Source organism: Phaseolus vulgaris, chromosome 2 (assembly GCF_051622355.1).
Source record: "Phaseolus vulgaris cultivar YP4 chromosome 2, ASM5162235v1, whole genome shotgun sequence".
Taxonomy (NCBI): Eukaryota; Viridiplantae; Streptophyta; class Magnoliopsida; order Fabales; family Fabaceae; genus Phaseolus; species Phaseolus vulgaris.
This window is the reverse complement of record NC_143499.1, coordinates 634,913-757,910: the sequence shown is the minus strand read 5'-3', so window position 1 is coordinate 757,910 and position 122,998 is coordinate 634,913. Positions and strand designations below refer to the sequence as shown.

Sequence of the window (122,998 nt, the reverse complement as noted above, 5' to 3'; positions counted from 1 at the left end):
TAATCATTTTTAGAAGACTATTAATTCACGTGCACTTAAATCGTTCATTGTTACTAAATAATATTTCTACTATTTCAATTAATAGTAATTTAGTGAGTTGTTATGAATCTCAGAACATAGAAGATCAACTCCTAAACCTAAAAGCTATTCATCATTTGAATAAACTATGTATGGTTGTTGATTATTAGGGTTCAAGTTGAGGTTTTGAATGGTAGTTTCAACCTAACTTTTTGCATTATTGATGGTATTGAACCACCTCCTTCTTCTGTTTTGTGAATTATTTTCTCTGAATTCAATCTTTTGAAAGTGGGGGATAGTGATGAAAACCCTTTAAAACACGTGTAAGAGACATAATACATTAACAATGTGATATTTTTGTGTATTCTTACAACTTTCTTTTGGTTTTAGGAAATCAAACCTTATTCCATTATGACCTAACTAAAATTATGTGCCTTTTTAGCCTCTACGATGAACTAAAAGCTTGGTATTTTTATCAAATGAATTGATTAAAAAAACTAAAGAATATATATATAAACTTACATTTCATATATGTAATTATTTTAATTAATATTTTGACTACTCCATTCTCAAATGTCACCCATTAATTATCTTAAATATTTGGAAAAAAAAATATTTCATATTTATTAGAATTATATTTTATTTGAACAAGATTATTATTTTATAATTGATATCTAGACTTTAAAACATATTCGTGAAGATTAAATTTTAGATATGATTAAAAATAGTGAATAATACTTGCCCAATAAGAGTTACTTTGGATGATTTGTGAACTTACACAATAATTTTCTATGAGACTTACAGATGAACCTATTTGGGGGTGGAGGCTGGAGTGTGTGAAGGATGAAGAAATGTATGAAAAGTTTGGAGTAAATAGACCAATTACAAATTTGATCTTGAAATTTTATATGCATTGGAATAGTCAATCAATTGATCATAGTGCATGTTTCTTCCGTAACCGATTATGGATTCCTTCATAACCGATTATGGATTCCTTCATAATCGATTATGGATTCCTTCATAATCGATTATGGATTCCTTCATAATCGATTAGGATGATTTCGATAATCAATTATGATTTTCAAGAATATAAAAAAGGATCATTCGATTATTAGTTTATTGTTGATTAAACGTTTAATATTATTGGATTTGAAAGGTGGTAGGTTACCCAATATACATGATATAAGAAATGAATTTCAAATTATACAATCTAAAATAGAAAAACATGGATGTAAAAAAACCCTATATCAAATGCAATATTGATAAAAATGGACACAGCTTAAGAGACCCCTATGACAAATTCTATACATATGTGTTTGAGAACTAATTGTTTTTGGAAAACGTATAGGTTTCTCCACTAATAAGACTAGCCACAATTCTATACCATCAATTTTTGGCTATATAATCAACCACCATTAACAATATTAAACTTGGCTCATCCTCAGATCTTAGTTCTTTATTTTATTTTTCTTTTAAAAATGTTGTCTTCCACTTTACGTTTTGAATGCTAGCTAGCAACCTACGGATAAGAATATTGGATTAAGTTTCAAATAATAAAAACCTCCTCTATAATAAATTTTCAAATATTTTAAAAAAAATATTAGTAAACGAAAATAAAAGTGTTATTCAGCCAACTCGCCACTACTAGCCAAAATCACAGTGGATTCAGCATGAATATTGTGCATTTTTCTACTACTACGAAGCATCCTCTCTAACATGTGATTAGTAGCTTGAGTTACATGAGTTTTATCTCAATGAACATGGTTTTACTAATGTTTTAAAATTTCATGGGAGACTAATCTAACTCTAAAAATAAGTTTAAATTTAGTAAGGTTTTGTTTTCTGTGTAAAATAATTAGTGTTTTATGCATGTTTCGTACAATAATTAATTATAAAGGGGATGACATCAACATTAAGCATAATTGATGGTATCTATGTGTAGAGCAATTGTCTGTTATGTGGATAAAATTCTTCTAGAAAAACTCGTATTATAGAGCCTTCTTCACAAATAGTTAATTAATTCATAATCAAAAGACGAATTTAACGGCAGAACTTATAAACTCAAACAATTTTGGTTCTCCTTTCGGACACTCATTTTCGACCCTGTATCATTTTCTTTTGGTACACCTTCTGCATTTTTATTTTTCTGTGTCTCTGCTTAATCAAAGAGAAGTGCGAAGTGTTCCCACTAATTTTTTTCCCACAATCACAATTCACACCTTGAAGAAAGAAGGGAGAATATTTTGGTGAGACAACACAGCCCCCTAATCTGTGAACACAAGTAACACCACTGTAAATTTTGATGTCTCAGCACAATATTCCACACTAACATGAAGGCTATGTATAAAAAAACATGAATATATGATGTTGGTCATGTCATGGTGTGATCCAGCACAGCACGAGTCGTGAACATAAACTCAAAAGAGATCACATTATGGTGCAGCGGCTCTTTTCTTCAGTTGGCTGTGAGTTTACTTGCTGGAACCTGCTCGACTCAGATGGGTTGTACGTAAATTCCGAAGTATCGAGTCCATACTGAATAACAGCAGTGACAGTGTTAAGTTAAGACAGTAAAACCACACACAACACCTAATCACCTAAGAAAGCTAACAAGAGAGTTAAGAACGGAAAGACTAATTGAATAATCAAATCTAAAAACACTGATTGCTAACAGACAGTTTATTGAATTAGGCCCAATGCAAAAAATTATCCTGTCCTGTTTTGTGCGACAACAGAAAAATTATTAGATGTAATTCAGGTTTAGCCAATCCTTCGAGACATGAATTCAATAGCAAAGCCACTAAACTCGTTAAACTTTAGACTGAAAATGTAATAATAATCAGTAAACTCATTAAATTTAAAATGATCAACAAATACTTAGACTAGGACAAAAATAAAAGTTAGTTCATGATCACGTGACCACTTAAGAAAATTATATACATTTTTATCTTTTAATCTTGATAATTCAAATCAGATCTAATGGTTAATAATCACGCATTGTTTTCATCTATCATAAAAAAACTGTCAAGTCACGTGTCGGTTAGTCAGTGCCACAAGGCTCACTTTATGTGTCCGGAATGCTTTCTAATTTCTTATAATACTCAATTATTCTCACCTAAATAACTCCTTTATGCGTGTTTGCCTATACGTATAAATAAACATTCTTTGTAAAGATCCTATCTATTGGCTAGTTTAGACCTCAACAAAGGAAGCCATAAGTCAAAGCCAAATATCTGTGTATGGGAAAACATTAATAAACACAAGGCTAAACAGCTGCATAGCACCAGACACACACACAAACAAGTATGGTACTATGCACCACAATCCAGGAGCACTCAAGTGTGTAAACACATAACTGTCAAGACAAAAGAAATCAAAAACTGCTTAAGAGTATTAGATAAAGTCAATTTAGGAGAAAAAGATTGCACCTTCTCCCTCATCCGTGCACTCCATGCATCACTTCTGCTTGGGCGCTGGTCAATAGTCCCACTAACTGGTAAACCTGTTGTTGTTGAGCCCGCTGCTGGTCTGTTGAGTAGTGGCTGCCGCACTTGCTGTCTTGGATTAATAAACTCCTCATCACTATCATAATCTGCTGGCCTATTTGCAGCCCTAACAATGAGGGCTAACAGGAAAAGAAGGGCCTGCAATGTCATACACATTTCTTAGATATATATGATGAATCCTACCCTATTTTTTATGTTCCACAATCTTAGAGATCCAAAAAGTAGAAGTATAAACCGGGAAAATGATAGAATATATATATATATATATATATATATATATATATTACTCCTCAAAATGAAATAGAAAATACAGTAGGATGAGGATTCCTAGTGCTGCAAAGCAAGCTCCTACCGAGAGGTTAACACCCCCTGGCCATAACAAAATTCCACAATATCTTCCCTGCTCCCCTTATATTTTCGCTACTTCTCTCACTCCTTAACTAATTTTGTTACACCTTTTGTCACCTCAGCATTTCTCTTAACACCCTTGTTTCTCCTCTCATACACTCCAAATCTCGGGCCTACTCTCAGAGTATACACCCAAATTCCCAGTCCTAACAATTCCTGCTTCTTCAATAGGAGCGAGCATCGTCCTCAATAATAGAAGCTGGAATTCCATGTAAACACGCCACTTCACAAGTAAAAATCTCATCCAATACATAAGCAAAGTAGGGAAGCTTTAAGGGAATAAAATGGCTAGGTCTGGTGAGCCTATCAACTACCACCAAAATAGTTGTGTAACCTTTGGATTTGGGGAGACCAATTATGAAATCCATAGAGATTTCTTCCTCTAAGAAAATAGATTTTAAACCTAACTCAACTAAACTATAATTTAACCATTTTCGTAATCGATATGGGATTTCCTACACACCTCTCCCGCTAAGGATTCAACATCTCAAGCATGAGACTTGATATTTGTGAGTAGTCTAATAGTACCTAATAGAGGATAGGCTCAATAAATCTTGCAAGGATAGGCCCTAACCTTCCCTCATAAAACAATATATATTTAAATCTTCGTTTGATATCCCTATTCTTTTTCAAATTTGATATGGACATAAACTTTTCATCTTTATGCACCTCTTCCACAATTGCTTGAACTCCATCCTAGTGAGGATAATGAACTACTTGTTACAATTCAACTTTACCATACCTACCGTGAAATTATTAACAGAATGGTGGTAATAATAAATTCATTTTCCTGTCTTCTAAGTATCTAGATGTTTATATCAATAAAAAACAATGTATTCTCCTTATCAAGAGTTCAAGCATTCTTGGTCTGTTATTGACTCAATCATACAATGGGTAGCTTGATTATAATCCTAGAGACTATTACATGTGGTCTACGAGGACAAGCACAAAGAAACAAGATGGAAAAACAATTGAGGAATGTCAATCATACAACTTCCTTACCTGAAAGATGCCAATTCCGAGGGCAACCCATCTCACAATATCCCAATTCTCACTCAGAAATCCATATATTGCATCAAAATCTCCTGTTTTATCTTTTGGAATTTCCTGAATGAAACATTTTATAAATGAGAAGTACATCTTTAATTTCATATTACAAATTACCAGACAATTTTACTTACTTCTTTCCAGTTTTTGTCAAAGAATATGAAGGCTGCACATCCCAACTCTATCAAGATCAATAATGCCACCAAAATTGAATACTTTGTTCACTTAAGGAAATTAATAATAAATTCGTTGATTAGTACAGATTAATGCATGTATATATGCATGCGCACACACACACACACAAACTAGGAGAGAAGATCAGAAGATTAAACTTGTGTTTTCTTTGTATATTAGTGGAAATTTATTATATCATGAAATATTTTTAATTGTAGCATAAGACATTCTAATAGGATACAAAGCTCAGGCAGCATCCATTCCTTGTTGCAGCTCCAATACAACCAAAACAAGAAATAAGAAAGAGAACTACTCCCACACCAATAAATAAGAAAATAAACCTGCCGAATATGAAATAAAGAATTAGAGTGAGATTGGTCTTTGTCAATTTCAAAAAAATTATATTTGTTGTGTGTGTACTAACTGTTCTACGAAACAAAAAATGGGGCAGTTTATGATATAAATAAATGTAAAATGTTAGTCATTACACAAGAATGAATAAAATAAGAGAACAAAAGGACAAAATACCTTTGGTATTTTATTGGTCATTTTCTTTTTTCTCACATAAATACATTGTTCGGTAAAAAACACTATACCAGAAAAAATAAAAGTTAATTCAAATTCACATTCTGTGCACCATTCTGGAAACTGCATAAAGTTGATTATAAGGTTTTTTTCTTAATCAATGGCAAGAATTATGGATTAATTACATCATTCGGTGAAGCTCCAACAATTTTTGAACCATGAGTCCAATATTTATCGACAAACCATTAAAGTTCACCTTGAAAATCAAACTAAACATACTCAAAATCAAACAAAATGATAGAGCAGTACACAACTAAAACTAGGGGCCCTGCACTGGAATCAAATTGAGAGGTTGGTTCCAACTCTGAAACCCTGTTATCTCTGGCGCAGTACTGAATGCATTTGACCCAAAGTTTTTCTATAGCAACTGTTTTTTTAACTCAACACTGCAATTCTTTCAATAATTATTATTACATGGTTACGGGTCATTAAATTAAATTTCCCCATACCCGGAAAAAAACGCCATAAATGTAATCTATGGCCTAACTACATAACAGATAGCAGATTGATGCAGCAAATTATAACCAAAGCAAAACCTTTAGAATGTCAAGAATAAACATAAGTCAATGTATATGCACCAAAAGTGGCAAGAAGAGAGTAGCACACACACCAAGCCCTGGGCAAGTTATCAAAAAAGCTGTCTGATAGAGACACAGCCATAAGCATGGGCCGGCCTAGTTGAATCAGAGCGTAATCATCACTGACAGGAGAAATATCCGGAGTGTCATCATCTGAAACTTTGGAGAATTCGACAAAAAGATAAATTCCATAGCCCACTATGGCCAGACCAGTGATGCTCAATATGAAGTTCAAAAGCTTCAAAAGGCACTCCCAGCACCCCCTGCATGCCATCCTTTACCTATAACGGTACTTTAGAGTCTGTGCCCTATATATATTTTCTGCAGAAACATACAGGCACTTCTCCATAGTATCAGATAAGAAATAATATCAAAACTACCACACCAACTATAACACCTGCAGTTCAATTAAAATTTTAAGAGCTAAACTTCAACTCATATTCACAACTTAATGCATGTTTGAATTTCAGTTAGGAGAGTCTAAAAGCACTTTTACTTCCGAAGGTATAATTTCTTCCTTCTTCGTTTTGAGTATTGAAATTCAGAAATATCCATTGAAATTTGCGAAAATATTTTTTCAATCTTCATCCAAAACACAGTCTTAATACTTTAATTTGCAAAAGACAGAAAAACATTTCCAAAACGAAAATAGGGAAGCGATATCCCGCAATTATATAAATAATAAACACAATTTTACATCCCTAATTCCTTTTGATAAAAAAAATGGTGATGTATTGCTTACCTTGCAATCAAACCCTATTCGCATCAAAGTAAAACTTGGAATATTAACAAGGAAGAACTTCTGCGATTCCTTAAACGAGAAATAAAGAACGAGAAAAAGATGAGAGGGTCTAAGCTGCGAGAACTTACAGAAGAAATAGACGATTTCGAATTGCAAATTCCAAATTCAAAATTAAGTTACTCACACGAAAGAGAAGAGAAGAGATGAGAAAAGAAGAAGGAAAAAAAAAAATCACAGAACACAAAATGCCACTCTGGCATTGGCTGGATCCTCTACAGCTTCCATAAAGTTGTACAAGATCTCTGCCTTTAATTCTACGTACCGAATAACTGAATTTCTGTGAAAATTAACCGTTGGATCGTTTGAACGGTAAGATTCGCTTCGCTATGGAGTTTGTTATCATACATTCAACACCCGAAATCGCGGTGTGATGAAAATCCATTTAAATGACATGTTTGCCCTCTCTTTGTCTTCCTATACTCTGGATCAGTATAAACAGTGTTTTAATTTATTTATAATATCATTTTAATAATTGCGTTTAAAAGAAAATTAATAATTATATATTTCTTATAATGCAAATATTTAAAATTATTTATCTATTATCTAATATATATTTAAAAAATCATACAAACAAAAAATTAAAAAATACAAATACAAAAATTATGTATATTCATATTTTTTAAATATATATTAGATAGTAAAAACATAATTTTATGATAAAAATAAAAAATATAAATTCATATAATAATAAAAATAAAAAATACGAATATATAAAAAATATTTAAAAATACAGATTTACGGAAAATTATTAAAAAAATACGAATACATAAGTTTATAATTAATTAAAATATTATAATAAATTTATAATTTATTTTAATAAATACAAATATATATATATATATATATATATATAAGAAGAAGAAGAAGAAAACAGATATAATGCTCTCGCGTTTCCGCTAATTTTAAGAATTGCGTTTAAAAGAAAATTAATAATTATATATTTCTTATGGAGAAAATAAATTACTTTTACCATTCATAACAATTTTATCCGATTTACAATATTATTTATGATAAAAAAAATGCACTGGATCTATTAAATAAAGTTATTTTAATTTGAACTACCACTCTTTTTTAAAATAACACGCGGTCTATTAAAATCATTATTTGCTTACTAATATAAAAGTTAGATAATTATTATTATTTTAATGCCGAAACGAGCACGTGCTCCACGGTTCCTTTTCAATAAAAGCAGCACAGTTTTTATCGTTATTCACATAAAATATTCACCTTTTTTTTCATCAAAATCCTCTATTTCAAGTCCAATTTAACTCAGTGAGACATTGGAAGTTATTATAGTTTTCAAGACCTCTAAAATTACTCAAAGAAAATAGCGGAAGTATATTTACAGTCTTATTTAAAATATTTTAAAGAAAGTAGGGATGACAAAGTGGGACGGACTATCTGAGCCGCAAGCGGGGTGGACTCACCTTTTCAACCCACTAATCCGCATTAACTTGTTTCACAGTTCGTGCGGACCAGCAGCGAGGCGAGGCGAGCTGGCCCGCAAACCAAAAAAAATAAAAAATTGACTTTGTCAACAGTGGAGTAAATGATGTTCTCTTTTTCTTTCTTTTTCATTTTGGGGTCGAAAATTACAAGGATCATTGGAGTTATAATTTTCTTGAAACTCCTTTTTGGTCTAGTTTTGGAGATGAAAATACAGGATGTTGGATATGATATTTTTCATGTAATTTGAAATAAATAATAATAGATATGTTAGGTATTGGGTAAGTCAAGAATATTGAAAAATTAATACTTGAATTATGTAACATTCAATTAATGTTTATTGTTGTATTAATCATAATGTCTTTGTTTTTTATGACAATTTTTCAAGAGAAAAAGTAAAAAAAAAAATCATTGAATTTAAAAAAAAAAAAAATTGAATGCGGGTCCACCCTTAGCGGAACGAAAAATCTAATCCGCACTCACTTTGCGGAGCGGGCCAACCCAACCCACATTTTACGGGCCTATTTGCCATCCCTAAAAGAAAGTGATGGTCTTAAACTCACTTTATGCCTTAATTTGGAAGTGTTTCCAAAAGGTTAAAATGATAAATTTAGTAAAAAAACAATGGCCCCAGCCAAAAGGGGTACAATACAAGAACAACTGAGCTGCACAAACTGAATTATGTGAACTAAATTGAAACAGCTGACTGAATAAATTGAATTGGGAAGGAAGAATTAGCATCCACCAAAGCCTGGACTCATCTTTATTCACAACATTATCCTCACTACCCTTTTCCATTATTATTATACACCTCAACTAGGCCCCATCTCAACAGCACCAAAGACCCCAAATCCTGTCATTCAATTTTACATGGACCCCAAAGTGGTCACTTACAACCCCCCAAATCATCAGCTACTATTTTGAGCCTCAACATTTTGTGCAAAGCTTCAACAAATGGAGCCATAAAACTGCTGAGTGCTGAATACCTTAACCTTTTTTTTAGTATTTTAGTTTTGTGTTTTGGCAAGTGGGATGAATAGGATCAATGCATTGTCCATTTGTGCTGCATCATGGTGTTGTATGACCGTACCTGATATCATGTCATACCATATCAACCATTAACAATGAGCAGCTTAAGAAGAGACAGCATGAGTGGTCGGTGTAGCAGTGGGGGCCATAAGGCAAAGTAAATGGTCCCAACTTCCAGCCATATCTACCACTGTGGTTGCAACCTGAGAGGGAATTTAGAGAAACAAAATAACTACAAGACTCAACAGGGAGTTGACATGTGAGTGGCTGGCCAGCCCCATCATCATCATCATCATCAAAGCCACTACTCTGTAGGAGCCGGTGGTGGGGTCATTGGTAGACTTCAGCAGGGTTTTGGAGCAGAAGAACCCTTGTTGCCAAGAGGGATGCTGGATATGCCTTGTTTGGAGAGCTCAGCCAACACACTATCCGTGCAAGGAGCTTTGAGTCCCAAGGGCAATGGCAGCCATGGCTTGTTAATTGCTTCTTTCACCACCTTGTCTACCACCTCCTCTGCCTGCATGCATGCATGCATGGAAGAACACACTGTATCAGGAACATCTCATTGTACGTTCAAAAGTCAAAACATTACGCAAGTCCATTAAGAAATGGCACATTGCCATACAAATTCAATTAGAACAAGTGAGTAAACATGTCATTGAGCACTTGAAGAACATCGCTTTGTACTTAGATAAATAGATTTGTGGTTATCTGAATGCACACTTGATACAAAAGATTTGATAGATTCACTCATCTGTATACCTTTCTCGGTATAGCAATTCTTATTATTTCTCAACTAGAGAAAAATTTCATGATGATTTTGTGGAAGGAAAGTACTGCATTACCGGATGATGCTCAAAGGAACTACGTGGCATGCCGAATCTATAATCCACTGCTTTAGGTGTGTGCAATCCAGGTATATTCTGCAGTTTCATGAGAATATCAGATTAACATCACTTTGACAAATAATTTAACTACTACAAGGGTAAATTACGCGCATGTGGGTATATTACATATACAAATAGCATTGAAACGGAGTCAAATTAAGTTGTTGAAAATTACTTGATTGTAGGGAAAACCAGGAGCTTGAGGAGGTGGGAACAATGGGCATCCCCAAGCATCCACGTGCATCTGAAACATCAAGTCACCACATATCAAACTGCATACATAATTTCTGCATAACATACCAAAAAAGCATATTTGATTTCATTCCAAATAAAAAGATTACCCCCGGATAAGGCTTCCAGTTCCAACTTTCTGTAGGATGCCACAAGGGGTATGCAGGAGAGCCCCACATCTGTACGCCAGCCATTTGACTTCCAGGTTGTCCCCACATAGGATATATAGGAGCTGGAGAAAGGGTTTGATTAGAATGATAGGAAGGGTAGGCCATGATTGGTCTCTGCAGATAAAAGCTCCTTTGCATTGCATCTCTTTGATTATGCCATTTTCTATCTTCTTCCCCAGGTGCACTTTGTCTCTTGTGTATTCTATATTTCTGTTCAACATAAAGTTGTTACTTTATCTTACCTATATGCTTTTTCTTTACTACCAGAAAGATTTTGAAAATAAAACAGTCATTTTATCTTGCAGCTTTGAGATCAAAACTATAGCCAGAAGTAAAATAAGGACCTGAAGATGGCTTGCCACATTGTGCCTTGTCAAACCTTCCACTTTCATTATCTCCAATATTCTAGAAGGAATGGCTTGATCAATACCTAGTTGTTCCACAGCCTTTACAAATTTTTTATGCAGCTCGGGTGTCCAGTCTACCTGAATCAAAAAACCATGTATAATAACTGTTTCCAGATAATTGTACAAGGAGATCATTTGCACAACCGTAAAAATGGTTATGTTGACAGCAGATCCAAGTGTTTCAGGTGAAATAACAGTGATCATGATAAGTTGCAGTTGAAACATTTAATAAGTTCGATAACTGCCATGTTCAAGTTCTATAATTATTATGGGTATGTAGATCATCAACTACAGATCCAAGCTCCATAATTTTGTCCTAAACAGGCAACACATTCTATTTAAAACAGCATACAGGGAATAGAGGTCATGATAAGAGCCATGCTATTCTATCAAGCTATTTCAGTAGGAAATCCCATTGGAAGTGTCCCTTCTCAGATTGACAAACATGGAGCACTTAATATTTCATAATGTCTGGTACAATGTTTTCTTCAATAATTCAAAGCATGCAGATACAACATGTTGGAAACATTGACAGGTTAAACAAAATTTTGAAATAATTCGTAGTTACATGTGCCAAACTATATGAGCATGTGTAAGAAAATGTTATAGGACAAGAATGAAAATGTGCATATGATAAAAATAACTAGTAGTTCTGATTCAGCTTACTTTCATCTTCTTCCTATTAGCTTTAATCTCACATGAATCATGAAGTACTCCGGTCTTTTTTGAAGATGTATGACCATCTGCATTGGTGAGAAACTTTTCATTGTGTAGATTCGGTGAAACAGCTCTCTCGCCCTTGGAACCATTGGCAAAATCCTCTTCCTCCTTAATCAGAGTCTCCTCAGGTTCAGTTGGTTGAGGAGAACTTTCAGCATTCAGATTCTCACATGAAGCTTCGACTGATTTGCACTCCCCATCATGTTCCCCACTTTCTTTTTCTGTTGAGAAATTAGTCTGCTCATGGCAATCTCCATCATCCAATAAACGTGTTCCATGTTTCAATTGTGGGGTTGAAGGAGCCGGATATTTATCACACACAGATTGCTCTTTGTCATCATCACCAAACTTGGACACATTCTCTAAATCAATTGACATCGTCCTTTTATGAGTTTTATCTTGTTCATTGCCTGTTTGGAGCTGCAGCACCGATTCTAAAGATTCTACAGATTCTTTGAGAGGTTTTAGTGATTCAGACAGACCATTTGCCCCAGCATTAAATGCCTGCATGAAATTTAACCACATTAAAAACTACTTTATTCATTGTATTCTAACAATAAATGTCATCATAATGTTGCCAATGCCGACAAACCTTGTGAACAACATGCTGCCAAATATTTTGGAGCTTGTCCTCAGATAGTGGTTTACTGAGGAACTCAACGGCACCAAGCTTAAAAAGAAGAAAATAGTCACAGATTAAAGTGGTATGCATCAACAACCATGAGTGTGTTATACAATTAAATATTAATCCACATATACTTTACTCAGGATAAATAAACCAAAATCTTACCGCAATGCACTTCATTGTGGTGTTCAGGCACTGGTTCTTTGAAGTCACTGCATGAAGAATTGTAAGTAATAAGTATCATTGGTTAGAAAATTTAAAGCAAGCACTAGACAGCCTTAAAGAAAACTTTTTTCTCATATTCCCATTGTCATGCTTCCTCGTAGATCATTCATCCATTTCAATTGTTTAAAGCTTAAAAGGAAGAAAAGAAGTTGTTATATCATACAAAACCAAAGCAAGCAACAATCACAACACAAGCAAAAGAGAAAATAGAGATTAAGTAAAAAGAATTGCTATTACTCTAATAAGTGACAATTAAAATTGGTTTTGCGAGAAACAATAATTTTCCTTCTTTTAGGAAATAAATTTGAGCTGACTTCAGATTAGACGGTTGACTGTAAACACCATAAAAATGGAATTGTTGATGATAAAAAATACAAGAGATTAACCAGCAGAGTCAGGCTTGTATTTGTGCTTACTAATGGTAGGCAAGTCCTTTGCATTCTCAAGAAATTTGAAACCTCCAAGGCTACTGCTTGTACTCACCTACAATTCAGATCAATGCCAGTGGTTACAGATCATCACATCATCAAAGGCCAAATTATTTTAACAATGTAAAAAGGATCAATTACAAGTTTAAGATATAGACATGGCCAAAGTGAGACAAACAGTGCCAAGATATTATTAGAGCAAAATGCACAAGGTGATAAATTATGTTTGGAATCACCTAACCATTATACAAGAGAACTACCAACTTTTCCATATTCACCTCATTCTAAACTAGCATACTAGACAACATCCTTTTTTTGTTTACTTTTTGTTCAAATTTTACAACTATAACATAATGATTCATCGTTTATACTGAAAATAAAAGTTCATTACCTCCACTATGGCAACATGGAAGCCTTCAGGACTACTCGATATTGCTGACAAAGCTTCATTCTCGTCATAGAAGATAGAAACTGTGCAGAAATTTTCAGGTTTGCTTAAGAAACTAAAGGAATAACAAGAATGTACAAGGAAGGGTGTGGATGAAAAGAATGCTTTGAATTTAATTATATGTCAGTCAAATTATAATTAGGTTGGTGTCAACCGATTCATATTCTCTTGGAAATTAGAAGTCCATCAAAATCCAAATGCACCACTAAAATTAGAATAGATTCATTCGTTGATAAAGTCAGACATAGCAGACCATTCTTTTATCCTCAATACCTTTAGAATTTGGACCACTTCCAGCCTTCAGAAACACTTGGGGGCATATAGTCTAAAGCGCAAATGAAAAGCTTTGAACCTTAATAAACCATCTAGAGAAATACCACATGTGCTAACATCAAGCATCAAGAAAGAAGGGCAAAATCTAGAAATATTTCAAACCTTCAATGAAATAAAATCTCATTCCACAATTTCCCAAAGAACCAAATAAGGGCTATCTAAAGCAGTGCCGCTTTACAAGATGCCATTCTACAAAATGGGGACCAACTTTACCCACTAATTAAGGAAAGTGAGATTAGCCATGCCAAAGTTTCAGGAAGATGAGGAAGTGAAACATACCAAAAATAAAATAAAGGGATCCAAAAAGTCTCACCATTATAGTCCATGGCCTGAAGCTGTTCTCCTATCTCAGCAGCAGAACTTCTATCTCCGTCAAGTACAAGAACCCTGAGTCCCTTTGGAAAATCTTTCCATCCTTGTAAATCATTGGCAGTGCAAACCATAGCTGGTTTGGCATCGTCACTCGGTTCCCTACTGATGTAACAGATCAATATTGACTATGAACATAGAATCCCTTCTGCAAGATCCATTAGATCACAAGCTTGAATTTGTTTCACGGGACACAGAAAAGCAACGGGAAAGAGAAGCAAAACTCCACAGAAAGAATTAGCTCACATGGTAAAAAACTTTAAAAAATGTGGAATGCTAACAAGACATAGTCAGAAGTTAAAACCATAGCAAAGTTCAGTTTGAGAATCACAAGCTCTGATCGCTCATAAAACAACTCTTAATTAGAAAAAAGAGAAGATTCCTTCTCAGTTTTCAGCACATTTCCTCCAAAAGAAAATAAAACCTTCACTTCATACCATAAAATGCAAAGATCTCATTTGCAAATGAAAGGAAACCGTCCCAGAACAGTAAACAGACAAAGACACCGGCAAGATCTCCAACTATCATAGCAAAACATGACAAGAAACCGGGTCAGACAGCAACACAAAACCGTGAACCAACCCAGAAAAGAAATAAACAAAACAACCCGAAGTGGCAAACATGTCATGCCATGCACATATTATAATCTAAAAAGGCAAAGAGAAAGCAAAACAAAACTAAACCAAACCAAAACAGTTGAATTCTCCAAAATGAACACATGAATCAATGAGGATCAACATGCACACGGAAAGTGGTTCTTTCCAAAGACTTTTCTTTTCCTACTACCTTGGCTGAAAGAAAAATGCCCCACTAACTCCTTCAACCAAAGTTGTGCTCTTTCTCCTACTATCTCATTGAAGACAAAGAAAGCAAACAGAGAGAGGACAAGTCAAGGAGAGGGTGAAGGAAAGTGATTAAGGAGGTTTAACTACGGTCGTTGAAGGGTGTCTGTGTGAAAACTGAACAGTTGCCATCGATCCTTAAGAACCACATAATACTGCAGAAAAGGAGTCAATCAGCTATTCTGCCACAACTTCAAGACTCATATTCCAAATCTACCCTCATTTTTTTACCACTTCCTCTGTCAAAATCTTACCTGCTATTTTCTGTAACTTGAATTGCAAATAAACACATTGTCTTCTACTGTATAAAATTTCATAATTTATTATTATTTGCTATGGATCTCAATATTTTATTTCTCTTGGACGTCCAAACACTTTGTTCCTGTACAATGAACTTTGTCTTTTTACTTCTTTCTGTCTTGAGTCATCATGACATAATCATACATTTTTTCATTGTCTTGTTTCAGCTATTGATGCTACAGATTTTACTGATAAAAGCAAATGTTGAAAAATCTAATTAAATTGAATTATATCGGCCTTTTTTCTTGTGGTTTTAGTACATATTTATATTAAAAACATAAATAAACAAAATACCAATGTATAATTTCATAATATAGCACTTCCAGAGTACACTGCAATTGGTAAGATGTAGTACAGTTTATCATTATAACGTGTACCAACAATTAGAAATTGCTGAAAAATATATGAAAAAATGCTTAAGCAAGGGTGGATAAGAATGTTAATTTTTTCTGTCCGAAAAAATAGCTTATAGTACCAAAATTATAAACAAATATGGGCAGTTGTTAGATGTAAAATTGTTCATTCACTTGTACAAACTGTAACACTCTTTTGGAAGTATGGTACAAATACACAAGTACTGGAGCATGTTGCAGTTACTGAAGCTATAATGCTAGGAGGATGTGGATGTAAACAAGAAGATGATACTTTCACATTATATTTTTTTATACTTCCATTTTTGACAACTAAAAATTTAATTATTTTATTTAAAAAATTGTTTATATTTATTTTTATTAGTTAAATATTGATGGAAAAAAACGTACGCGGAAACAACGCATATAATCACGAATTAACGGCAGAAAATAAACAACACATGATTTAACGTGATTCGGTCGTCAATCTGCAACCTACGTCTACGGACAACTAATTAGGTTTTCATTCTGTTTGTTACAATTTTATTACAAGCACATTCTTTTTGTTACAATTTTATTACAAACACAAAGATCTCTTAAATAGAGATTATAGAGAAAACACAATAATTAAGTTCATTCACTAAAACATGGTGTCTAGTCAGTTCACTCTAATTGATCATAGTTTCACACTCAACAAATATAATATTTTATTATTGAAAAGGTTAAAGTAAAAGAAAAATGTGAGTATTATATGATAATTTTTCATGTAAATATTGAACATATATTGTTTAATTTTTGTGTATGTAAACAAGTACTGGGTTTGATAGCTGAAAGTTAAAATCTTGGTAAATATTTTAACCAAATGACAATAGGGTAAAATGTCAATTTTCATAGCAAAAGAAGTACACAAAATGCAAAATGTATAAGTAAAGTTTAGTCCATAAAAATTAGGAGTGAATCTATGTTTTGTTGGTTTGTGAAACTTTAAAGTTAGGTTAATTTAGCATGCAAGTTTCTTATTTAGCTATTTGATTTGCATTAAAGATTCAAAGATGTGTGTTTTCATTTGTTTTTATTTGATCACTTTTTTCCAAATTTTGAATCAACACAAAGAAATAAAGTTTGAAATAAACAAAACATAGTATATATCTTAGTAATATGATTAGGTTGGAAGTAATATGAGTAATTTGTTGGTTAAAAACCTAAAAAGTTAGTATTAGTTATGAGGTTTCACAGCTTTTAGTTGCAGTCACATTGATCTAAAGTGTGTGTTGATTACCAACACTATAAAAAGGTGAAAAAAGAGAGAATAATTTTGCCTGGGCAAAGTGGTCTCTTCAAAAGACAATAATGGCTAATTACTTTTTACTAAATCAATGAAACAATAATTGCAAAAAGAGAATTGATATGACTTTTGACCCTCCTTAACAGTGTTTTGTTATCATATTTTGTCACATGTGATCCATAAGTAAAATTTCAGAGTGAGTTTCCTTTTCCCCCATAAAAATACCACCACACTTTTTTTTTCATCTCCAATAAAAACTAATCACTTATGGTGTAGTAAGAATATTAGTGTAAAAAAGTCTTCAGTCTCATGTGCACATGCAATCAATCTTGAAGTTGATAGCTTTTTTGTATTAATGATTTGTCCCATTGTTTTGATACTAACACTTCACATGATATTTTAAATAATACAATTTGTTCCATTATTTTTAGAGTATATTAGTTATTTATAAAAAAAAATTATTTGTGTCTTTTTCTTTAAAGAATATAGGAATTTAACTTATTCTATCTAATTAAGGTAAGAGAATTGAATGCTTTTTCTTCCATTTGACAAAAAAAATTAGATAAAATTGTCAGTATATATACAAGAGTAGGACACAATTAAAAACTTTTAAAATAATAAGAAAGTAAAATGAACTTACATTTAGGAGAACCAAATATGTTAATAAGCAATTCTATAGAATAATATACATGCATAATTAAAATTTGGTTGTTTGAACAATTTTGTAAATTCTTCAATTATGTTTAAAATAATGATTCATGGAAATCAATTATTTCTATGTGTATCATTTTTCTATATTTCTTTTCATATCATCATATCATAACATTGGTAAAATCTTTATTTAGATATGATAGTATTATTTTGTATTTTAGGTATCTATATATATCTTTTCATTAATTAAGAAGTGGGGTAAGGTATCTCTCTATGTTCTCATTAATTAAGAAGTGGGGTAAGTAAATATAAAAAAAAAAAACATGTTTTATGGAATATTTAATGTAAATTGAAGTGTTTACAATTTTGGTAATCATATTTTAGAAGAAGGGCATTTTAGTAATTGAACAATTGGTACTTGGTAAGTTGCTTAAACATGTGTATGAAGTTAGATTGTTAATTATAATGTAAGTTAGTTGTAGTAATCAAATGCACTAGATTCCACTCCACTTGTTATTATATCAACCACTCACAACAAGTTTGTAAGTAACTCATAAGTTGTAACAAGTAAGAAAAAATGGTAGCAACTTTAGTTTTACTATTTCAATATTCTTTGTTTAAAAACTCATTTGACAACATTTTTTTCATAACAAAGGCCCTCAAAATCAATGAGAATCCATTCAAAGATTGAAGAGTATTTCTTGTTTGAGAAAAGGTTCATGTCACATAGTCATATCACATGTACTTGTCATACAAAACCAAAAGAAAGAAATTCATAAATAGTGACCAACACATGATGTGCTTTACTTAGTGGTATTTCAAAACATGTCACTCTCTATTGTCTAGATATGTATTATTTTCAAAAACTCTAATAATACTTTTTTTTATACTATTTTTCAAACAGTTCTTATTCTTACAGACTCTTCAAAAATTAAGAGAGAAAAAACATTAAATAAATTTCACCCAAATTGATAAATTTTATCATCCAAATCCAATGGAAAATATTAAAACAATTTAATGATATCTTTCTATTATTTATAGGGTTAAATATATTTTTCGTTCCTTTATTATAACACACAAAATTAATACTCGAGACAAACATTAGATCATAAATCTTAAACCTTAAATTCTAAACCATAAAAGTGCTTGTAATATGCAAATGATTGAAATAGATCATTTTGTATATAAAATTAATTCAATTTGAGATTTTATTTCATCAACCCATTAAAAATAGTTACATTGGACAATAGTCTACAATCAATTAAAAAAAAAACTAATAATCATTTTACATACAAAATAACACATTCCAATCATATCATTTCCATACTAGAGATATATACATTGTCTAAAATTTGAATCATATATTAATTATTTTCAAATGCATTATATAAAGCTTGAACCATGAAAAAAATAATTTTACATTACATTATAAAAACGAAAAATATATATTTAACTCTTATTTTTATTGGTTAAATACTAATTTATTCCATCGACAATGAACCTTCTGTTATTTCATATAAAATTTGGATTATCATCTGTCGCAAAAAGAGACAGAAAATGCTGGGTTTTTTTACAAGTTGCGAAGAGATAAAAATCTGCAAACATTTATCTGAATTGTGAAAATGTATATATTTTTGAAGACAACACATGACAGCAAAAGACTGTGCTAGAAAAGTGTTCTACTGAGGAAACAAAACCATCGCCCACGGTTTGCAATGGTGCATGAAAACAAAGTGCTTGGCTTTGCTGTGTAGTCAATGGTTTTCTTTTTATCTTGTTGGTAGTGGAAGTCCTACAAACAAGATCATACCATAGATCTTTGTCTGCTCCTCACTCTCTTGTCATTGTTCAACATTGTCAATGCCTCAATCATTTTTACAAAAACACCCACAATTCAAAATGCTGCCTTATTAAGCAAGTCCTTTTCCTTCTTCATAATCCGGCTCATGAGGTCGAGACTACTAACACAAATAGTCACTAGGATAGGCTTGAAATGACTCTGATACCATGTTAAGAAGTGGACTTTAAGCCTAACTCAACCCCATAAAACCGACTCATGAGGTTGAGGGTTGTACCCACTTATATAGAATGAAAGGCTCTAATCTCTAGTCGATGTGGGATCACATGTTATGCTTAATCACATGTTCAATTATGAATTTAACAAAAGAACCTTGTTTGTTTGGTTGATTTATTGCCACATCTTTACCTTCTGCTTTTCATTGTGCTCATAATTTCAACTTCTTTTCTTTTGCCACTTTGCTTGAGAACCACATTTGTCATTTCCAACACAAGATATTTTTTTAGTCTTGTGTTTGGTTTCAGTTTTGTTTGGTTCGATTAGGAAATAATCCCACATATCAAACCTTTCATTATTTGCACAATACTCATCATGTCCATTATGTTGGGAATATAATATAAAATTAGTCTGGTTTTGGGTATAGAATTGATGAGTCATAACAGATATAATTAACATGTTTCTGTGATTGGAAGTGATACAAGTATAACACATATATAATATCCATGTGTGTGATTTTGAACCACTAAAGTTGATTCAATACCGTGGGAAAAAAAATAACACAAGATTATAATTTTAATATTTTCATGTGTTTTACGTCATAATTTAAAAGTTACAATCTATTAAATAATGTGTTCGTGTCGGACACACGTATCATACACCAAAACTTGAAAGACACTCATAGGACACGTATCGGATAAGTGTCCAATTTAAAAAGTATTTGTTTGATTTCTGACAATTCTAATACGATTCTAACACAATTTTAAAAATAAAAAACACATTAATTGTCTAAAAACTCAAATTTATTGTATAAATTTTTAGTATGATTATAAAAATAAGGAACAAATCCTTTTGAACTAGTCATGAAAAATATTTGTCTGCTAAAAAAAACTGAAACACATAAATATTTAAATATTTATTATGAATTTATATAATTTATAATTATATAATATATAGATTTGTGTCTCCGTATTCTATATTTTAAAAAATTATATGTATCTCCGTATCCGTGTCGTATTAGTATATGTGTCAATGTTTAAGCTATATAGGTTACATAGGTTACAATAGTTAGATCAAATTCTCTTTAATACATGGTTTAATTAAGAGAAAAAGAAGTACACAAATATATACATTTTTTAATATGTATATTTCCTGTAATTGGTAAAATTTAATGAAAATATTACGAGTAGGAAAGAAAGAGATGAGAGAAATTAATTTTCACTAATTATTTATTGTTAAAATAGAAGGGAAATGAAGATTTTTTTATAACATGAAAACTGGTTTCTTTCTTTTTTTTAACCCTGAAAATGGTTACGATATAAAATATTTTTATCGTTTTTAAAATATACAAAATTTTGAAAGAATAGTAAATCAATTTTTATCAAGAGAAAGAAATACCAAATAGAAAAATATTTTTTTTTATCAGTATAATAAAAAAACCATTTAATTAATTTATTTTCGTCCACCTTTTTTCCATTCGTGGAAATAATTTAAAATAATCTTTCACTGTTTTTCTTCTTCATTTTGTTCATTTAAACAAAAGTATTTTTATTGTTGTTCGTCTATTTGAGATTCGAAACAGGTAGTAATAAATTGAAACTGAGAACTATGTTCATTTCATTTGAGTGATAGTAATAAAGAGCTCAAAAAAAAAAATTAAAAGCTCATAGCTCCATGCATGTGTAATTAAAGTGAAACTGTGAAAAACCAAAAATAAAAAGAATACAAAACGCCCACCGTGGGGCTCGAACCCACGACCACAAGGTTAAGAGCCTTGCGCTCTACCAACTGAGCTAGACGGGCTTTTGTTTATATTATTTGTAGTTTCTTATTTAATGTTAGTTAGACATTCACTTCACAAATTAGTAACATTCGAATGAAATTTTATACTCAAAGTATAATGTTTGCTTAATACTTTACTTAACTTTTGCATTTGTCATTAGTCTTGCAAAGAAGCATACCAAGTCTTATGCTGAAAAAACAGGCTTGGCTTAAAAATAATTATATTTTATTTGCTTTAAAATACACGTTTCATTACATGAGTATATTTAATCCAGTACTTCTTTAATATTGCTGTAAAATATTTAAACAATATTAAACGAGAGAAAAGGCAAGGTGCTTAAAATCACAACTATGTTTTTTGTTGTTGTAGAATAAAAAACGTGTAGAAGAATAATGTAATTAATAGAAGATTGTTTTATTAATGATGTACAAATATGGTGTTATGCTTAATATTTTGTTTAGATATTGAACGGTGGCTAAAATTAAGAAAAGAAAACCTCTTGAATTATGAGCTGATTAAAGAGAAACAAATATACGAGTGAAAAGGAGAGTACAAATATAAATATAAGAAGGTTCCTCGTTTTTAACGAAAGAAGATTTAAAATTATTAAGAGTAGCTTGAGTGTAGATGTGTGAAAAGAATAATGACAAAACAAATTCTTAAACATTACGGGTTGTATAATAAGGTTCTTTCTGCCTCTGCATACCCTCCACCTACATCTCTATATATATTTTTTTTAATTTGAACAATACATTTCTAATTATTTCTAATTATAGTGAAAAATATAGTGTCTTCTTTTTCAAAATATCTAATAATATTAATAATGTTTCCCACTATAACTAACATGAATCATGACTTTAACATGTATTGAATTTTAACTTTTTGATAATGTAACAAATTTATTTTATCATTTGATAATGCAAATGATAAAATTGCTCTTTCAAATATTACGATTGGAGGGAAGGTGTGCAATTGAAAGAACGGTGTAAAGGTACACCTAAGATTATTTAAAAATGTAAAATTATGTTTTATTTATTTATGATTATTTAAAAGGTTAAAATCGACTTTTCACGATTGATATCAGGATGAGAGGAGGTATAGAGGTGGACGGGTTTATCTGAGATTAATGAGTTCCATAATAAAATATCAAGATCAGTGTATCTTGGGAGCAAACAGACAGAAAAACCAATAAAAAAGGCAAATTCAAAAATTAAGGAGCAGATGGTATAAGCAGTCTCCGGAAATATAAAGGACCAGGAGAATTCATATGTAGTGACATAGTAGCACATTCATATGCCTTAACTCTACAACAATATCATATGATTCCTTTATTTATATGCTTTAATATTTTGGATTGTCTTTCAAAAAAATGCATACTTAAATCTAGTTAGCATAATTACATTACTAGTTGGCTAGCGGTCAATTGGATAAAGGAGTTTCAAGGGCTATTTTCCTACCTAAGCTATAAGCACGTTTCATAATAAACATGCAGGTCTCATGAATCAATACTTGTTTTGGTAAAAAAATGCTTGATAAAAAATGCAGGTCAAACTGACAACCAATGCCGCATATATTGCCCTCTGCTGCTGTAAACATAGACAAGATAAGCTTTACCCAGCTTTCTTTGTACAAAGAAGGTATGACAGGACTTCAGGGAAAACTCTAGTTTTGGCCATCGTAATTTACAAGGGAAGTAGTACTAGTCACTCTTATGAGGTGTCTCCAAATCAAAAAAGTGGTTCCACAGGCTCTACAACAAATCAATTTTACTACATCAGGAAACAAGCATGATTTTAAAGCAGATATTAGTAAGACAATCACTGACCTGTTTTCACTTCAGGATGTTGTCGTTGATTCAGATCCATGCTTTCGTTGATCCTTGTTTTGCTTGCATCTCTTCTTTTCTTCATCTTTGAGACACTCAAAGAGCCTTCAACTGTAGAATATGAGGTCAACAAAAATATAAATCACTAGAAATAATTGATAGAAGTAATAAGAATATTAGCCGAAAAGACTGCCTCTCAGCAATTCATCAGAATTTTATCAGTATATTAAATTGCTCGCATTACTGGATGGAATAGATTTCATGATATTGCCAGCACACGCATGTACCTTGCCATTCCCATACCACTTTTGATTCACCCTTCACCAACTTTGGATAGCAATCTATTCGCGAATCTTCTTGAACCAATTCTTCTACCTGTGATCCCAACAAAGTTTTTATAAGATCAATCATTCGTTTAGTTAATTTAAAAACCCATTGACATTTAACTTTAATTACAGGAAAAAAGTGATTTCATCAACAGCACTCTAAAAGATAGTTGGGGTCAAAGATTCATCAATCAGTAAGTGGAATGAAAAAGAGAAAATAAACAATTTCGCTGATTTACAAGGATATGCCTTAAGTATGACTTTGTCCTTGCTGAAATCTTCAAGAATGGCATATACAAAGTCACTTAAAATTCATCTTATGATACAAATCAACAGGCATCCAAATTGTATCAAATCGTAAGATTTGAATTGGAAGTAATAAGATTCTAATAACTATGATGGTGTCAGCTAATCCAGACAAAATGAATTAGCTTGTTCTGCTTCCGTGATTGATTAATTATTATTACAATAAAACAGGGTAATCAAGTGGAATGGCTTTCAAAATAGCTCTGGAACTACCTTTCTCCATAATAAAGGGTTCTTCCGCTCTCTTGGCAAAAGCAGGTGATCACGTAACCTAGAAGCAACAAACCAGGGTTCACATTCACCATTTGCACTCTTTGATGTCAATGCATTATCTTCAAGTATTTCACAGACCTAAAACATCAGTAACAAAGAAATTTTGAACAGATATAAAATCAGAATAAAGATGCAATTAATCATTCAGTAAAAAAACCTGTGCACAACAGATATAAATGTAACTGTAGTTAAAGGGAGCCAAAAGTCAGATTTTTTATATATTTATTTGAAAAACACATTCAACTGATTTTACTGTCTGAGTAACGGTCTCTGCATTGATCAAAATCCTAGTTTATCCAAACTCTAATAACAAAAACTAGAGAGTATGATATTTCTTCACTCATCTAAAACTACAGAACTATAATATATCAAATTGGGGCATTTGAACCCTATGGTCACTTTACACAGAACGACCTTCTAAAATTATGTACTATTTTGTGAATTCAACTAACAAAAATACTCTATTGCTTGTGAGCTTATATATATATATATGTGTGTGTGTGTGTGTGTGTGTGTGTAGGCATGCATGTACACACATTATTAATCAAAGGCATTCCCATCACTACTTGAGATCACACTTGTTATTGGGTGAAATCATCAATGAAACATGTAATAATCCCTTGTGTCTATGCCTTTGTATGTGTCCCACTGTACCTTGTCGTAAAGTTCCTCAACTCTTCTTGACATGGACAGTTTCCGTTGAATACTCCAGAACAAAGTTGCGCATCCAACAAGCTGTTAAATCTCAACACAATCAACTTGTTTACTCATCCATGACAGAAATATATGCATTAAAGTATGTCTTTAAAAAACAGATACCATGGCACAAATGGGCAAAACAACTAGAATATGCTGGGAGACCCACTGACGAATACAGCAGGTATACGGCTTGTAATGCACTGCCAGTAGATCTGGACACTTAAACTCCTTCATCCTGTATGAGACATAACTCGAAAGTGACATAATAAGCAGAAGTTTAAGCCTCTAAGGAAACATGTAACTAACAGTCACTGTAGACTTGATTAAAACGGAATAGAGATGATATACCCATGAGAGTTGTTTAATCTCGTCTCCAATAATTTCCCCATTGTTTCAACTGCCCTTTGTTTTGTATAATTATGAAGAGCATTGTCCACTTTGACATTTTCCACCGGCTGAAAATGATTCCACAAAACATCCTCGGGGACCTGAGATTGAAATACAAAAGGAAGTTGAAATCAGCAGAACTAAGAACAACTCAAGCAGTAATGTATACAGCCAAACATAAATAAATACAAGTAAACTGCAAACTCCAAGGGTTAAACACGAGAAAACTAACCCACATTGGTCCGGTTCCACTGCACAAAAATTGAGCATATCCCTCACACAGGTGACGTTCCACTCTCTCCACCTGTGGTCAAAGTCAAAGGTCAATCAGAAAGATATAAAGAAAATGCAAAAGAACAAGGAAAAATAATAGACTGTATTTAGTTTCAAGAAATAGTAAGCCACTATTTAAATATAAAAAAATATAGACACATACAATCTTTCGAGCTGATTGACTAATATCTCCATCTTCTACACACAAATTCCCATGCCTTTGGTAACCCTGAAGGCATTCTAACTTTCCATCATTGCATTCTCCATTACTTGGACAAGGTTCACAAGCATCTGTAACAATTCCCAGTCAGTAGAAACCTCACAAGATGCATATAGTTTGCAAAGTTTAGACTACAAAATTTGATTGATAATACAAGGCCCCAACTTCCAAGAAAATTATTAGAGGTAATATGAAGCAGACAAACATTGAACGAGGCTTGCATTAGAAAGTAATCTGCGTCCTACCAAAACAAATAAAAGAACAAAACAATGTATAACAACAAAAATCAAAATTAAATAAGAAATGAACACCCATGCAAAAAGCCATGATATAATTCAAAAAAAAATAAAAAAATCAGATGAATTTGTTCATCATTGTTAGCAACAACTATCCACTGCTCTATCCTTAAAGTATTCAACCCTCAAAAAAGAAGGCTATCTTACTCTAATTTTCTTTTCAAGCGGCATCCATTCCCCCTCTAATATGCTTTCTTCTTTAATAGAGAAAAGAGCACAATTGAAATAAACAAAATGAAAAATAAAATCATCCAGAGAATACACAGAGACTAGGCATGTATGATTCATCGTTCAGTGGCACGGGAAATTTACTAAACCAGAGTTAAATTCAACAACCAAAACCCAGTGGCTTCTAGAGTTGCAAAGTTAGTTGGAAGAAGATGGTAAATCATAAGGTCGAACAATGAGAAAATTAACAAACAGAACAGAATCATATGAAAGGCATGAAAACAACAAAACAGAAGCAAACGAAATAGAGAGAGAGAGAGGGAGATACCAGGAAAGTAATCGGGGGAGTGGAAATTGGTGTCGCAAAAGGGTTTGGAAGGGGAACGAAGGAGAGAGGTAAAGAGGAAATTGCAGGTCCAAGCAACTAGCGATGCGAGTGCGAGCACGAGAACCAATCTCGGTAAGTCGTGTTTGGAGGGTAACAAATTCTGAGGGGGTTCTCTTCCCATCAACGATTTCGCACCAATGCCTGAACTATCTGGAATCGAATTAGACAAACACTCCCTTCGCCGATTCTGCTTCATGTTTCCAAACACACCATCGCTCCAAACACCAGCTTCTTCTACTTCTTCACTCTTTCTTTCAAAGAAAAAGAAAAAGAAAAAAACTTTTACAATATTGAGTGTTAAGCTTAAATACTGTATTAGTCTTAATCTTAAATTTAGCATAAACAAATGTTTTGGTTCTCACTTAGAAACAGATTATCAAATTTCAAAAACTTATTTATTATCATAAATTACAATAGTAGAAATAAAATAATTCGTGCAAACTATTTAAAAAGTAAATAAGATTTTATCTTAAAGAATAGAAAGTGACTAATTTTAACATTTTTTTTGTAAAGAATAAATTAATTAAATTAAAAATGGGACACGATTAGTTTGCTTCCACTCGTCCTTGGTACTTATATACCCTTGTGACATGAACTCGTGTTAAAGCAAAATCAAAACTATTGACAGTAATAACCTATACAATGAGATTAAATTCAAAACCATCAAAAACAAACAGATAATAATCAAACATAATTGCATTTGATGTTTTTATACCAAACAAATTATTTTGTCGTCGTGTTAATGCAATAAGAAGAGATAAAATCCAATCAGAGAAAAAGAACTTAACTTTCCTTACCTTGTGTTTTATCCATGTCCATGATTGGATTTGTATCATGGTAAGAATTTTCTCAGCATTAATCTTTGATTGATTAAAAATGACCATGTTTCTATGTTTCCAGATACACCATAACACTGAAACACATACACTTTTCCATAAACTATTACCTTTTTTATTAAAGCATATGCAGGAAAATTGCTTAAAATGATTAATTATCATTATGAAACACCAAGCTAATCCCAAGCCAACTATTGTACATATTTCAAACTGCAGAAGATACCTTACACAAAATTAGAATGTGTGATGTCGAGTCATCTTCCCTCCCACATAAGGTACATAACAAATAAATAAATAAATATATATACATATATATATATATATAATACAGAATTGTATTTTATTTTATTGTATTTGATGATCAAGTCAATTCCATGATTCTAAGTTCATTCTATACCGGAACCAACCGAAATGAGATTATATACATTCTCATTATGAGAAGAGATCATTCGAACATATCTAAAGAGATACCATGTTTACATATAGATATTTGCGCCTATTCTATAACTATTTAATATTTAAAAAATTAGATAAATGTTTTTAGCAATATTTTGTTCTCATAAAAAAATTAATAATACTTAGGAATTAGTAAGAAAAACATTTATAGTTAAATATTTTGATTTTTTAAATATCAATAACCATACCAAACACTCTATAAACTTATTATTAAACTTTTAACAAATTGATTTTGTTAATGATAAACATAATTTTGACAAAATATCAAACATTAACTAATTTAAATTTTAATATACATTTTTTTTTACTTTTACCTTCTAAAAAAATTAAAATTAAAACAAGTAACAAACAAACCCTTAAGATTAAAATTTGAAAGTATTATTGATGAAAGAAAGAAAAAGAAAAAAAGAGGAACCAGGATCTTTCTATTAGGATTGGACCGCTGATTCCTATATACCCGAGATGGTGTGGGTTTCTTGCAGTTTCAGAATTCAATTAACATTGAGGTTCAGCAACAGTGTTCAGGACACAAATCTAAATCACAGGTACCAATTTTCTTAGCAATTCTTGTTTCACACCCTACCTACCCACGCTCTTCGTTGCTTCAACCCATTTTTTCATCTCATCTCGTATATTATTATCAGGGAAATTGCTATTTCTTTAACTATTAATCTCTTGGATGAGCTTTTTCTTCTGGGTTTTTGTCCAATTAATTTCCTCGTTTGATTTAAATTTTCATTTATTTAGTTTTTAGTTGTTAGATGTCTGTGGTTTATTGGAGTATTTTATGAATGTATGGTAGATATATTTACTGCGCTATTTCATCCGATTAATCGAAATTGGGGATAGTGTTGTTTTGAATTGATTATGGACATGGTTATGTAAACACTACCATGATAGCAATTGGAAAACTGCAATATTCCGTACGCTTAGTTAGAGCCTTTTAGGTCAATTGATCATTCCATGTTAGGTCTCAATTTCTAAGATATGGTTAGGTTGTAAAAGTATGTTGAAAGATGTTAAACAGGGGATGATCTCTTGGGATATAGATTGTGGTAGAATAAATTCTGTTTCTTATGCAAATTGTGTGAATTTATTGTGATGCTGTAAAGTCAAACTTTTGAGTTTGATGAAAGTTTACAAATTGATTATGGTTACTAATTTATGTTTGAATGCTTTTATTCTATGAGCAAGCTAGTAATAAAACTCTGTCAACACAAGTTAGTAGTATTTCAATGGATTTTGAATGTTTGAAAGTGAATCCAGACATACACTGAATACATGTTGTTACTTTTGTTTAACTCCATCTCATTTATCACGTATTGATTGGAGTTGTTTATTTGTTAATTTTTGTTCTGATCAAATGCTCTTGTAGTCTGGTGCTGATGATTTTCTTGCTTCAGTTATTACTCCCTATGACATGAGGAGGTGACTTGGAGATGTCAGACTTACCAGGGTATATACGTACCTGTTTGAACACAGGGAAGCTTCTTTCATTGGCAATTTTGGTCTCTGGGGGAATCGTCTTGCAAGTTTTGGTTAGTATTACCTTCTTTTTTTATTTATACGTGCAGAAATAGATGGTAACTTATTAGTAAAAATGCCACTTTTTACTTACATCAGTCATCTGTGTTATGTCTCAGGCATGTGCCTTGTATAATAATTGGTGGCCGATGCTAAGTGGTGAGATAAAGCACCTTTGAAATTTGATTCCACTGTACTATATTTTCATTCTTTTGATTGATTGGGTTGTTATGTGACAAGAACATCATCCCCTTGGTTTTTTTTCTTGCAGTGTTGACATATGTGCTTCTTCCAATGCCTTTATTGTTCTTTGCGGGGTCTGATGACTCTATATTCTCTGAATCTGATAATAGGTGAACTCTTTTATAATCGTATAACTTCTATCATACAGCTTGTTCAATCAGTCTGATTCAAGTTAGATCAGAATTTTATCAGAAAAGAAAGTCAAGATGGTGGACTAATCTTCCAACTTTTTGTTTTGTGGTTTTGTGAATGATGAAGCAGCTGGGTGAATTTTACCAAGTTCTTGACCGGAGCCTCAACCGTGGGAGGCATTGCCATTCCAAGCATATTGAAGCATGCAGGGGTTATCGGTTGGGGAGCCTTTGCAATGGAACTTTCTTCCTACTTCGTGTTTGGATTGACAATAATATGTTACCTTTGGATGAGTGATGAAGATGAGTACAGTATCCTCTGAGACGAGATTTGCTTCATTGTAACAATGAATTTGTTCCTTTCGTGTGCTATTGCTTTTCTTGCATTTGTGACTTTCACTACAGCATATTTGTTTTTAACAATGATTTGTTGACTCACCCAATTGTAGAGTAGCTTCCAGTCAAATGTGTATTTATTGTCTGTAACTAAGACGGCTTTTGTTCGTGTTCTTATTGTGTTAACTAAGTGCAGTATTCGTTATATAAAAAAGGTTTTACTTCGTAAAAGTTATTTTCCTAAGATATCTCAAAATCATTTCTGAAAGCAAATAAGTTTTTATCTTTACGTTTTTTAGCCAATTCCATTAAAATATAAAGGAAACCAGATTGGCAGCGCTTACAATATCCAAAATTCAGCTTACAATAGCCAGATTTCAACGTATACCGAATTCTTCAATCCTCATAAAAAACCAAAAAAGCAAAACATCCACAATCGTGTTTGTGATTACAAATACAAACTTGATGACATTTGTATTAATGTTTGCTTATAACGTTATTGAAGTTTGTCAGTCTCCAGAAACAATTGATTAATGTAATAGTCATGGATAGCGTCAACGACTTGTTAGAGCATGAAATACAGAAGATTGAGTATCTTTAATCAAAGTTTAATAATCTTAGTAAAGAAAGATACAACTAATCACGGGCAAATGCTATGCTAATGCAACCAGCATGCCAAAAATTCAAGATCGCAAGAGGGTAGAATGCATATCTTTTCTTCCTTCTTTGCTTTTAGCCCAAAAGTTGTGTTCCAAACTTAACCATATGAGCTTAAAATAAGTACCATAGACTATTAAGGTTACGACGGACCTAAAATCTAAGGACGTTGTTGTTATTAATTTTATAGACAACGAATGTCTGATTTGAAGGAGTTGGAAGTAAAGACAGAATTGTTTTCTTACTGCAACTATGGCTTAAATCTAAACACCAATTATTGCACCAAATAAAGCGAAGAGCTTACTTTGCCACTGCAGTTTGGGTATATTCAACAACCACAGAAGCAGTACATCTAATATGCCCACAGCAGAAAATGAGTAAATTAAAATTCAGAGAATGAATCACTGCATACTAAGTTGAGGGCAATGGAGGAAACTGGTGTCTGTCTATGAACATGGTCACTGCAATATCCTCCCAAAAAAACAGGGGAACACTTTAGTTTTCAAATCCATTTAAAACCATAATTCCTTGTTTTCTACAAATCCAAATCATTACCAATATCATCGATCCTTATGCCAGATTACGCAGCCCTCACAGTAAACCAAGACACATATAGTAATTTGAACCAATGTCATATTTATGATGGAACCCTAATTGTGGGACTTTGATGCAAAAAAATTAACAGTGGCATTTCATGAACCTGAGAATATAACATGCATCCATCAATGTTAACGAAATTGGCAGGACCAAACGAAAAGAGAGATAGAAAAAAGTACGAGAGATTTCGTTTAAAGTAACTCGAAGGTGGTTTTATAGCAAAAAGTAGATAAAGTTGAATCCCATAAACATGAGTAGAAGAGAGAGTGATGAGATCAAAAAACTACGCGAAACTGAGGCGCGTTGGACTGAGTTGTGGGGAGGATCTCCCAGCGGCAGGGCTCGAGGTCTTCGGATACGGGGCAGTAGCCGGCGAGCGTGACCTTGTCGTTGGAGGCGGCGACGGAGCCGAACTCGAAAATGGAGACGGTGACGTTGGGTGGTCGGGGAACCTCGACGGCGCCGTTCATGCCTGGGGCCTCAGGGAGGGGTTTGGTTGCGTCTAGGGCTTTGGAATTGGGAATTGATGAGGATGGGTCTTTGGGTTTATTCTCCTTTCGCCACCACAGTAATCCCATGCTTTCTTTTTGGCTAAGGTTCTCTTTCTCCTCTTTTCCTCTGTTATCTTACGTTATGCCTCCTTCTTCTCTCTAGGGATTGCACCATTTCTTTTTACCTCATTCAAATTACTTCATTGTCCTTTCGTTAACCTTTTTTTCTTGATAGCTGCTTACGTAATCTTAAAAATATAATTTGATATTTTCATCCTAAAAAATTAGATATTTAACATTTAAACATGATTATGTTGAAACAAATTTTATAGCGGTTGATCAATTAGTGATAAGTTTTAAGCTCATGTGTTATTTTTATCTGATTCACTGAGCTTGTGGAGAGTTTTGAAGATCCTGGTTTGTTCTGTTATGTTGATTGGAAAAGAAAGAGATTTGTTTTGACAGAGTTGTGTATAAAAAGAAAGACCCAATGGTTTGTGGGTCATGCTGCGTCACCGTTCATCAATCTTGGTGCGGTTTTTGACACGTTCATTTCGCAGTGTGCGTCATGTCTATGGCGCCAATCATTCCCAATGCGAATGCGACGAGCCTCTGCTTCTTCACTACCTATCCAATGGCTGCCACCACCAAGCGCGAAACCTTCTTCAAAATTCCTCCGGAGGTGACCTTCATGCACGCGTGGTTCGCTGGACGTCGCTGCTCTCCAACTTCTCCCGCTACGGTTACGTCGAGGAAGCTCGCACACTGTTCGACATAATGCCTCACAGAAACCTCGTCACTTTTAATGCCATGTTGACAGCGTACCTCCGCTCCGGCATGCTCGACGAGGCTTCCCGGTTCTTCGAAACCATGCCGGAGAAGAACGTTGTTTCATGGACTGCCATGATTTGTGGGTTTTCGGACGCCGGGAGGATCGAAGATGCGAGGAAGGTGTTTGAGATAATGCCTGAGAGGAATGTTGTTTCGTGGAACGCGATGGTGGTGGCGTTGCTTAGGAGTGGGGATTTGGAGAATGCGAGGGTGGTTTTTGAGGAGATTCCTTGCAAGAATGTGGTTTCGTGGAATGCTATGATTGCGGGGTATGCTGAGAGTGGTAGAATGGGCGAGGCTAGAGAACTGTTTCAAAAGATGGAGTTTAGGAATGTGATTACTTGGACTAGCATGGTATCTGGCTATTGCCGTGAGGGGGATGTTGAAGGTGCTTGTTGTTTCTTTCAGGCTATGCCGGAGAAAAATATTGTTTCTTGGACTGCTATGATTGGTGGGTTTGCTTGGAATGGCTTGTATGAAAAGGCATTGCTACTTTTTATTGAGATGGTGAGAGTTTCCAATGCGGAACCCAACGGAGAGACCTTTGTTTCTCTTGTTTATGCTTGTGGTGGTTTGGGTTTTTGTTGCCTGGGCAAGCAGGTACATGCTCAGCTGATTGTTAACAGCTGGCGGATTGATGATTATGATGGTAGGTTGCATAGAGGTCTTGTTAGGATGTACGCTGGGTTTGGTATTATGGATTCCGCTCGCAATGTGTTTGAAGGTAATCTGAAAGACTGTGATGATCAGTGTTTCAATTCCATGATAAATGGTTATGTTCGGGCCGGTCAGTTGGCAAGAGCTCAAGAGTTGTTTGACATGGTACCCATTCGGAATAAGGTTGCATCAACTTGCATGATCGCTGGCTATCTTAGCGCTGGCCAAGTACTCGAGGCTTGGAAATTGTTTAATGACATGCCTGATCGGGATTCCATTGCGTGGACTGAGATGATTTATGGGTATGTGCAGAATGAGCTCATTGCTGAAGCCTTCTGCTTATTTTCCGAGATGATGGATCATGGTGTTTCTCCTACGAGTTCTACATATGCTGTTCTATTCGGAGCGATGGGTTCAGTTGCATATCTAGACCAGGGGCGGCAATTACATGGTATGCATTTCAAGACTGTGTCTGAAGATGATTTGATTCTTGAGAACTCTCTAATTTCAATGTATGCAAAATGTGGGGAGATAGATGATGCATATAGGGTATTCTCTAACATGACTTGCCGGGACAAAATATCTTGGAACTCCATGATTATGGGTCTTTCAGATCATGGGAGGGCCAGCGAAGCTTTAAAAGTGTACGAAGCTATGCTTGAATTTAGAATTTACCCAGATGACCTTACATTCCTGGGTGTCCTGACAGCATGTGCTCATGCGGGTCTTGTTGATAAAGGGTGGGAGTTTTTTATTACTATGGTTAATGCTTATGCTATTCAACCTAGCTTGGAGCATTGCATCAGTATTATCAATCTTCTGGGTCGAGCAGGAAAGGTGAAGGAAGCAGAGGAGTTTGTTTTGAAGCTTCCTGTCAAACCAAATCATGCCGTTTGGGGTGCTCTGATTGGAGTGTGTGGGTTGAGTAAAGGTGATACAGATGTTGCTACGCGTGCAGCCAAAAGACTGTTTGAATTGGATCCTTTAAACGCACCTGGTCACGTGGCACTTTGTAACATATATTCCGCAAATGATAGGCATATCGAGGAGATGAGATTAAGAGAAGAAATGAGGTTGAAGGGTGTGAAGAAGGCACCCGGATGTAGTTGGATATTGGTGAAGGGAACAGTTCATATTTTCTTCTCAGACGATAAATTGCATACGCGTCTTTAAGAGATTTTCATCTGTTATCTGGATAGTGCACATTCTTCCACTATCATAGAATTTGGAGAATGTAAAATATTTGTAGCTTTATCCTCGTTGAGGATAATAGGATTCTGCTATAGGATAGTTTGAAGTAAAAAGTCAGGCATTCAAGACTCTAACAAAAAGCATTTCTCTCTCAAACATACACCAACTCTCCTATAAACTGCCAGACATACTATCAATTAAATATACGCATGAATCGTGCACCATATTATTGTCAAACTGCTCTGTATGTGCTTTCATTGTGGAAGGAAACAACTGTTTAGTGTCACATACAAAACATAACCGTCCCGTACATAAATTGTAATGGCCTTTTATTTTTTCTGACATGAAGACTCATCAGAATTTGGCCAATCAAACTCCTATGCTAAATGTTTTTATCCAGAAATTCCAACTTATCGGCACCAGGCTTGTCAAGTTCTTCTAAAGCTGCCCACAATTTTGGATCCTCATAATCCTTAATCAGAAAGGCAGGCTTTGCTTTCATCAGTAAATCCTCTGGGTTTCGTGTAGCTATGCCAATAACCGGCATCTCAGCTGCCACTCCAGCTGTAATCCCTGAAAAAGAATCCTATTACAGAAAAATAGAAAGTATGTCAAAATCAGGTCTAGAACAAGTTCTTCTTCACTCAGACATCACAAAAATGCAGACCTCAAATACAAATGCATGATCCTTCGATGCCTTCAGAACTTCAAGAGCTTTCAAATAGGGGTCGGGATAAGGTTTACCACGTTCACATTCATCACCAATAATAAGAACATCAAAGAAGTCTGAGAGGCCAAGTTTTGAGATCATGAGTTCTGCATTTACTCTTGAGGAATTGGTAACTGCAGCTCTCTTCAGACCATGGTTTTCAACCCATGACGTCAATTTATCAAGGCCTTTCACAGGCTTCAGTTTCTCCTCCGCCAATCTGGATAGTCCATCACAGAATCATCTTCTGAAGCCTCAAATGAACCACATGGAGGAAGGGTAGATACATAGATAGATATATATAGAGAGAGAGAAGAGAGCAGGGTTTACCTCCGGAACGTGACTTCCTTATCTTCTAAAAGCTTCAAACCTTTTTCCAGATCACCAGGAAAGGCAACTAAGGCAGTATCAACGTTGTTCTTGCCAGAAAAATTTTCAATAAAAAATTCCTCCGTTATAGGAACACCTCCATTAAAACCAATCTGACAGCCACCAAGGTTCGTGTTAGTTTACTAATAGCTATTGATAATGTGCTTGGTGATGGTGATTTGCAAATACCACAAAAGGAATATTGCAACAAAATAACTAAACCATTTCTAAATGTTTTCCATCAAGACTTTTATACTAAGAAAAGAAACAGTACCTTTAGGAGCATTTCACGCAAAGCATCATAGTGGAGTGGATCAGAATCACAGAGTGTTCCATCTACATCAAAGAGCACAGCTTCAAGTGGAGCAAGTCCGGTGAGAGAACTCATGCTGCTGGCTCAACATGAAGGTAATGAGAGATAAGTTCAGCTAATGATCAGGAATTGGCTATATGCTAAATTTTCTTTTCTATCACAAAGCAAGCCACAAATTAACTATTCCAAAGCTTATATTGCTGCATACAGCCAGCTGAATGGTTTATATATTTGACATGGCCCCTCATGCTTGATCCCTTTTGACTTAAAACATAGACAATATATTGCAGACCCACCTTATTCTGAAACTTAGCTTAACAAGATCCAGCATTAAACCAAATGGTTATAATAGCTCCAATATTCAAAAGCTTAAACTAATGGGTGAAGCACATGATAGATTTATATCTTTTGTTGCAGAGCACATCTCACTACAAGTATGCTGGTCCCTCTGCAGAGCTGTCCAGTTAAACTAGAAGACAGCAATGTGAAAATGACGAGAAAGAATTTGACTTCATCTTCCCTTGTTCAACATGATTTTAATCTCAACCACAACATAAAATAAAATAAAAATTCACTATTTTGCTTGAAAACAAAACGGGTGAGGGTAGTGATGCATCCATACAATAAGAAAGGAGCATAAGCTACGGTGTTAGAAATTTTTTATACAAGAGCAATGTTCAACGAACAGCACACAAATAAGGTTTCTGAATAATGGGCAGTAGCAACATGCATTAAAACGTTCATACATGATATAATAGGATGAAGAAAACAGCAATGTCCTTGAAATTCGAAAAGGGATCCTAGCAGCTAGAACAACATCAACTACGTTGTAAGTGATGGAAGGAAGCACCTTGGGAGGCAATGCTCAGAAGAAGCCTTGGTGAATATTTGTTTGAGATATGTTTTAATGCAGAGAAGGTGAATTTTTGTAGATGGACAAAATTTTACCACAGGGGAAACGTGGTTAGGGAAGCAAGGGAATCTGAAGATGCTGATTCTCCCGTACCATATCAGATCTTCACTCAATATAATAACGTGAAAAACGTGAACCTTCCTTTTATCTTTTTTATTTAAAATTTTTACCTTTTCATTGTATTGGTACGTTAAATCACAAAGTTCCAATATATAAATTCAGAATTAATATGTCATTTTCAAATTTTAGTCTAAAAATTTAGCTACACAGTATAAATGATTTTCTGGATATCAAACATCCATAAACAAACGTAAATAAATTTTGAATCTCTATTATCAAGATATAAAATATCAAAAACTCATACCAAACTTAAATGATAAGAAAATCTTCTAAATTTTAAAATCGAGAATATATAAAAAAACTCTGGACTTGTGCAGAAAAATAAAATCAATGACAATGTTCACTCTGCAAAAGACTGTTAGGTAACAGTGTATTATAAAATCAATGACAATGTTGACTCTGCAAAAGACTGTCACAGGTAACAGTGTATTATGTTGTTTAACGTTTTCAAAAGGCAGATAGATCACTTAATTTATTTTGTCTTAAAAAATAATTCTTCAAACTGTGTCGGTGAAATTGTTATCTGAAGTCAAATAAATAACAATTTTTTTCTTGAGATTATTTATCATCAATAAAGTTTTAATCTTTCAAATAAGAATGAGCAATCAAATCCATTTCTAAAATAAAAAATATTCCTAAGATTATAAACTATCAATCAATTTAGTTATAAAATAATAGTAATATAACAAATTGATCTGTGCTTATAGATTTTTATTCTACTTTTTTTTATCTCTAAATGTATGTTTATATTTAGTTAGGGAACTAGAAAAAGGCTTACGTGTAATAACTTTTTTATAGTTGTCTATCAATTTGTTTATTATGATAATGTTAAAAACAAAATTGATTGATGATTATAATTTTAAGTAATATTTTACCATTTCATTTATTTTAAAGACTAATTTGGCTGTTAATTACAATTTCAAAGACTAAATTGGTTTATGACACACCATTTGATAGAAATTAAATTAAAAACATTCAAATTTATAAAGAATATCAAATTTAAATATGATAATTTTATTTTACACGTGAAGACGTAATTAATAATAATACGCAAAATAACATCTACCATCCGGTTAACAGCAAATTACACTACAAAAATCAATTAAAATATATTTTTAACAGGATAATTTTTTTTAATAAAAACTTGCTTAAATATACTCAGACTTAATAAGAGGCTTAAAAATTAAATATTTAGTCTTGTTACTTTATGTAAATTATGAATTATTGCGCACATTGCACTTTCCTTGGCTTGACCCACGAGTTCATAGCTAGCAATGAAATTATTACAAGAAAGATTTGTTGCTGCAAACACTAATAATGGACTTGCATTATAATGTGGCCACCTACAACAATATTATGCAGGCGAACCTATGAATTATGAATTTAATACCCCTACAGGTTCTTGTCAAGAAATTCTGCGAGTTGCACTAGTAATTCAAACTGAAAGAGTGCTACTAGCCTTGTCTAGTTCTTCCAAAGCAGCCCACAATTTTGCATCATCATAATCCTTAATCAGAAATGCAGGTTTTGCTTCCATCAATAGATTTTCTGGATTTCGAGTAGCCAAACCAATGACAGGCATCCCAGCTGCAACTCCAGCTTTGATCCCTGAAAAAGAATCCTACGACAAAAAATAAAATAAAATAATGTGTCAAGAGCATATCCAGAAAAATTGTTCCTCAATAAGGCATTACAAAAGTGCAGACCTCAAATACAAATGTGTGATCCTTTGATGCCTTCAGAGCTTCAAGACCTTTCAGGTAGGGGTCTGGATGAGGCTTGGCATGTTCACATTCACCACCAATAATGACAGCCTCAAAGAAATCTGAGAGGCCAAGTACGGAGATCATGAGCTCTGCATTTTCTCTTGGAGCATTGGTAACTGCAGCTCTCTTCAACCCACGATTTTCAATCCATTTCCTCACTTTATCAAGGCCATTCAAAGGCTTCAGTTGCTCTGCTGCCAATCTGTACAACTCATCAGAAAATTATGAATTATCTTCTAAAGCTTCAAATGGACCAAATGGGGAAGGGTGGAAGGAGGAAGGTAAAAGAAAGCAAGCATTTCTTACTTCCGGAACATGGCTTCCTTATCTTCCACAAACTTTAAACCTCGTGGCAGATCATCAGGAAAGAGAGCCAAGGCTATATCATCATTGTGTTTGCCAGCAACAGTTTCAATAAAGAATTCCTCGGTTATGGGAGCACCACCATTAAAACCAATCTGACAACCACAGAAGATTTTGTTAGTTTTTTAATAGCTATAGATCATGGGCTTAGTTATGCTGATTTGTAAAGACTGAAAGGAATATTGCAAACAAAAGAATATATTTTTTCAATATGTTGAACTTAAAAAACTTTTCTACTAAGAAAAGACACATGACCTCTAGAAGCATTTCACGGAAGGCATGGTAGTGGAGAGGATCAGAATCAGAGAGTGTTCCATCTATATCAAAGAGCACTGCTTCGAGAGGAGCAAGTCTGGTGAGAGAACTCTGGCTGCTGGCACAACAAGAAGGTAATAAGGAGTGATAAGTACAGCTAAGGATATACCCATATACTAAAATTTCTACCGTGAAGTATGACAAAAACCCAGTAACCAGCTACACCAAAAAGCATAAGCTATTCGGTATGGCGCATAACTGGCTTGTATATCTAACATGTTTCTCTGCAAGAGTCCTTTTGACTTAAAATATAGATAATACACAGATGTACATTCCATTCTCTAGAAACTTAACTTCTATTTAGAAGAATCAAGATAACAAAAATAGAGTTTCGGAACTAGGACAAAATTATAGAGGCTTTAATACCATGCTATTAACTTACTGTTTCAAAATCATAAACTGCTACACAAACCATATCTCATTTATAAACAAGAAAACAGTACTGTAATTACTAAGAAATCGACATATTATCCACGATGCATTCAGTGGTCTGGGCATTGAATGTTAATTCACAATAGCAGTAAAGGCATGATTGAAACCAATGCAATAGACAATCCAACAACTGATTATTGGATATTTCTTTAACAACAAAGCTTAAGATACAATAGGATATGCATGAAAAGTGACTACTGTTATTCTTCTGTCCAACCACTATGCTGTGTGGCTGGCTCAGACAAGATCACTTGGACTTTGTCAATGTAATAATCTGTGACCTTTTCACCTAAAATGGGTATCCAACATCCACACAGCCCCATGCTATGAATAACTAACAAGCCCGATTCAGCGCAGCACGTATACGATAAATCCAACATTCATTTTTTTACTAATGCTCAAAATTAACCGTCAAAATTGTTTTAACTTTCAAGTGGAGAAAGGTAAATCTAACAGGAAATCTAATATGGATGCAGAATTCAATCTCCTCCTCTCCCCTTCGTTCTCCACTGATCTTGATCTCAACCAGAAAAAAAAAAACCACAAATCCATCCATCCATCCATTCATAAAATATTTTTTATTTGTAAGAAACGATTAATCTATGTGAAACACCATTGAAGTTTGAATAATGATGAGTGATCCAAAAACCAAATACTAGGCTAGGTTTCTGAAACGTGCCATTGACATACAGAGACATAGAAAACAAAAAACTTTTATGAGTAATTGCAGATGCGTGTAATGAAAAGGCAGAACACAGTGTCCCTGAAAATTGAAATTGCTGAGTATTATAAAAAAAAAAAAAAAACCATGGATACCTACCTGGAGATGCAATCTGAAGAAGCAGTCATTGTAACTGAATGCAGAGAAAGAAGAGAAAGGTAGGTATGAAAGAGAGAAAGCAGAAAGAGTCACGTGCGCAATTTCAATAACAATAGCATGTTAATGGAATCGAATCGAATCTGCACAAAAGCATAACAAGAATAATAAATGGCGGATATGCCATATGCTATTTATCTATAACAGTCTTTATAAAAAATAGTTGATTATATTTAATCACTTTCCATATTTTTTATAGATTCACTTGCAAACATAAACTTATTTATTTTTACAATAATTATATTGAAAATTATATCAATAACAATTTTTAGACAATGTACTCGTAGGCTAAAACTGAGAGGTTAAGCCGAGAGCTAGACACAAGACATAACCAAAATGTTATGTATAAAAGAATAAAACAAAAATATAACTATTATTATTATAATAAGGCTTAATTAAATAAAAGTCTACGTTAGGGGGTGCGTAAATAATAAAACAGTGTAGAAAGGAAGTCCAAAGGTAAAGTGTAAGCCCATTAAGAAAATTGTATAAATAGGAGGTCAACACAAGAGGTAGAAAAGAGTAATTTCTGTCTGATGAACATAAAACCATTTCTGACTTTGGCATCGCCTTGCAGGTACACCCACCCATCTGAGTGGAGAAAAAGCCGAGAGCATCCAATCCGAGTTGAAGCCGAGAGCATCCAACCTTAGGAATAGATGAGAGAGCCCAGCCCAAGAAGAAACCAATAGTATCCGGCCCAAGGAGTTGCTGAGGGAGTCCAGCCCAATAAGATACCTAGAGAAGTCCAATATTGAAAGATCCGTGAAAGGAGTTTGTCTTGTCAACCTGTTTGAGTGTTCTTGGTCCTTGTTTGTAAGAACCGTCAACAATATAAAAAACTTTCACATAATTACCATTTTTTACCAAGTGATTTCTTACACAACAATGCCAAAAAAAAATAATTCCAAACTTCATTAATAAATAAATTAAATTATTTTTTTAACTATTGTTAAATATAAGTCAAATTTATAATATTTTTAAAAAAAATACAATTTCAAAATCATTCAATAAATCACTCATGAATTTTAATAAACTTTACATTTAACTCTCATTCTATTCACCTTAATACAAAGAACTTCACTTTCATCTAACTTTCATCTAACTTTTCTCGTAAGCAAATCATTTCAAATTCACTCCTAATCCAAACAAAACATTAATATCAATCAATTAAAAATTATAATAAATACATTTTAAAAATGACATTTTATACAAATTAATAGTTTATCATAGAGAATAATATAGTATGAAATCTTTTACTATTTAAATTATTATGATTTTTGTTCTGATTATAAAGAGCTTTTAAAAAAAATAAAATTGATGAAAGGTGACCCAATTTCTGGGGAAGTCAATAAAAAATTTGCTTCTTCTCCTTGAGTGGAAAGTGAATGGGTAGGTAAAGAACAAGTTTTATTTTTATCTGGTCAATGTGTCAATTTCATGCGTCACATGCCACTCTTTTGTTTTATATATATGATTCCAAACATACTTTTGTATTATTTAATTTAGAATTTTATTTTTATAAAAAATATTTTCAAATTGTATAGTTAAAAAATAGAATATATATCGTTTCAAAATTCTTAGGTTTTGTAAAAATGTTATTCTAAGTGTATTAAAAAATTCTAAATTATATATTTCAAAAATATTTTAATATGCACATATATTTTAGAATGTATAATCCATTGCTTCTTTTTATTATTTCAAATTGTACCTTCTAATAATATTATATAATCTAATAAATATTTTGTAATATTAATTTTGCATTGCATTATAATAGTATAAGGGGTAGAAAATAATTATGAAGTGTGAGAAGGAAAAAAATATCAACCTCCCATCATCAAGGCCCACATTGAATATTTATGTTGTGTTCGTTAAAGGGAGGCATGTTGGCAAATAATCTTATATGGGCTATTTTTTAATTTCTAATATTAAAATACGAACTATTTTAATTTATTAAAATAAAAGGGTATGATATAAAATGTCAATATATAAACACAGTAACTCCTGTATTAATGCTAATAATAAATATTTTTTCTATAAATATCTATAAAATACAAAACTTTTTATCTATTAACCAAAGTCAATTTATTTATCTTGAATTTTAGCGAACTTGTTTTAAATCGTATTATCCTCTCAATTCTTTTTCTTATAAATATTTGTCATATAATTCAATTAAAATGTATTTCTCTTTTAATATAATTTATTTCATATTTAAAATGGTATTATGAAGTTCAAATCATATACTACTAATTAAGATACATGTCTTAAGAAAAAACAATCTTAAATTACCAAGGAGGGTCAACAATATTCTTGTACTAATCTTTGTGTGCCCTCAATATTCAAATAATATTATTATATTTTACTTCACATTCTTCTCGTAATTTCCTCTGTTAAAATTTTGCTCCACCTCCATAATTTATTCTAACACTCCCATATTTTTTAAAAATATCAAAATTGTCTAATTAATTTTGGATTTCAAATTTTTAAAATACAAATTTTAATTTTGGATTGTTAAAATTAAAATACAAAATTGTTATTATGAATTACTCTATCCAAACTCCAAATTTGTATTTCGAATGGTAGAGTTCAAAAGATATTTACTAGATTCAAAAATATGTTTTAAACTCTACAATTCATAACACAAATTTCTATTCTTAATTGTAAAATTCGTAATGAAATTGGGGATTTTGATTATACTGAAACCTTTAGTCCATTAAGCCAACTACCATTCACATAAAAAAAAACTATATCCTCAAAATGGCCAACTCATCAAATCGATATAACAAAAATGTTTATTTGACACCTACATTCCACCTTACACTCCAATAAATATTAATATTTTAATTATTTATAAAAATTAATAATTTTTTTAATTTTGAAACATTTTGCATTTGACTTGTATTTTCATTAAAGAGGTGTTTTCTTCTTTTTTTTTTAAATTTTATTATTATAAATTTTAATATTTATTGTGGGTGTAAGGTGGAGCAAAGGGTATCAAAATATCATAACCCATCGATATAAATAACAAATTGTGTACCTGTAATAATCCCAAGTTTTATTTCTCACAATCCAAAACAAGTTTGCAGGCTTAAAAAAAAGCTATATATAACATCAAACAAGCTCCACCAACATGGTTTAAAAATCTTAGTCACACTTTCATCACTATGGAATTCAATCCAACCAAAAGTGATTCATCACTTTTCACTAAATTTGGTGAAATTTTTTCACTCTTCATTTTCATCTATGTAGACGATATCATAATCGTAGGTAGTTCTTCCAATGATATTTTATCTCTTATGTGCTTGCTTCGTAAATGTTTTTCATTAAAAGATCTAGATACTTTGCAATATTTTCTTGGCATCAATGTTTCTTGGAACAGAGATGACAGTCTCTACTTGTCTCAAAAGAAATATGTAAAAGAATTTCTACAAAAAGCAAATATGCTTGGCTCCAAGTCTCAACCAACTTCATGGTATCCTCTTTGCTCCTTACTCAGGTGGATCAACCGTTGTTCAAGACCCAACTCTTAACAGATCTATAGTTGACACATTACAATATTTAATAATCACTCAACCAAAACTAGCATATATCAAGCTCAAGAACATCATTGGAAGGCTATGAAGAGAATTATTTGATATGTCATAGGCAGCATGCATCACGGTCTTCTTCGCAGTTGCTCACATTGGCTTCAATGATGCGGATTGAGGGTCTGATCTTGACAATTTAAAGTCCACAAGTGACTATTGCATTTATATTGGTTCAAACATTGTTTCATGAGAGTCACATCACATCAACAAAAAGTGGTATCTTGTAATAGTACTGAAACTAAGTATAGGAGCATCACTGTCGTTCTTGCTGAAATCACTTAGATCACCTCTTTTCTCACTGAACTTCATCTCTATTATGATATGCCAAAAATATATTCTGACAATCTTGGTGTTATCCTTCTTACTGCAAATCCCATCATGTTTTAAACTTTACCTACATTTTGTTTGTGATCGTGTTAAAAAACTTGCACAATTAGTTCATCTTTCAGCACGTTTTCAAGTTGCAGATCTTCTGACAAGACCAGTTTCTAGTTCCTCGTTTCATGAGTTTCGAGATAAACTTACGGTGGTTACCAATCCCGTTTAAGAGGATGTTAAGTAATCACCTTTAGAGTTCTTGTTTAGGTTATTTTTTTGTTTTCCCTTTGCCTATACATAACAGGTATCCCTTATGTAATATTTCATTTTGCTTCTATGAATATATGCTTTATTCTCCAACCCCCTCTTTCACTCGTTTCCTTACATGGCCAACCCAAGTGAGAACACAAGAAGATGCCTACATGTAGGGTTATGTAGCAAAGTGCAGAAGAACCTAACTTTTTTCCTGTGTTACTACACATATCACATTCAGAACAATTGAGTCTTTGGTCAACTAGCTCTCACAGTCAAATGTCTCAACCTTCACAGTTTCTTAAAAGCATTTTCCTGCCAAATTTAAAAATAAGCCAACAGAAACAGCATCATTTGTTAGTGTCCATACCAGAATTTCACCTTAAGAAACCTTGAGCAAAGGCCATCTCTATTTGTCAACTAAAAATAAATAAACAGAAAGTAATGCAGTTTTGAAAGTTGACAAGGTGGTTTTTCAACATCATATACTCGAGTATGTATCTTGTAGTCTAATTAAGCGGGTAGCTGAGAAACAATTGCATTTCGCATTCTCAGAATGTGAATTTTTTTCTTTAGCATTCTGCATAGTCAAGTTCGTAAATTTTGACCAAATTCTCTATAAATAGTAGAGTTGTGGTTTGTTCCATGCATCACCTAAGTGTCCTTAATTAATCTCCATTTGTACACTTGTTTCTTCCCCTTCTGCGTATCATATGGCGCTTTATCTTTTCTATACTTTTCTTGTTACCACCTTGATTTTCATGCAAACTCTGGCTGATACTTCATGCACCGATTGTTTCATTCATTCTCGAGCAGCATATTATCCAAATTCTGAAGAACACGGAACAGATGGTATGTATGAAGTGAAACTGATGTGACAATATTGAAAAAGAAAACTAAAAGTGTTATATCATATGTTCTTGTTAAATTCATTGCAGTAGGTGCATGCGGGTTTGGTTCCTTTGGTGCTACGGTCAATGGCGGGGATGTATCAGCTGCATCTTCTCTTTACCGAAGTGGTGTTGGTTGTGGCGCCTGTTACCAGGTGACTTACCATTAAAAAATGTGTCTACTCAAGCCAGAAGTTACGATTTCTAGCCCTTAAACTTGTAAGCATGATAGTTTTCACAAGAGAAAAAAGCAGTGATTCAACCTCCCTAATCATGCTCCACATTGAATATTAAAAAGAATAATTCACTCTTTAAATATAATTCCTACAAATCTTCTCAAGGCTTAACCACTAAATGATGGTTCTGGCTCAGGAACTATATATTTATATGGTTGGTACAATAAGCCTGATAAATCTGACAAATTTTTTTGTCTCTGAAATTGTGTTGTTGCTATTTCTAGTTGATGTGAAATCTACACCAGATTACACATTTAAACATAATTATTTGGTAAGGCATGAAGAGTGAAACTGATATGTTGGTGAATAATGAACAGGTGAGGTGTACCAACAGCGTCTATTGCTCAAACAATGGTGTGACTGCAGTTATAACTGACCAAGGTTCAAGTGACAACACAGATTTCATTCTTAGCAAACATGCCTTTAGCCGGATGGCTCAAACCACTGATGCAGCTGCTTCTCTACTAGCCCTTGGCGTGGTTGATATTGAATATAGACGGTAACATCAGCACTACAACTCTCACCATACATAATCCATTGCTTCAATATTTTTCTACTTTAACTGGGTATTCTATATCTTTCTCTGTCTCTCCAGTGTTTCATGCAGCTACCCAGATAAAAATATAACAATCAAGATAGACGAGAGCAGCAACAACCCTTACTATTTGGCTTTTGTGATTTGGTATCAACAAGGTAGGAGAGACATAACTGCTGTGCAGCTCTGTGAGGTACTATCTATCTTCCAATGGACTCCTATTGTGAATTGTGATATGAATACTAGTTTTTCTTCAGACAATTTCCATTAGTAGGTAAAAAATGTGAATACTGAAGATAATTACTAATCAGTGAAGAGAAATTCATATTTTCTACTAAATCACAATCATACCTGGTGCAGACTCAAAACTTTGTGTGCAAGTTACTGGATCGGAGCCATGGAGCTGTGTGGACTGCTACCTCTCCACCAAGTGGACCTTTGTCTTTAAGAATGTTGTTTAGTGATGAAGAAGAGGAAGAAGAAACTTGGGTTGTTCCAGCAAATAACATACCTGGAGACTGGAAGGCTGGAGAAACATACGATTCAGGGGTACAAGTGAACCAATAGAGAATCTGACAAAACTAATTCATTATGTAATCAGAGAAATATCATATCATGTCCATTTGATTTATTATCCCCTCCCTTATGAGTTGTAATGTTGTTTTTCTCACAATAAGTTGTGATGGCATGGCTTGTGCATCATATACTATGCAAGTCACCCCATTTTCATTGAATTGAAATAGTTATTACACTTTTATATCTCTAATCTTACAAACTTAGTACTGTTAAAAACAACTCAGAAGGTAGATCAAAGGGAAATATTTATTTTCTAACCTGTGTTCATAGAAGTTAAAGAGAAAATTAACATATTTTCAGTCAATTTTAGCTAACACATAATTAAAGAATATTTTTGTTGGTTTGAACTAAACCTCTCTTTAACACATTGAGCATGAGTAAGAAAAGGTGTGTACATCAAATTCTAAATCCTGAATTCTAAAACTATGTTCTTTTTATGACATGTCCATCTGTGTCCCTGTCACCACAGTCAACAGACAGAAGAAAAAATAAAGGTTTTGTGAGGAAAAAGGTGGGTTTTTCCTTTAAATTTAAAAACAAAAACATGTAAGTTTAGTCTTTTCTTTAATATTATAGCAGTAAAAAATTGTTAATGATAAGTTTAAACATAAAAGATTAAATTCAATTATTTTATAAGTGAAAATCTGATTCATCGTATATTTGAAATTACAGAAATAAAAAAAAGACAAATTTTTCCTTAAATTTATTGTTGTGCGTTTGGGATATTGTAATTGCATAGGCATTATCTCTATATCCAAACGTGCTGTTGGTTGTGGTGAGTGTTACCATGCCAGTATCTTAACTTCTAATTAAGTTAGCTTTTCAATAAAATCATTAAATAAAAACCAATTTTTTAGACAAAAAGTAATTAATTGCTATAGTGATTAAATTAAAGATTAAATTAGTATCTAAATTGATATTTAATTAGTTATCAATATTTTAGATTCTAAATTTGGTAGAAAAACATTGATATCTAATTAGTTACTAATTTAGAAACCATTTAAAAATAACATATACTAATTTAGAAACCGAAAGTTTTTTTAATTTCTAAAATGGTTTTTAAAACTCTTTTTTTTTCTAAAATTAGTTTTTATTTTATTATTTTTTTTTGTAGTGGCTAGCTAAATAAGATAATTAATGCCATGAAATTTATGTTCCCAACAATGCATTTTTATTCTAGGCGCTAAACTTATGTTAGTTTTCAAAAGAAAAAAGAAAATATAAACCCCTCGATCATTAGTCCCACATCGAATGGTGATTTAAAGTTTTCTGACTTTATATACAATGCTTAACATGCATTGGCTGTGTTCGTTAAAAGGAGAGATGGTTGGCATCTCCCCTGACAGGGACGGGAACAGCCTTCGGGCTTTTCTCTATCACATCGGTTAAAGGCTACCCACCTCTCGGTGGATCTATAACCCAATTTTTTTTCCTACAGAAATCCATTCTCCCATTCGCACAAGTGTAGCAGTGAAAGATTTTATTTTTTTCACTTAACTGGGTGGGCCTCTGTCTCTCCTGTGTTGCATGCAGCTACCCAATACAATCAAAACAAATGAATACTAAATTTTTTAATCACACAATTTTAGTAAATGATGACAACTAAGTTGCAACGGTATCACCATTAGGTCTTCAAGTTTTTCATAAAGTGTTGTTAAAAAGTCTAAAACAAAAATAACCTTTACATATCTGAGAAACTTCCATTTCCAAACAAACTGGAGGAAGATAATGTTGAGATTCATGGCAACCATGTTTTCTTGTTCAGTGGAAGATAGTGCTTCTATTGTGTATTTTGCTTTTGTCCAAAATAAAGATGTTTTGAACTAAGAAGCCCAAAAAGAAAAAGGCAGACACGAAAATATGGTTAAATTGAAAATTATAGGATATGAGACATGGTTATATATAAATTAAAATGTATTAATATATTTTGTTATAAGAAAAAATAATACAATGTTTAACTTTTATTTAGGAGATTTTAATATTTTTTTGAGATTTTGTTCGAGATTTTATCAGATTTCGTAGGAGGGAAACGTGTTTCCTCCGGCTAAAATGGCCCAATAAAAAGCGTTTGACATCGCGTTGTGCTTGCTTCTGCTACTATCCGTGTCCACAGTGTATCGGAATGACGGAATGAAAAAAACATATATGGTAAAATCGTAACCATAGAATATGACCCTAATCGAAATGTATCTATTTGTCTCATACACTATGGGATGGTGACAAAAAATATATTTTACACCCGAGAGGACTATAATTGGAGATATCATTGTTTACATAAATTCCTATAAAAATGGGAAATGCCCTATTTTGGCCGTATCCGAACTTCATAAACCCATCAAGTTTTAGAGGCCTACAACTCTGATTAACCAATACAAGAATCTTTACAATCTTTTACATTTGAAGTAACAAAGACAAACAACATACAAAATGTTGCACAACATAGTAATTAGGTGCAGTGCAGCATTTGTCCTCAAATTTGTCATACATGAAACCAGTGAGGATGCTGGTTTTTGCCACATTGCAAGAGCTGACACCATTTCCACTGATTTCTTCCTTTAAAATTTCCTTTTCGTGTGTACATATTTAAAATACGAATAAGATTATTAAGTTCATATTCATCAATATAATAGTTGAATTCTTATTATAATTAAATATAAAAAAAAAACACACTCAATCAATTATCGAGTGCGCATAAATAATGAAAGTTGAACACTTAGCATTTTCTTTGCCATACAGATATTTCCTCATTACTTTTTTTTCACAAAACCTCTTCAATCTTCATGCTGTTCGTCCATCACATTTCTACAGCAAATCAATAAGGAAGAACAGTGAATAATGCTTTCCCTCTTGAGTACATAACAAAATAAAACCCCTCAAAGATTACTTCTATACACCATAGAGAAAATCAAGTTCCAACTAATATAGTTGCATATTAATTGGAGCAAATCAACTTTACATTGTCAAGGATTTCTTTGGTAGTTTAACCAAAGAGCTGGAATCCCTGTGACAACTCCGGTGGAGCCATTACCGGCCACCGGCACCCCAGTCACCGCCGCAAACGACATGGAACTGGAACTACAAGAAGAACGTTCCGGCACTTTCACCCTCACCGAAATATTTATAACCCCGTTTCTCCTAACGTTACCGTCCCACAACCTGTAGCTCAAGAAATGCAACTGGTTTTCCGGCACGTACCCTCCAATGAAATCAGAAACCGGTATTCGCGCCACGCCAACACTGTTAGACCCCGTCAACGACGACGACGACGACGTTTTGCACTTCACCTCAACGGATATGAACCTTGCATGCAACGGCACGTTCACCACAACCTTCTCGTTCCACGAAGGGTAACTTCCTCCCTCTGAGTCCACTTTCGTGACGGCACCTGCGTCAGTGCTGGCGTCGGAGTGAACCGTGACAAATGTGTTTCCTCTTGCGGGTTTTCTGTTCATTTGGAGATTCTCTGCGGATAAAACCGTGACTTCCACTGTTCTTGACATGGTGTTATTTATGATCCGTTGTTTAAACGATAAAAGAATGTAATTAGTAAAAGATTTGTGATGCGCTGAAATGTTGTGGTGAAGAGGAGAAAGAAGAGAGTTAAATATTATGAGGTTTGGGAAACGTGAGAGAAAGAAGAGAGAAAGAAGAGAGAAAGAAAGAGGTTGCTTCTTTTTAATGTTGAAGAACTTTCCTGTGCCTTTCAATATCAGCCGTTATTACAACATACGTGGTTTCGAAAGTTGACCGAGTAAGGAACGTGTTTACCACGAAGTTTCAGTCCAATTTTCAACCCTTCTATTATATTATTATTATATTACACCTTCAACAACATTAATACAACATTAAGAGTAAACAAAAAATTTATTAAATAAAATTTCTAACCACCAACACTTTATTCTAATTTGTTAATTCAGATTTTTAATTTAAACAACTGCGTCTCTGATTATGTAATTTCCGTGTTATGATTTTTATTAATTATATGGTACTCTCTAATAAAAGAAAGAAAGCATTTTTTTAACAGTATACACAATATTTTTAGGGTTAAACAAACTTTACATCATTCAGATATTTGTGATATTTGTATGATAAAAACTATTGGAATTATTATTTTATAGGTAAAATAATTATTAATTTTAAAAAAAATTGATAGTTTTTCTCAAAATTGATAGATTTTTCAAAATTCGATGTTATTTTGATTGGAGACGGTGTCCACTATAACTACTTCCAATAGTTTAATAAACTGAAATAAATTGGAATAATTTCACATAAAAAAATTCAGTTTAATCATTAATTCATACTACAAACATCTAAGTGGTATAAAGTTTGGACTAAAAATAAAAATAATTTTATAACATGTTATAGTATAAAGATAAATGTCCAGTTAGTATCCATTAGAGGGGTAATAGTTTTGGTTTTGTATACAGGTTGAGATATTCTTGAAGTATCCCTCTTAATTTTAATTTTATTTATTCATTACTGATAAAAAAAATAGAATAAAGATAAATAATATATTCAAGTCAAGGTGACTGCACTAATATTTTTGTTTTAGTGATATTTTTTTTAAGGGGGAATAGTTTTTAGGAAAAGTCGGAAACATAGTTGAGAACGAAATGTTTGATTTGGTTGTAGGGGGACTTGGTTTTAATTGGTCGTGTTCCAAAATCTGTGTCCATGCTGAGTAAATTCCAAAGGAGAAAGTTGGATGTGTTAATGGGGAATTTATGTGTTTAGTACTTAAGGGTTTTTGAAGACCAAGTCAACTACTGACTTTTTTAACAATGAATTGAGGAAGAAACAAGTAGAGAGACACCCGGAAGGTTACTAGTTTGGAATTTCTAGACTGCTACCTACCTCACGTGTTCTTCTTAAATTTATGGGAAAAAATTATGTTTTTTATTATTATCATACTTTCTTTTTCAAACTGTATTTTTGTTTTTTTATCTTTTCAAAACGGCTGAGTTGTTCTTTAAATTAAAAAAAAAGTAAAATTAGTCTTTTCTTTAAACATAAATAAGAAATGATAAGCTTAAATATAAAAAAAAAAATTAGATTCAATTATTTTAAAAATAAATTCCTTATTCATATATTTGAAATTACATAAATTAAAAACACATTTTTCCTTCCATCAGTGTTTTAGCTAGCTAGCTACCAATTACTGTGTTTTTTATAGGCATACTTGACATCTCAGTTAGGCATGATCACTATGCAACTTGACATCTTAGTTAAGCATAATCACTATGCAACTTGACATTTCAGTTAAGCTGACACCTCAAGTAACAACAATCTTTTAAATGATTCAGGATTAAATATATAATATACCATCTCAATTAAACTGACACCTCAAGTAACAACAATCTTTTAAATGATTCAGGATTAAATATATAATATGCCCTCTGTTAGAGGGTAGACGGCGCTTGTTTGCTAAAGTCTTAAGGCCCCAGAAAATGTAAACACACAGAAATGGACATAAATCAAATTGGGAACAAAAGTATTAGGGAGATAAAACTAAAAAGGATAAATGGTCCAATTGCTGGAACTGAGGTTCATCGCATCATGTATGAATCACATTTTCCATTTCATTTATATATTTCCTCGGGGTTTGGACTTCTTGACCTTTCTGATACAGGAGAAGTTCTTAATAACTATCTAAGCAAGCAAAATTTGATCTAGGCAAAGTTTATTCGACGTTTCAGCATTAACAAGCATTTTCAGGCCAGTTTTAAGATCAGCCACGCCTTCCCCCAAAACAGCACATACAGGAAAGATGGGAACACCTTGTACCCTTCTCTTTAACTCTTTATATACTTCATCTGCACCGTTCTCATCAATCTTATTTGCAACTATCAAGGATGGCCGATTGGACAAACCATCCTGATGGTACTCTAGCTCTAGAACTAAGTCTCTGAGCTGTTCCCATGGCGGAATTCCCTTCCTTCCATTTAAAGCAGCAGCCAAGTCTACCACATAAGCAAGAACCTTTGTGCGCTCTATGTGGCGCAGAAATGCATGCCCGAGTCCACGATTTTGGTGTGCACCTTTTATAAGCCCAGGAATATCAGCCACGGTTATTGAGAGATCATCATAGTGTAGATTCCCCAAATTTGGCCTAAGAGTAGTAAACGCATAGTCACCAACAGCAGGCTTAGCCCTTGATATAGCCCCAAGTAAAGTGCTTTTACCAGCATTAGGCATTCCCACAAAGCTTACATCAGCAATACTCTTGAGTTCTAATATAAGAACGGTCTCAAAACCAGGTGAACCTGCATGCAGAGAGGAGTGGATACCGTTAGGATCCTGAAGATTAGGTACATTTTTCATTGAATCTTTGGGACAATACGCATTGCCCAGACCACCCTCTCCTCCACGAGCAATGACAATTTGTTGACCTTCTTCTGTTAATTCAGCAACATTGTATATTATCTCTTGGTTCTCTTCTATATCCTCAGTACAAAATTCAGGAGCTCCATTAGTAGTGGAGAGTTGAGAGAATGCATCTGTTGATGTAACTTGTCTTGATTTTTCAGATTTCTCAGCATTTGTTTCTTCAGCTTGTGTTGAGGAGAAGCCAGTAGAATGTGTTGCGTTTACTTCCACTCTTGTAACACTGGAGGTAGAACCATAGCCAGGGTCATGAAGATCATCATCAACAAGTGCCCCTGGAATATCCCAAGGGTCTACATCAGTCGAGGATTGAGTTTTGACAACGGAAGGAATATCACCATTGACAAGATGAAGTACAGTGCCAATCGGTACACGGGCAACCTATTAAATAAAGCATACGATTTCGGAATGAACTTGCTGTTCTGTGTTGCGAACAAGGCTAAATAAGAGAAAAGAAAACTATGAATTGTTTAGAAAGCAGAAAGAACAGGTAAATCATCAATTACCTTATCAGCACCCCTGCTACCTATCAACTTTTTTGATGATCCATGTCCTCCTTTCTCGGCTATCTATGAGAAATAATTAGTGTCACCAATCTTTTAAGACATGAAAATTTTCATCATTTCAAAAAACATTTTGGCAGAAGATACAAACACATACCAGATGACGCTGCAAACCACTGAAGTCCCAAACTCTGGGAGAGCATTCCAGAATCACATCACCGCCTGTTCCCCCATTGCCACCTACATCAAACACAGACATCAAAGCAGCACTGTCATCAGCTCCATTGGACACCATCCACGTTTCTTAAATTGCGGTTTGCAACTACCATTACACCTACAATATCACAGTATTAATGAATTCTCTACTACCGAATTGCAACCACAATTGCAGTTACATTGGAACACAATTTCTGTAATCACAACGCAACTACATCTGCAATTCAAAACCTTGGCTATGCATCGTAATAAAGAGACATACACACCATCAGGTCTTCCCTTGCGCAAGCTGAAGCAACCATTACCTCCATCACCTGCTTTTGCAAATATCTTACACTGGTCTATCATTCGTCTCTCCTACAAAACCACCCATAACCGCAACGCAGAGGTAAAAAACTTAATATAAATGACAGCATGTCCTTTCATGTGCATTAAGCGGGGGAGGTACAAAAAAGAGTTGAGGATCAACCTGCAAAGGAGCAAGCTTAGACTTCTTCAGAGAAGTATCGGAGTAACGAGCATAAAGTGTAATTGACCATCTAGATATACACCTCTGAGTAAAATCTTCCATGTGTTTAATGCATTTTGCTTGAAAGTGTAACATCATTTTCACAAACTAGTAACTTGTAAGAGCGGAGACAGTGGTCCTCTATGTGTTGAAGCTTGAAGCTTGACAACTTCAAAAACTGTGCAAAGCAGATGAAAGATTAATATTAGACCGAGAAAGTGACCTTAGAAAGTTAGCTCAATTAATTAATTTTATGGGATTTCTGGTTGCGGAGTTTTCTCAAACAGTTTTCGCGCATGGCAAAGTGTTATACAATCTAGTGCAATTGCTAACAACATGTTGAGTTAATTTTAGAAATGTAAAATGTGAGAGTGAAAGGGATCACCTAACCTTGGTTAATTCATCACGATGAAGTGCGGAATCAGAACCTTAGATTTGAGCCTTTGCTCAAGTGATGTATATGTTGGCATGAAAAGAAGGGTAAATGAAATGAAATGTACATCTCCAGTCCCTTTCACCTCAGACTGACACGTGGATACCAAGAAATGAACGGCTTAAATTTAAATTGCAGTAAAGGCTTAACTGTTTTTTATAGTAGTCTATAAATGGGGCCCTTTAACCAAGGTAACATTCTTTAGTAGGCAAATTCTTCCTACACCCAATATTTTTAAAAGTGCACCCAACACAATTTTAAAATTCTGAAAATACCCTTTATTCCGGAAATGAAGATCAGGAAGTGAAAATAATACATAATGAAAAAATAGATTCAGAAGAGTTTTTTGGGTTTCGGAAACAAAAATCAAAAGTCCATTTGGATAAGAAAATCCATAATAAAAAAGTAATATATTAAGTGCATTTTCGTCTTTTCATTGGAATTGGTGCAGTTATATGATGTAATTTAGTTAAGTTTAAAGTTATATGGTATTAGAGTCATTTTATCATATCCTAATAAGTGTGGATACACTAACTTATATATAATGAAATGTCATCATCTCTAGTCGATGTGGGATCTCTAACAAATTATAATTCAATATAAATATTTAGTGTTGTAATCACTTCTAATTTACAAATTGATAATTTTTCAAAATATTTAATTAAATTTTATGACTTATAGAAGAGAAATAGAAGGTAGTTAAGAAAAATGATTGTCAAAATGGTTTGAGTCAACTAAGATTGATTTGAATGTACTTACATTTTATCTTTATTTTCAGATTTTTTATTTTATTTTTTCTCTACCCTCTATTCATTTTGTTTTAGTTAATCATACTACTTTCAAAACTAAGTTGAAATAAATAGCCTACACGAATAAATTAATAAACCAGTAGTTAAGTTAGTTAACCATACAGAAGCAACACATGTTTTGTTCTGTTATGTCACCCTTATATTGAAGTAATTATTTCATTTAATAGATTATTTAACTCAGCTGATTACAAATGCATGTATGGGGCATCTCTAGATCTGTTTAAGTAATCATAAAGAAGAAAGTGAATTTGTGAATGTTTATATTTCAGATTCCAAAAATGATAAAATGATAGTAAATAGCCAACAACTAAACAACCAACTTTAACAATATTAGTTGTTCAATCTGCCATATGTAGTTTCTGTTATAAAATGCTGTAGAAAGTCTAAAACACAAATGAACCTTTACATTTCAAAGCAAAAAGATACAGAACTTTCAAGATAAGGCACATTCAGCAAGCACATCCCCCTGAATCAGGTTGAGAGTCATGACCAGCAGAAGATCTCAGGTTCACGTCAACCATGTCTTCTTGTTTTGTGGAAGATAGTGTTTCCATTCCAGGCAATGCAGCAGCAATTTTTCGAAAGAGGGCCTAAATATAGGTTTCAGATGTCAATAAGTCAAAACCAGGAAATTGGCAGAAGCATGCAAGCAAATGAAGGTAATAATGTAACTCAAACAGTTAGCCTTTTGAAAGTCATCACTACTGCAACAAGCAAATCTCTGTTGGGATGAGCTCAGTTAAATCTACACACTTGACTCCACCCACAATGTGAAAATGTGGTTAGTTTCATCTTACAAGTGGTCAAAAGTATATGGAAGTGACTGTTGATAAAATATATATGTTTCTGTGTTTTTTTTAGTGTTTTCCTAGCTTTAACAGTATTGTTAAACCGTCTTATGGCACTGATAGACGATCATGTTAGACCGTATTATGGTGCTGATAGACCGTTTAGTGGTCCTAATAGACGGTCTAGTGGTCCTGATAGATGGTCTAGTTAAATTGTTTGATGGTCTTGCTGGATCGTATGATGGTCTTGATAGACGGTCCTATTAGACTATCTAACTTTGGGCTTTCTTTCCTTTGAGTTTATGTATTTGTTTTTGGCTCTCTTTTTCCTTTTTGATTTTTCTTTTATAGAGACAAGCCTTTTCTGTGTAAGTGTAATTTTCTATAATGAATATTCTTCTTCTCTCGAAAAATTTCTTTTGCTTTCTTTCTCTTTCTTTTTCTCAGCTTACTCAAAATCTTGGGGCACTTGTCTATGCAACATAGATTCTTGCCTTCTTTAAGTGTTGCAGTTTGCAGAGTGTTTCTGTTGGATCGTAGATAGCAGTTTCTGTATTAATTATATACAATTACCAATATGTGGTTAAAAGTATCAGGAGATATCGAAGTGCTTAATTGTGGTAAACTTTGTTACATGTGGTTAATAGAGTCAAAAGGGTTGTTGATCAACACATGTTCTAAATTATACGTGTAACTTGATGAATTAACATAGTGATTAACCATCTTGAACTTGTGAGGACAGTCCATATACGAGAACCATGTGTTAGATTTCCACAGTATGCCAAAATTCGTCAGATCATGAACGTAAATTAGTCTTAGAAAGCTTTGAGAAACCCATGATAAGACAAAAAAGATCATTAACTTTATCTCACATAATTGTGTATATTTCTCATTACAATTAAGAATAGTATCATGAAGTTATTGAAATATCCAACTATAAGTAATAGGGTTATGAAGTCACTGAAACATCTAATAATGTGCACTAAAAATGGTCAATAATTTAACATTAACCACATATCAGTAGTTACATAGAATCATGATCATTTACTCTTTATTAGAAAGAAAAATGTACACGTATTCAGGTTTCAATAGGTATTTAATTGCTCTTGTTATTACATGAGGACATTAAACAGGCAAATTATTACACAAATATAAAAAAGAAGAAGAGGCTTACCTTAATATTAAAGCCAGCTTTGGCACTAGCTTCAATAAACATGACGTTGAGTTCACGAGACTTGGCTTCCCCTTCCTCTGTAGAGACTTGCCTATCAGAAATGAACAAAAAAGTGAAAATTTTAAAACAACACTTTTACAAGACATCAAAACAACAACGTTAATCAAACCTGCAACATTTCAAGTGCCAAACAATTCAAGCAACCAAAGGCTAGGAGCAAATCCAGCTCTTTCCTTCAAGGACTCTGCTAATTTCTAAGACTTATATGATATAGTAAAAGTGATCCACTGACACTTAAAAATTTAAGCAACATTCTTAAAGCACTAGTTAGGACTTAGGAGAATGAAGCATTTTCCAAGTTCACCAAGTTAGGAAACAACATTTATTTTATAACTTGTGTTCTGCTAGAGTTAAGAACACATGTACACTCACATTTTAACAAATTTTCCAAGCAATTGAAGAAGGCATAGATTTTAACAAATGTGTTCATAATTTTTACAGACCCTCTTCCATATTCACCCAGCTCCATCTCTCTCATATGCATACTATAGAAAAGAAGATACCAAAATGGCCAAAAAGTAATGTACGAGGAGTTGATCAAACTCAAGGAGGTACTAATTAATAGAAAACAAAAGAAGCATGTCATGAAACAGGCCACAATAAACCATCTGATGAAAGCATTCTACCATTATTACCTCTTATCCACAAGATCAGTTTTGTTGCCAACAAGTACAATAATAACATCACTGCCTCTCTCACTGCGCACCTCTTCAATCCACTTTGATGTGTTTAGGAAAGTCTGACGGCCTATTTCATAAGAAAAATGAATAAGAATGCATCTGGTTTTTTGCTGCTCTTGGACACACATTCCCTTGAGGAACTCAAGTATTATTATTGTTAAGAAGCAGCAAAAAGAAAGGAATAGGAGAAGGGAAACACCCTAAATAGCATACTTGCAACATCATAAGCAATGACAGCAACCGATGAGTCCCTAATGTAGCTTGGAATAAGACTTCTAAATCTTTCCTGTCCAGCTGTATCCCTGTTGCCACACATCACAGGCATGAACAAAAAATAAATAAAGGCTTTGTGGAAACAAAATTAAAAACAGAATTTTTAATGAGGAATCCTTTAATGCTGATTTATGTAGCCCAAAAAATAGAAACCAAACACACCAAACTTCATGAACCTCACAGTGATTAACCAATAAGTAGCATTTTTGACACTTGAAGTGATGAAGCTAAACAAGATACAGATAGTAATATTAGAATTTAGAATTCTTTAGAATAAATTAACTGTCTGAGAATTCCTCTCAGCCCCTGAAAATTTATATAGAAATATGATTGCAAGTCTACCTATCTTTAGTCAGTGTCCAAAAAGTGGCTTCGAGATACTAAAGATCTAAGAACAAAAAAACTTCAAAACGAATTATGCTTTAAAGCCACTGCAAATGGACATTGTAAAGAGCTTAGAAGGTATTAGACAATGTCGAAGTATTTCAATACTAAATTGATAGAACTTTCAAAATATTGATACCACATTCTCAAAGGCACTCCCCTACAATGTCACATTCTGAGACAATGTTGGACTCTCACATTCTGAGACAATTGCTACATCCTTCGCATATTGCTAAAGCAGGAATAATGTTTTTTCTCCAAAAGCTTCCCTTCCCTTTACTTCTTCAATACAATATTTTCCTTTCCATTCCAAAATTAGATTTTTTAAACCTTTTTTCCCTTCCCACTACTTCCCTAATACCATTATTTTCCTTCCTGATACAATTTCCAACATGAAACATCTTACCACAGCTGTAGCCGAACAGTTCGATCTTCAAGATACATAGTTTTTGATAAAAAATCAATACCTATCGTGGCCTGCTTGAAAAAAAAAAACAATAATAAGTACAAGCAAAAGAAAATGACACAATATATGGTGCAAAATTTTCAATTATTGAGAAGACAAGTATATGCTTTCAAGATAACATAGTATAGAATGGGTCAGAAACTATAAAGAAAGACACATTAGAGACAGAAAACCAGCTATTCATTTCAGGTCTTCTACCTACACCAGGCTTTGTTCCTTGACAAAAAAAGGTCACCTTTTCCACCCACTTAGTTACCATAATTGAAATTAGTCTCTCCCTCAAAGTTTCAATCCCTTCACCACACAAACTTCCCTTGCATTGCCCTATAAATTAGCAGTTTTTATAGGTAACAGAATATCATCAACCATCACAAATTGAAACCCATGATCCCACAAAGGAAAACCGTGATCTATTAAACCTACATTTGAATACCAAAAAACACATATGATATACACAGATCAATCATCATAATGATGAACATGGTAATTGAAGGGGGCGTAATGCAGCATCTGTTGTCATTTTCCTTTCCCTGATGAAAGTAAAGACATCAAAAGTAAAAAAGTTGCTGAGAAAGTGGATCTAATGACCTGATAAGTGTTGTCAAATTTGTCATACATGAAACGTGTGATGATGCTGGTTTTTCCCACAGACTGATCACCCAAGAACACCAGTTTGTACTTTGCAAGAGCTGATACTGGCGCCATTTTCACTGCCCCTCACACAACACAACACACCTTAACAAAATGCCACTTCTCATTCAGATTTCCTCCTTTCTCTCTCAACCATGTTCAACACATTTGTGTTAGTGTAATTTAAACAGAAATCTAACGTTTTTGGTGCACTTCAAACATTCTTTTTTTTCTATGCCTGCATAATAATAATAATAATTTACATGCATTTTTCACTTAAATCATCCACAGATAAAAAATCATCTACACATTACTTTAAATAGTTTTTTTTAGAGAACTTTAAATAGTTAGTACTATAAAAGTTAACCAACTATATATATCGAATTTTGTTTGGATTAATGCTGTAAAAAATACACTATCATTAGTATACTATTTGTTACTAATGACAAGAGAAATTATATAGCATCTTGAAATTCTAAAACTTTTGATAATCCAGCTATTTTTTTATAGGATTTGTAAGTAGTATATATATATATATATATATATATATATATATATATATATATATATATATATATATAAGTTCATGTGTTCTAACTTCAGTGCATTTTTTGTAAAAAAAGTCCACCAAAAACATATTCATATTGAATTCAATTAAACTGAATTGTTACACTGTCTTTATATTCAATCTGGTCAAACTGTCTAATAATAACAACTAACTTTTGTTCATTGAAGAGAAAGTATTGTAATTGCATCAATGATTATTAAAAAAGAAAAGTTAACAAAAAATATTAGTTTTAAAAATAAAAATAAAAACGTTTAAATTGTTGAGATATAGTTTTTTTAAGTAAAAAACTTTCATGAAAACTTTATAAAATCTCATTACTTCAATGCTATTTTGCATTTGAATTGGTGATAGGATGTGGAGTGGAGAACAACGAAGCCAAAATACAAGTTATCCCATTATTCAATCTATAACGTTAACTGGAAATAAAATGGAAAAAAATATTATCCACAACTCATTCTATTTAATATGCGTTTTATAGAACAAATGTTCTATAGCATATAAAAATGGCTATTTTTTTATAATTATAAATTTTATCCTAAACTATACTTCTTTAAAGATAATAGATTACGAATAAAAATTATATAAAAGTAAAAAAATATAGATTTAATTCTCTTTAATCGTTTCTTCAAATTGTTCATTATATTTCCATCAATTCATCTCATTCTATTAATTTTACTTTATTTTTGTCACTAATTAAAACATAATACAAAAAACAAATAACTGTCTTGCGGGCATCTTTTCATTACTTTTAAATTATAATAATAATAATAATTTCAACAAACATTTAACCTTTTTAGTCAAAAAAATGTAATTTACTTTTCCAAAATAATTTAATGTGACAATGAATTAATTTTAAAAAACTTATATAAATATTTTTAGCACCATCAAACATAATTTAATTCTTAAGAATATATATGAATATGAAAAGTTTTTTTTCTAACGCAAAGTTTTAGCTTTTTAAAACCCGAGCTGAAGAACTGAAATTAAAAAAATAGCAACAACCATACAAAACATGTTAAAAACTTTTTTATTTTTTAAAAATTAAATTTTTTAATGATAAACATATTTTTGGCAAAGTACCAAACATTAAATAATTTATGTTTTAATGTACATTTTTTATTTTACCTTTTTCTAAATTATCAATAAAAAAAAAAGGTTAACAAATCCTTTAGTTGAAACTTCAAAGTATTGTTATCATATTAAAAAAAAGTAAAAACATAACCGAGAAAAAGAAAATAGGAGGAGCCAGGATTCTTGTACTAGTGGCATATCAGCTCAATGGTGTTTTGATGTATATGAATGTTTGAAATCAATGCATTGACGGTTAACAATCTCCCTTCTCTTTTATGGTAGATTTGAGAGCACATGTTGCTGAGTGTGATTCAACCTCAGATGTTGGTGGGGAGGAGCAAGGAACCAACATACCTTTGTGGAGATGTCGTGCCTTATATCATTGACATGGGTTATGTTGTTGTTTTATTTTTTGTATTGTTGTTTATGTACAAACTTTGGCTAAGAACTAGGCTTTTTGTACATGGGTTGGAATACCCCAAGTATTCCCATTTATATTATTCTTTATTGCTGACAAAAAAAAAAATTAAGATTGAATACACTTTGGTTTTTAGCCCTTTAGTTCAGTTCATCATTTCTAAATTTGAGATATGGCTGGGCTTGTAAGAATCTGTTGAAGGGAGGGGATGATCCTTTTGAGGCAAATGCTCCCTGCACCCAACACATTTTAACCTGCACCCAACACAATTTTGAAAATTCCAAAAATGCCCTTTATTCCGAAAATAAAAATCCAGAATTGAAAATAATATATTTCGAAAAAATATATCTGGAAGTGATTATTGAGTTTCGGAAATAAAAATCCAGAAACAAAATTTAAAATTCTATTCTGGACAAAAAAATCCAGAATTGATAAATAATACATTCTGGAAAAAAAAATCCGGAAAAGAGATTATTGTGTTTCGGAAGTAAAAATCCAGAAACAAAAATGAAAAACTCATTCTGGATAAAAAAATCCGTAATATAAAATTTCGTTCCGGAAAAAAAATCCAGAATATATATTTTGGAAATTTTTTTTAAGGATAGTTTCGTCTTTTCCACTGGAATCGGGTGCAGTGATATGGTGCAGGAAACAATTGCCTCCTTTTGATGGTGTTTGAGTGCTTCTTCTTGTTCTTCATTTTAAGTTGTGTATTATCAACATCTGAGTCCATTGTGATGCTATAAAGACAAACTTTTGAGTGTGTTTGATGAACCTTTACAAATTGATTAGGCTTAAAAATGCCATCTTATTATTACATACTTAATCTCTGTTCTCAAAAATTTGGAAGTAAGTATAAAACTATTTTCTTACTGCAACTATTGCCTGTGAAGATCTATTTTTGCCACCTCAAATTGGGTATATTCAACAAACACAGAAGCAGTGTATCTAACACAGCAGAAAATTAGTAAACTAAAATTTACTGCATAACTAAATTTTGAGGGCAACATAATAAGATGGAGGAAACTGGTATCTGTCTATGAACATGGTCACTGCAATATCCTCCCAAAAAAACAGGGGAAAACTTTAGTTTTCAAATCCATTTAAAACCATAATTCCTTGTTTTCTACAAATCCAAATCATTACCAATATCATCGATCCTTATGCCAGATTACGCAGCCCTCACAGTAAACCAAGACACATATAGTAATTTGAATGAACCAATGTCATATTTATGATGGAACCCTAATTGTGGGACTTTGATGCAAAAGAATTAACAGTGGTATTTCATGAACCTGAGAATATAACATGCATCCATATCAAGGTTAACAAATTGGCAAGACCAAAAGAAAAGAGAGATAAAAAAAAAAGTACGAGAGATTTCGTTTAAAGTAACTCGAAGGTGGTTTTATGGCAAAAAGTAGATAAAATTGAATCCCATAAACATAAGTAGAAGAGAGAGTGATGAGATCAAAAAACTACGCGAAACTGAGGCGCGTTGGACTGAGCTGCGGGGAGGATCTCCCAGCGGCAGGGCTCGAGGTCTTCGGATACGGGGCAGTAGCCGGCGAGCGTGACCTTGTCGTTGGAGGCGGCGACGGAGCCGAATTCGAAAATGGAGACGGTGACGTTGGGTGGTCGGGGAACCTCGACGGCGCCGTTCATGGCTGGGGACTCAGGGAGGGGTTTGGTTGCGTCTAGGGCTTTGGAATTGGGAATTGATGAGGATGGGTCTTTGGGTTTATTCTCCTTTCGCCACCACAGTAATCCCATGCTTTCTTTTTGGCTAAGGTTCTCTTCTCTCCGATTTTCCTCTTATGTTATGCCTCCTCTTATGTTAAAGTAGAAACACACGGGTAAGTGTGGGTAGAATGAATTCATCTGTATATTTTAAAAATATATAAATTTATTTATGTACCTACAATTTTTTTTTCAGTCTTATTTTTTAAAATTTTATAATCCAAAATATAAATTTGTATTTAAATTTTGTAATTTGGAATATTATATAATCTCAAACATAAATTTTAACTTCCTAATACTATAATCAATCTCTTAAGTTTCTCAAATCCACATCCTGAAATTAAAAAAAAAACTTTTAATAACAAAACTTAAAAGATAATTTCAGAATGGAAAAGACATGCATATATTTAGGAAGAAACTCTCCTCAACCCAAAACACGTATGACTTTCTAATATTTAGTAGTATTTTTTTTTTTTTGTCTTTCTAAAATTTTTCAATACTCATTTTATAGTAGTAAAACTTTAGTTTTTTTTATAATTAAATTTAAATATAATATAATATAATATTATTTTTTAAATTAGAATAATAATAATGTGTCTACATGTATTATATTAATAAAGTGTATATATTTAATGAAATATTTTATTAATATGATTAAAATTTAAATTTCATTGAAAACTAAAATATCATAATAATTTTGACCTATATTTTATTATGCATGTGTCGTGAGAATAATAATATGAGATCATTTATTTAATTCATCTAAATAAGAAAAATAATTAATTTAATAAACAAAAAATAAAATTATTTCAAATATATATTTGAATTTTTTTTATTCATTTAAAAAAATTATGTGACCACTCTTATGTGGGGCAGACCAATAAAATTAACTCACATTCTTCACGTAGAACGGGACAAATGCGGAACAAATCAATGTGGAGGGGGTCAATCCACATTGTCATCCCTACAATTCCTTTCTCCCCACTTAAGTTATGGATTTGGATTTGAGTTTCTTTTATCAAACTAGGATAATTTTATAGATTAATTATTAAATTAGATAAAATTTTAAAAAACTATTAAAATTGGTAAGTCTTCTAATTTTTTTATACAACTTCCTTTAGAAATCGTATCAACTTGACACGAAATCGTATCAACTTGACACGACTTATCCATTTTAATAACTTTTTTTAAAATTATCTATTTTATTAATTAATCTATGAAGTTATCCTATTTTAGTAAAAGAATAATGGATTCCACCATTTCATTCATTATGTACCACTAACATCTCCTTTTACATCTTCATCTTTAAATTTTGTTCAACAACTATATGTTATTATGTATATTATATTATTATTTTATTTTATTTTTTAAATGTGTTATTTAATAAGAGCTTCAAAATTATTTAACTTTAAATTTTTTTATTCAAATAAAACATTTTAATTATTACAAAATATAAAAAATACATTAATATTAAGTAATAGTTAATAATTTAAAAATATTAATCTCATCGTATTTTTCTATCCATGATATAAATATTTTTATGCAAGATTCAGATAAATATTTCTCTCAATTGTTTTCTATAAAGATTATTGTTTATTAATGTTGACTGTAAGTTTATATCAATCAAGAAGTTTTTTTTTTTAATTTCGTTAGTAAATGCTAATTTTTTTTTGTCTAACTTTTTAATTTAAAACAACTTTAATTAAGATGGTGAAACTAATAATGGTTGATTTTGGCTTAAAAAATAAGTTTTGATTATGCCAAAAATAAAATGATAAGTATAAGAATAGATATGAGAGGACATCTCCAAACCAACAAAACCATCTAAACAAGATAAAATTTTCTTTTTCCGTTGTTAAGATACACAATTCAACTATAAAAAAAGCAAAAAGTTTTATGAGTTTGGGGTTGTACTATCTGTATACATCAATGAGTACTTTCATGGATGGTCGAATCTTATACAACCGAGTATATATTGGAAAACTGAAAAGTACTCTCGAATAACATGTTTAACATAATCATTGTACGAAATATATGTTTGGTACTAAGATTAACTTGGTAAATTATACTCAATAGTAAAGGCCCATAAATATGTGTTCCAAGACAAGGCAAACATACGCATTCTAATAGCATTTATTATTCCAACCACCAATAACCGAGCACTAACTTGAGTGTCCAATACAGAATAAAGATGTAAAAAGACATGTTAGTGGTACAAAATGAAGTCTAAGTTTTTATTCTTTGGTCTCTTTTCCAGGTAGCCACGATACTCTGGAGAGACCGAAGACCAAAGATCGAGAGATGGAAGATATTGAAGACCGAGACTTGAGAAAGATCGAAGACCGAGAGTTGAGAGAAATCGAAGACTGAAGACCGAATTCATATATGAGATGCACATTAGAGAATATTCGCATTGCAACGATAAAACATTCTCAACCCATATAAGAACAATACACATTCTAATAGCATATAATACTCCAACCACCGATAACCAAACACTGACTTAAGTGTCAAAGTACCTTTTGCAACTGAGGCCGAAGATCAAGACTTGGGAGAGACCGAAGACCAAAACCTTAGAGAGATCAAAGACCAAAGACCAAAACCCGGGAGAGATCGAAGACTGAATTCATATAGGAGACATGCACAATGGAATCTATGCATTGCAATGACGAGACCTTCCCGACTCATACAAGAACCATACACATTCTAATAACATTTATTATTCCAACCATCAATAATCGAGCACTGACTTGAGCGTCGAATTACCTTTTATAAGTACCCACCCCACTCTAACCGAGGTCAAAGATTGAGACTTGTGAGAGACCGAAGACCAAGACCAAAGAGAGATCAAATACCGAATACTGAGATCTAGGAGAGATCGAGACCTAAAAGAGATCGAATATCGAGATATGAGAGACCGAAGACCGAATTCATATGAGAGACATGCAAAAGGGAATATTTTCACTGCATTAACGAGACATTCTCAACCCATACAAGAACAATTGGCGTCAATCGTAGGACTAAAAAATAAAGAAGTACTCTCAAATAGTATGCTTAACATAATCATTGTACGAAATACATGTATAATACTAAGATTAACTCGGTAAACCATATCCAATAATAAAGGCTCATGTTGACAGTCTAAATATATGTTTAAAGACAAGACAAATGTACACATTATAATATCATTTATAACTCCATCCACGAATAACTGAGCATTGACTTGAGCATTAGAGTACCTTTTGCAGGTACTACTCCCACTTTGATCAAAGCCAAAGATCGAAACTTAAGAGAGATAAAAAACCGATACATGAGAGAGACTGATGACCAATACTTGAAAAAAACTGAAAAATAAAGATCAAATTCATATAAAAGACATCAAATATCCACAAAACAACAACTTTGAGAAATTCCTAATTGACACAATAACCAAATTTAATTTTAACTAAGAAAAAAACTACAATAATATATATATGGAAAACAATAATGTTTTTACCGTATTGATAATGTCTAAATTGAGATTTATTTAATAATGTTTTGATGTTAGCCATACTAAATACAAAGAGAGAGAAAAAACATAAATATAAAACATACTTACTTAAATTTCTATAATTTTAAATTATGAGAATTTCAATTTCTCAAACGAGATCAAATTTTGTATAGAAAATTAAGAATTGAATCAAACCAAATCAAATTTATTTATTTATTTAAATATATTTTTATATGATTAAAAAGAATTAACAATTAATAAATACGAGTGTAGTTCGGAAGTTATTTCACTAATCGAACACATTGTACTTATAATTTAAATTTAAACCCTATACAAAATAAGTTTTGTATAAAATTATATAATTTATAAATGAATATAAAAAAAAAACCAAAATGAATATCACATAATCTTGACAATTTTTATGACTTTTTAATAAAGAAATGAAAACAGAATAAAAAGAAAAGTCGAAGTAGTGAAGACGAAGCCTTTCCGAGGATCTGAGGAGCAAAGCCATGAACGACGAACAACAATCTCTGCTTCTCAACGCTTCTTCTCGCTTCTCGCCTCCTCAAGGTTCGTTACTTCTATTTCTCTTCATAGCGACAGCACCATCGTTTTCTTTGACGTTGTTCTTTCCCTCCGTACGTTTGGTCGTGTCCAGGAATCAAGCTATCGTACGGCACCGCCGGCTTCAGGGCCGATGCGTCGCTTCTTCCATCGGCGGTCTACCGAGTGGGAATCCTCGCAGCCCTTAGATCGCTCAAGACCGGTTCCGTCATCGGTCTCATGATCACTGCTTCACACAACAAAGTTTCTGATAATGGAGTCAAAATCGCTGACCCTAACGGTGGCATGCTCTCCCAGCATTGGGAACCCTTCGCCGACGCCCTCGTCAATGCCCCTTCTCCCCAACACCTCCTCCTGGTTTGTTATGGCTCGAATTGTTTCTTCCCACATTACCCTTTTTTGTAAATCGTGTTTTGGCGAGTGTGGTTATGTATGTGTGTATGCATCACCGGCAGTTGATAAATGAATTCGTGGCGAAAGAGGGGATCTTGATGGATGGGGTCAGCCAGGCTGAAGTGCTTTTGGGGAGAGACACTAGGCCAAGTGGAGATGCTTTGGTTGAAGCAGCTAGACAGGTATGGACAAGGTTTTAAGTTGCAGTTTCACGGTATTCCTTGATTTTGTAGGGGACAAGTGTGGCCGATGCAGTTTCCATGGACATCCTAAAACCTTGATGATGTTGCTGAAAGCATAGTCATTGATTATTTTTTAAAAGCTTGGGAGTATAAGAGTCATCATGGTTTTAAGAAACAGTCTGCAACTGCGATTTCGGTCACAATGTCAAGGTTTTTGAAGTATCTGCAACTGCAATTGTGGCTGGATTTGTTTGCAATTTCCCACAATATCAATAACTAAGTTAGGGGTACATGAGTAACAAATGATGTGATATTCTACCGGATTTTATTTAAATTAGCTTATTTTAATTGTATATACTTGAATGAAAATGAAGGGGCTCACTTCAATTGTTGGAGCTGTTGCAACGGACATGGGGATCTTGACAACTCCACAATTGCACTGGATGGTTCGGGCTCGAAACAAGGGTATACAAGCTTCGGAGCAGGATTACTTTGAACAGCTTTCAAGCTCATTCAGGTTAGACCAATACAGCATTGCTCTGGTAGTAGATGAACATTGCTTCATGTTGTTCCGTTATTTTGTTGATGTTTAAGTCATCGCTGAACACATCCTTCTAGGGTTGTTGTGTGATTGAATCAGGTGCTTGGAGGATTTGACCCCAGCTGAAAAAAGTAAGTTTGGCGGGATGAATGATAAAGTGGTTGTGGATGGATCTAATGGAGTTGGTGGACTGAAACTTAAAGATTTAGGGGGATTGTTGAATTCTTTGGTAATTGAGGTTCGGAACAGCAGTGAAGATGGAGGTGTACTGAATGATGAAGTGGGTGCTGATTATGTGCAGAAAGAGAAGGTTGTTCCTCACTGCTTTGGTTCTAAAGATGCTGGGATAAGGTTAGTCTGCCATCTTGTCCTAGAAGTGAAGTTCATGCAAGCATACTGCTTGAAATTTCTAGTATGCGTCCGAGTAATTTTCCAATAGTTTGTGATTATCTTTTTAGCAAAACAATTGAAATGTTTAATCAGTGGGCATAGTTACTGCAAGTAATTCCAACCATAATAATAGAAATGGATGTTTTTGTCATCCATTGAAACTTACAAATTTGTGACCATGAATTGATAGTTGTTAACACAATCTTGAAATAATTTCACTTTTAAAAATAATGAACAAAAATCATTCTTAATAGTGGCCTGCGTGTCATCTTTCTTTCATGTAATTTGTAGTAGAGGGTGTTTGTGATGTGGATGTTTTAGGGAAAGTTGCAGAGTTCTTATTTGAAGCTGGATAACATAGATCTACCATTTGATTTAATAGATGCATTCTTTTGGTGCTGCTATGTTGGTGTAATTTATTATGGTCCTTACTAATGGAGCTAGTTCTAGTTTGTAGGTGCGCTAGTTTGGATGGAGATGCTGATCGGCTTGTTTATTTTATTGTACTACCTGAAAGCAATGGTAGGATTGATCTTGTTGATGGTGACAAGATACTATCCCTGTTTGCCTTATTTATTAGGGAGCAACTGAGCTTTCTTAATGAGAATGAAGGCGTAAAAGATTGCCACCAAGCTCGTCTTGGTGTTGTACAGACTGCCTATGCAAATGGGGCATCTACTAATTATCTTAGACAGTTGGGGCTTGAAGTTAATTTTACTCCAACTGGAGTCAAATACCTGCATGAAAAAGCTGCTGAATTTGATATTGGTATCTACTTTGAGGCAAATGGCCATGGAACTGTCTTATTTTCAGAATCTTTCATCGGGTGGTTGGAGGCCAGAACTAAGGAGATTTCTTCAGGATCCAAAGGTCTGTTCAGTGGTTTCTGATTATTCTCACTTGCAAGATTGAAGTGCTGAAAGATATAGAAATCTTTTGATTGTTTGTTTCAGTTTCAGAAGGGGAAAAAGCTGCTTTGAGGTTATTGGCAGTCAGTAAGTTGATCAACCAAGCTGTTGGAGATGCTTTGAGTGGATTGCTCTTGGTCGAAGTCATATTACAGCACATGGGATGGTCAATACACAGATGGAATGAACTTTATCACGATTTACCGAGCAGGCAGCTCAAGGTTAATCCTTATCATTTATCTTTTCCGTAACTAGAGTATTTTGCACTGCTATGAGAAGTTTAATATCTTTTTTAGAGTATCAGAAGTTTAATTTGGACCACACACACACACACATATGCTCCTGATATTTCCTATTTAAGATAATAATTTGTGCATAGTAAAGTTAATATAGTTGAAATGTTAATCATAATTTCAATTATGTTAATTTAAATAACTTAATTAGCTTGAAAGTCTTTGTTTTAACATGGATCAGGTTCAATTCATACTGTCTTATCATTTTTTTTTCTCAATTGCTTATATTTGCAATTCGGTGACTATGCTTTGAACCCAAAACTTCACATTTCACCTTGGTTATGAAGTTGCTTTTTAATTTAGGGTTTAATGTTATTATTCAATTTAAATACTTTAATCTTCCATCCCTTCTTAGCATGTACAAACTTTTGCTTTATATATGATTATCATTCTACTGTCACTTTATTCATTTATTTATCCACACAAGGTTCTTGGCAGTTCTGAAATGAATGTTTGCTTTGGGTTTTATCAACTGTCAGGTTAAAGTTGCCGACAGAAATGCTGTGCATACAGCAAATGCAGAAACTGTGGCTGTTAGCCCCCCTGGTTTACAAGAAGCCATCAATGCAGAAACTGGTATATCTTTTTTGCCTTTTTCTTTTCCTTTTCTATTTGTTGACATGTTTGTTTGAATTACCTATGTGTTTTACCAACTTTGACATTGATGTTAAAAAGTTGTTTAAGATTGATGAAAAGAAAGATGTAGAAATGTGTCATGACATATTTGGCAAGATTTGTTTGGGTCCTGTCATATTTTGCATTGCTACTCGAAGTCCTAGAGCATTACTTTTGATTTCATCGTTGGGTGCTTGCTCTTATTTGTGAAATCACCAACCAATTAGTTTTAAGGAGTCAAGGAGTCCTGAAAAATACAAAAGATGAATTTTACTGTAGATAATTCCTGAATAGTTGGTTGGTGTCTAGTTGTTTATGGCATTATGTTAATGATGTTCTGAAGTCCAAGTGGCATGGCAAAATTGCACGAGGGCGAGAATATTGGTCCTTATCATTCATTAGAGCCTTTCAGGGAGAAGATTAAAATGTAGATTTCACTATCCTAATATTACAGCTTGGTTCTTTTCTTATCTGGGTTTACAGGCAAGTACCAGCAAGGTCGATGCTTTGTGCGACCATCTGGTACTGAGGATGTTGTTCGTGTCTATGCTGAGGCATCCACGCAGGAAGCAGCTGATACACTAGCCAACTCTGTGGCTAAGCTTGTGGACCAATTCTTAGGGCTCAGCAGCTCCTGACACCACAGCAGCTCCTTTCCCTTTCGTGTCTTTTCCTTTCATATTACAACATAATGTACTCTTAGATTTTAAGGTTATCTAACCATGGATTTTTCTAAGAAATTTTTTCTTGCATTTTACTTTTAAGGGGGTGGTGTATTCTATTCCAGTTACTTCTCTAGATTAACGTCTTAATGGATGTAAGAGAAATTTTGTTACATCTTATATGGTGGTTTTGGTTTTCATCTTCTTCAACCTTGCAAAACTAATTAATAAAGTTACATATTATGTTGTGACTTTCTCAATTCTACTAGACTTGAGTTTTTTTAATAAAGTTTGTGCATAAAATTCCTTAGTAATGTAGAAGAATTTGTTAACAGGCACATTGTAAACCCTGTTTAGTTCTTAAACAACAACTACATCGTTTACTATCAAATCTCACATGTTTCACACGGTCGAACTCTTCAACAATATGAATCAAAGCAAGTTTAGATATGAAACCTAGTGATCTTTTTGTGACATTGAATGTGTGCCTTACCATATGTAGCCTATTTTTAAATGATGCCTTTATTTTATTATGTTGCAATATAATTACATTGTTTATATTATCCCAACATGTACACCTGTCTCTCAAACTAATTAGCAGAACTAAGAAAAAATGGATTAGTTTAGGGTGTTGAGAAATGTTAGAATCATGCATAAATGAGATAAATATGCCTATTTGAGGTTGTACTTTCAAATGCATCAAATTCATGCATTTACAAACTATTTACAATGTCCGGTCTAATAATCACTACTACAAAGGTCTAATAATCAGTACTACAAAGCCAAGTTCAAATGTCACTCTACCCAATCATTCAAGTAAGTTTTTGTAGTTCAAATGTCACTCTAAGTAACCATTCAAGTAAGTCTAAGTCTTTGTAGTTCAAATGTCACTCTACGTAACCATTCAAGATTCAAGTAAGTCATATCGACTAACAAAAACTTAAAAAAATGACAACATTAATAAATCACACCTCAAACTTATAACACAAATCAATTAAAATATATTTTACCTCATTTTTTGTAAAATGACTAACATAATATTCTGGAACCAATTTATCTTTACTAACTTCATAACTCATCCATATCAGAAATTTTATCTACTTAAGGTATATTAGTCTACATTTCAGATTCATTAGTCATTGAATAATCTCTGACTTATAAGATTAAAATTTATTAAAAAACAAACAATAAAAAATTAAGTTTTAATTATAATAATCAAAACAGAAACGTAACTAAAATTGTAATATGTATTTCTAATCCAAAAGTACCATCTAGATTGTAGAATCTGGAATGCATTAAATTTTAATTACATTCCGAATTCCATAATCCAAGATACATATTATAGAGAGAAAAAATGTCACAAAATGTACAATCTAGCATACACACAAAATGAAGAAAAAAGAGAATAGAAAACAAACGGTAAAAATACCATAAAACTTATCTAAACCACTAGCAACTACCAACTATCACAAGCAACCAACATCACTTAAAAATGAAGAAAAAATCATTACACTCTCCCACAAAAATAAAATTTTTAACATATACTCAGAAGGATAATATTGAAATTAAAAAATATGGAAGTGTAAGAAGGTATGGATGTGCATGAAAAATGGAGGTGCATGAAAAATATGTCGTAAAAAGAGAGTTCAAAGTTAAATACAAGTTAGGCAAACCAAATAAAAAAGGAAGATTGTGTTCAAGTTGGTCCAAAATTAAATACAAAGTTAAGGCAGGTTAAATTTTAAACTTATAACACCGTTTATAAAGTACAATGAACAAAATCCAATTTTGGGTTGGGGAGCTTAACTACTTTAATACATTATCCCAAACATAACCAATTAACAATAATAATTCTTTTGGACAGAACTTATATCCAACCCCTAACATTACAACTTATATATTCTTTCATCTATTTTCATATAATGCTGTAGAAACATATAGAAAAACCTTCTTAAAACAAAAAAGCACGACACAAAAAGCTGGACAGCACATGAATAATTAACATGCACATCCACTTGACTGAGGTTGAGACTGAGCGTTGCCCGTTGTAGACACTAAGTTTACATCAACCATGTCTTCTTGTTTTGCAGAGGATAGTGTTTCCATTCCAGGTAATGCTGCAGCAATTTTTCGAAATAGGGCCTGTAGATGTCCCACACCATAATACATGACAACTTAGAAAGGGAAAAACCACAATTTAAAACAAAATTTTCAAATGCAAGAAACCGAGAAGCAAATTATTAGAATTTAGAACCCACGATAATACGTAAAAGTTCTACCTAAAGAATATACCGTATATCTCTCTCCCTCTCTCACACACGTGTTCTAACACACATCTAGAGTCCAATCTTCACAGTATAGCATAAATCATTTCACTGTGACCAGAAACAAAGAATTCAATAAAAATGTATGGAAAGAAAAAAGATGGGTGTTAGACAGGTTACTTTTATATTAAATCCAGCCTTTGCGCTAGTTTCAATGAACATGACATTGAGCTCACGTGCTTTTGCTTCCCCTTCCTCTATAGAGACTTGTCTGCAGATTCGCACAGAGAAGATAATTGGTAAAGCAAAACAAAGTAAATTCCAGACAACTTACAATGCCCATGAAACATAAGGTCAACTTAACCCATGTCTGCTAAAGCCTGAAAAATTGAACTCTTCTGTTTGTCCAAAACTACCTAGACAAAGCTGATTACTAATGCCAAGAGTGACCTTCTATGGTAGGTTAACTTGCATACAGTACAGACTTTTAACTAATAAGCAACACCTTAATTCCTTGGTGTGCACTCTAATATAGGCCAACAACTGCCACAAGTGTTTAACCAAGATCAGAGCAAGACCCAAATGAATAGCATACCCAGCAAAAGATGGACTGTCTACAAACTAAGACATACATTGTAAGAATTCCAACAAACTTCTAGAGAATGCAAAAGAAATAATTGTAATCATTCCTACATTTAATTCCCACGCTATGTCATCTTACTGTTGCATTCCAATAATTTATTTATTTCCTACAACTTAATGTTTGTAGTGGTAAGCACTTACTCTGAATCATTTGGTAGAGAGACGACATTTTGGGTAAAAAGGGGATATGGAAACAGATGGGTAATAAGATATTATATTGGACGCACATGGAGGTTTAAAAGGAAAGATCCAATAAAAACTACACCACTGTAACCAGTTTGACAATATGCAGAGAGATTCTGATTACATAATTACAGTTGGTAAAAAGATTTTCAGTCTAAGAAAAGTTGGTAAATAAGTGGTTGGTTTATGTCAAACTATGTGATTTGTCAATAGTTCCTATCCGTATACTCGTTCCAACATTCTTCTCTTCAATACTCATTACCTTTTTTCAACAAGATCAGTTTTGTTCCCAACAAGAACAATAATGACATCACTGCCTCTCTCTGTTCGAACCTCTTCAATCCACTTGGCGGTATTTAGGAAAGTCTGCCTGCCTGTACAGCAAAAATATCAAATTTATTAGAAAGTGTTCCAGACAGAGCTCTTAACAGACATCTAAGTATAATCACTAATCTTTCTGCTACTTCCTTGGTCCCAACAAAAAAAAAGGCATGGCACCCTGCTATCAAACACACAGAGTATTTAAAATAATGTGAAGCTCGTAAATTTACACTCAAACTCAAAGTGTTTCAATATGTTAACAATAAAAAACAACTTCAATAAGACCAACTATTATTAAGAGGCAAAAGCAGCCTAAGATGACATAAAATAGTGGCCAAAAGTAACAGGTGAAAAGAAAGCAAATCCCAAATAACATACTTGCAACATCATATACAATGACAGCTACAGATGAGTCCCTAATGTAGCTTGGAATAAGACTTCTAAACCTTTCCTGGCCAGCTGTATCCCTGCCACAACACGTGAAAAGATGAACATTTGGAACACAGAAAAAAATATTTATTTCTGTGAATATAAGTAAAAGCTTAAAAACAATATGTTTAATAACAAAAAAAATGTAAAATGCAAAAGGATACACAGTAATCGAAAAAGCCCAAGTAAATCCTGCTGTACCATGGTCATATTAATCATTTATAAATTTCAGGGAAAGGAAGAAACTGAGGGCTGACAACTTAATCTCTCCCTATATACCCAAAAAATTGAAACATATCCTTGTTCTCCTATTTGGGATTGAACAAAAGTAAACTTAGTTCACGTAATTGAGACCTACTGGAGAGTGAACCCTCACATTCAGGCGAAATACAATTAAAATGTCATTATGTACTTTTTCTCATCCCATCATCGCCTGTATTCAGAATAAAATGGTAGGAAACTATCCCACCCATGCTTTCCAATCCTTTCCTAAACACGATTTCATTTCCTGACCATTTTATATTATGAGATACTGCCCAAATCTTACCACAACTGCAATCGAACAGTTCGATCTTCAAGATACATAGTTTTTGATAGAAAATCAATACCAATTGTAGCCTGCCGAGGGAAAAAATCAAAAATAAAATTCAACAAAAGCACGATAGTAAGATCAAGCTAAGAAAATGAAAACACACACAACGAATGAAGCTGCATGTCTATTATGCTCAGAAAGAAACTTCAGCCTGAAGTAAACAGATTATAACATATAAGCAGTCAAGCACATAGTTGAAACACAACTATGCAAACACGGTGTGAAGAAGAAAAATGCAATTCTCAAGATAAAAATGGGCACAACAAGTCCGTAATACAGTAATAATTATCAAATGAAGCAGTCAAATATATAACAGCAGCCATAGTTTGAATAATTTGACGGTTTGTTCAAGCTCGTATTTATCAAAAACGTAGTCTAAAATCTAAAAGGCAAAGGGGAACATACGAAAAGTCAAAGTGCATAAGCTGAATCAAAAGTAGGATTTATAATCAAATCCAGATCATTTAGTTGAGCTCTTCCTTGTTCTTTAAAATCAAATAAGAGTAATAATAATATAATAATCGCACAGCATAACAGTTTACTAGATAAATTAAACAGCAAGGAAAGCCAAATAAAATTCAAAAGCAGGAAAAAATCTGAATCGAACCAAGCTAGGAGCCTGGGATCAGTTTTACTAACATACATATAAAACAAGAAATCAAATGAAACAGCGAACACTGAAGGTTCAGAAGTGGTTTTAGGCTTGAGGAACTGAGTAAGGAGTTTTTTGTGCGGTTTTGAATTGGATCTGAGGGTTTAGGAACAAACCTGATAGGTGTTATCGAATTTGTCATACATGAAGCGAGTGATGATGCTGGTTTTGCCGACGGATTGGTCGCCCAAGAACACCAACTTGTACTTGGCTAAAGCTGAAACAGGCGCCATTGGAAAATCGATACGAAAGCAAAAGAGGAATCGGAAGAAGCCGAGAAAAACCCCGGAGGTTCGTCGGGGTTGATCTCGGATTCTGAGGGAAAAGAACAAACAATAAGACGCGGAGAGAGTTGGCTATTGCTGTGAAAACGTTATTTAATGGGATCGTAACGAGATCACTGGACGGAACCCCGAAAATTAAATAAAACAAAATTCAACCCCAGCTTCACAATTTTTTAAAAATTAAAAATTGCATCTACTTCTTTGTTTCGCCTTCTAGACTGAATAATATGTATGTATTTGTTTTGAAAATTCAAAGTTGGATGACAAATTATTATAATAGTTCTTTCTTATACTCAATTTTTTCATTTTATTTTTATTTAATATATCTCATTTTATTAATACAATAGAGTTATTTCATATGACTTACTTAAAATATAAAATTATTTTTTAATTTTTTAAATTAATATTAATGTATAGTTTTTATATAACTCTTTCACTCTTTCCTTAATTTATTATTCTAAGACACCACAGTAAGAAAGACATAGCATACTCTCACACATTTTCACACAAAATCTAATATATCAAATAAAATAATTTTCATTTTCAATCACTCTCTTTACTCCATTTTTGTTTTTCGATTTTGACTCATTCAAAATTATTTATATATGTATATTAAATTTCTATATCATTTTTCGATTTTGACTCATCCAAAATTATTTATATATGTATATTAAATTTCTACTATCATTGAAAGTTAAGTAAAAGAGGAAAATGTGAATACACAAACACGGTTTGCGCTTGTGTTTTCACTGGTTAGTGATAATGTGTCAACATTTCTTCTTATTAATTGAATTATATATAAACTAGAACCGTTAAGTGTTAAAAAAAATTATAAACCGATGTGTAATTAATTTTTATATGAATTAAAATTATATGTTTGGTAAACCAAAAGTAAATTTACGTCTTAACAAAAACAAAGTGAGAAGTTAAGTAAAACACATGGTAAAAGAGATGGTTCTGGTCTTTCAAATCTCTTTCTCACTTCCTCCTCATTGTATATATTTAGAAACAAACACAAGATTAGTGTTTGAATCATATGGAAAGGTGAGTAATATTTGTATTTGTTTTCGTTGATTGTTACTAATTCCTGAGTGTGGAATAGTAAGTTTTTTTTTTTTCATCTTTCAAAATTTTTTTAAGTAATGAAAATCAATTATCTAATACATTGATTATCCTTTTATTTTCACTTCAAAATTGACGTTAAATCGAAAAATATCATCCACGCTTTTTCAGTAAATTATAGTGTTGGGTATCCATAATCGATGTTGATTTTTCTTTTTCACTCACATAATCACTGTCAGGGTTGAAAGGAAGGTTTGTTTGTGTGTGTGAAACTGTTTGACTTTATTCCTAGGTGAATATTCATCCGTTTGACGTGAAATTTGTGGCGTTTTGTCCCAAATTCTGTCCAGATTCTTACGTGGAATTTCAGAAAAAATTATTCTGGGACAAATTTTGTGAAAAACCAAGGCTATCCTCTAGCAAAATTTGTGAAATTTCGTCCTACTTTCTGCAATTTTATTATGTGTTGAAAAATTGCGTTGAAAAATTCACACAAGTACTTTCATGTGCTGTTTGCACCCTGCGAAGGAGGCACGTCCATAAACAAATCACAAGAAGGACATGTAGGGAAGAAAATGCAGGACATTTTGTTTTCGGAAAATCGGTTTTGTTCGCTCTCGGTCTGGGTCTTACTACGCCCTATTCCTTGGGTCTTTTGGTCTGAAAATTTTACCAGACATTCGTCATTGTGTGCATTGAGTTTTGGGTGAGATTTGAGCCCCAAATCCATCCCACAAGATTTTCACAAATTTTTTATTCATCACTGCCAGGGTTGAAAGGAATATTCGTTTGTGTGTGAAACTGTTTGAATTTTTTCCTAGGTGAATACTCATCCGTTTGACATGAAATTTGTGGCGTTTTGTCCCAAATTCAGACCAGATTCTTACGTGGAATTTCAGGAAAAAATTATTCCGGGACAAATTTAGTGAAAAACCAAGGTTGTCCTCTAGCAAAATTTGTGAAATTTCGCCATATTTTCTGCAATTTTATTCTGTGTTGAAAAATTGCAGTGAAAAATTCATACAAGTACTTTCATGTGCTGTGTGCACCCTGCGAAGGAGGCACGTCCATAAACAAATCACAAAAATGTGATATAGGAAAGAAAAGCCAGGACATTTTGTTTTCGGAAAACCGGTTTTGTTCGCTCTCGGTCTGGGTCTTATTACGCCCTATTCCTTGGGTCTTTGTGTCTGAAAATTTTACCAGACATTCGTCATTGTGTGTATTGAGTTTTGGTTGAGATTTGAGCCCCAGATTCGTCCCACAATTTTCAACAAATTTTTTATTCATCACTGCCAGAGTTTAAAGGAAGGTTCGTTTGTGCGTGAAACTGTTTGACTTTTTTCCTAGGTGAATACTCATCCGTTTGACGTGAAATTTGTGGCGTTTTGCCCCAAATTTAGTCCAGATTCTCACGTGGAATATCAGGAAAAAAATTATTCCAAGACAAATTTTGTGAAAAACCAAGGCTATCCTCTAGCAAATTTTTTTAAATTTCGCCCTACTTTCAGCAATTTTATTCTGTGTTGAAAAATTGCGTTGAAAAATTCACACAATTAATTTCATGTGTTGTTTCACCTTGCGAAGGAGGGACGTCCATAAACAAATCACAAAAAGGAGATATAGGGAAGAAAAGCCAGTACATTTTGTTTTCGGAAAACCGGTTTTGTTCACTCTCGGTCTGGGTCTTCCTACGCCCTATTCCTTGGGTCTTTTGGTCTGAAAATTTTACCAGACATTTGTTATTGTGTGTATTGAGTTTTGGCTGATATTTGAGCCCCAAATTCGTCCCACAAGATTTTCAAAAAAAAATTTATTCATCACTGCCAGGGTTGAAAGGAAGGTTCGTTTGTGTGTGAAACTGTTTGAAATTTTTCCTAGGTGAATACTCATCCGTTTGACGTGAAATTTTTGGAGTTTTGTCCCAAATTCAGTCCAAATTCATACGTGGAATTTCAGGAAAAAATTATTTTGGGAAAAATTTTGTGAAAAACCAAGGCTATCCTCTAGCAAAATTTGTGAAATTTCGTCATACTTTCTGCAATGTTATTCTGTGTTGAAAAATTGCGTTGAAAAATTCACAAAAGTACTTTCATGTGCTGTTTGCACCCTGCGAAGGAGGCACGTCCATAAACAAATCACAAAAAGGAGATACCGGAAAGAAAAGCCAAGACATTTTGTTTTCGAAAAACCGGTTTTGTTCGCTCTCGGTCTGGGTCTTACTACGCCCTATTCCTTAGGTCTTTTGGCCTGAAAATTTTACCAGACATTCTTCATTGTGTGTATTGAGTTTTGGTTGAGATTGGAGCCCCAGATTCGTCCCACAATTTTCAACAAATTTTTTATTCATCACTGCCAGAGTTTAAAGGAAGGTTCGTTTGTGCGTGAAACTGTTTGACTTTTTTCCTAGGTGAATACTCATCCGTTTGACGTGAAATTTGTGGCATTTTGTCCCAAATTCAGTCCAGATTCTTACGTGGAATTTCAGGAAAAAGTTATTCCATGACAAATTTTGTGAAAAACCAAGGCTATCCTTTAGCAAAATTTGTAAAATTTCGCCCTACTTTCTGCAATTTTATTATGTGTTGAAAAATTGCGTTGAAAAATTCACACAAGTACTTTCATGTGCTCTTTGCACCCTGCAAAGGAGGCACGTCCATAAACAAATCACAAAAAGGAGATACAGGAAAGAAAAGCCAAGACATTTTGTTTTCGAAAAACCGGTTTTGTTCGCTCAAGGTCTGGGTCTTACTACACCCTATTCCTTGGGTCTTTTGGTCAGAAAATTTTACCAGACATTCGTCATTGTGTTTATTGAGTTTTGACTAAGATTTGAGCCCCAGATTCGTCCCACGAGATTTTCAACAAATATTTTATTCATCACTATCAGGGTTGAAAGGAAGGTTCGTTTGTGTGTGAAACTGTTTGACTTTTTTTCTAGGTGAATACTCATCCGTTTGACGTGAAAGTTGTGGCGTTTTGTCCCAAATTAAGTTCAGATTCTTACGTGGAATTTTAGGAAAAACTTATTCAGGGAAAATTTTGTGAAAAACCAAGGTTATCTTCTAGCAAAATTTGTGAAATTTCGCCTACTTTCTGCAATTTAATTTTGTGTTGAAAAATTGCGTTGAAAAATTCACACAAGTACTTTCATGTGCTGTTTGCACCTTCCGAAGCAGGCACGTCCATAAACAAATCACAAAAAGAAAATATAAGGAAGAAAAGCCAGGACATTTTGTTTTCGAAAAAACGGTTTTGTTCGCTCTCGGTCTGGGTCTTACTACACCCTATTCCTTGGGTCTTTTGGTTTGAAAATTTTACCAGACATTTGTCATTGTGTGTATTGAGTTTTGGCTGAGATTTGAGCCCCAGATTCGTCCCACAAGATTTTAATCAAAATTTTTATTCATCACTGCCAGGGTTGAAAGGAAGGTTCGTTTGTGTGTGAAATTGTTTGACTCTTTTCCTAGGTGAATACTCATTCGTTTGACGTGAAATTTCTGGCGTTTTGTCCCAAATTCAGTCCAGATTGTTACGTGGAATTTTAGGAAAAATTTATTCCGGGAAAAATTTTGTGAAAAACCAAGGCTATCCTCTAGCAAAATTTGTAAAATTTCACCCTATTTTCTACAATTTTATTCTATGTTGAAAAATTGCGTTGAAAAATTCACACAAGTACTTTCATCTGTTATTTGCACCCTGCGAAGGAGGCAAGTACATAAACAAATCACAAAAAGGAGATATAGGGAAGAAAAGACAGGACATTTTGTTTTCTGAAAACCGATTTTGTTCGCTCTTGGTCTGGGTCTTACTACGCCATATTCCTTGGGTTTTTGGTCTGAAAATTTTACTAGACATTCGTCATTGTGTGTATTGAGTTTTGAGTGAGATTTGAGCCCCAGATTCGTTCCACAAGATTTTCAACAAATTTTTTATTCATCACTGCCAGGGTTGAAAGGAAGGTTCGTTTGTGTGTGAAACTGTTTGACTTTTTTCCTAGGTGAATACTCATCCGTTTGACGTGAAATTTGTGGCGTTTTGTCCGAAATCCAGTCCAGATTCTTACGTGGAATTTCAAAAAAAAATATTTTGGGACAAATTTTGTGAAAAAACCAAGGCTATCTTTTAGCAAAATTAGTGAAATTTCGCCCTACTTTCTGCAATTTTATTCTGTGTTGAAAAATTCACACAAGTACTTTCATGGCTGTTTGCACCCTGCGAAGGAAGCACGTCCATAAACAAATCACAAAAAGGAGACATAGGGAAGAAAAGCCACGACATTTTGTTTTCGGAAAACCGGTTTTATTCGCTCTCGGTCTGGGTCTTACTACACCCTCTTCCTTGGGTCTTTTGATCTGAAAATTTTACCAGCTATTCGTCATTGTGTGTATTGAGTTTTGGATGAGATTTGAGCCCCAGATTCGTCCCAAAAGATTTTCAACAAAATTTTTATTCATCACTGCCAGGGTTGAAAGGAAGGTTCGTTTGTGTGTGAAACTTTTTGACTTTTTTCCTAGGTGAATACTCATCCGTTTGACGTGAAATTTATGGCGTTTTGTCCCAAATCCAATCCAGATTATAACGTGGAATTTTAGGAAAAAATTATTCCCGGACAAATTTTGTGAAAAACCAAGGTTATCCTCTAGCAAAATATGTGAAATTTCGCCCTACTTTATGCAATTTTATTTTGTGTTGAAAAATTCACACAAGTACTTTCATGTGCAGTTTGCACCCTGCGAAGGAGGCAAGTCCATAAACAAATCACAAAATGGACATATAGGGCAGAAAAGCCAAGACTTTTTCTTTTCGGAAAACCGGTTTTGTTTGCTCTCGATTTGGGTCTTACTACGCCCTATTCCTTGGGTCTTTTGGTCTGAAAATTTTACCAGAGATTCATCATTGTGTGTATTGAGTTTTGGCTGAGATTTGAGCCCCGGATTCGTACCACAAGATTTTCAACAAATTTTTTATTCATCACTATCAGGGTTGAAAGGAAGGTTCGTTTGTGTGTGCAACTATTTAACTTTTTTCCTAGGTGAATACTCATCCGTTTGACGTGAAATTTGTGGCCTTTTGTCTCAAATCAAGTCCAGATTCTTACGTGGAATTTCAGGAAAAAATTATTCCGGGAAAAATTTTGTGAAAAACCAAGGCTATCCTCTAGCAAAATTTGTAAAATTTCACCCTATTTTCTACAATTTTATTCTGTGTTGAAAAATTGCGTTGAAAAATTCACACAAGTATTTTCATCTGTTATTTGCACCCTGCGAAGGAGGCAAGTCCATAAACAAATCACAAAAAGGAGATATAGGGAAGAAAAGACAGGACATTTTGTTTTCTGAAAACCGATTTTGTTCGCTCTCGGTCTGGGTCTTACTACGCCATATTCCTTGGGTTTTTGGTCTGAAAATTTTACTAGACATTCGTCATTGTGTGTATTGAGTTTTGAGTGAGATTTGAGCCCCAGATTCGTTCCACAAGATTTTCAACAAATTTTTTATTCATCACTGCCAGGGTTGAAAGGAAGGTTCGTTTGTGTGTGAAACTGTTTGACTTTTTTCCTAGGTGAATACTCATCCGTTTGACGTGAAATTTGTGGCGTTTTGTCCGAAATCCAGTCCAGATTCTTACGTGGAATTTCAAAAAAAAAATATTTTGGGACAAATTTTGTGAAAAAACCAAGGCTATCTTTTAGCAAAATTAGTGAAATTTCGCCCTACTTTCTGCAATTTTATTCTGTGTTGAAAAATTCACACAAGTACTTTCATGGTTGTTTGCACCCTGCGAAGGAAGCACGTCCATAAACAAATCACAAAAAGGAGATATAGGGAAGAAAAGCCACGACATTTTGTTTTCGGAAAACCGGTTTTATTCGCTCTCGGTCTGGGTCTTACTACACCCTCTTCCTTGGGTCTTTTGATCTGAAAATTTTACCAGCTATTCGTCATTGTGTGTATTGAGTTTTGGCTGAGATTTGAGCCCCAGATTCGTCCCAAAAGATTTTCAACAAAATTTTTATTCATCACTGTCAGGGTTGAAAGGAAGGTTCGTTTGTGTGTGAAACTTTTTGACTTTTTTCCTAGGTGAATACTCATCCGTTTGACGTGAAATTTATGGCGTTTTTTCCCAAATCCAATCCAGATTATAACGTGGAATTTTAGGAAAAAATTATTCCCGGACAAATTTTGTGAAAAACCAAGGCTATCCTCTAGCAAAATATGTGAAATTTCGCCCTACTTTATGCAATTTTATTTTGTGTTGAAAAATTCACACAAGTACTTTCATGTGCAGTTTGCACCCTGCGAAGGAGGCAAGTCCATAAACAAATCACAAAATGGACATATAGGGCAGAAAAGCCAAGACTTTTTCTTTTCGGAAAACCGGTTTTGTTTGCTCTCGGTTTGGGTCTTACTACGCCCTATTCCTTGGGTCTTTTGGTCTGAAAATTTTACCAGAGATTCATCATTGTGTGTATTGAGTTTTGGCTGAGATTTGAGCCCCGGATTCGTACCACAAGATTTTCAACAAATTTTTTATTCATCACTGCCAGGGTTGAAAGGAAGGTTCGTTTGTGTGTGCAACTATTTAACTTTTTTCCTAGGTGAATACTCATCCGTTTGACGTGAAATTTGTGGCCTTTTGTCTCAAATCAAGTCCAGATTCTTACGTGGAATTTCAGGAAAAAATTATTCCGGGAAAAATTTTGTGAAAAACCAAGGCTATCCTCTAGCAAAATTTGTGAAATTTCGCCTTACTTTCTGCAATTTTATTCTTTGTTGAAAAATTGCGTTGAAAAATTCACACAAGTACTTTCATGTGCTGTTTGCACCCTGCGAAGGAAGCACGTCCATAAACAAATAATAAAAAGGAGGACATTTTGTTTTCGGAAAACTGGTTTTGTTTGCTCTCGGTCTACGTCTTACTACGCCCTATTTCTTGGGTTTTTTGGTCTGAAAATTTTACAAGACATTCGTCATTGTGTGTATTGAGTTTTGGCTGAGATTTGAGCCCCATATTCGTCCCACAAGATTTTCAAAAAAAAATTTATTCATCAATGCCAGGATTGAAAGGAAGGTTCGTTTATGTGTAAAACTGTTTGACTTTTTTTCTAGGTGAATACTCATCCGTTTGACGTGAAATTTGTGACGTTTTGTCCCAAATCCAGTCCAGATTCTTACGTGGAATTTCAGGAAAAAAATTATTCCGGGACAAATTTTGTGAAAAACCAAGGCTATCCTTCAACAAAATTAGTGAAATTTCGACCTACTTTCTGCAATTTTATTTTGTGTTGAAAAAATTGCGTTGAAAAATTCACACAAGTACTTTCATGTGCTGTTTGCAACCTGCGAAGGAGGCACGCCCATAAACAAATCACAAAAAGGACATGTAGGGAGGAAAAGCCAGGACATTTTATTTTCGAAAAACCGGTTTTGTTCGCTCTCGGTCTGGGTCTTACTACGCCCTGATCCTTGGGTCTTTTGGTCTGAATATTTTACTAGACATTCGTCATTGTTTGTATTGAGTTTTGGCTGATATTTGAGCCCCAGATTCGTCCCACAAGATTTTCAACAAATTTTTTATTCATCACTGCCAGGGTTGAAAGGAACCTTCGTTTGTGTGTGAAACTATTTGACTTTTTTCCTAGGTGAATACTCATTTGTTTGACGTGAAATTTGTGGTGTTTTATCCCAAATTCAGTCCAGATTCTTACATGGAATTTCAGGAAAAAATTATTCCGGGACAAATTTTGTGAAACACCAAGGCTATCCTTTAGCAAAATTTCGCCATACTTTCTGCAATTTTATTCTGTGTTGAAAAATTCACACAAATACTTTCATGTGTTGTTTGCACTCTGCAAAGGAGGCACGTCCATAAACAAATCACAAAAAGGAGATATAGGGGATAAAATCCACGACATTTTGTTTCCGGAAAACCGGTTTTGTTCGCTCTCGGTCTGGGTCTTACTACGCCCTATTCCTTGGGTCTTTTGGTCTGAAAATTTTACCAGACATTCTTTATTGTGTGTATTGAGTTTTGGCTGAGATATGAGCCCCAGATTCGTTCCACAAGATTTTCAACAAATATTTTATTCATTACTGCCAGGGTTGAAAGGAAGATTCGTTTGTGTGTGAAACTGTTTGACTTTTTTCCTAGGTGAATACTCATCCATTTGACGTGAAATTTGTGGAATTTTAGGAAAAAATTATTCCAGGACAAATTTTGTGAAAAACCAAGGCTATCCCTCTAGCATAATTTGTGAAATTTCGACCTACTTTCTGCAATTTTATTCTGTGTTGAAAAATTGCGTTGAAAAATTCACACAATTAATTTCATGTGCTGTTTGCACCCTGCGAAGGAGGCACGTCCATAAACAAATCAGAAAAAGGAGATATAGGGAAGAAAAGCCACGACATTTTGTTTTCGGAAAACCGGTTTTGTTCGCTCTCGGTCTGGGTCTTACTATGCCCTATTCCTTGGGTCTTTTGATCTGAAATTTTACCAGACATTCTTTATTGTGTGTATTGCGTTTTGGGCGAGATTTGAGCCCCAGATTCGTCCCTAAAGATTTTCAACAAATATTTTATTCATCATTGCCAGGGTTGAAAGGAAGGTTCGTTTGTGTGTGAAACCTTTTGACTTTTTTCCAAGGTGAATACTCATCCGTTTGACGTGAAATTTGTGGCGTTTTGTCCCAAATTCAGTCCAGATTCTTACGTGGAATTTCAGCAAAAAATTATTCCGGGACAAATTTTGTGAAAAACCAAGGCTATCCCCTTAGCAAAATTTGTGAAATTTCTCCCTACTTTCTACAATTTTATTCTTTGTTGAAAAATTGCGTTGAAAAATTCACACAAGTACTTTCATGTGCTGTTTGCACCCTGCGAAGGAGGAACGTCCATAAACAAATCACAAAAAGGACATGTAGGGAAGAAAATGCAGGACATTTTGTTTTCGGAAAATCGGTTTTGTTCGCTCTCTGTCTGGGTCTTGCTACGCCCTATTCCTTGGGTCTTTTGGTCTGAAAATTTTACCAGACATTCGTTATTGTGTGTATTGAGTTTTGGCTGATATTTGAGCCCCATATTCGTCCCACAAGATTTTCAAAAAAAAAATTTATTCATCACTGCCAGGGTTGAAAGGAAGGTTCGTTTGTGTGTGAAACTGTTTGACTTTTTTCCTAGGTGAATACTCATTCGTTTAACGTGAAATTTTTGGAGTTTTGTCCCAAATTCAGTCCAGATTCTTACGTGGAGTTTCAGGAAAAAATTATTCCGGGACAAATTTTGTCAAAAACCAAGGCTATCCTCTAGCAAAATTTGTGAAATTTCGCCCTACTTTCTGCAATTTTATTCTGTGTTGAAAAATTCACACAAGTACTTTCATGTGTTGCTTGCAACCTGCGAAGGAGGCACGCCCATAAACAAATCACAAAAATGAGATATAGGGCAGAAAAGCCATGACATTTTGTTTTCAGAAAACCGATTTTGTTCGCTCTCGGTCTGGGTCTTACTACGCCCTATTCCTTGGGTCTTTTAGTATGAAAATTTTACCAGATATTCGTCATTGTGTGTATTTAGTTTTGCCTGAGATTTGAGCCCCAGATTCGTCCCACAAGATTTTCAACAAATTTTTTATTTTTCACTGCCAGGGTTGAAAGGAAGGTTCGTTTGTGTGTGAAACTGTTTGACTCTTTTCCTAGGTGAATACTCATTCGTTTGACGTGAAATTTCTGGCGTTTTGTCCCAAATTCAGTCCAGATTGTTACGTGGAATTTCAGGAAAAATTTATTCCGGGACAAATTTTGTGAAAAACCAAGGCTTCCTCTAGCAAAATTTGTAAAGTTTTACCCTACTTTCTGCAATTTTATTCTGTGTTGAAAAATTGCGTTGAAAAATTCACACAAGTACTTTCATGTGCTGTTTGCACCCTGCGAAGGAGACAAGTCCATAAACAAATCTTAAAAAGGAGATATAGGGAAGAAAAGCCAGGACATTTTTGTTTTCGGAAAACTGATTTTGTTCGCTCTCGGTCTGGGTCTTACTACGCCCTATTCCTTGGGTCTTTTGGTATGAAAATTTTACCAGACATTCGTCATTGTGTGTATTGAGTTTTGGCTGAGATTTGAGGCCCAGATTCGTCCCACAAGATTTTCAACAAATTTTTTATTCATCACTGCCTGAGTTGAAAGGAAGGTTCGTTTGTGTGTGAAACCTTTTAACTTTTTTCCTAGGTGAATACTCATACGTTTGACGTGAAATTTGTGGCGTTTTGTCCCAAATTCAGTCCAGATTCTTACGTTGAATTTCAGGAAAAAATTATTCCGGGACAAATTTTGTGAAAAACCAAGGCTATCCCCCTAGCAAAATTTGTGAAATTTCTCCCTACTTTCTACAATTTTATTCTTTGTTGAAAAATTGCGTTGAAAAATTCACACAAGTACTTTCATGTGCTGTTTGCACCCTGCGAAGGAGGAACGTCCATAAACAAATCACAAAAAGGACATGTAGGGAAGAAAATGCAGGACATTTTGTTTTTGGAAAATCGGTTTTGTTCGCTCTCTGTCTGGGTCTTACTACGCCCTATTCCTTGGGTCTTTTGGTCTGAAAATTTTACCAGACATTCGTCATTGTGTGTATTGAGTTTTGGCTGAGATTTGAGCCCCAGATTCGTCCCACAAGATTTTCAACAAATTTTTTATTCTTCACTGCCAGGGTTGAAAGGAAGGTTCGTTTGTGTATGAAACTGTTTGACTTTTTTCCTAGGTGAATACTCATCCGTTTGACGTGAAATTTGTGGCGTTTTATCCCAAATTCAGTCCAGATTCTTACGTGGAATTTCAGGAAAAAATTATTTCGGAACAAATTTTGTGAAAAACCAAGGCTATCCTCTAATAAAATTTGTGAAATTTTGCCCTACTTTCTTCAATTTTATTCTGTGTTGAAAAATTCACACATGTACTTTCATGTGTTGCTTGCACCCTGCGAAGGAGGCACGTCCATAAACAAATCACAGAAAGGAGATATAGGGAAGAAAAGCTAGGACATTTTGTTTTCGGAAAACCGATTTTTTTCGCTCTCGGTCTGGGTCTTAATACGCCCTATTCCTTGGGTCTTTGTGTCTGAAAATTTTACGAGACATTCGTCATTGTGTGTATTGAGTTTTGCCTGAGATTTGAGCCCCAGATTCCTCTCACAAGATTTTCAACAAATTTTTTATTCATCACTGCCAAGGTTGAAAGGAAAGTTCGTTTGTGTGTGAAACTGTTTGACTTCTTTCCTAGGTGAATACTCATCCGTTTGACATGAAATTTGTGGCGTTTTGTCCCAAATTCAGTCCATATTCTTATGTGGAATTTCAGGAAAAAATTATTCCTGGACAAATTTTGTGAAAAACCAAGGCTATCCTCTAGCAAAATTTATGAAATTTCGCCCTACTTTCTGCAATTTTATTCTGTGTTGAAAAATTCACACAAGTACTTTCATGTGCTGTTTGCACCCTGCGAGGGGGCACGTCCATAAATTAATCACAAAATGGAGATATAGGGAAGAAAAACCACGACATTTTGTTTTCGGAAAACCGGTTTTGTTTGTTCTCGGTCTGGGTCTTACTACGCCCTATTCCTTGGGTCTTTTGGTCTGAAAATTGTACCAGACATTCGTCATTGTGTGTATTGAGTTTTGGCTGAGATTTGAGCCCCAGATTCGTCCCACAAGATTTTCAACAAATTTTTTATTCATCACTGCTAGGGTTGAAAGGAAGGTTCGTTTGTGTGTGAAACTGTTTGACTTTTTTTCTAGGTGAATACTCATCCGTTTGACGTGAAATTTGTGGCATTTTTTCCCAAATTCAGTCCATATTCTTACGTGGAATTTTAGGAAAAAAATTATTCTGGGAAAATTTTTGTGAAAAACCAAGACTATCCTTTACCAAAATTTGTGAAATTTCGCCCTACTTTCTGCAATTTTATTCTGTGTTTAAAAATTGCGTTGAAAAATTCAAATTCTATTTAATTATTTTTTCGGTTGAGTTTGTAGTTTTAAATAAATTTTAACTATTACCAAATACATATATTTTTACCCATAATTAATAAAATATTAAAAATTATAAAAAAATATGAAACTCAAATCCTGTTTAATTATTTTCTATCTTGAGAGACGGTTTTGAATTCAAATAGTAATTTTGAATTTTAAATTTTGAAAATTTATTCATTCTCTTTACCATATGTAACTTTTAATTACTGTTCTCTACTATTTTATTAACCTACTCTTTAACTTGTTTTTGAAGAATAAAAAAATACTAAAGAAAGAGAAATAAAAAAATGCGGATACACAGTACTCTTTAACTGTATACTCTTTAACTTCTCATTTTAATGTTATTAAGAGAAATTGTTTTTGAAAAATAAAAAAAAATACTAAAGAAATAGAAATAAAAAAATTTTGATACACAGGCACATCAGTGCCTGTGTTCCCGCTAGTATATATAAAGGGATTCCCCTCTTAACTGCTCTTAATTTTTTTTCCTATTTTCTCCTTATATTAATATTTAATTTTATTATTGTATTATGGTCATTGTGTCATTTCTTATTCCCCTCTTAACTGCTCTTAATTTTTTTCCCATTTTATCCTTATATTAATATTTAATTTTATTATTGTATTATGGTCATTGTGTCCTTTCTTATTTTTTCTACGATATTTGGTATACGTAGTGGGGCGGTTTTGAATTGAAAGAGAGGTGGAAAAGCGGTTTTGAATTGAAAAAGATGTGGAGGAACAGTTATGAATTGAAAGAGAGGTGGATGAACGGTTATGAATTGAAAAAGAGGTGGAGGAGTGGTTATGAATTGAAAGAGATATTTTATTTTGAAAATTAATTGCATAATGAGAGAGTGTCTGTTGTATGAGAGAGAAATAAATTTAATAAAATATTTGAAATAAATGGAGCAACCGTTTGAATTGAAAGAGATAATTTATTTATTTTGAAAATTAATTGCATAATGAGAGGGAGTGTCTGTTTCACGAGAGAGAAAAAAATATTAAGAAATGTGAGTGTTGGCCAAACGTGAACAAATTGATTATTACTGGGCGGTTACCACTTTCTTTAGTAGTTTTCACCGTCACCATTTACATCCACTTCGGTTACCACTTTCTTTCACTTCCTTATAAGGGGTAGTTTTCCCCCGTTGCATCTAAAGAAAAAAAATGCTCATAAATTTTGACACATTTTGAACCTTCTTCCTTCACGTTCCATGTTCTTCTCCCCCTCTCACCCATCTTAGTCCCTCTTCAATCACCATTGTACAACAACAACCACCATTGTTTCCTCCTTCTCGCACTTCCCAAAGCGTTCAAAGCAGAGACGTGTCTCATTGTTATAGGATTTGAACATTTTTGTTTCTATTGCTTTCTTATTTTTTTTTTATATTTTTGTATGAATCTTAAGCCCAGCTTTGCGGGCAAAGTTTTTATGTCTACTGGTGCTTTGATCTATTAGATATTACATAAGTTGGAAGTTTGGTAATTTGTATTTAGTTTATTATTTTATTTTTTTCAACTTCTTTGCCATGGAAGATGTGGATTCAATTGATATGGTGATAGATTCTACAACTTCCAACATATAATTTTTTTGTTGGTCCATTTTTTTTAAACCTTAATTTTAATCTTGATAACCTTACAAAGTTAAAGATTACACCCAAGTTAAATCAAAATTTAATATTCAAAAACAATAAAATGAAAATATAAAAAAAATTAACATAAAATCTTAATAAAACTATTATCAATGGTGCATTTAGATAATTTACATATTTTCTCATATAATTTAATATTTATTAAAGAATATATAAATAGTAAAAATGAAAAATGCGGATACACATGTAAGTGCCTGTATTCCCACTAATCATAATAATACAAGTAAAAATTAATACATGTCTCAACACCAAATTAATCTTTATATCCGACTCTCAATTGAAAGAACAAGATTAAAAAAAACATAATTGTAAGAAAAAAATAAAAAAAATTATTATTATTACTAACATTAAAATAACGAGTATCATATTTAGGATTAAAATAATTACTCTAATTTAATTGACTTAATTTATTTAAATTAATAGAAATAACGATACGATTTTTAACTTTATTTGAATAATAAAATATTATCTAATTTGAGACTTTTTACTTGTTTAAAGTTATCTTTAAAATTGTTTTATTACTAGACAAATGTCTAGACTTTTTCTAATAGTATTAACTCAATATCACTTTAAAAATTAAATATTAATCTAACTTTACTTAAATTCACTTTCATAATTTTCATCTCTTTAAAATTTATACAATTCTTTATGCTTCTTCAATATTATTCATTATCCATAAAAAAATTCAAAAAAAAAAAACAACAAAGAGTAATATCTAGAGATAAAATTATATCACATATCTAATAAACTTGGATATAACACTGAAATAATACACTAGATTTCGTCTGCAATTAGTATCACATTAGATTACCGATCTCGTGATTTGGATATTAAGTAGTTAATTCTTAAAACGAAATTAAACAAACCCACCCAACACAAGCCCAAAGTTGGAAAGTTAACCCTTGAGGGAATTATGAATGTTAGAGGAAAATCAGCGTTGACGCAACACTAGAAGGTACAATAAGAAGTTTTAGTGGCGAATTGCTCAGAACGCTGACACGAGTGGAGAACGAAAAAGCTAGGTGTCATTACACTGCAACGTGTCGTTACAAGGCTAGAGCGTAGAAAACACTTCCAACCAAGTCGCTTATGCATATGCTGTTTTGGTTTAAGAAGAAGCATTAAAAGAGAGAAGAAGAAACTAACATGTCTGCAGCGCAGGTTGATCCTCATGACAAGATGAGGGCGAGGGATGTCAACAAAGTTGCGCGAGGTCAGCAAGCTCCTAGGCCCGCTCATCAATACGGCACCGTTTCTCCACCTCCTCCTCCCTCTTCAACCCACACTCCCGGTGATACCAACAACAAGGTCAAACCTACACGCATTTCTTCTTTAACTTCATTTTGTTGGATGTACTAGAAATTAAGAATTTTGTTGGATATTTCACATCTAGAAATTAGGAATTCCAATTTTCATTGATATAAGTGATCATTGATATAAGTGAGTTTAAATCTTACCTCATAAACCAGAGTTTAGTGGGGTAAATCTTACCTCGGGTTTATAAGTATATAAAGTATATAAGTAGATATATAATGGTATATAATTTTCATTTTATATAACTAGATATAGGTCCGACCGGTAAACTTTAATGGTATATAATTTTCATTCTATATAACTAGATATAGGTCCGACCGGTAAACTTTCATAGTTTACCATTGTATATAAGAAGGTATATAATGGTATATAATTTTCATTCTATATAACTAGATATAGGTCTGACCGGTAAACTTTCATAGTTTACCATTGTATATAAGAAATTATATAATGGTATATAATTTTCATCCTATATAACTACTTATATATAACTAGATATTATATACACTTAAACTTAGTGACTTAGTGGGTGTATAAACTTAGTGGGTGTATAAACCTAGTGGGTGTATAAACCGACCGATAAATCATTGTATATAAGTAATTATATAATAGTATATATTTTTCATTCTATATACTTATATGTAAATCTTATCTCCTATTTTTATTGTTTTTTTATTGTTTTTATGAGTATTTTGAGTTTATGAGATTTGAGTTTATCGGTTTTATGGGATTTATGGAATTGAATAAAGTCCTCATGTTTGTGTGTGTCGGATTTATCAAGTCGAACATTATCCGAACACTTATAATCATAACGATGTGAGGGATCTTTATGTTGGAGATCACACGAAATCCACTTCGTAATACAATTATTCATCATGTTACATCTTAGTTATTCTAAAATCAAGAAACAGTTTGTGATTCAAGGAAAATGTTTTTGATTAGTTGGGTTCTCTAACTGTGCAAAAACAGGAGGGAAAGTCAGATATATCAGAAAAGGGTGCTGAATTAGCTGAGAGTAGTGATTATAAAACACGTCACTGTTATGCAAAATATGTGGAGTATCACAGGTAAGTCGAAATGCTTTTGTATCAGTACAGAAGCTATATTCAGATATCTAATTCAGTAGCTTCTTTGACTTAATCAGATGCATTCAACAAAAAGGCGAAACTGCACCGGAATGCCAGAAACTAGGCACATATTTTAGGTCCTCTTGTCCATCTGAATGGGTGAGTTCTGAGCAGCAATTTGAAATCCAAAACCCTTTTCTCAACTTATTCATTAATGAAATAATTTTGGTTGGATCATCATCTTTTTCTTTCTTGTTTATCGTTTTGCAGATTACAGAATGGGATAAAGAGAGAGAACAGGGGAAGTTCCCTGCACAAGTATAAGCACGAGCATATTCTTTTTCTTTTGTTGTGATATAATAGGGAAAAAGTTGCAAATAAGTGAAATAACAGTGCATCTTCTTTTTCTGTATCACGTGCTTTCTTTTCCCTTGCGATTTTAAGGTAAAATTATCTTATAATATCTTAGGGTTATATCTTACAATAGTCACCCTATAATTTTTAATCCCTTTAGAAAATGTTGGTCCCCTCAAAATAATAGTCTTGCTCCAATATAAAGTATAAAATCACCTTATCACTTTGCCTCCACAGTGTAGTGTAGAATCATCTTTTTTTTTTTTTCTGTATCATGTTACAACTTGTTATAGGGTGTGTTTGACTATTGAAGTTTAATACAAACATAGATTTAAAAAATTATGTATCAACAAAAATTAAAATAAAATCGTCATTTAATTGAATCCAATGTGATTGTAAAGACTACTTAACAATAAATCACATATATATATATATATATATATGATTTGTTTTCATATATAAAGTATTAAAGTATTAAGGGCCTCATGTGGTTTGATAGTTTTAATTAGATAAAAAACCACAACATGGTATTTTTTTTTTTAATAAGACATAATGATAAAAACGTGTAAACAAGAGTGATATAAAAATGAGAAAAGAAAAAATAAAATATACAAAATAATTTTTAATTAATAAAATTAGTTTTATAATTTTGTATCCACTTACAAATATAAGCATTCATAAATAATAATATATTCCCGCGTTTGTTGATTCTCTTAACACGTGTGTTAAGAGTTGATTAATGATAAAAAAAATTATTAAAAAAGTGAGTTTGAGATTTTACATTAATTAAAATTAAAGACTTTTAAAGATAAAGATTAGTATATAGTAGATATGGGTTAAAATAAAGAAAAGAAAGATAGAATGAGATGGAGATCACACATAAAATTTATTTTATAAATCAATTTAAAAAGATAAACCAGAGATAAAAAGACTTTTCAAATATTATTTATAAGTTAATCTAATAATATTGATTTCAATTTAAAATCGACTTCTTCTTCATTTAGTTATTAAGTAGTACTTGATTAGTAATCATAAATGTTTTCTATTATATAAATAATATGATCAGATTATTAATATTTAAATTTAATATTTTTATATATAATAACATTTTTTTTTCGCATTCTTATAACTTACTGTAATTTTTAATTATGTTTATATTTGATTTTATATTAATACAATATTATATAGTATTAGTATTTAAATTAATTACTTTATATATTAAACAAATATCTATCATTGATATTAATATTTAATGAATTATTTGATAACTTTTTAATTATTATTATTATATTATTATTCTCCGTCTGTGGACCCGTAAAATGAAACTCTTTGAAATATTTATAAAATAAATTTAAATTAATATACTCTAAACAAAATTAATAGTTTTTTATATAGTAAATTTTAATTGATGTTATATAAGGTTTTCTTAATGTAGTATAATAATTTTGAATTAATTAATTTAAATCTTTTATATTTAAAACTTTTAATATATTTATTATTTTGTTATTAATATTAATGCTTGACTGACATCCTTAAAAAATTGTCCTTATAATTTATAATTTTCCTTTATGGTATATATAATAAATTAAAATCAATGTATTATAACGTTTTTTAATACACTATAATGGCCATTTAAATGTTTTACATTCAAAAGTTATTATACGCATGTGTAATTATTAATATGCATATTTTATAATAATGTTTATTTTAATGCAATTAGTTATATAAAATATAAACTTAATACTCTCAAGTAAGATAATTAGCATCTTATAAATATATTAGATTAAGAAAAAATAGTATAAATATTTTTATGGACAAATAGGATTACAGATAAGAATTTAAATTATTTGATTATATATATATATATATATATATATGATAAAATGTGTTATATTGCTTTGTTGTTAAAAATCAGATACAGGTTGTTTTCATCATCTCGAGTGTTGTGTTAGGGTGTTGTGTTTAGGGTTTAGGATGTATGATGTGATTGAGTAGATTATACAAATATATCACATTGTTAATGGATATTTGTCACTGGGGCATATTTATTCTATCTCGTGGGATACACCGTATTTGTGGACAAATGTCATGTTAATGGGTGTGTTGTACTTCAGGTTCTTCAATAAACTTATTTGTTTTATGTTATGCAATTATAGTTATTTTGATGAAATTATGAATACTTAATATTGTAACATGTAAGGATATATATATATAGAGAAACTTTCCCTAATATCGATATAGGAATATCTTTTTACTATGAGATATGTGGTCACCCAATAATTATTTATGTTTTTTGAGAAATTAGGTTCTAACTTGATGATTTTACCTTATTTGCAATCAAAATGGAGGTCATACGAGGAGCATCGCACCATATATCGTTTGCGTAAAATTCCATGTTCTTTGGTACATTCAATTGGGGACTAACATCCATCTTCATTTCCTAAAGCGTGTGTTGCGTCATTTGTAAACAATCACATGCCTCTCCTTTCCCACCATTCCTATTGTCTTCCCGTAAGGTGTTTATTGTCGAGTTGGAAGACCGATGGTTGTATTTTGTTGGCCACCACATAGTGATTTCACCAAGGTCACACATTCAGTTGTATGTGTGGCTAAATACATAAAGTGATTTGATATATATTTTGAAATTGACCGACCTAATGTGATATCTCCCTGACATCTTCAAACTTTAAAGGTTCAAGATACGAAGTTGGTTTCGCAGTAGCAACATCACATTATGGTAAATGCTTAAAGTTATTGATTACAATTAGTAAAATGTTTATATAAATATATTTTTATAGTATACACTAGGATCTATGTATATATATTTTTATGTTTGTCAAATATATTTGTATTTTTTACTTTTATAACTTGACAACAAAATAAGGAAACTCAACCCTCCATGGATCCATATCAAAGAACATCAAACATCAAATATACTTTTGTGCAAAGTTTCTCTTATCACATTGTTAAGTACATGAAGATTTTTATCTTTAAATATTACATGTACCGGTTGGTACTAGGCGAGCTGGTTTCGGCTTTGGTCACCGACCAAGTGAGAGAATGTTTCAAGACATGGAATACAAGATAGTGATGACAATTACAACGGTACTTAATGACTCATAATTAATATTTCGAAATATGCAGAAGATTTATCTGATGAATCAGCTAAATAACTCATAATTATTAACTGAATGACGCACATTCCTATCAATAAGGGACCACGATATAGGTAAGTTAATAACTGATATTTGGCCATCATGACCACAACCCATAACCAGTACTATAAATAAAGTCCTATGAGGAGGAACAATATACGTTTTTTCTATTTGACCAGAATACACTCTCTACAAGAGTAATTACTTAAGAATGTCTTTTGCAGGTCACCTCATGACCGAGCGTGAGCATTTAAGGAAAAAGTCTTAAAGGAAGCAAATAGAAGATTACCGACATGTCAATAATTATACGTACAATCACAAATACTATCTAAGGGTCCCTTTGCCTATACAAGTACATTACACAACAACCATTTTTCGAAATTTATATAAAACAAAAATGTTAAAATATAAAAAAGGAAACTATAATATACAATACTCTTTGTGCTAAGCTTTTTGTGCTTTTTGTGTAATGAAGTCTTTAATTAAAATGTGTCAAACTTTTCTATTCTTTACTTTATGAAGCTATTCAATATTTTAATTTTTGAAAAATATTTGTTTTAAACTATATTATGTTATTGTGGTTAGGGTTGATAATAAAGAATTTTTGTATTTTTTTATGTTTGAAATTAAGAAGGATAATAACGAGTAACTGATGCATTTATTTATAATTATTTTTTTTATTAATTGGTTACTTAAAAAAAAGGAGAATTGAACTTAACTGAATTTTTGTTATAAACTATTATGTTATCATCATTTCAAATTCTTAAATTTGTTTTTTTATTTTTATATTTTCTTGGATGTGCAATCTTTTTTATAAAAATTAATTACACATTTAATATTTTATTTTGTAGTTACCTATAATATATAACTAATTGTTAACATATTTTTAAATATAACATGTTATGATCACTTATGAACTGTAATATTTTGTAACAGTAATTAGATAAAAAACTATTAATTTTAAAAAAATTAAAAAACCCAATTATTCAATTAAAATTTTATAAAAGTTAAAATTAAACATTTGTGAAATTATAGACACAGAAGATACTTAACCCTTTATAACATTGTTTAAGGAAATATAGACCTACTCTCCTCAGTATAAATAAAATAGTATAATGCGCAGAACGTGGAAGTTCAGGGGATCAGTGTATGTGTATGTATCCGTATGTTCTTTGAATACGTCTCTACGCACTCGCGCGCATACGCTCAATCACCCTTTGTGTATGTGTCTCACACTTTCATCCTTCTTTGAGAGTACCTGCCCTTCTCTTCTCTCTCTTCTTCCATATTCCCACACCCAACCCTAACCCTAATCACGAAAATTCACAATCCCGTTCCACCTCGACCTTCGTGTTCGCTTAAAACCCTAGCTCCGATACTCCAAGGATCGGAGGCTCCTCTTCCTGATTCCGAAAACCCTAACAATGGACTCGCAACAGAACAATCTATTCGACACCGCTTCGCAGCCCGACACCGGCAACGACGCCTACACCTTCCTCGAATTTAACACGCAGGGCGAGGATTTTGACTACCCTGAATTCCGCGACCCGATTAGGTCACCGGTAGCTTGGCCGACTCCGTCCGATTCGCTTGCGGACCCGTCGGAGCGCGGCGCAGTCGGGGGACCAGGCTCCGATCACCAGTCCGACGCCTCACCTGTCTCCGCGGCTCCTGGCAGCGCCACCAAGGGCGGCCGGTCGGGGAACGGCGGTGGACACAGCAGCCAGATGGTCGATGCGCTTGCGGAGGGGATGAGTGGGTTGAATTTCGAGGACACTGGGGATGATGATAACTATGAGTACGGTAAAGGAGATTTTACCGAACACGCCTGCCGCTATTGCGGGGTTTCCAATCCCGCGTGCGTTGTGAGGTGCAATGTACCTTCATGTCGCAAGTGGTTCTGTAATTCACGGGGGAATACTTCTGGATCACATATTGTCAATCACCTGGTAACTGCATTTTCCTTTTCTTGTTATTTTTCTTATGTTATGTGATATTGAATTTACTTATTTGCTTGCTCTTTGGCGTTTTCATTTGTGGTGGGTCGGTGTTTACATATCAAGTAGTGAGGTTCTTGACCGTGTGGTGTGTTTTTATTGTTCCATTCAAATTACGAAGAGGATCCTAGATATTCATGCAGTACTCGAAATTAGACTGTTCAGAAGAAATTATTGATATTTAGTGAGCATATTAGAACTGACTAGTTTTCAACGCCCATGTTTGTGGAGCTAGTGCGTGATTCCCTAGGTTATTATTTTATGTTTTTGAAGTTGTTGAACTAGAAGAATTTGTGCCTGTGGGCTGTTGGTCTTGTGTAGCCCTTGAAGCTTTAGAAATCCAACTTGTTGGTTTTACAACATGAGCATGTAAACCATTCCCCAAATATATTGATGGGCATGGCTTGCTTGTTCGCTGGCAATAATTGATGTATTTTATCTACTCTGTCCATATATTAAATAATCATTTGAAAAACTTAGGTTAATGAAGATTACCAGTCACATTTTGATTGAATTCTACTTATTATTTATTTACACTTTTTAGGAGGGTTTATCAAACTTAGTGATCAGTTTATGTAATGTAACCACTTTAGATTAATGAATCTACTTAATAGTTTTTGAAGGCAATTTGAAGTTTTGCTTTTCCTTAGATCTCACAATTACCGACTGGATGTTTCTAGGAAGATAGAGTTCATAGTTTCATTTGTGCAGTTTCCAGCATTTGAAGGATTTTTTAAGTTAATCATGAATTGTCATGAGATATTGTAAATGTTAATTTGGCTTTAATTCATAGTTTTTTTTGGTTGAATTCCAAATTAATAGTTAGTCTTAAATAAAGCACATGTCATGTCACACATTCATAGGACATGTAGTTGGACAGCTTGTATTTTAGCATTTTCAGGGTTTCACTCACAAAGATCTTGAAATTCAATAGTAGATTTCCTATTCTAGCACTTTGCTTATGTCATGATTTTTAGTACTTACTTACCTAGCAAAATTGAAAAAATTAGGAGCCAAAACAAGTCATTTTCCATTTGGTCCGGCTAGATCCTGACTGGATCTGGTGCAACTCAACAGAAAATAACCCTTCTAAATGATATTTTTCTGAATTGGCTGAGTTGTTTGAGTCATTATTTATTGGGTATTTTAACCTATAACAGAGTGCCATTTTTGCTTTTCTCCCTGTAATTATTATTGTCAGGCTGCTATGTTTTTTGTATAAGGGTGACTGAGATTCTAATAGCTATGTTCTTCATTATCTTGAATCTTTTTTCAAGTTTGTTGTGTATATATTTGTATTGTAGTCACTTGTGTAGAATGCTGATTTTGCAGAAAAAGACAGTTAAGGGAAACAGGAAATAAATTTATGCATTCACATGTTTGTGTATATATTTGTATGGTAGTTGTGTAGAATGCTCTTTTTTGCAGAAAAAGACAGTTAAGGGAAACAGGAAATTAATTTATGCATTCACATGTTTGCTACTTACGTACTTATGTTTCTTTAATTTTTTTTATGAGCAAGTATTGTCTTAATGGTTAAAATATGCTTACTAATAAAAAAGGGGAGGGGTGGTTGGTGGCCCACTTTTGGAAGCTAGAAAAATATAAACAATTCTGCAGCTTGATTTTCTTAAGTTCGAGACTCAAGAACTTGTAATTTTTCTTACATGTTTTACTGATTAGCAATAGACCTGTTTTTTTGGGTATGCTTATGAATTTCTGATTCAAGCATTATCCTTGTTTTTTCAGGCAAAGGTGTTTATTTGACAGATTTTTTTTTTTGCTGTGTAATGACGATAATTTATATTGGTCTTTGGTGTGCAAATATAGCTTATGATAAATTTTTTAAATGTAGGTTCGGGCTAAACACAAGGAAGTCTGTCTACACAAAGATAGTCCGTTGGGAGAAACAATTCTTGAATGCTACAATTGTGGATGTCGTAATGTTTTTCTCCTTGGATTTATTTCTGCAAAGACAGAAAGCGTAGTTGTCTTACTATGTCGTGAACCTTGTTTGAGTGTTAATGCGTTGAAGGACATGAATTGGGACCTTAGTCAATGGTGCCCCTTGATTGACGATAGGTGTTTCTTGCAGTGGCTTGTCAAGGTTACTATGTTACTTTTTGGTTAACTAATATAATGTTATACATGTTTTGTCGATCCATCTTCGATACATCTTGTTTTCTGCTGCAGATCCCATCTGAACAGGAGCAGTTAAGAGCTCGCCAAATAAGTGCACAGCAAATAAATAAGGTGGAGGAATTGTGGAAGACAAATCCTGATGCTTCCTTTGAGGATCTTGAGAAGCCTGGTGTAGATGATGAACCTCAGTCCGTGGCTTTGAAATATGAAGATGCATATCAGGTGTGCATTCAGGATGTCTTGCTTTTTTTTTTACTTTCACATTTACAATTTCTATGGTATATACATGGGTCTTATTTATTACATTTCTTGTTTTGTCTCTTTGTCCTAGTATCAAAATGTATTTGCACCTCTTATTAAGCTTGAAGCTGATTATGATAAGGTAATTTTTGTTCTTTACTCCATTGTAAGATATTTTATATAGTTTCTTTGCCTTTCTTATTCTGCTTGTACTTTTGGAACACTTCTCTAAGCAAGAAATTCTGATTGCTTTATGTTTCCTCACATCTTGTGTAATATGTTTTCTTCCCTGTATCTATATGTTGTTGTAGATGATGAAAGAATCACAAAGTAAGGACAATGTGACTATTCGATGGGATGTTGGTCTTAATAAGAAGCGTGTTGCCTATTTTGTATTTCCAAAGGTATACCTTTTTCTTAGTCTTCGATTTATTGCTGTTGTTGTACGTTGTATCCGCTGTCTTGTCTTATGTTCTTTATAATTTGTTTTCTAAGTTTTCTTTAGCACTTATACTTTCTTTGTGATGATAAACAATATACTGTAGGAGGATAATGAGTTGCGGCTTGTACCTGGTGACGAGTTACGATTGCGTTATTCTGGTGATGCTGCTCATCCTGCATGGCAGTCAGTGGGTCATGTGGTATGGATGAATGTTTTTTTTCCCTCTATCTGTAGCGTATGAAAAACGACCCTGGTTGTTTTATTTTAGTCTTCACATTTTGTCTTTATGCTATCAGTGAAACTTTTAATGTACGTTGGGTAAAAAATACTTGAAAAAATGGGCTGATAAATATAATAAAGAAAATTATTTTCAAATAATTAAACTTGTGCATACTTGTCTCTCTACTATACTCATATTAGATCCAATTATCTTTTGACCAATGCCCAAATACACATTGCTCCTTTTCGAGAAGTAAAGAAAGCTCTATTGATTTTTATAAGCTATTGTTCTACTGTTCACTTGTTTAGTAATATACTGTATTGGCTATTTCTTTAAATTATTCAATTATATGATGTATAAGATTCTTCATGTTTTATTTTTTAGATTAAGCTAACTGCACAAGAGGAGGTTGCACTGGAGCTTCGTGCAAGTCAGGTGAATTTAACATTACTTTGTGATGCTTGTATCGTGCTTTTATGCTTTTTATTTGGCTTTTTACTTATTTCTCTTCTTGTTTTCAGGGGGTTCCTGTTGATGTTAACCATGGGTTCAGTGTTGATTTTGTTTGGAAAAGTACAAGCTTTGATAGGATGCAGGGAGCTATGAAAACCTTTGCTGTTGATGAGACAAGTGTTAGTGGGTAAGTCTGCCCAAATTGGATTTGATTTGATGCCTTGTATTTCTATTTCCTTTCATATTTTTTTTCCATTTTTTCACCTAATTAGAAGATTTCCATGCTTAGGTTAGGATTGTGTATATTTTTTTTATAGAACATGACAATGCACTTGGCTGTGGTTCTATTAGTTACTATTATTTGGAGTGTGTTTAAGAATGGGTGGGTAACAGAAATCCTAATAAACAACACCTACTATGCTACCAAAAGCAGAGTAACAGAAAGAGTTTGCATTCCTTCAGAATGTTTAGTAACACAAACACTAGTGTAAACAAAATTACCCCCCAAAAGGAGCACCCTCCTTTTCAGTCTTACGTCAATGTGAAAGTGTAAGCTGAAAAAAGCCCCACCACAACAGAGACCTATTTATTAAGCCAAACCGCATACTTAATAATCAGTTACAACTAGTAACAATTTAACCACTTTTACTTTTTCTTTATAATAGACCTGTAAAGGCTGTTCTCACTCCTTTTCGGTCCTGCCACCATTTCTAACAGACTGTAAACTGTATCAGGATTTTTGTTTGTTTTAACTTTTAAATAGTTGATTATGACTTTTTGTTGATTTTTTTACAATTTCTGATAATTATGTAGGTATATTTATCATCACTTACTGGGTCACGAAGTTGAGGTTCAGATGGTGCGAAATGCTTTGCCTCGTCGCTTTGGTGCACCTGGGCTTCCGGAGCTGAATGCATCTCAAGTATGTTGTTTCTTCAGATATGTTACCCCTGTTTAATGTGTTTCTTTCTATTATGTTTAATATTGCTCTCTTTTTTTCCTGCTATAGTCTGGCCATGGCTGTTGGCAAATTAGTTGCTGCTTTTGGGTATGCTTTAGGAGTTGGGAGGGAACATTTGTGTGAGGGAATGTAATAAATGCTTGCCCTTGATTGTTCAAACTTGATGAGCAAACAATGCTTTAAAAAAAAGGAAAATAAAAATATATAATGCACTTCTTTACTAATTTACTATTTTACTATTGTGTCAGCATTGAATTTTAACAATGTGACCATTATATTTATTTTTGTGAGGGATTGTAATAAATGCTTGCCCTTGATTGTTCGAACTTGATGAGCAAACAATGCTTTAAAAAAAGAAAATAAAAATATATAATGCACTTCTTTACTAATTTGCTTTTGTGTTAGCATTGAATTTTAACAATGTTTTGGAAAAATGTATTTTGACCATTATATTTATTTGTAATGTTCGGATGTATAGCTTAATAATTTGTTGCATACCTTGTCAATTTTGAAGTATTAAAGAACCTGAATAGAACTGGTAAATTGCCTTGTCAGCTTACCATATTATTTTGTATCTTGTAAAATTGTAAAAAAAGTTCACTTATCATCAATGTTTGTAGGTTTTTGCTGTCAAGAGTGTTCTTCAGAGGCCTATTAGTTTGATTCAAGGACCACCTGGAACTGGTAAGACTGTAACTTCTGCAGCACTTGTATATCACATGGCCAAGCAAGGCCAGGGACAGGTATGTTCTTAAATGTTTCCTTGATATCATTAGTTTTTCTGCTGTGTTTCTGTTCATTTATTGCCATCCCCTCACAACTTATTTTTCAGGTTTTGGTTTGTGCACCCAGTAATGTAGCTGTTGACCAGCTAGCTGAAAAGATTAGTGCTACTGGATTAAAGGTATAGTCAATGTTAATTGTGTTATGTATAAAAAAAGTGAAGGTCTTGTCTAATACAAATCTTCCATTCAAGGTTGTGAGGCTTTGTGCAAAGTCAAGGGAAGCTGTCAGTTCTCCTGTTGAGCATTTAACTCTCCACTATCAGGTTAGTGCCTTCCACTAATATTCTTTTCATATCATGACTACACGCAGTATACTTCTGTATTGCATAATGCATTTTGAAATTGTGAATCACTGCATGATGCATGTGAATGTTAATGGTGTCTATTGTAATTGTAGGTTCGACATCTGGACACATCTGACAAGAGCGAACTTCATAAGTTGCAACAGCTGAAGGATGAGCAAGGTCTTGGTGCCTTTTTAAAACTGTTATAGCCTCATTTCGTTAACTTTTGTACATCCTGTTTTATCCAAATATCTATTTGCAAGTTTTACATCTGTTAGGGATTAAGTAGAAACTGTGCCTTTTCTGCTTTTCAATGTTCTGTTGTTTGTTACTGACAATGCTATGTTTTAAGTTGTACTGGGTAAAAATGACATTTTGTTTCATCATATTTCAGGTGAACTTTCCAGCAGTGATGAGAAAAAATACAAAGCTCTTAAGCGAGCAACAGAGAGGGAGATTTCTCAGAGTGCAGATGTGATCTGCTGTACATGTGTTGGTGCTGGAGATCCTCGGCTTGCAAACTTTAGGTTCCGTCAGGTTGACATACAAATCCTTTTTATGTCTAACTTTCATTCTCAATCACTTTCTACACTATTTTTCATTAATATTTTTTCTATTTTTTTTTCTGCAGGTGCTTATTGACGAGTCTACTCAAGCAACTGAACCCGAGTGCCTCATACCTTTGGTCCTAGGAGCAAAGCAGGTATTTTGTTAAATATGTACATGCAGTTGTGTGCCCTTCGGTTGTTGATGTTTTGAACAAGATGTTTTTCTTTAGGTTGTTCTTGTTGGCGATCATTGTCAGCTTGGTCCAGTTATTATGTGCAAGAAAGCAGCCCGTGCTGGATTAGCACAGTCACTTTTTGAACGCCTTGTTCTACTTGGTGTTAAACCAATTAGGTTGCAGGTAAAGGTCCTTTTAAGTATTGTTCATTGGTTTTATAAGAGCCTGTAGTGTTCCATGCTGAATTTGTTTAGTTCGAATTTTTTTTTCTAATTTTTTTACTATACTAACTGAATTTTTTGGTTTTATTATCTCAAACATCAGGTTCAGTACCGTATGCATCCATGTCTTTCAGAATTTCCCTCAAACAGCTTCTATGAAGGCACCCTGCAAAATGGAGTTACTGTTAATGAAAGGCAATCATCAGGAATCGATTTTCCATGGCCAGTTCCAAACCGTCCTATGTTTTTCTATGTTCAGGTACTTTTAAGACATGTGTGTGTTTATGTTATTTTCTTTTGTTATTACCGAAATATTCCTATCATAATCCACACCATCTTGTCAATTTTTGTGGTTCTTTTGTTTTGTGCTTGTCATTTTGTGCCTTGTTCATACCAAAATGTACCTACCTGTTTTGTAGATGGGACAAGAAGAGATAAGTGCCAGCGGAACATCTTATTTAAATAGGACCGAGGCTGCAAATGTTGAAAAGATTGTAACTACTTTCTTAAAAAGTGGTGTGGTTCCAAGCCAGGTATCTTTCGTACTGGAAATTAAGCAGAGGGGTTTACACTAACACTGTTAAAGTTCATATTAATATTAATATTCGTTTAAATGCTTTAACAGATTGGTGTTATAACACCTTATGAAGGACAAAGAGCTTATATTGTGAACTATATGTCTAGAAATGGTGCTCTCAGGCAGCAGCTTTACAAGGAGATCGAGGTTTGAGACAGATATCTTTAGTTCTATGTTCAATCTCTGTTCTTGTTGCAGTTGCTACATGAGTTTTGTTCTTTTCAGGTTGCTAGTGTCGATTCTTTTCAAGGAAGGGAGAAAGACTACATCATTCTTTCTTGTGTTAGAAGTAACGAACATCAGGTAGGTGAACTTATCCTTTGTTTGTTGCCTTCAAAGTTTTCATGCTTCGCATATCTTCATTTTGCGTCATTATTTAGAATGATTGATTTGACTTCTATACCCTTTCTGTAGGGTATTGGATTCCTGAATGATCCTAGGAGGCTCAATGTTGCTTTGACTCGAGCAAGATATGGTATTGTTATTTTGGGAAACCCTAAAGTTTTGAGCAAGCAGCCTTTGTGGAATAGTTTATTGACTCACTACAAGGTAGTTTTTTGTTTTGAGGTTTTATCTGTTTCTTTAAAGCTTTATGGGACATAGCAGAAGTTAGAATTTAATTTGAAATGTTTGTGCTAATTGTAGAATTATGATAAGAGTTTTCTCATAAGGGATTTCACATTGATATCCTTTTTTTTCCATACAGGAACATGAGTGCTTAGTTGAAGGGCCTTTAAATAATTTGAAGCAAAGTATGGTTCAGTTTCAGAAACCCAAGAAGGTAGGTGCTCAAGGATGGTATGGTGTTGATTTATTTGCTTTGTGCATGTGGTAAGGGTCTGTTAATGCATTCAGGTGGGGTGTTTTTCTGGTGAGGTATTTGTTTATTGAGATGGTTAATATCTTTTTCATGGTTTGTTTTGATTCAGATTTATAATGAACGAAGGCTTTTTTATGGAGGTGGACCTGGAATTGCGGCTAATGATAATTTTGGTTCTGTTGGATCTGGAGCTGGAACAAGTTCAGATCGGAGGAGCAGTCGAGGAAGGGGTATGAACATTATCCTAGTGTAACTTTTTGTTGGACAGGGTTGTTTTTTTCCAAAAGCACTTTTAGGTCAACCTTGTGGTCTTATTATATATGTCCTGATTAAGAGTACCTGTGATTTATAATTTTTTTAATTTTAACATTTTAAACACCTGCCTGATGGAGGTTTTGATATTTTAATTTAGAGTGTATGTATGTCAACAATTTTTCTGTTAACTGTAGGGTCTTATATACCTCCTGGTCCACCTAATGGAACTCATAAGCCTGGAGTGCATCCTGCTGGATATCCTGTCCCAAGGGTTCCCTTGCCTCCCTTTCATGGTGGTCCCCAATCTCAACCATATGCCATTCCATCACGTGGGGCCGTTCATGGACCTGTTGGGGCAGTTCCTCATGTTCCATCCCCAGGGAGTCGGGGCTTTGGTGCTGGTAGAGGGAATTCTGGTGCTCCAATTGGCAATCATCTTCCACACCAACAAGGCACCCAACAGCCTATTGGTAATATTGGATCTACCTTTAACTTCCCTACTCTAGAGAATCCTAACAGCCAGCCATCTGTTGGTGGTCCTTTATCTCAACCTGGGTTTGCAAACAATGTACGTACTTTCATCATGCTAGCTTAATATGTTCTATCTTCATATCTTAAAGTCATCTTTTGTCTGGGTTATGACTATTTTTTCTATTGGATATTAGATGCCAGTTCAAGGGGCTGGCCAGTCATTTCGTGACCAATTTTCTATGCCTGGAATGTCCCAGGTATTTATTGTGACTTGGTAGAAGCTTGATATTGTTTCTATGTAAAATTGGGTCATTTTTTTGTATTTTGGTTTAAATTTACCATCAGGACTTTTTGGGCGATGACTTCAAAAGCCAGGGATCTCATGTTCCTTACAATGTCACTGATTTCTCTACTCAGGTTTGTGAACTACTGTTAATATTTTATGAACTATATTTGTTCTTTAGAATTAAATTTGCTTTATCAGTCCTGCAAAACAGGGTGCAGAGCTTTGTCCTTCCCATTGATTAAATCCTATCAGTTAGATGTTCATGTTCATTTGTTGTTTTTGTACTGACACTTTGACCACCTTAAGGCTTCTCAAAGTGGATATGCTGTTGATTTTGCCACACAAGGAGCACAAGGTGGATTCCATGGGAATTTTCTTAACCAGAATTCTCAAGCTGGATATTCTCGTTTTGGTTCTGGAAACGACTTTATGTCTCAGGTTGTTGAAGATTCTAGTAATGAGCATCCCCCCCCCCCCCCCCCCCCCCCCCTTCTATCTGTGTTGCCTTGTCCTTCCTTTTCTGATTTTCCTTTCTTTTAATTTATAGGACTACATGGGCCATGGATCACAAGGTCTTTTTACTCAGGTGGGATTCAATGATCCGTTGCAAGATGATTCAACTCAAAGCCATTTTGGTGTGGCCAATGCCAACCCTCTTCAGTCCCAGGTTTTTTGTAGTTCCAACCTTTCTATTAGAAGTGATGTAATTACGAAATTTGAAAGGCTGTGATTGTTTTACTGTTTGTCATTCCCGTTTGATTTACTCAACCCCATAGTTTTTCCCCTGGTAAATTCTGTGGGTTCTTTGTACAGATGAATTCTCTCTACTCCCAACCTTTTGCTCACTACAACACACAGCCGCTTAACATGCAAGCTTCACAACAGCAGTCTCAGACTCAGAACTCCCAAAATCAGAAAATCCACTATAACGGTTGAGGAACTTATTGTGGCTTTGATGGGTTATATAGTCTTTGCAATCAACAACTGGGTTTGTGCCTGTCTTTTGTGCTGAATTACGTTTGCAAGAGACATCCGAAGGATTGCCTTGGGATAGCTATACCGAAGGATTGGTATATATGATTTGAGTTGATGGAATTTTGGGGCATTACAAAGATACAAGCAGGCGCATCCCGGGCTGAAAAATGATAAGATAACCCCCTTTACCTTACTGAAGTTTTGTATTGTTTGGGATTAAGGTGAAAAAGTTCGAGAAAGCATTACATGGAATGGTTTTGTCGAAAGGGTTTCGATCTTGAAGTGGAAGGGCGGTTTTCCATGTCGGTGAAATACTGAATATAGTAATCTATACGGCAGCAATTATCGCCAAGGAAGTTATTGTACAGAAAGCAGGGATGCGGTGAACCCTTTCAGCTCTTCCTGACATGTAATTTAAACTCGATTTTATAAACACTCCACATGTTGAATGTTATATTATGCAACTGCTGCCACCCGGAATTTTCTGTGGCATATAAAAGTGTGATAGTTGTTTTCCATGTAAAATAGTATCTTATATTTGCAACAACATCTGAGTGCTTTGAGTAGTAATTAAGCAAAATGGATATTTCAATCTTCCTGGAGTTGGAATTTACAAATCTTAAGAAGTGTATTGCTTTCAAAGCATGACGTGCAAATTTAATTTTAACAGTTAATAGTATGGTTCTTTGAAAGTATCAAGGTGTTGACATTTGTTCCGGTTTTTATACTTGTAAGTGATAATGGCATAGGCCGATTTAAATGTTATGTTAACTAGCATTTTCAAAGATTCTTGACTACAAAGAAGTTCAGTCTCAAAGTGGTGCCGAAGTTAGAATCAGTACAAAGTAATTTTATCATTGTATTTTTAAAATAGGTTTTTACTGGAAATTATCAGCTATTTTCCTATTCAAATCCCTTCTACGTCCTAGCTTTTGTAATGCAACATTTGTGGTTGACATCAATGGGGATTTCTTTTTAGACCTCTTAGGAAGGCTTGTTCAGTCCAGGATTGGCTTTCAGATCTGAAATTTACTTTTGGAATGGAAAATCTTGAATCTACTCTTCCTAGAAAGCACTTTCAATTTTGAAAATTTGGGAAATTTCTGTATCACTTAATCCAGAAGAGACAACACAAATATGGAGACTACAATCATGCTCTTCATTCACTACAACCAATACAAAATCAAACTACATGTTTCCAATGGGACCATGTCAGATTCTACACATATTATAACATAAAGTTGATGTAAACATTCTTTTTATCTTGAGTAGACTTTAACTAATTAAGAGTCTATTTTAATTGGTATTAGTTATTAGTTAGGTATATTGTATTATTGGTTGGATCATCTTTCCTTATTATGCTCAATATTTTTAATATAAGTACTAAAAAATATCATTTAAAAAAACAAATAAACAAATATCAATTAGTCATATACATATTTTAAGCATAATTTATCTAAATACTTAGAAAAGTAAATTTGTCCAGTAATCAACAAAGAATTATACCATATAAATAAATAAATAAAAGTCTAATGTTGAAATTAATTGATACACGTCTACATTAAAGTTTTAAATCAAATATGTCAAAAACAATTTTATCTAACTTATCCTTATTTTAGGATTGATGAATATTTTGTTCCGATTGGGTGAGAGTAGGAAAACAAAAGGTGATTTTTTAATTAAGAGAAAAGATTAAAGTTTAAAGAAAATAAGTCTAGAATATTTGATTCTGATGAAAAAATTAAATCAATTGAGTAATATAATAAATTACAAAAAATATTTTAATTTTATATATTTAAGTATATTTTTATAATTTTTTTTATTTATAACTTTTTCATAATTTATCTAATTAATATATTATTGTTAAAGTTGTTGAATATCAAGGGTTCAAGGTATGGTTGATGAAATTTAATGTCTTGTATTTGTAATTTATAAAGAATTTAAAAAAAATGGTTAAAATATTTTTTAAATTGTTTATGGAAAAACTTTATGAAAAGTTAATGGTTTTAATTTATTCTTTTATTAATCAATTAATTAAAAGTTTTAAATTTGTTTTTTACTGATTAAAACATTTATGATATTTTTAGAAATTTGTTTTATATGTTAAAATTGTGTTTTGATATGTTTAAAAAAATAATTACAAGGTTTTAACATTTGAAAATAACTGGTTAATTTACTTTAAGTGAAATCAAATAGTGTATTTAATATTTAACATATTGTTTTTCTGATAGTTATCTTCTGGAGACTATTTTATGTGTATCTGAGTTTGTAAAAAGAATTTTTGTTTTTAGAAAAATGTTCCACGGATAAGTGTGCGTTTTCAAATATGTGAGAAAGTGTTCATAATATATTTTTCAAAAGATCTTTCTGATTTTTTTTTTTAGGTTTTGAAACATAAGGATTCTTCTTAATTTTGGGAAACCATAATATCTGGTTGTGTTTTTTTGATTCAGGTATTTTTTTTCTTACTTTTGTTTTGTTTTGGTTTAGGGTGTAATGGTAGATTCAGTTTTTTCTTTTTAAATTGTTTGTGTTAGTGAAAACTATTTTGGTGTGAAGTGGTAATTAGGTGTAGGTTTTTGAAAAAGGGTGAAGTAGTATAAAAAATTTATTGTTTTTTATTATCTTTTATTCTGCTGTTATATATTTGTTAAATATAATATTTAAACTAATTATATTTCGCAAAAGATTTGTTAATTTTTTATAGACCGCTAATAAAAATTAACATCAATTGTTTTTTTAGAAGAATTGGTTGAAATTGATCTGTTGTTTACGGATAATATTCAAATCAATTGTTGTTGTTTTATAATATGTTTAAATTTTGAAACAAGATTTCTCACATTATTTCATATACTTGAAACAATTTTCCTTGTGTGATGATATTGAAACAATTTCTATGTTGAATTGTATTTTTGGTATTGCATTATATAACTAAAATGTTTTTCAATCTATTGATCTTATAAGTATTTGGTAATCTTTTCACTGTTTTTTTTTTCTTGAAATAAAGTTTTTGTGAAAATCTTTCAAGGTTCAATTCATTTCCCTCTTAAAATCTTCCAGGTTCAATTCATAGCCCTTTTATTTCAACAAAAGTAAGTACTAAAAATAATAAAAGTTTTTTATAATTAATTTTTAATATTTTAATAGTTATTTTTCAACTAATAATAACATATTGATGTTGTTTTGCCTTGATATATAATGATACGGTATTATATTCCTGCACATGTTTTTCTTCCTGCTCCTCCCATAATATAAAGACAAAAATAATCCTATTTTTTTAAAAAACTTCAAAATGTATATAAGACTCACACTACTCTTTCTTCTTTGCCCATAAACTGCACACACAGATTCCATTTAGGGTCTCCATCTCTTAGCACAAGAATGTATTTTTTTTTGTGATAGTGGTTGGTGTCTTGGATTATCATTTTCACAATTTATATCTAGTATTACAGACAATGCAGCTGGGTAATTTTAAGGAATCAGGAATCCACATTGGTTTTTTCACATTCCAGATTTGGAAGCCATAAATTTTCCATATTAAAGAATCCGTAAATTTTACAGATTGGAAAATCCGTAAATCTTTCAGATCCATCAATCTGTAACAGAAATTAAGCTTCAGAATTCAGCAATCTAGAAATCAACAATTTATTAACAATTTACTTCCAGAATATCTCCTCATCCGGAAAACAACATGATTTACTTACAAATTGATGAATTCGTAGCACACTCTACCACGGTGTCCTTTTTCAAATAAAAGGTCAAGGTCAGTTTCAGGATTTTTAAAATTATGGGGTGCAGGAAGAAAAATGTAGAGGTGCAGGGTGAAGAAGCCTTTATTTTAATGTAACAAATCCAGTTCTTTATAAAGTAACAAATATTATGAAGACTTATGGTAACTAGTTATGCTTTAACACATAAAATCAGTATCTTTCAAGATGTTATCAATCAATTATATGTTGAACTATAATCAATTATTTCCTTGGTTATGCTTTATTTAGACATTACTTTTAATTATATTATTGTTTTGACAACTTAATGTATTTTTTTCTTTATTTACTCATAAAACATGACTTTATTATTTGTATTTTTTAAAATGATGTAACACAAATTTTATTTTAATTATCTGGTGAGATATAATGCATGATAGAAACTATGTTTGTTGTATTTTCTTAGAAAAAAGAGTGTTCAAATTTATCAATTTGGGGTGATTTAAAGGGATGGAAAACATGAAGAGTATATAAAATTACAATTATAAAACAAATTTTGTCTTTGAAATGACATTTATAAATGTTCTTATTCTTTGAAAAATATTTTTGATCCCAATAACACTGCAATTTAATTTAATTTATGTTGAAAATATTTATTTAATTTATAATGTTTCTATTAAAAAAATTACAAGACAAAAAATAATAAATTAATGAGGGGCAAACATTTAAGTTAATAAGAAATTCAATTGGTTTCATAAGGAATCCATATTCTCTGCTGTATTTTTGGTATTTTCTTTTACTTTGCTTTCAAAATACACTAATTTTTATATATTTTAAAATATCAAAATCAATATATTTTATAACTATATCAAAATCAATGTATTTTAAAAGTACAGTGGAAAAACACTAAAACCCCATCAAATATAATCTAATAATTAAGTTTTTTTTAAAAAAAAAATTGATGCTAAAATATTTGATATGGTATAATGAATGATATAACTTTGCAAATTGGACACTAATACCTTTTGAGTAGAAAATATAGTTTGAGAGAATTTGATATAATAATTGTGTTGATTGAAAATTAATAGTATTTAATAATTCATAGATCAGTTATGTAAACATGGTACATAATTGATAACAAATATTCAATGTCACTTTTATTGATCTTTATATAAATCCCTCTTCAATGCTTTATTAAGTTTGATATGAAATTTAATAAAAAATGATAACACCAACAATTCTATCAGTTTATGTGACTTTTCACATGGATCTGATTCATGGGTTAATCATTACAAAGAACACTCAACTAAAAGTATCTTTTATAAGAAACTAAAAAAGAAATTACATGAATTGTGTTTGAGATAATATTAGCAATAAACATTACGTGGCTAACGAATATTAGAGATAAAAAAATATTTTATTAGATCTATATGTTAATGTTTTTAACACAAATAATAATTACTATTATTTTTAATTAGGAAATGTTTCAGACATGTTGTTTCAATCTTTGATTTTACAATAATTACTATTATTATCTTTAATAATTACTATTATTACTATTAGGCCCTTGTAATGAGATAAGAAAGGAATAACATATAGTCACTAATAATGAACTAAATAGAACAACTACTTTGCAAATCTTGAAAAAAGTTTTTCTCCTTTTTCTTTACTTCTAACAAAATCTCTTAAAACATTGTATATTCAAAGTTTAATCTAAACTTAGTGAATTTAGTTTTTTTTTTATTATCTTCTAATATATAATATCTAAGTTCAGAGTGACATCTTGTATTTTTAAATATACGTAAACATCTTAAATAGTGTTTAAGTTATAAGTGATTTGTCTAATAAAGAAAGACGACGTAATATGATTGAAAAAAAATTAACATATACAATATTTGTGTTATAGGCAAGAGTATTGTTTTTATATGGGTTGGAAAAGTTTCGTCTTACTAGTTACAAATGTTCCTTGGTGTCGATTCCTAATAGGTCCTAGTTTTCGGTTTGGATTATTAAATACTTAAGTCAATGCTTAATATTCCATGGTTACGAATAATAAATGTTATTAAATATGTACCTTGTCCTGGATATAGTCGAGTTGAGACTATAAAGTGATATGCTTGATCAACATGAATATCATTGTTAAGTTGTCGTACTAGTTAAATATGTTGATTAATTAAATAGGTTAAGTTTGACAGTTAGACAAATATCTTTTCAATGGATCGAGGTGTTCGATTATGTAATATGACTAAATAAGACCAGATACATCTTAGTTCATAAAATACAAGTATCAATAAAATATTAATGATATTATAATTAACTTGACAAAGTTAGTAAAAAATTATACACAATTTTAATATAAAATGAATTAGAATAATTTCTCTTACTTATATATATATATATAACCTAATAGATAACATTTTAATTGTGATTTTATTTTTTGTTAAACATTATTATTTTTAGAATTTTAGTATAGCACTTTTCATTATTTGCTCATTGGTCAAATTTTTAGTATAATAATTTTCTAAAACAAACAACAAATATTATGCATGTGTTTTCCATTTTTTTTGAAATCTATTAAAATATAACTTAACCCCCTTTCTACATTACTTATTTTACATACTTAACTTTTGAGAAAAGCTTTTCAAACTATAATTTAGTAGATTAAGTACATAGTTAAACAGTTTCTACCACAATATTCTTTTCTTTTATAAATACAAATGTAAAGTGTAAACAAAGTCACTTAAAAACTTTAAATGAACTGTACTCTTTTTAATAATTGTGAAGTGGGAGGAAGTCTCTTGTTAAATATATAACCATCCCTATTTTTTTATGTTTGAGTTTTAGTATTTAAAAGTGTGACTTGTTACGAGTGGTAAAACATACCAAGTTGATATGTTTTGGTTTGACCCATTACTGATCTGCCAAAAGTAGGATGGGTTAGATTGGTCTGTCAAACTTATACGGATTAATTGGTAACACACCTCGTCATATGTTGGATTGTCGGGCTAACCTACCATTTTTCAATTTTCTTTCCAATGTTTTTTTGTTTTATTTTTATCTATTTATTTGATTGTAGTTATTAATATCACTTTTTGAACAATAAGAATTAAGTAATAAAATTGAATCAAACTTTAATATTCTAATAAAATAAGGTTTAATAAATAACAAAATAAAATAAATATCAATAATACTTTAATAAATCAAATGATATATATAAAAATTAATATAAATAAAATTTTATATAAAATATTGACCATCACAACTTTTTATTAATAACGGGCTAGCATGACAAATTAACGAATTAAACAAATACGTACGGTTCAAATGATTGATTTGTCCCATGGTGGATTGAACAAATCCGACCCACATTAACATAAGTTAACAAATTTGCCTATCCCATTACTTCATTTAATTTTATTTCTTTTCTTTTTTATTAACTTTGGTTCTATACTATATGACTAAATTTGTGGTTCACCCAAACCTTTCCAGTAGAACTTGACTTAACAAATTTGCAAAATATATATATATATATATATATATATATATATATACTTATTGTATATCCTAAAATAAAATTTCATCAATAATCCATCGAAAACAAAAGTAGCCACATCTTATGTAGACACAAATTTAAAGTTGCATTCAAGGTTAATATATTTTATAATCACAAGAGAAAGCATCTTTTGGATATGAAGAAAATGAACAAAATTCGTGGAGAGAGTGAAGAAGTTGCCTACATTTGAACAAGCATGTGAGAAGAAAATGTCCCTTGAAAATGAGAAGGACAAAAAGTACCACGTACCTAAAAAAAAGTAATAATCAAGTTAAAAGTGAAAAAAAAGAAAGTGGATTTTGTTGCATTAGTTGAGAAGTGTAAATACTAGTAGATGACAATAAAGTGGGTGAATAACACACAATGTGAAAAATGAGATGAGAATTAAAAATGTTTGGTTGAAAAAAGATTAAAAAAAAATTGAGATGATAAAAGAAGAAATACTAGAAATAGATGATAAAAGCATTAGAAAATTGTTAGCACGATTCACCTTTTATTCAATTATATTTTTCTTATTACTTTTTTTAAACGTAGGAAATTGAATCCAACTTTTATTTTTTCCTCTAAGAAAACAAACTCAAGGTGCACAAAAGAAGTAGTGACTTTGTTTATTTTCTATTTATTTAATAAAAATATTTTATTATGTACATGAAAACAATAAAACATCTACTTATATGGAGAAAAGCGAGTTATTTTAAATATTTTTTAACAAAAAGATTATTATTAATAAGTATGATACTCTTCTTAAATAGCATGTCGGAGTCGGATACTCGTGGACACCGACACTCATATGACACTTGTAGGACACATATCTATGAAATGTCTAATTCAAAAAGTATTTGTTAGATTTCTGACAATTATAGTACGGTTCTAACACAATTTTAAGAAGGAAAAATACATTAATTTTCTAAAAATTAAACTTATTATATAAAATTTTATTATGATTATAAAAATAAGAAACAAATCATTTTGAATCAGTCATGAAAAACATCTTTTTGCTCTAAAAAATAATCTAGAACATACTTATGCACATAAATCTTTATTGTCAATTTATATAATTCATAATTATAATATATATATATATATATATATATATCCCCTGTTTTACATTTTAAAAATTATACATATCTTTGTGTCAGTGTCTATATCGTACCAGTGTTTGTGCTATCTACACATACATATATTTTTATAAAGTTTTAAAATGAGTTAATATACAATTAAAGCAAACAATATTTGTTACTCATATAGATAATTATATAATTAAAGCTTCCATTCTTCATTTATTTGATAGAACACTTTGAGAAAAATAAAGAAATAAATTTTTTTTTTGAAGAAGTAAATTTGTTCATAAGTGGTGTTATTTTTTATATTATAAGGTTTTAATATAATATAAGCGCCAACGTAGGAATCCACTAAAAGGGCCAAACAGTTTCATAAGCTGTGCCATTAAAGCAGAAGAATAAAATAAATATAAATTTTAATCGCCAAACAGAAAAAAAAAAGTTGTTGGGATTTTCTTAAACATCATGTCAACAAGAAAATACCCAAATGAATATGAATGGTTAATTAAAAATGATATTAGTCTCATTCAGTTAGCAAAACACGCAACGCGTGAGAACCACACCACCTGTCATCCACGTGCCTTATTCTTATATGTTTCTGTTTCAACAAAATAAACAAATAATAATAATATTTATTATTAGTATTTATTAATTTACTAATCATTGTCGTTTCAGCACTCACGCATTGCTGTCCCACATGCACGTGTAGTGTAGCTTTTCAATAGTATTTGAATAATCTTATTATACTTTCCAATATTGCAATTAATAATAATAATGAAATATAATTATAATTTATTATATCGTAAAAAGAAAACAAATAAAAAGTTCGAAATTTCGTTTAGGGCAGAAGAGTCTCAAGTTTTTGTTTTTTAATTTACATTATACTGAAATTATAAGAGGGTACAATTAATTAACAGGAAAAAAAACACAGAAAACAGTTAATGTAAGTGTAAAAAAAGCTGAGAATTTTTTTCTTTTATGTTATAAAAAAAGGTAAAAAAAATAATTATTTTTATAATTTGTATTTGAAGTAATTTTAATTTTGAACTAAAACCAATTATATTTAAATATTATACTTTTAAATTAAATTAGTCGATAATTTAATATTTTTCACTTTACGTAAATTTGATCTGAAATAATTTTAAACACAACGTAAGAACCAACTCTTGTGAAGTTGTTATAATTTTATAGGAAAAATACACGTGATATTTCCACAACAAATTTAAACATAATAAATGTATATATATATATATATATATATATATATTTAAGTAACGCCTCTCTAGTTTACGGAGTTATACATGTTGTGGAGGAAACTCAAAAGATGTGACTTATTAATGTCTGACTTGAATGTGATTATGCTTTGGTTTGTGCTGCGTTTATTTGTTAGGACAAATATTTCTTGGATGCTTCGATGAAAATACTTGTCTTAATTACAGTCAGAAAATTAGATTTATGATTACTCATATTTTCCGTGAAGGAATGCGTGTGCTGAAAAATTTGTTAATTTATGATTTATTCATAGATAATCTTTTCATTAGTATAATAGGTTTTCATCTTGTCTGTTCTTAGAATTCTTTATGAATATGTATAGTCTATATATGTATATATGAGTTTTGGTCAAGTCCCCGTATTTATATATATTATTTTTTGAATAATATTTTTAATATGTGATGATAAATGATTGTTGTTACTTGATATGTTAATAGTTGAGATCTTATGTTGAAGTGATGCTTAAACTAACGCATTTTTAGTGTAAAAGATATTTACACAATCACACGCTAATAATCAATTTTAAAATTATATTAACAATGTTTTTTTATCTAATTGACAGCGCATAATTTTTCATACCACTATTTATTCACATAATATAATTTAAAATTTTATTATAATGAAAAATTGTAAGTAGTTAATATTTTGATGAAATTAAAGAATTTATGTAGAAATAAATTTTAAGATGATTTAAAAAATGGGGGTATTATAGAAATTAAGAGGAGAAGAGAGGGCAGATGGAGAGTTAGGTGCAATCATTCAGAAGAAGGGGCGTGAGTGTTTATCAGAGGTCAGAATCCAGCTCTTACATAAACGTAGCTTGGACTCGTACAGACTTTTTCTCTTCCACTGTAAATTTTGCCTCTCATTTTTTATTATTTATTATTATTAACCAAACAGAAAGCAACAAAGTAAAAGCAAAAGATGCCATGAACACACACACCATCTTCTGACTTAGACCACCAACTGTTACCATAATTCAACCCTCGAAGATTCACACTCCTACTCTTTTTCTTCCCCACTCTTCTACCTTTACGGTTAGTTCACTCCGATTTTCACTACATCACTCTCACTTTTTTTTCACCTCTTCTGCGATTTTCCTTTTTCCATTGCCGATTCTTTCACCTCTGCATTCTGTTCTTTTAATTTCTGCATCGCTCTTCGTTGCTGATCAATTAGTAGGTTTAAAAATAGGTTTAACTATGCCTTTTTCCTTTTCAGTTAATTCCGATAGCATTGCATGAGTTGTTTTGTTAGAGGTTGTGTTTCTGTTAACGGATTCGTCATCGAGTTTCGCTACGGGAGTTGGATTTTGACTGCGGTCGGTTTTTTACACTGATTCAAAGCGGTTTAGGTGACTGTGAATGAGTTGTGCGTAATTCTTTGGAATTGTGGGGGGAGTAAAGGAAAGTGTGCAAGTTAAGAAAATATTATGGCGTTGAGGTATTTATGGCTTGGAAAATGACACGCAAGGTTGTCAGAACATGCATGCTTGTGTTGTGCAACATAAGGCTGTGTTGCTGATGATGTTCACTTTTGTAGTCCTCCAGAAATAATATGCCATATCAGATGTTAATAAACTGTAGAGTGTTTTATAAAAAAAATGTATAGTGTGTTAATCTTAATTAATGCTGATATAACTGACGGTGTTGGTCACACATGGAAACATTTTTTTTACTGGAATAGTGCTTTCTGAAGTAATTAACTGCACATATCTATGTTGTGATGAAGATAATGTTATGCTAGTTTTTATGGAAGAAATATGGTTGGTGATAGGTTTAAAGATAAACAACAGACTGACAGCATGAATTATAATTAGGTTTAGATATGTGGTTCCTATGTTATAGATTTTAGTTGATAAATGCCATTTTTGCGATCAAAACCTTGCAGCAATGTGATTCCTTTTAGATTAGGTTTTCAAGAATTTATAATGGCTACAATGGTTAAATTGGATTTTAGTCACTAAACATTATGATCCGTTGTTTACTTTACTGGGTTATATATACTACTATATTACCCTTCTCACGTTTTATGCATCTTAGGGTAACTATCATATTGATGAGTGTCCGAACCAATGTCCACAGTGCTTTATTGTTTTTAAATTTTAGATTTATTATAATATATGATAGACAGATTTAAGGAAAACTTGCAGAAGAGGGTTTTTCTTTACTCAACACATCAGATTGACCCACTCACTCTCTTACAACTTACAAGGCTTTAGTAGAGTGTCCTTTCTCATTTTTCATGGTTTGCTTGCAAATTTCTTAATCGGAAAAGTTCTCAGTGAATTTTGTGAAGTATGATATAATTTCCTTTGTGAACATTAAGAATTTAACTTGAACTTTTACTAGCTTCACATCCTAATTTAGCTGTTTCACGATAACCTTCTTGTTTTTCTTATTTTTGATATCTCTTTTGTATTTAGTTGCAGAATAAATGTATAAAAGTGACTTCCTTGAGGACCAATCCCTATGGAGGTAGCTTTCAGAAATAAATTCTTGGTACTTTCCACTGAGCTGGTTGAAACTTTACATTTAGTCTGATTTCTACTGATGAATACTTGGCATAGGTGATGCACTTTGTGGTAATGCATTGGAACCTCTGGTGCTGCCTTCTTTTGGGATATCTTCATGTATATTGTATGTCTCTCAGTTCAGGACATCACTTGAATAGGAGTACTGGCTTAGAGAGCTGGTTGGGTTTTTCTGGATCACTTATGCGAGATGATTCTCAACTCCAGGATTCTGCATTTGTTGATACATCAACTTTGTCATTCCCATTGAACGTCTTTGTCACTTGCGAGGACTTGGAAGGTGTAGGATCTTTTAATACTACGTGCTTGCTAAGCTCAACTCATTATTTAAAATCTGATATTAACATTTATGGTGTTGGAAACCTGGAGTTACTTTCTGATGTGTCACTTTTATGCCCCGTGGAAGGGTGCATGATATCAGTCAATGTGTCCGGCAACATTAAACTTGGTCAAAATGCGTCTATTGTTGCTGGTTCTGTGGTTTTATCTTCAGCCAATCTGACTATGGAATACAATTCTTATATAGA

The 122,998-nt window shown here is 32.7% G+C and overlaps 18 protein-coding genes and 2 non-coding genes across 48 annotated transcripts in view; 8 read left to right on the top strand and 12 right to left on the bottom strand.

The window, feature by feature from the left end:
• Positions 1-2,129: 2,129 nt before the first annotated feature.
• Positions 2,130-7,343, bottom strand: LOC137809980 (tobamovirus multiplication protein 2A). Of its 3 annotated transcripts, none has more exons than XM_068611075.2 (7): positions 7,059-7,343; positions 6,349-6,637; positions 5,395-5,494; positions 5,114-5,194; positions 4,935-5,039; positions 3,447-3,662; positions 2,130-2,553 (listed from the first exon to the last, which is right to left on the bottom strand). In XM_068611075.2, the coding sequence occupies exons 2-7, from the start codon at positions 6,588-6,590 to the stop codon at positions 2,446-2,448; spliced, it is 852 nt and encodes a 283-aa protein (XP_068467176.2). In that variant the 5' UTR covers positions 6,591-6,637; positions 7,059-7,343; the 3' UTR covers positions 2,130-2,445. The 3 variants fall into 3 exon arrangements, with proteins under 3 accessions (XP_068467176.2, XP_068467177.2, XP_068467175.2); XM_068611076.2 differs by having other exon boundaries at positions 6,349-6,656; positions 7,187-7,343; XM_068611074.2 differs by having other exon boundaries at positions 7,187-7,343.
• A 1,900-nt stretch (positions 7,344-9,243) lies between these two features.
• On the bottom strand, positions 9,244-15,650 carry LOC137809977 (two-component response regulator-like APRR2). Of its 9 annotated transcripts, none has more exons than XM_068611066.2 (13): positions 15,223-15,558; positions 14,874-14,957; positions 14,381-14,584; positions 13,678-13,757; positions 13,275-13,341; positions 12,799-12,845; positions 12,601-12,678; positions 11,955-12,512; positions 11,226-11,366; positions 10,822-11,091; positions 10,656-10,724; positions 10,439-10,516; positions 9,244-10,110 (listed from the first exon to the last, which is right to left on the bottom strand). In XM_068611066.2, the coding sequence occupies exons 3-13, from the start codon at positions 14,508-14,510 to the stop codon at positions 9,937-9,939; spliced, it is 1,692 nt and encodes a 563-aa protein (XP_068467167.2). In that variant the 5' UTR covers positions 14,511-14,584; positions 14,874-14,957; positions 15,223-15,558; the 3' UTR covers positions 9,244-9,936. The 9 variants fall into 9 exon arrangements, with proteins under 9 accessions (XP_068467167.2, XP_068467168.2, XP_068467165.2 ...); XM_068611067.2 differs by having other exon boundaries at positions 14,683-14,957; positions 15,223-15,453; XM_068611064.2 differs by having other exon boundaries at positions 13,245-13,341; positions 15,223-15,453.
• A 5,958-nt stretch (positions 15,651-21,608) lies between these two features.
• On the bottom strand, positions 21,609-21,681 carry TRNAK-CUU (transfer RNA lysine (anticodon CUU)). The gene has a single exon. It is a non-coding gene; the product is annotated as a tRNA-Lys (tRNA).
• Positions 21,682-22,955: 1,274 nt separating this feature from the next.
• Positions 22,956-27,382, bottom strand: LOC137809976 (Man1-Src1p-carboxy-terminal domain protein). Of its 2 annotated transcripts, none has more exons than XM_068611062.2 (10): positions 26,763-27,382; positions 25,914-26,041; positions 25,710-25,781; positions 25,439-25,578; positions 25,211-25,325; positions 25,046-25,126; positions 24,332-24,469; positions 23,774-23,861; positions 23,487-23,597; positions 22,956-23,411 (listed from the first exon to the last, which is right to left on the bottom strand). In XM_068611062.2, the coding sequence occupies exons 1-10, from the start codon at positions 27,160-27,162 to the stop codon at positions 23,389-23,391; spliced, it is 1,296 nt and encodes a 431-aa protein (XP_068467163.2). In that variant the 5' UTR covers positions 27,163-27,382; the 3' UTR covers positions 22,956-23,388. The 2 variants fall into 2 exon arrangements, with proteins under 2 accessions (XP_068467163.2, XP_090154136.1); XM_090298010.1 differs by having other exon boundaries at positions 25,714-25,781; positions 26,763-27,118.
• Positions 27,383-28,500: 1,118 nt separating this feature from the next.
• On the top strand, positions 28,501-30,502 carry LOC137809974 (Vacuolar protein sorting 55 (VPS55) family protein). 2 transcript variants are annotated; one of them, XM_068611059.2, is made up of 5 exons: positions 28,501-28,659; positions 29,518-29,652; positions 29,758-29,797; positions 29,910-29,991; positions 30,143-30,502. In XM_068611059.2, exons 2-5 carry the CDS (start codon positions 29,554-29,556, stop codon positions 30,333-30,335), a joined length of 414 nt encoding a protein of 137 aa, XP_068467160.1. In that variant the 5' UTR covers positions 28,501-28,659; positions 29,518-29,553; the 3' UTR covers positions 30,336-30,502. The 2 variants fall into 2 exon arrangements, with proteins under 2 accessions (XP_068467160.1, XP_068467161.1); XM_068611060.2 differs by having other exon boundaries at positions 28,505-28,659; positions 29,490-29,652.
• Positions 30,503-31,787: 1,285 nt separating this feature from the next.
• Positions 31,788-32,248, bottom strand: LOC137809975 (uncharacterized). The gene has a single exon (XM_068611061.2). It carries the CDS (start codon positions 32,178-32,180, stop codon positions 31,878-31,880), a length of 303 nt encoding a protein of 100 aa, XP_068467162.2. The 5' UTR covers positions 32,181-32,248; the 3' UTR covers positions 31,788-31,877.
• Positions 32,249-32,261: 13 nt separating this feature from the next.
• On the top strand, positions 32,262-35,359 carry LOC137809972 (pentatricopeptide (PPR) repeat-containing protein). Its single transcript, XM_068611052.2, has one exon. It carries the CDS (start codon positions 32,598-32,600, stop codon positions 34,752-34,754), a length of 2,157 nt encoding a protein of 718 aa, XP_068467153.2. The 5' UTR covers positions 32,262-32,597; the 3' UTR covers positions 34,755-35,359.
• On the bottom strand, positions 34,999-37,171 carry LOC137809973 (2-deoxyglucose-6-phosphatase). Of its 5 annotated transcripts, none has more exons than XM_068611058.2 (5): positions 37,014-37,171; positions 36,125-36,242; positions 35,812-35,963; positions 35,440-35,701; positions 34,999-35,358 (listed from the first exon to the last, which is right to left on the bottom strand). In XM_068611058.2, the coding sequence occupies exons 2-5, from the start codon at positions 36,236-36,238 to the stop codon at positions 35,155-35,157; spliced, it is 732 nt and encodes a 243-aa protein (XP_068467159.1). In that variant the 5' UTR covers positions 36,239-36,242; positions 37,014-37,171; the 3' UTR covers positions 34,999-35,154. The 5 variants fall into 5 exon arrangements, with proteins under 5 accessions (XP_068467159.1, XP_068467158.1, XP_068467157.1 ...); XM_068611057.2 differs by having other exon boundaries at positions 36,125-36,239; positions 36,910-37,165; XM_068611056.2 differs by having other exon boundaries at positions 36,125-36,239; positions 37,014-37,161.
• A 1,201-nt stretch (positions 37,172-38,372) lies between these two features.
• On the bottom strand, positions 38,373-41,074 carry LOC137809971 (2-deoxyglucose-6-phosphatase). Of its 2 annotated transcripts, none has more exons than XM_068611051.2 (5): positions 40,893-41,074; positions 39,581-39,695; positions 39,269-39,420; positions 38,903-39,164; positions 38,373-38,817 (listed from the first exon to the last, which is right to left on the bottom strand). In XM_068611051.2, the coding sequence occupies exons 1-5, from the start codon at positions 40,919-40,921 to the stop codon at positions 38,632-38,634; spliced, it is 744 nt and encodes a 247-aa protein (XP_068467152.1). In that variant the 5' UTR covers positions 40,922-41,074; the 3' UTR covers positions 38,373-38,631. The 2 variants fall into 2 exon arrangements, with proteins under 2 accessions (XP_068467152.1, XP_068467151.1); XM_068611050.2 differs by having other exon boundaries at positions 39,581-39,698; positions 40,893-41,056.
• A 4,681-nt stretch (positions 41,075-45,755) lies between these two features.
• LOC137809575 (expansin-like B1) lies at positions 45,756-47,522 on the top strand. The gene is made up of 5 exons (XM_068610687.2): positions 45,756-45,958; positions 46,045-46,151; positions 46,550-46,731; positions 46,828-46,960; positions 47,128-47,522. Exons 1-5 carry the CDS (start codon positions 45,820-45,822, stop codon positions 47,332-47,334), a joined length of 768 nt encoding a protein of 255 aa, XP_068466788.1. The 5' UTR covers positions 45,756-45,819; the 3' UTR covers positions 47,335-47,522.
• Positions 47,523-48,647: 1,125 nt separating this feature from the next.
• On the top strand, positions 48,648-48,773 carry LOC137813125 (U6atac minor spliceosomal RNA). The gene has a single exon (XR_011081360.1). It is a non-coding gene; the product is annotated as a U6atac minor spliceosomal RNA (small nuclear RNA).
• Positions 48,774-49,951: 1,178 nt separating this feature from the next.
• On the bottom strand, positions 49,952-50,934 carry LOC137809970 (BON1-associated protein 2). The gene has a single exon (XM_068611049.2). It carries the CDS (start codon positions 50,841-50,843, stop codon positions 50,304-50,306), a length of 540 nt encoding a protein of 179 aa, XP_068467150.1. The 5' UTR covers positions 50,844-50,934; the 3' UTR covers positions 49,952-50,303.
• A 1,888-nt stretch (positions 50,935-52,822) lies between these two features.
• Positions 52,823-55,485, bottom strand: LOC137809967 (putative GTP-binding protein OBGM, mitochondrial). The gene is made up of 6 exons (XM_068611044.2): positions 55,345-55,485; positions 54,916-55,132; positions 54,713-54,803; positions 54,388-54,470; positions 54,234-54,296; positions 52,823-54,108 (listed from the first exon to the last, which is right to left on the bottom strand). Exons 2-6 carry the CDS (start codon positions 55,051-55,053, stop codon positions 52,993-52,995), a joined length of 1,491 nt encoding a protein of 496 aa, XP_068467145.2. The 5' UTR covers positions 55,054-55,132; positions 55,345-55,485; the 3' UTR covers positions 52,823-52,992.
• A 1,041-nt stretch (positions 55,486-56,526) lies between these two features.
• Positions 56,527-61,171, bottom strand: LOC137809968 (ras-related protein RABH1b). The gene is made up of 6 exons (XM_068611048.2): positions 60,610-61,171; positions 59,962-60,032; positions 59,112-59,200; positions 58,854-58,965; positions 58,159-58,249; positions 56,527-56,786 (listed from the first exon to the last, which is right to left on the bottom strand). The coding sequence occupies exons 1-6, from the start codon at positions 60,724-60,726 to the stop codon at positions 56,646-56,648; spliced, it is 621 nt and encodes a 206-aa protein (XP_068467149.1). The 5' UTR covers positions 60,727-61,171; the 3' UTR covers positions 56,527-56,645.
• Positions 61,172-63,971: 2,800 nt separating this feature from the next.
• On the bottom strand, positions 63,972-64,551 carry LOC137809853 (uncharacterized). The gene has a single exon (XM_068610917.2). It carries the CDS (start codon positions 64,479-64,481, stop codon positions 64,179-64,181), a length of 303 nt encoding a protein of 100 aa, XP_068467018.1. The 5' UTR covers positions 64,482-64,551; the 3' UTR covers positions 63,972-64,178.
• A 3,793-nt stretch (positions 64,552-68,344) lies between these two features.
• DRT101 (phosphoglucosamine mutase-like protein) lies at positions 68,345-72,669 on the top strand. Of its 3 annotated transcripts, none has more exons than XM_068611040.2 (9): positions 68,345-68,511; positions 68,600-68,862; positions 68,961-69,080; positions 69,455-69,597; positions 69,721-69,972; positions 70,469-70,881; positions 70,965-71,140; positions 71,692-71,788; positions 72,311-72,669. In XM_068611040.2, exons 1-9 carry the CDS (start codon positions 68,451-68,453, stop codon positions 72,463-72,465), a joined length of 1,680 nt encoding a protein of 559 aa, XP_068467141.2. In that variant the 5' UTR covers positions 68,345-68,450; the 3' UTR covers positions 72,466-72,669. The 3 variants fall into 3 exon arrangements, 2 of the variants coding, with proteins under 2 accessions (XP_068467141.2, XP_090154135.1); XR_016518312.1 differs by having other exon boundaries at positions 68,362-68,511; positions 70,462-70,881; XM_090298009.1 differs by having other exon boundaries at positions 68,365-68,511; positions 69,699-69,972.
• Positions 72,670-74,201: 1,532 nt separating this feature from the next.
• Positions 74,202-78,057, bottom strand: LOC137809966 (ras-related protein RABH1b). 2 transcript variants are annotated; one of them, XM_068611043.2, is made up of 6 exons: positions 77,689-78,057; positions 76,876-76,946; positions 76,278-76,366; positions 75,841-75,952; positions 74,934-75,024; positions 74,202-74,631 (listed from the first exon to the last, which is right to left on the bottom strand). In XM_068611043.2, the coding sequence occupies exons 1-6, from the start codon at positions 77,803-77,805 to the stop codon at positions 74,488-74,490; spliced, it is 624 nt and encodes a 207-aa protein (XP_068467144.1). In that variant the 5' UTR covers positions 77,806-78,057; the 3' UTR covers positions 74,202-74,487. The 2 variants fall into 2 exon arrangements, with proteins under 2 accessions (XP_068467144.1, XP_090154142.1); XM_090298016.1 differs by lacking the exon at positions 76,876-76,946 and having other exon boundaries at positions 77,689-77,965.
• Positions 78,058-93,612: 15,555 nt separating this feature from the next.
• On the top strand, positions 93,613-95,573 carry LOC137809965 (Cytochrome c oxidase, subunit Vib family protein). The gene is made up of 4 exons (XM_068611042.2): positions 93,613-93,910; positions 94,886-94,983; positions 95,061-95,142; positions 95,254-95,573. Exons 1-4 carry the CDS (start codon positions 93,749-93,751, stop codon positions 95,305-95,307), a joined length of 396 nt encoding a protein of 131 aa, XP_068467143.1. The 5' UTR covers positions 93,613-93,748; the 3' UTR covers positions 95,308-95,573.
• Positions 95,574-99,620: 4,047 nt separating this feature from the next.
• Positions 99,621-110,939, top strand: LBA1 (RNA helicase). Its single transcript, XM_068611039.2, has 29 exons — positions 99,621-100,441; positions 102,345-102,596; positions 102,683-102,853; positions 102,963-103,013; positions 103,183-103,275; positions 103,417-103,512; positions 103,918-103,968; positions 104,055-104,173; positions 104,800-104,908; positions 105,568-105,690; positions 105,780-105,851; positions 105,924-105,995; positions 106,130-106,196; positions 106,411-106,553; positions 106,648-106,719; positions 106,795-106,923; positions 107,065-107,220; positions 107,381-107,494; positions 107,587-107,685; positions 107,764-107,841; positions 107,953-108,087; positions 108,245-108,319; positions 108,468-108,588; positions 108,808-109,181; positions 109,279-109,341; positions 109,430-109,501; positions 109,677-109,808; positions 109,918-110,037; positions 110,184-110,939. The coding sequence occupies exons 1-29, from the start codon at positions 99,917-99,919 to the stop codon at positions 110,304-110,306; spliced, it is 3,807 nt and encodes a 1,268-aa protein (XP_068467140.2). The 5' UTR covers positions 99,621-99,916; the 3' UTR covers positions 110,307-110,939.
• Positions 110,940-120,669: 9,730 nt separating this feature from the next.
• LOC137809961 (MraZ) overlaps positions 120,670-122,998 on the top strand; it is a 22,058-nt gene continuing 19,729 nt past the window's right edge. Inside the window, exons 1-4 of one of the 9 annotated variants that reach the window (XM_090298004.1) lie at positions 120,670-120,975; positions 122,370-122,415; positions 122,508-122,751; position 122,998. The exon at position 122,998 is cut by the window's right edge and continues 354 nt beyond it. In XM_090298004.1, the coding sequence (XP_090154130.1) occupies positions 122,410-122,415; positions 122,508-122,751; position 122,998 (251 nt within the window). In that variant the 5' untranslated portion in view covers positions 120,670-120,975; positions 122,370-122,409. The other 8 variants (XM_090298003.1, XM_090298005.1, XM_090298001.1 and 5 more) reach the window with 8 other exon arrangements.

Excerpts from the sequence above, each read along its gene's own strand:
- LOC137809980 (XM_068611075.2), bottom strand. The coding sequence starts at position 6,590 with ATGGCATGCAGGGGGTGCTGGGAGTGCCTTTTGAAGCTTTTGAACTTC. Across the intron at positions 5,495-6,348 it reads GATAACTTGCCCAGGGCTTG|GTTTATTTTCTTATTTATTG; the intron begins GTGTGTGTGCTA and ends CATATTCGGCAG. Across the intron at positions 2,554-3,446 it reads GTGCACGGATGAGGGAGAAG|TATGGACTCGATACTTCGGA; the intron begins GTGCAATCTTTT and ends GCTGTTATTCAG.
- LOC137809977 (XM_068611063.2), bottom strand. The coding sequence starts at position 14,510 with ATGGTTTGCACTGCCAATGATTTACAAGGATGGAAAGATTTTCCAAAG. Across the intron at positions 12,846-13,244 it reads ATACAAGCCTGACTCTGCTG|TGACTTCAAAGAACCAGTGC; the intron begins GTTAATCTCTTG and ends TTCTTCATGCAG. Across the intron at positions 10,725-10,821 it reads ACTGGAAGCCTTATCCGGGG|ATGCACGTGGATGCTTGGGG; the intron begins GTAATCTTTTTA and ends TTGATGTTTCAG.
- LOC137809976 (XM_068611062.2), bottom strand. The coding sequence starts at position 27,162 with ATGCTAAATTTAAGATTAAGACTAATACAGTATTTAAGCTTAACACTC. Across the intron at positions 24,470-25,045 it reads TTGAGGAACTTTACGACAAG|GTCTGTGAAATACTTGAAGA; the intron begins GTACAGTGGGAC and ends CTGATGTTTTAG. Across the intron at positions 23,412-23,486 it reads ACATCCTGAAGTGAAAACAG|AGCCTGTGGAACCACTTTTT; the intron begins GTCAGTGATTGT and ends GATTTGTTGTAG.
- LOC137809974 (XM_068611059.2), top strand. The coding sequence starts at position 29,554 with ATGTCAGACTTACCAGGGTATATACGTACCTGTTTGAACACAGGGAAG. Across the intron at positions 29,653-29,757 it reads GAATCGTCTTGCAAGTTTTG|GCATGTGCCTTGTATAATAA; the intron begins GTTAGTATTACC and ends GTTATGTCTCAG. Across the intron at positions 29,798-29,909 it reads TTGGTGGCCGATGCTAAGTG|TGTTGACATATGTGCTTCTT; the intron begins GTGAGATAAAGC and ends TTTTTCTTGCAG.
- LOC137809975 (XM_068611061.2), bottom strand. The coding sequence starts at position 32,180 with ATGGGATTACTGTGGTGGCGAAAGGAGAATAAACCCAAAGACCCATCC.
- LOC137809972 (XM_068611052.2), top strand. The coding sequence starts at position 32,598 with ATGCTGCGTCACCGTTCATCAATCTTGGTGCGGTTTTTGACACGTTCA.
- LOC137809973 (XM_068611053.2), bottom strand. The coding sequence starts at position 36,494 with ATGCTGGATCTTGTTAAGCTAAGTTTCAGAATAAG. Across the intron at positions 35,702-35,811 it reads AAGGAAGTCACGTTCCGGAG|ATTGGCGGAGGAGAAACTGA; the intron begins GTAAACCCTGCT and ends TGGACTATCCAG. Across the intron at positions 35,359-35,439 it reads ATCATGCATTTGTATTTGAG|GATTCTTTTTCAGGGATTAC; the intron begins GTCTGCATTTTT and ends TTTCTGTAATAG.
- LOC137809971 (XM_068611050.2), bottom strand. The coding sequence starts at position 40,921 with ATGACTGCTTCTTCAGATTGCATCTCCAG. Across the intron at positions 39,699-40,892 it reads TCTTCAGATTGCATCTCCAG|CAGCCAGAGTTCTCTCACCA; the intron begins GTAGGTATCCAT and ends TTGTTGTGCCAG. Across the intron at positions 38,818-38,902 it reads ATCACACATTTGTATTTGAG|GATTCTTTTTCAGGGATCAA; the intron begins GTCTGCACTTTT and ends TTTTTGTCGTAG.
- LOC137809575 (XM_068610687.2), top strand. The coding sequence starts at position 45,820 with ATGGCGCTTTATCTTTTCTATACTTTTCTTGTTACCACCTTGATTTTC. Across the intron at positions 46,732-46,827 it reads GTTGATATTGAATATAGACG|TGTTTCATGCAGCTACCCAG; the intron begins GTAACATCAGCA and ends CTGTCTCTCCAG. Across the intron at positions 46,961-47,127 it reads CTGCTGTGCAGCTCTGTGAG|ACTCAAAACTTTGTGTGCAA; the intron begins GTACTATCTATC and ends TACCTGGTGCAG.
- LOC137809970 (XM_068611049.2), bottom strand. The coding sequence starts at position 50,843 with ATGTCAAGAACAGTGGAAGTCACGGTTTTATCCGCAGAGAATCTCCAA.
- LOC137809967 (XM_068611044.2), bottom strand. The coding sequence starts at position 55,053 with ATGATGTTACACTTTCAAGCAAAATGCATTAAACACATGGAAGATTTT. Across the intron at positions 54,471-54,712 it reads GCGCAAGGGAAGACCTGATG|GTGGCAATGGGGGAACAGGC; the intron begins GTGTGTATGTCT and ends TGTTTGATGTAG. Across the intron at positions 54,297-54,387 it reads GTGGTTTGCAGCGTCATCTG|ATAGCCGAGAAAGGAGGACA; the intron begins GTATGTGTTTGT and ends TATTTCTCATAG.
- LOC137809968 (XM_068611048.2), bottom strand. The coding sequence starts at position 60,726 with ATGGCGCCAGTATCAGCTCTTGCAAAGTACAAACTGGTGTTCTTGGGT. Across the intron at positions 60,033-60,609 it reads AATTTGACAACACTTATCAG|GCCACGATAGGTATTGATTT; the intron begins GTCATTAGATCC and ends TTTTTCAAGCAG. Across the intron at positions 59,201-59,961 it reads ACTGTTCGGCTACAGCTGTG|GGATACAGCTGGACAGGAAA; the intron begins GTAAGATGTTTC and ends GTGTGGCAACAG.
- LOC137809853 (XM_068610917.2), bottom strand. The coding sequence starts at position 64,481 with ATGGGATTACTGTGGTGGCGAAAGGAGAATAAACCCAAAGACCCATCC.
- DRT101 (XM_068611040.2), top strand. The coding sequence starts at position 68,451 with ATGAACGACGAACAACAATCTCTGCTTCTCAACGCTTCTTCTCGCTTC. Across the intron at positions 68,512-68,599 it reads TCGCTTCTCGCCTCCTCAAG|GAATCAAGCTATCGTACGGC; the intron begins GTTCGTTACTTC and ends GGTCGTGTCCAG. Across the intron at positions 69,081-69,454 it reads TGGTTGAAGCAGCTAGACAG|GGGCTCACTTCAATTGTTGG; the intron begins GTATGGACAAGG and ends ATGAAAATGAAG.
- LOC137809966 (XM_068611043.2), bottom strand. The coding sequence starts at position 77,805 with ATGGCGCCTGTTTCAGCTTTAGCCAAGTACAAGTTGGTGTTCTTGGGC. Across the intron at positions 75,953-76,277 it reads CATTGTATATGATGTTGCAA|GCAGGCAGACTTTCCTAAAT; the intron begins GTATGTTATTTG and ends TTTGCTGTACAG. Across the intron at positions 74,632-74,933 it reads AGGCTGGATTTAATATAAAA|GCCCTATTTCGAAAAATTGC; the intron begins GTAACCTGTCTA and ends GGACATCTACAG.
- LOC137809965 (XM_068611042.2), top strand. The coding sequence starts at position 93,749 with ATGTCTGCAGCGCAGGTTGATCCTCATGACAAGATGAGGGCGAGGGAT. Across the intron at positions 93,911-94,885 it reads CCGGTGATACCAACAACAAG|GAGGGAAAGTCAGATATATC; the intron begins GTCAAACCTACA and ends GTGCAAAAACAG. Across the intron at positions 95,143-95,253 it reads CCTCTTGTCCATCTGAATGG|ATTACAGAATGGGATAAAGA; the intron begins GTGAGTTCTGAG and ends ATCGTTTTGCAG.
- LBA1 (XM_068611039.2), top strand. The coding sequence starts at position 99,917 with ATGGACTCGCAACAGAACAATCTATTCGACACCGCTTCGCAGCCCGAC. Across the intron at positions 100,442-102,344 it reads CACATATTGTCAATCACCTG|GTTCGGGCTAAACACAAGGA; the intron begins GTAACTGCATTT and ends TTTTAAATGTAG. Across the intron at positions 107,221-107,380 it reads CTATGTTTTTCTATGTTCAG|ATGGGACAAGAAGAGATAAG; the intron begins GTACTTTTAAGA and ends CCTGTTTTGTAG.